Source organism: Neofelis nebulosa, chromosome 16, assembly GCF_028018385.1.
Source record: "Neofelis nebulosa isolate mNeoNeb1 chromosome 16, mNeoNeb1.pri, whole genome shotgun sequence".
In the NCBI taxonomy this organism is placed as follows: Eukaryota; Metazoa; Chordata; class Mammalia; order Carnivora; family Felidae; genus Neofelis; species Neofelis nebulosa.
Window position 1 is genome coordinate 37618485 of NC_080797.1, and position 133776 is coordinate 37752260.

At 53.0% G+C, this 133776-nt stretch overlaps 6 protein-coding genes, 1 long non-coding RNA gene and 1 other non-coding gene across 14 annotated transcripts; 5 read left to right on the plus strand and 3 right to left on the minus strand.

Annotated features, from left to right (window-relative positions):
- The first annotated feature begins 1394 nt into the window (after positions 1-1394).
- Positions 1395-24514, plus strand: CWC25 (CWC25 spliceosome associated protein homolog). The gene is made up of 10 exons (XM_058704932.1): positions 1395-1581; positions 3881-4053; positions 9053-9289; positions 11829-11898; positions 12632-12759; positions 13425-13488; positions 14130-14341; positions 14709-14807; positions 22483-22644; positions 23369-24514. The coding sequence occupies exons 1-10, from the start codon at positions 1564-1566 to the stop codon at positions 23481-23483; spliced, it is 1278 nt and encodes a 425-aa protein (XP_058560915.1). The 5' UTR covers positions 1395-1563; the 3' UTR covers positions 23484-24514.
- Positions 24515-25787: 1273 nt separating this feature from the next.
- PIP4K2B (phosphatidylinositol-5-phosphate 4-kinase type 2 beta) lies at positions 25788-52719 on the plus strand. 3 transcript variants are annotated; one of them, XM_058704934.1, is made up of 11 exons: positions 25974-26079; positions 26628-26727; positions 36865-36962; positions 39787-39883; positions 42140-42292; positions 43189-43335; positions 44317-44355; positions 44869-44982; positions 47541-47799; positions 47896-47999; positions 48582-52719. In XM_058704934.1, exons 3-11 carry the CDS (start codon positions 36898-36900, stop codon positions 48660-48662), a joined length of 1059 nt encoding a protein of 352 aa, XP_058560917.1. In that variant the 5' UTR covers positions 25974-26079; positions 26628-26727; positions 36865-36897; the 3' UTR covers positions 48663-52719. The 3 variants fall into 3 exon arrangements, with proteins under 3 accessions (XP_058560916.1, XP_058560917.1, XP_058560918.1); XM_058704933.1 differs by lacking the exon at positions 26628-26727 and having other exon boundaries at positions 25788-26079; XM_058704935.1 differs by lacking the exons at positions 25974-26079; positions 26628-26727 and adding an exon at positions 28678-28908.
- Positions 52720-54388: 1669 nt separating this feature from the next.
- Positions 54389-63922, minus strand: PSMB3 (proteasome 20S subunit beta 3). The gene is made up of 6 exons (XM_058704936.1): positions 63778-63922; positions 63285-63469; positions 61418-61525; positions 56947-57124; positions 55389-55483; positions 54389-54478 (listed from the first exon to the last, which is right to left on the minus strand). Exons 1-6 carry the CDS (start codon positions 63778-63780, stop codon positions 54430-54432), a joined length of 618 nt encoding a protein of 205 aa, XP_058560919.1. The 5' UTR covers positions 63781-63922; the 3' UTR covers positions 54389-54429.
- An 806-nt stretch (positions 63923-64728) lies between these two features.
- TRNAN-GUU (transfer RNA asparagine (anticodon GUU)) lies at positions 64729-64802 on the plus strand. The gene has a single exon. It is a non-coding gene; the product is annotated as a tRNA-Asn (tRNA).
- Positions 64803-68370: 3568 nt separating this feature from the next.
- On the plus strand, positions 68371-80344 carry PCGF2 (polycomb group ring finger 2). Of its 5 annotated transcripts, none has more exons than XM_058705080.1 (10): positions 68371-68518; positions 74625-74776; positions 75396-75492; positions 75807-75862; positions 75944-75994; positions 76205-76313; positions 76490-76544; positions 76634-76732; positions 78024-78104; positions 78623-80344. In XM_058705080.1, the coding sequence occupies exons 2-10, from the start codon at positions 74665-74667 to the stop codon at positions 78998-79000; spliced, it is 1038 nt and encodes a 345-aa protein (XP_058561063.1). In that variant the 5' UTR covers positions 68371-68518; positions 74625-74664; the 3' UTR covers positions 79001-80344. The 5 variants fall into 5 exon arrangements, with proteins under 5 accessions (XP_058561063.1, XP_058561062.1, XP_058561061.1 ...); XM_058705079.1 differs by lacking the exon at positions 68371-68518 and adding an exon at positions 69162-69243; XM_058705078.1 differs by lacking the exon at positions 68371-68518 and adding an exon at positions 74316-74458.
- A 218-nt stretch (positions 80345-80562) lies between these two features.
- LOC131498151 (protein AF-17-like) lies at positions 80563-106820 on the minus strand. Its single transcript, XM_058705075.1, is given in 23 exon segments — positions 80563-80953; positions 82889-83008; positions 83574-83630; positions 89170-89520; positions 90533-90623; positions 91061-91278; positions 91280-91411; positions 92527-92615; positions 92719-92916; positions 93434-93579; positions 93779-93845; positions 95047-95155; positions 95369-95556; positions 96000-96614; positions 97128-97353; positions 99788-99886; positions 100553-100711; positions 103020-103113; positions 103343-103446; positions 104429-104538; positions 104769-104823; positions 105291-105370; positions 106580-106820. Coding segments are annotated over 23 exon segments (3597 nt in total). The 5' UTR covers positions 106689-106820; the 3' UTR covers positions 80563-80773.
- Positions 106821-117846: 11026 nt separating this feature from the next.
- On the minus strand, positions 117847-133377 carry LOC131497209 (uncharacterized). Its single transcript, XR_009254809.1, has 3 exons — positions 133089-133377; positions 124717-124820; positions 117847-118838 (listed from the first exon to the last, which is right to left on the minus strand). It is a non-coding gene; the product is annotated as an uncharacterized LOC131497209 (long non-coding RNA).
- On the plus strand, positions 127878-130382 carry EPOP (elongin BC and polycomb repressive complex 2 associated protein). The gene has a single exon (XM_058703281.1). The coding sequence runs from the start codon at positions 128319-128321 to the stop codon at positions 129456-129458; it is 1140 nt and encodes a 379-aa protein (XP_058559264.1). The 5' UTR covers positions 127878-128318; the 3' UTR covers positions 129459-130382.
- Positions 133378-133776: the final 399 nt, after the last annotated feature.

Genomic DNA, 133776 nt, shown 5'->3' on the forward strand with positions numbered 1-133776 from the left:
AAACAAACAAACAAACAAATATATGGACATTATAGTATGAAAAATGCCGAATTATAAAAGGTTTTAAAGCACGGGGATTGATACAGCGTTTTGCATTTTAGAGAGATCACTCAGTATAAAGTCATGCGTAGATCCGTAAGGGATAAAACTGAAAGAAGGGACATAAGAATTCTCCCAGAGGAAGGATGATGGTAGTCTGAACCAAGCTGGCGGTGAATGGTGATAGAGAGGTGGATAGATATGAGAGATGTTTAGCAGTGAGGATCTTGTTGACTGATTGGATGTTGGAGGGGAGGGAGAGGTCTTGAATGATGCCAAGATGGAAGTGGTGGTAATAAGGGATAAAAGAGGTGGGTTGGGGGAATACGGATAGGTTAGATAATAAGTTCAGTTTATGTGCCTCCCAGATGTCCAACTGGAAATATCTAATAGCCAGGCTTAAAAACCTGGAGCTTGAAAGATAAATATGACTGGAGGTAATGAATTTGGGATCCATCAGTTTATAGATGGTAACTGAAGCCCTGTGAGCAGATGAGATCACTCAGTGAGAGCATTTAGTGTGAAAAGACCCAAGACAGAACCTAAGAGGCAAGATGAAGTAGGAACAAAATGCTCCCTGAGAAGGGATTACAGAAGAAAACAACACTCTAGAGAGTGGTGCGGAGAAGTCAAGTGAAAAGTATTTTGATGAGAGTGTGATGAACCGCCCCGCCTTAGGAACGACGCCCCTTCCAACGTAAACCAAGGGAAAGGAAATGGGGAAGCTGGCATTTTAAAGGTTTGGTGCAGGGAGGGGCGCCTGGCTGTCTCAGTGGGTAGAGCACGAGGCTTTTGGTCTCTCAGAGTCGTGAGTTCGAGCCCAGGGGTAAAGATTATTTGATAAACAAAAAATAATTTTTTATTTATTATTATTTTTTTTAAATAAAGGTTTGGTGCAGGGAAGCCGATGGAAGTTCGGTTCGATGCTTTCTCCTTCTTTCAGTAAACTCGGCCTGGAGTAAGGGAGTTGACCCTGCGTGGAGGTTGGAGGGGAGTGCGGGCTATTTTTTTGGAAAAGGCCGCTGCGGGGAGGTGTGCCCGGGCGAGGAGACAGACGTAGGCTGGGCGGCGCTGGGGCCCTGCGGCCAGAAGCCCGGTGCGGCCTGCGGTAGAGCCGGGAGGAGAGTCGTGGCGCGCTGCCATGGCAACAGGACCGCGGGGCGCAGCCCGCGGCCGACTGGTAACTGGACCGAGCGGCGGCGTTTCAACACAGCTCTCGCGAAACCGGGTGAGGTGCCAACCAAGACGCCCAAAACGCGACCGCAGGCGCCGCCAATCTGGGCGTCACTGGCCGTGACGCTCGCGCTGCTGCGCGTCAGAGTGCGCAACGTCATCATCCCGCGACGCCGACGCTGTAATAGGACGCCCTCCCGGAAGTGGGCTCTAGATTTGGCAGTCGAAGTGGCAGCCGGTGGCCTCCGAGACCAGATCCGGGGAGGTCGCAGCTGAACTGTTTGTCTGCGTTTCCTCCGGATCCCTCCTGAATCCTCCAGGTCCGCGCAGAGAGGAAACTTCTCCGTCGTCATGGGGGGCGGAGATCTGGTAAGTGGGGGAAGCCTGGGCGGGAGAGGACTGAGCGGGAGACCGACCGGGTCTGGGGACGGAAATTGGAGGGTGTGGGAGTGGGTGACCATGGCTACACAGCCGTGCTTCCGCGAGAAGGGAGCCGTAGCCTTGGAGAGGGGACCGATCTCTGGGGCCACGGAGGGACAGGGCGTAGACTTGGAAAGGTGTGCGAAGCGTGTCGCCAACGGTGGCGGCAGGTGTTTGTGTTGTTTGTTGGCGGGGACTCTCCCGACTGGAAATTCTGGGAGGGGGTGGTGGTGGTGGTGGTGGTGGTGGTGGTGGTGGTGGAACCATGCTTACGAAAGGAGGCAGATATCGAGTCACGCAAGCTTTACTTTGTATGTCTTGCCTTGGGACACTTCTCTCTTCCTCAGCTGGGAGTTCAGTCATATTTTGGACTATAGTAGGAGTGGTTTGTGCCCCATTCTCTTTGCCCTTGAGCCGTATCCAGGGGTCTGTTTTAAACCTGAAGAGATCTTCTTCATATCCACCTTTCTGACTTCCACTCCTCGTCAGTGCTTCATTCTGATCTGTAGTGACAGAGCTTTCTTCTGGATTTATGGCACTTAAATATAAGTGATGTGGCAATTTCTCTTGAACTGCATAGTTCATTTGTAGGGTGCTGAAGCCCCCGACGGGGCAAAAGACCCACAACGGCATGGTGCAAGGTCAGAAAGATGGTAATGTCTTTAAAGTGTAGGTGATTGAATCAGCAAATAGATCAATTCTACCTATCCAGTATCTGCATTAGAGTTTGTTAGGTGTCACTGATTAGAATGACACCTAATTCTAACGCTGAGTGTGGCTCGATCCCATGACCCTGGGATCATGACCTGAGCTGAAATCAAGAGTCATATGCTCAACTGACTGAGCCACCCAGGCACCACTTTTTGTTTTGCTTGTGTGTGTGTGTGTGTCGGGGGGGGGGGGGGGGATGATGGCCCTATGCATTGTAGGATGTTTAGCAGCATTCTTGGTCCCTAGCCACTGGATACCAGTAGCACTCTTCTCTGGATGGGATGACCAAAAATGTGTCTGGACGTTGCCAAATGTGAAGTGCATGGGGGCGCAAGATCACCCATGTTAAAGGAGAGAGAGGAAGACCAGTAGGATAAGGCCAGGGATGGGGTGGGGACAGGGGATTGAGTGACCTGATGAAGGGAATGGAAGGACAAGGAGGAAGAGAGAAAAGAAAGAAAAGAGAGCCCTCATTGACTGAATACCTTCTCCATGCCAGATACCTTGTGTTGGTTTTCTCATTTAGGCCTCTTAACTGGTCTCCTGGTCTCCAGTCTCTGCCCTCTCCAATCCATTCTTCACATGATAGCTAGTCATGCCTGCACTGTTTAGTGTTTCCTACTGTCCAGAGGATAAAGCCCACTCCATTAACATGGTTTATAAGGCCCTTATTCTATTGCTTTCTTAGTTGGTTTTGTTGATTTCATCTTGGACCCCCCCGCCCCTGCCCCCCGGCCCCGTCCCCCTTCATCAGCTTGCACGCCACCTTTAGCCACATGACATCATCTGTGCTGTGTTCTTTGTTGCCGCTGGGCCTGCGGTTGTGTGTGCTGTTCCCTCTGGAAATCTGCCCCCACTCTGCCCTGCTTCCTACATCACTGGGCTAAATTATAGTTGGCCTTAGATGATCACTGCTTCCAGGAAACCTTCCCTGGTTGGGAAGCTGAACCAAAGTAGTGGTTTATGGGGAAGTGGGAGAGGAGAAGCATTCTTGAAGTCCGTCAAGGTGTAGTGCGAAGGGGAGCTCCGAACCAAGGGGAGAGTCCCAGGAAGGAAGGGTGAAAGAGGTACTCGGTGGGGTTGTAAACCACGAAAGGTTGGCGTTGTAAACCAAGGTGAAGGCAGGTTAAGTGGACTCGAGAGAAGGAAGATTGTGTTCGTGAAAATGAAAGGTCCCCTGCCAAAGGCACTTGAGTTCTGTTGCCTTTTAGAGTTTACCTTCCCACCTCTCTGCCCATTCCTCCTTTACTGTCATCACTAACCCTTAGTTCAGGAATGGCCGGTGGAAGTCCGAGTCGTGTGCATTCCGAGTGAAAAGTGTTCAAAGGGAACCCGGACAAGGCCTGACGCCTTACATACTTGAACAGAACCCCTGGATGTGTGGGAGATTGGTGGGGGCCAACCTCGCCGTTGTGAATGATGCCTTGCCCCTAGATGTCTGCCCTGGCACGAACAGGGAGCAGAGGGGTCGGTGGTGGTGGGGCCCACGCACCCACCGGCTCCCCGCATCGTCTTCTCCCTCCTTTCGCCACCACAGAATCTGAAGAAGAGCTGGCACCCCCAGACCCTCCGCAATGTGGAGAAGGTGTGGAAGGCCGAGCAGAAGCATGAGGCTGAGCGGAAGAAGATCGAAGAGCTGCAGCGGGAACTGCGGGAGGAGCGGGCCCGGGAAGAGATGCAGCGCTATGCCGAGGACGTCGGGGCCGTCAAGTGAGGGGGCAGCCGGGGCTGCGGGGAGGCGGCGGGGCTGTGGGTGTCCCAGGGTGCAGGACCGGCCCCCAGCGGCATCATCCTTTGGCTGCAGACCTGCTGGTTAAGAGCATGGGTTTGGGAGTCGGCTCGGCCTGAGCGCTGAGGCTGGCTTGGGGTGTCCTGGCCTCACTGTGGCACCGAGAGCAAGTTTGGGGCCTCGGTGACCTCGGTAGGACCAAGGAAGGGAGAGTGTCCAGTTCCCAAGGTTTGTGGGGGATCAAATGAGATGACACCCAAAGGGCCTAGCGCAGGCCTGGCTTGTGGCAGGCGATCGACCAATAACCAGGCCTGAGGATGATTGCCCCCCACCCCGCCCCTCGGGACGTGTCCAGGTCTCAGACCTGCTTTTGTTTGTTTATGTACCGCAGACTCATTTCAGGGGCGCAGTGAGGCCTCGTGGAGGGAGGCAGATGGTGCGTCTGTCAGTAAAAGCTACGTGAGCATGGACAGTCCCACCGCTCGGTTTTACCTTATTTCAGTTTCCTCTTGTATAATATGGGATAGGAATAGCAGATAATTATCAGGCTGCCCGTCTCATAAACTGAGGTGGGAGGACATGTGTTCTGAGAAAAATGCAAAGCATAAAGCGTACAGCGCATTCTTGAGTTTTGCGAGAACAACACAGAGCCAGAAATGGGGTAATCGGCCCCGTCTCCTTGTTCGTTCTCCTCGTACGTTTGCCCTGCTCGCGTCCTTGTGGGCAAGTCCCCGGGGTGCCCTGTGGCATACTCTCCCCACTGGGTATCTAGGGCTCTTCCTTAATACTTCATGACAGGGTCTGTGACATTCAGGGTTGTGTGTGTACGTGAAACTTAGTTTCACTTCATGGAAATGGCATTAGGGACATGGTGCCCTGGGGACGTTCAGGATAATGGATTGGGGAGAAGGCCCTTCTGACTCAAGTATGAAACTTGGAATGTTTTAAAATAAGTAAGAGTTTTTAGGGGCACCTGCGTGGCTCAGTCCCTCGAGCACCCAACTCTTGGTATCGGCTCAGGTCATGATCTCACGGCTTTGTGGGTTCGAGCCCTGCCTTGGGCCCTGCACTGACAGTGCGGAGCCTGCTTGAGATTCTCTCTCTCCGTCTCTCTCTGCCCCTCCCCCACTTGCGCTGTCTCTGTCTCTTTCAAAATAGATTTTTTAAAATTTGGAAAAAAAAAAAAAAGAATTTTAGAATTTTTAAATACAACAAAATATGACATTAATATATCCAGTGAGATAAGGGAATGAAGTTTTATGGTTTTTGGTACTGTAGACACGCCTTAAATTATTTTACTTTATATGCTTTATGTAAATTAAAGCCTATAAAGCAAAAAAAAAAAATTTACTTTTTTTTTTTTTTTAATAGAGTGAGCGAGAGTGTGTGGGGGAGGGAGCCGAGGGAGGGAGAGAGCGAGAATCTTAAGCAGGCTCCACCCTCCGCACGGAGCCTGAAGTGGAGCTAGATCCCACAACCCCGGGATCATGACACTGAACTGACTAAGCCACCCAGGTGCCCCTAAATTTTTTTTTTTTTTTTTTAGGTAAATTCTGCCCCCCGTGTGGGGGCTCAGACTCACAGCTCTGAGATCAAGAGTTGCATGCTCTACTGACTGAGCCAACCAGACACCTACGTTATAATTTAATGCAAATAGGGGCACCTGGATGGCTCAGTTGGTTAAGCAGCCAACTCAGCTCAGGTCATGATCTCGTGGTTCATGAGTTCAAACCTCGCGTTGGGCTCGTTGCTGTCAGCGCAGAGCCTGTTTTGGACTCTCTGTCCCCCCCTCTCTTTTAAAGTAATCTCTACACCCAGCATGGGGCTCAAACTCACAATCCCAAGATCAAGCATTGCATGCTCTTATGACAGAGCCAGCCAGGTGCCTCTTGAAATTTTTATTCAGCAAAGCATTACACATCATATGCCTGATGTGTCTTATTTAATGTTATACGGCCTTTCAGGAAAGTGAGCTTCCTAGAATGTTCTAGGCAACACTGATCTTCCTACTCAGACTTCCTTAAGATCTGAAGTGGTCTGCCTTTCACAATCAATTCTTTTTTTTTTTTCGCCCTAGGCACAGAAGTCCCAAAGGAAATGGTGGCCATGTTTCACGGTTATTTGCCCTTTGTCCTTGACCTTCTAAGCACTTATTATATATTTTATTTTAATGCTATTGGACATTTACTTTAGTCACAAATACAGTCCAAGGGTGGATAAAGAAATGTATTCTCTTTTTACACCTCATCCCCTCCCCCCCCCCCCCCACCGTGTGCTAAATGTCTCTTCATAGCCTGTTTGGCCATAGTTATCCTATGGTTTAAAAACAGACTGTACCTTGGTCTTCCCAAATCCTTCTTGAACTGCAACTTATTCTGTTAAAGAAGTCCTGGGAGGGGCGCCTGGGTGGCGCAGTCGGTTAAGCGTCCGACTTCAGCCAGGTCACGATCTCACGGTCCGTGAGTTCGAGCCCTGCATCAGGCTCTGGGCTGATGGCTCAGAGCCTGGAGCCTGTTTCCGATTCTGTGTCTCCCTCTCTCTCTGCCCCTCCCCGTTCATGCTCTGTCTCTCTCTGTCCCAAAAAAAAAAAATAAATAAACAAAAAAAAAAGAAAAAAAGAAAAAGAAAAAAAAAAAAAAAAAGAAGTCCTGGGAAAAAAGTCCTATTGGCATTGTCCATATAGTCTCCAATGGGGAGAGTGGTCACTGGGTTGAAGGCAACTGGGAGGAGTCTTCAACAAACTAAGGACCATTGAGAAACCACACAAAAGCGAAATAAGTCAGTCAGAGAAAGATATATCCTATGTTTTCACTCATATGTGGATCTTGAGAAACTTAACAGAAGACCATGGGGGAAGGGAAAAGGGGGAAAAGTTACAAACAGAGAGGGAGGGAGGCAAACCATAAGAAACTCTTAAATACAGAGAACAAACTGAGGGCTGATGGGGGATGGGGGAGAGGGGAACGTGGGTGATGGGCATTGAGGAGGGCACTTGTTGGGATGAGCACTGGGTGTTGTATGGAAGCCAATTTGACAATAAATCATATTAAAAAGAAAAGAAACTGCACAAAAGCAAATCTTGTCAACCAGATGCCAGCTCGTCCAGTTAATCCTTGGATCACCCATCACAGCTGACCCAACAACCATGGCCACTGGTCCATTTCTTGCTGCCAGTGTGGCTCCTATCAAGGCAGCACACGTGATGGAGTTTCAGAGGCCTTCGTTCCCTCTATCTTGAACCACACAACAATCGATTGTGGAAAACAGACCTCTCCAAACTACAAAGCTACCTCCCAACTGCGGAGGCCTGATTTTAATAGCTGTCAAAGTCTCCTGTAGTCACTGGTTTATTCCAGCTGGAGAATGGCAAGAACCTTTAATTGCTTGAAAGACTCCACTACCTGCGGTACTCATTGTAAAGGCCCCACCACAGTCTCCCACAGTTCGCCAGGGCGCGGCCCTGTCTATACTCCTCCATCTTGACTCCAGTGGGGTGAGTAAGGCTGGGCAAGCTGGGTGGAGCCCGACCCCAGTGGCCCACAATCAGTTTTTAATTATAGACTAGAGGGTTTCTCAAACCGCTCCTTTTAATGGGGAAAAAAAACAAAAACAAATCTAAAACGAAAGCATTATGACCCCTCCATTATTGGGTTAAAATATTCTTTTTTTAATTTTTTTTTTTTTAACGTTTATTTATTTTTGAGCCAGAGAGAGACACAGCATGAACGGGGAGGGGCAGAGAGAGAGGGAGACACAGAATCGGAAGCAGGCTCCAGGCTCTGAGCCGTCAGCCCAGAGCCCGACGTGGGGCTCGAACCCATGGACCGCGAGATCGTGACCTGAGCTGAAGTCGGACGCTCAACCGACTGAGCCACCCAGGCGCCCCTAAAATATTCTTATTAAAAATGTCCAGGGGCGCCTGGGTGGCTCAGTCGGTTAAGCGGCCGACTTCGGCTCAGGTCACGATCTCGCGGTCCGTGAGTTCAAGCCCCGCGTCGGGCTCTGTGCTGACAGCTCAGAGCCTGGAGCCTGTTTCGGATTCTGTGTCTCCCTCTCTCTGACCCTCCCCCGTTCATGCTTTGTCTCTCTCTGTCTCAAAAATAAAAAAACGTTAAAAAAAAAAATTAAAATGTCCAAAGACCTAACTAGGAAGACTTTCCTTATGCTCATAGTTGTTACGTAATCGTAAACAAAAATAGATACGCCAGTTTTGAAAAGCCATATTCAAAAAACATTGAATTTAATGTTACAGATAATACTGCTCTTGATGAAGCTACTTAGCCGCTCGCAGTGTAAACGTGTTATCGGCTGCTGCGGCGCATGCACTTAATTTGGCGTGCCTTTGCCGTCTGTTGTGGGAAGGTTCGGTTTTCCCACCATTTTTTCCCCCTCAGAAGCACAGGGCAATGTTTGTTTGACAAATATCAGACATGACTGACATTACTGATATTGATAACTCTCTTTTGGCTTGAAAGCATAATTTCCTTCTTCACTTATCTCTGGTCTTTTCTCATCATCTTGAGTTATCTCACATGTGGAATTCCTGCTTGTGCCCATGCTCCAAAAGACACCTCGAACAACCGCACACGTGCTCCCTGAAACTGTTCTCGGTCATGAGGTGATGCAGAATCTCTTTATTGTTTCAGATTATCCTCAAAATGAAAGCGTAACATAAGGACTTTGTAAAGGAGGCTTGAGAAGCCCTGAACAAACGTCCATGTCTGGGAGGATACTTTCTTCACAGAAATTGCTTTAAGTGTGAAGGAACGATCTCTCCACGGAATGGCGAGCTCCATGCCGGCAAGCACCATTTCTTCTCATGTGCCACGAGGAGCACAGCGTTTAGTCCCTACTAGGTGCTTGGAGAATGAGTCGTGCTCTTGCCAGCTGCCATCTCTCCCTCGTGTTGGGGTTGTGTGTGTAGGTCTGCAAGAGCCCTACACTTCCTTTGATTGTATTTTTTTTTTTGTCTTGACCTAGGAAAAAAGAAGAAAAATTGGACTGGATGTATCAGGGTCCTGGTGGGATGGTGAACCGTGATGAGTACTTGCTGGGGCGCCCCATTGATAAGTACGTTTTTGAGAAGATGGAGGAGAAGGAGGCAGGCTGTTCTTCGGAGACAGGACTGCTCCCAGGTTCCATTTTTGCCCCATCCGGTGCCAATTCCCTCCTTGACATGGCCAGCAAAATCCGGGAGGACCCGCTCTTCATCATCAGGTACTGGCGACGGGCCGGGGAGGGTTTTTTCATAGCTGCTCAGCTTTCCAGTCGGTTTCCTCTTGACTTTGGTCTGCTCTGTAAAAGGATTTGTCTCCATTTGGGCTCTCTGATGTTGGGAAGGAGGCTCCATCAAGTGTGTCTTATCTAGGCCACGTGATAAGAGATGGCAAGTAGACCAGGGCAGACCAGATTTATTCATTTACCTTTGGCCCTTGAACAAAAAATGGGATAGAAGCAAGGTAAGGGGTACATGGGTAGCTCAGTTGGTTAGGGGTGGTTTCGGCTCAAGTCATGATCTCGTGGTTCGTGAGATTGAGCCCCACACCAGGCTCTGTGCCGATAGTGCGGAGCTTGCTTGGGATTCGCGCTCTCTCTCTCTCTCTCTGTCTCTCAAAAAATTTAAAAAAAAAAAAAAAAAAAAAAGATGAGAAAGCCTGGCAGCTTCTTGGAAATTTGGGGATATGTATATCGTGGGATAGGTGGGTGAACAGGCCTTCTACCTACCCCCCGGCCCTCCTTTTTTGTGCAGCCAAACCCTTTAAAAAGAATCTGCCTCGAAACCCTAATGTGTAATGTATCAAAGTGGAGTTGCATTTTGCCATATGTATAAATTTGTTTGGTTTAATTTGCAGGATTTTATTTCAAGTGGATAGGTTGAACATTGAAAAACCTTTGTCATTTATATTTCTTCTTTTGAAAACATTTTAAAGTTATTTACATATTGGGGCACCTGGATGGCACAGTCGGTTGAGTGTCCAACTTCAGCTCAGGTCATGATCTCGCGGTTCGTGGGTTCGAGCCCCACGTCAGGCTCTTGCTGACAGCTCGGAGCCTGGAACCTGCTTCAGATTCTGTGCCTGTCTCTCTCTCTGCCCCTCCCCAACTCACACTCTGTCTCTCTCTCTCAAAAATAAATAAACATTAAAAAAATTTTTTTAATAAAAAAATAAAGTTATTTACATGTTAAAGCTATTGCATAGATATATATATAAAGGTATTGTATAAAAATTTATTTATTTTGAGAGAGAGAGAGTGTGAGCAGGAGAGGTGCAGAGAGAGAGAGAGAGAGAGAGAGAGAGAGAGAGAGAATCCCAAGCAGGTTCCGTGCTAACAGCTCAGAGCCCGACTTGGGGGCTTGCACTCAAGAACTGCGAGATCACGACCTGAGCTGAAATCAAGAGTCAGACGCTTAACTGACTGAGCCACCCAGGCGCCCCACCATTTTGTTAGCCTCATAATTAATTAAATTGTGGTAATTGTGTTAGCTGTGCTGACAGGTTCAGAGCCTGGATCCTGCTTCTGATTCTGTGTGTCCCTCTCTCTCCGCTGCTTCTCCACTCACACTCTCTCTCTCCCAAAATAAATATGTTGAAAAAAAAAAAAAAAAGGTTTTCACCTTACAAAGCTGAAACTCTTTACTCATGAAACAAGAACTCCACATTTCCCCTTGCCCCAGCCCCTGCAAACCACCATTCTCTTTTCTTTGAGTTCTACTATAAACATATAGGTGAAATCATACAGTAGTTATCTTTTTGTGGGATTGGGTTATTTCGCTCAGTATAATGTCTTCCAGGTTCGTCCATGTTATACCATGTATAACATGTCCTTCCTTTTTAAGGCCGAATAATATTCCGTTGTATACATTTTGTTTGTCTCTTCATCTGTCGATGGACATTTGGGTTATTTCCACTTTTTGGCTATTGTGAATAATGCTACTGTGAACAGTTGATGTACAGATATTGTGCACATTATTTTATAAGCTTTTTTTTCACCTAATTATATATAGCAAGCATCTTTCTACGTCCCTATGTTTCTATAATACCATTTTTTATGTCGATATTGTGTGGTATACCATAATTTTTTAATACTCTCTTATTAGGTCCGTAACCTGTTTCTGAATTTTCATTGTTATAATATGGACGACTCTGTAGGGACCTCTTGATTATATCCATACAGTAACAAATTCTTGGGAAAGAATTGGTTAAAGAGTGTGCAGGCAGTGATAAGTATTGCCAAATTGTCTTCCATGAAGGCTGACCAGTTTACCCTCATGAATAATGAGAGTAAGACTCCTTTTTGTTTTTTTAATTTTTTTTTAATGTTTATTTATTTTTGAGAGAGAGAGAGCAAGTGGGGGAGGAGCAGAGAGAGAGGGAGACACGGAATCCGAAGCAGGCTCCAGGCTCTGAGTTGTCAGCACAGAGCCTGATGCTGGCTTGAACTCACAAGCTATGAAATCATGACTTGAGCTCAAGTCAGATACTCAACTGACTGAGCCACTCAGGCATTCCCCATACTCATTCTTGTACAACAGGGAGCCAGTGTGGACTTGCCCCACACCATTCAGTCCCTTCTGCAGATTTGAGGAAGAGTCCTGACTTCCACACCATCATGTAGCTTTTAACACAGGGCCTGTCTGCGTGTATTTGGAAAAACGATTGCTGTATAGATGGTCTTATGGAGAGTACAATGAATGACTTAATCCCCTTCCCCAAAGAGATAGTCATGATTTTTATAATGTTCTCTTTCTCTTTAGGAAGAAGGAGGAAGAGAAAAAAAGAGAGGTGTTGAATAATCCCGTGAAAATGAAGAAAATCAAAGAATTGGTAAGCAGTGCATCAAATTAGGCACCAAGAGTGCCTTTTAGCTACTTTTCGTGAGAACTACTCACCATTCACTCTTACCTTGTGAGAGGGCAGACAGAATGGCTTTTACATTCTCGCTTTTAGAGACCTTCCCTTGGTGATTTTATGCAGTCTTCATTATCAAGCTCAATTAAGCTTATCTTCTCTTTTATTTTTTTGATTGGAAGAGCACCATGTGATGTCTTTTTTTTTTTTTTTTTTTTGTTTGTTTGTTTAGAAAAAGGGGAGTATGGGATAGGCCTGTGCAAGTCCTAATCACACAGTGTGTTCAGGGGATCAGGTGATATCAAGCCTCGAGGGCCCATTTGTCATTCACGTGACATATTCCGCGATTGTGTTTTGGATTAGTTGGCAAGGAGAATGGAAAGCTGGATCCTGCGGTCCCCGATTGCTTTCGGTGTTGCTGGGAGTTCCTCTGACAGATTGGAAGTTCCCAGGCACCGGTTCTGGGGATGGTTTAAAAGATTCCTAGCCCCACTCGCCCGAGATTCTGTTCAGTAGTCTAGGGGCTGTTTATGCACCCCCCAAGGTAAGACTCGCCCCCTCTTGTTGATGGGGAAACTCCGCTGGTGTCTTGGGCCTCTGTAGTCCCAGAGGACGAAGTCAGGTAGTTTTCGGGCGTGAACCAGGCCCCTCGGAGGGACCGACAGGGGCCTTCGTGATCTTGCATGGTTATGTTCTGGGTGTTTTGTAGTTGCAAATGAGTCTGGAAAAAAAGGAGAAGAAGAAAAAGAAGGAGAAGAAAAAGAAGCACAAGAAACATAAGCACAGAAGCTCAAGTAGCGATGGCGGCAGCAGCCAGGATGAGCGCAGCCGGGGGAGGTGAGCACGTGGGGGCGGGCCTCCCTCATTGACTCATTCACTCATTCATTCCCCACGTAGTCACGGCTGCTCTAGGCTGGGAACTGCCAGGCACTGGGGTTTCAGTGGTGAATGCTCGTACGTGGGCCCCGTGCCCACAGAACTTTGCCATCTAGCACCAGAGTTCCTTGGAGGTCTTGGCATGGCCCCTAAAGGGCTGCCCGTAGCCTTGTAGGTCTTAGCTCAGACATCCTGGCTGTGACTTTCGTCTCAGCTTATGACTCCTCCAAGACCGAAGTGGGTTTTATGTAGGCCTTTTTTTTTTTTTTTTTTTTAATGCATTAATGGGCCCATCTGGGCGCATTCTGTGTGCCTTCTCTGTGGGAACAGTGAGCACTGTCACCGCTGACTCACTCTTAGTTGCTGGAATAGCAAGCAGCACGAGGTGAGAGGAGAATGTGTTCAGGCGGTGGGGCTGAAGAGCCAGGCCCACGTGTTTTCACAGGAAAAACATGACTGTGTTGATGCATCTTCCAAAGACAGTCCAAAGCGAGAGCCACGCTCCCAAGTAATAGAAGTGGGGAAGGTCACGTTTGAAGCAGGAGGAGGCATGTTTTAGCACGAGACATTTAAACTGGACCTTCATACGTTTTCTTTTTCAATGAATGTGTGTTTTAATCTCTTAGAGCTCAAAAGAAGACGGCAGATTCTTCCCCTGTTTTGTCCAAAGCCCCTGGATACGGCTTACAGGTAAGGGTGTGGGCGTCTCAGAGGGAGTGACCGTGGACCAGGGAATGTGTTAACTTGAGAGCCTTTTTGGACAGAGAGCATTTCGAGCAGCCAGTCAGACATCACATGGGAAAAAGGGAGTTTGGGCAGCCAAAGCAGGCACCGCTGGGGAACTGGCCCATTCCTTGTCCTTGAGCCTCCGACCGGGGCTGGGGGCCCTCTGAGTGGAGAGTCTAAACCACCAGTGGGGCCTGCAGGCGTTCTGCCCGTCTCTCTGCAGATAACTTACGTGAAATGCAGGCATTTTAAGCTTCAAGGTTGATGACTTTTGACAGATGGACATCCCTCTGGATCCCTTTTTCCCATAGTAGGTTTAACCTTAGGGCCTGTTCTCCATGCTCTGTCTCTTGCTCCTGCTCAGGCTTTGGTGAAGCGCCAAGCCAGTGGAGGTGACTGGGTGGGTACATTCTCTTAGGGGACTCTGCAGATAACTTTGCTAAGTTTGAGTGGTTCTCTGCGGTAAGTGTGCGATGGGATCGGTACGCCCCCTTAGCTTCGTACAGACCCTCGTTGCTCATTCATTTCCTTGTTTCACTGCATTTCCTCCTGAGCCGCACATTTTCCTCTGAATACCTTTTCTTCCTTTCCTTGGTGCTATACAGATCAGGGACTCCTACCACAGCCAGGGACTGCAGAGTCCTCTGACGGCCAAGCGAAAGGGAATGCACGGGTTGAAGAATTATTCCAGGTCCAGAAGCTCCTCCCACTCACCTCCCAGACATGCCAGCAAGAAGAGCACCAGAGAAGCAGGGTCCCGGGACAGGAGTTCTCGATCCCCAGGCAGAAGGTCACGGTCCCCAAGGCCAAGCAAACCGTGAGTGTAGGAATTCACTGGGAAATGGCCTGTAAGGGTGGGGGTTGCTCACCGCAGGTATTTCTGTTCATTCATTTTTCCAAACGCCTTTGCTTTATTTCCTTTACATCATTTTCCCCCACCGCTATGTAAAGCTCAGTCCCCTAGAACTACATATTTATATATGTAGGCTCTTTGGAGTGAGGTTAGTACCAAATCTTCTGTTTCTTTAGGTATTTGCTTTTCTTCCACCTCTGCCCTCTGTTCCCTTCAATTTGGATTGTAATTCTAAGACTGTTAGCTTTTCTCCCATCATTTGAGGGACACGATAAAAGCCCCTACCTTGAAAAGGCTTTTCTCCTTTCTGCCCTCTGTGTGTCTGTCCCAGGCACAACTCTAAGGTCAACAGGAGAGAGAGAGGCCGCACTAAGAGCCCATCGCCTAAAAAAGAGGTCTATCAAAGGCGCCACGCTCCTGGATACACCAGGTGAGTCAAGAGCCCCGTAGGTGAACTTCAGACTCTGCGGGCCTGAGTGTCAGAGTAGCTCAAACCGGGGCAGGTGGATAATCTAAATCACCTTTTCTCTTTCTTTTTTTAATTAAAAAAAATTTTTTTTTTAATTAAAAAAATTTTAACCCAAACCTCTCTCTTTGAGAGAGAACGAGACAGTGCGTGAGCAGAGGAGGGGCAGAGAGAGACGGAGACACAGAATCCAAAGCAGGCTCCAGGTTCCCAGGTGTCAGCATAGAGCCCGCCGCGGGGCTTGATCTCACAAGCCATCAGTCAGATCATGACCCGAGCCAAAGTTGGACGCTTAACCGACTAAGCCACCCAGGCACCCCTACATCACCTTTTTGCCAAACCTGCTTTTATTCTTCATGTCAGCTTTTTTTTTAAATATTTTATTTTTTTATTTTTGAGAGAGAGAGAGAGAGAGAGAGAGCGTGAGCAAGGGAGGGGCAGAGAGAGAGAGGAAGACACAGAACTTGAAGCAGGCTTCAGGCTCTGCACTGTCAGTACAGGGCCCAACGTGGGGCTTGAACTCACAAACTGTGAGATCCTGACCTCATGAGCTGAAGTCAGATGCCATCCAGGGGCCCCTCTTCCTGTCAGCTTTTAACAGTCTGTCCCGCCTCCCTACACTGCGCACACTGAAAGGACAAAGTAAGAGTTTTAACTTGATGAACAATCGATTAAGCGACTGTCTCTGGACATCTAAGCATGTTAATTCTCTCAAGAGATTTCCACCGAGAAGCTTTTCTTGAGAGAGTGCTCCTTTCTTGAGCCACCAGCTGAAGGAGAAGCAGGGTGCTCTCCTTGAGGGCCGACACCCTAAGATGGACTCTGTGTTCACGTTGGGTGTGTGGTGGGTCAGACAGAACAGGGACATAAAGCCCTGGGACCTGAGGGGAGTTGGTTGTGCCCATGAAAGGCTGTCCCTAGGGGTCCGTCTTGCTCTTAGAATTTAGAGGAGCCAGGCAACTCTTGTGAACTTCCTTTTACTGCCCAAATTGGCTGCACGTTCGAATCACCTGGGAAACATAAAAAAGAAAAAATCCCGTTACCCAGCTACACCCCAGTCCTACTACATCAAAACCTCTGGGGGTGGGCAGCCAACGTTGAGAACCGCCGAGAGTCTATACCCACCTCTTTTATTCACTGTGTTAAAACAGAGGCAGACCCTACATGTCCCTTGCAACTCTTAATTGCCCGACTCCCTGAGTCTCCAAGGAACAGAAACTTTTAAAAGGTTTAGTCTTGACTGACAACCTTTAAAAGTACGTTATATACTTCCCTGCCTTCCCAGACAGAGTATGTTACATAGAATTTGACCTATTATTAGTTGGCAGTTTTTCAGCTGTGCTGTAATTCATGCTGCTCTTAGGGTAGATACTCATGAGTGTAAGTATTTGTTTCTGTGTTTTAAGGCTTGTGGGCAGCAGGCTTTTTCAGATCCTGCTTTGTTTTTCTCTCTTTTGCCATCTACCATCACTTTAAGTTTATGTATTTATTTTGAGAGACAGCATGAGCAGGGGAGAGGTAGAGAGAGAGGGAGAGAGAGAATCCCAAGCAGGCTCCACACTGTCAGCACAGAGCCTGATGCGGGGCTTGAACTCAGGAACCGTGAGATCATGACCTGAGCCGAAACCAAGAGTTGGATACTTAACCGACTGAGCCACCCAGGTGCCCCTCACTTTAGTTTGTTTTATTTTATCAGCCTTCCTTACCTCCCTTTCAATTTGTGTTGAATTTTGTGACATAAATGGTTTAGAGCCCTCAAGACCTCTCTTCCCCAGGAGTAAAAGCACAGAAACTTTAACGCATAGACTTTATGATTTCATTGTCTGTTTTGGTTTGGTGTTCCAAGTGGTCAAGGTTGTTTTATTTTATGTACTTAAGATGATGCTGAATTAAGAAAAAGAAAAATTAGGGCCATAATTGAGAATTCTGTGAGAACTCTTTCTTTTGTGTATTTTAGCTGGTGATCTAAAATGACTTTCTTGGGGCGCCTGGGTGGCGCAGTCGGTTGGGCGTCCGACTTCAGCCAGGTCACGATTTCGCGGTCCGTGAGTTCGAGCCCCGCGTCAGGCTCTGGGCTGATGGCTCAGAGCCTGGAGCCTGTTTCCGATTCTGTGTCTCCCTCTCTCTCTGCCCCTCCCCCGTTCATGCTCTGTCTCTCTCTGTCCCAAAAATAAATAAACGTTGAAAAAAAAAAAATAAATAAAATAAAATGACTTTCTTAATGGCTGAAAAGATGAAGGTTCTCTTTTATAGTGAGATGCTCAATTTAAAGTGATTTTTAGGGGCGCCTGAGTGGCTCAGTCGGTTAAGCGTCCGACTTCAGCTCAGGTCACGATTTCGCGGTCCGTGAGTTCGAGCCCCGAGTCGGGCTCTGGGCTGACGGCTCGGAGCCTGGAGCCTGTTTCCGATTATGTGTCTCCCTCTCTCTCTGCCCCTCCCCCGTTCATGCTCTGTCTCTCTCTGTCTCAAAAATAAATAAACGTTAAAAAAATTAAAAAATAAAGTAATTTTTATGGGCCAAGACTGTATTTTTTCTTGTAAAAAATTTTTGGGGTCTTTTGGGATTCCCATTTAATTAATATTAGTTTTGATTGCTTTTGAAATTTCTTACAGGCAACACAGCCCTTTTATAAGTTAAAAATATATGTGCTCAAGACAGACCAAAAAACCACTACCGTGATGTCACACCCCAGAAATGCCTAAAATTCCTTCTATTGGGCTTATAAATTGCCCAGAGTAAAAGTGGCTGCAGGCAATAAAAAATAAAGCTATTACTCTTATATCAATTACTATTATTTTAGAGGCACAATTACTGTTATTATCGAGGCTTAAATTATTTTGATCAGATAATACCCCTTAGAGATACATTTTATTTATTTATTTATTTATTAACATTTTATTTATTTTTAAAGAGAGAGTGAGCACAACCGGGAAAGGGGCAGAGAGAGACGGGGACACAGGATCCGAAGCGGGTTCTGCGCTCTCAGCACAAGCCTGAGGTGGGGCTCAAACTCACATACCGTGAGATCATGACCTGAGCTGAGGTTGGACACTCAACTGACTGTGTCACCCAGGCTCCTAATTGTTATTATTTTTTTTTTTATTTTCGAGAGAGAGACTGCGAGTGGGGGAGAGGGGCAGAGGGAGAGGGAGATCGAGAGAGAATCCCAAGCAGGGGTTTGAACTCACAAACTGTGAGATGATGACCTGGGCTAAAATGAGGAGTCAGAGGCTTAACCGACTGAGCCACCCAGACACCCCCAATAATACACATTTTTAAAAGTTAAAAACGATTAAAAATCTTCTCACAAGAGGTGCCTTGTGAGACCCAGAGCCTGCTTCAGATTGTGTCTCCCTTGCTCTCTCTGCCCCTCCCCCCTCACACTCTTTCTCTCAAAAATAAAATAAACATGAAAAAAAAAAAATCTCACAGAAACTACCAGTTCCTTGCTCTGCCTGACCTCACTTCCAGTCATGCTGCCTAGTGGCAAACACTTTCAGCTTTTTGAGTGGTTTCTTTTGGCAGCTACCTGTCTCTAAAAATATGCACATGTTGCTGTCTCTTAAGTCATCAATTTTATGTATGTATGTATGTATGTATGTATGTATTATTTATTTATTTTAAGATTTGATTTTTTAAAGTAATCTCTACCCCTAAGGTGGGGCTTGAACTCACAATCCCGAGATCAAGAGTCTCATGTTCTACCAACTGAGCCAGCCAGGCACCCCTTAAGTCATCATCATTTATTTATTTATTTATTCATTCATTCATTCATTCACTTATATTTACTTATTTATTTATTCCTATTTATCTATTTATTTTTAAGTTTACTTATTTTGAGAGAGAAAGAGCACAAGCAGGGGAGGGGAAGAAAGAAGGGGAGAGAGAGAGAGAGAGAGAGAGAAAGAAAGAGAAAGAAACCCAAGCAGGCTCTGCACTGTTAGCACAGTGCCCGACACAGGACTCGAACCCACAAACCGTGAGATCATGACCTGAGCCAGAGTCCAGAGCTGGGCGCTTAACCGATTGAGCCACCCAGCTGCCCCTTAAGTCATCAATTTTAGACATTAGGTATTTTCTTACTATTGGAATAAATGAGCTCATATACACTCCCAGTCCCATATTTCTTCTCCCTCCATTTATTCCATTAGGTAAATATCACAGTTTTTGGTTTTGTCAATAAGTGAATTCATGTTCTTCCATTATGTAAATATTGTTCATTGATACTTTTCATCGCCAAGAAGAATATTGAGGTTATATCTCTTGTATGAGTTTCATATTTTTTCTAGGGTCAATATTTGCCTCTTTCAGTTTTGACTTAACGGATTTTATTTCTGGGAAATGTTCTTGTATCATTTCTTTGATAACTTCTTTGTTCTCTCTGATTTTTCAGAGCTCTTGTATGTTCTGATTGTTCCTTCTTAAAAGCCTTTCTCGGGGTGCCTGGGTGGCTCAGTCTCTTGAGCATCCAACTCTTGGTTTCGACTTTGGTCATGATCCCAGGGTTGTGGGATTGAGCCCTGCGTTGGGCTCCGAGCTGAGCCCAGAGCCTGCTTAGGAGTCTCTCTCTCTCTCCGCTGCCCCTTTCCCCTGCTTGCAGTCTCTCTCTCAAATAAAAAATTAAAAGAAAGTAAAACAAAAGCCTTTCCCATTTCAATGATGTAATATCTTTTATTTATCATCTCTGAGTGAGATTTTTTTTTTATTTTTTTTTTTAACGTTTATTTATTTTTGAGACAGAGAGAGACAGAGCATGAACGGGGGAGGGTCAGAGAGAGGGAGACACAGAATCTGAAACAGGCTCCAGGCTCTGAGCTGTCAGCACAGAGCCCGACGCGGGGCTCGAACTCACAAACCGCAAGATCATGACCTGAGCCGAAGTCGGCCGCTTAACCAACTGAGCCACCCAGGCACCCCTCTGAGTGAGATTTTTAATTGTTCACTTTTTGTTGCCAATTTTAAATAGTTTTATTTAAGATGAATTGTACATTTTTTAAAAGTTTCGCGGTTTATCTTTGTTAAGTTCTCTTTTCCTTTTCCTTTGGTCGCTTTCATGTGAGAGGCTTTCCTGAAATGTTTGGTGATATTTCACTGTCTCTTCATAGGCATTAAAAAGCTGAGATCTGGGGCGCCTGGGTGGCTTAGTCGGTTGAGCGTCCGACTTTGGCTCAGGTCATGATCTCAAGGTCTGTGAGTTCGAGCCCCATGTCGGGCTCCGTGCTGACAGCTCAGAGCCTGGAGCCTGCTTCAGATTCGGTGTCTCTCTCTCTTTCACTGTCCCTCCCCCGCTCATTCTCTCTCCCTCTCTCTCTCTCTGTCAAAAATAAATAAACATTTAAAAAAAAAAAAAAGCTGAGATCACTGTATTGTGTATGGGCAGGGCTTGTCTACTGGTGGAGATTGGTTTTTTGTACTGGTTTTTAGCTGGGGACATTCTCATACCCTCTGGTTACCTTTGGTTCTCCTGTCAGGAACCATTAAATTTTTGTAGGAGAAAAAAAAAAAAAACCCTCTGGTTGCCTGACCAATGGCTCTAACTCTGACTGCTGGCATTTTGGGACGTTATTTCCACCCCGGTAGCCCTACCAGCTTCTTTGGCTGTGCCGGATACCTCTGCAACTTCCGATTTCCTATCTGGTTAATTCTTCAGACACTACAAGAAACGTCTCCCCTTTGGAGGGTCTCCTGTATTCGTTTGGGAGAAAAATCACTGGCCTCCCCCAAGTTAGGCATGAGGTCCCAGGGTGTCTTAATTGCTTCCCATACAGACTTTAAATCATTCCCTTTGTTTTCGGCCTTACTGCCATCCTTGAAAGTACTGGGTGCCTGCAGTCCCTGAGCCTTTCCTGGATTTTGCTTCTGATTAGTATTGGGTACTTTATTTAAAAAAAAAATTTTTTTTTTAAATGTTTATTTTTGAGAGAGAGGGAGACAGAGCACGAGCAGGGAAGGGACAGAGAGAGAGGGAGACACGGAATCCAAAGCAGGCTCCAGGCTCTGAGCTGTCAGCACAGAGCCTGATGCGGGGCTCGAACTCACCAGCCGTGAGATCATGACCCGAGCCGAAGTCAGACATTTAACCAACGGAGCCACCCAGGTGCCCCCTAGTATTGGGCACTTTAAAGGGATTCAGTTTTCTCTAACCTGTTAAAGTAGTTACCACTTCTTTATCCACTTCCATCTTCCAAAAATTTTTAGACATCTCTTATCCAGTGTCGTCTCCTCTCCCGTTCTCTTTGTGGTTTTTTGGAAAGGAAGCATTGCCATTTCACTGTAGACAACCGAATGTCAAGTTTTAGTGTCTTAAGTTTGTTTCTCAAAATTTGGCTCCATTTATGTATGTATGTATGTATTTGTTTTAAGGTTTTATTTATTTATTTTTAAGTAATCTTTATGCCCATTGTGGGGCTTGAACTCATGACCCTGAGATCAAGAGTCACATGCTCTTCCGACTATGCCAGCCAGGCACCCCTTATTTTTTCTTTTAAAGGGGGATCTTTCGGGGCGCCTGGGTGGCGCAGTCGGTTAAGCGTCCGACTTCAGCCAGGTCACGATCTCGCGGTCCGTGAGTTCGAGCCCCGCGTCAGACTCTGGGCTGATGGCTCAGAGCCTGGAGCCTGTTTCCGATTCTGTGTCTCCCTCTCTCTCTGCCCCTCCCCCGTTCATGCTCTGTCTCTCTCTGTCCCAAAAATAAATTAAAAACGTTGAAAAAAAAAATTAAAAAAAAAAAATAAAGGGGGATCTTTCATGGGGTACCTGGCTGGCTCAATCTGAAGAGCTGCAACTCATGATCTCAGGGTAAGTTTGAGCCCCACGTTGGGTGTAGAGATTACTACAAAAAAATAAACTTAGAGAGGGATCTTTTTTTTTTTTTCTCTGAAGACTTTATTTTTAAGTAATCTCTACACCCAACATGGGGCTTAAACTTACAACCCCAAGATCAAGAGTCGCATGCTCTACCAACTGAGTTAGCCAGGCACCTCTAAAGGGGAATCTTCCAAATGGGTACATCACACCCATTTGAGAAGCAATGGATTCGGATTTCTCATATTGTTAAATAGTGATTGAGCTCCTTCATCACCTCCATCACCTCCTCTTCTTGCTCTGACTTCATTTTCGATGAGTGCCAGGAAAGACTTACCCATTACTTTCTGAGGTTAAGTTGAATTGACTTGAATTCTTCAGGCATCTGGCTTCTGGCTTAGTCCTAAAGTGGTATACTCATGGGCTGCGTCCATGAATTTCTAAGCATTTCCAGTGGGTAAATGGTAGATGTGAACAGTCACATGGCTAACTTAGTCCCCCATACTTGAATAAGTTGTTGAGCAAACAGTGGAATATTTTGTTTTTTGGGGGGGAATATTTTGTTTTTAATGTTTCAGAATAATCACTCCAGGGATTATTGAGAGAGTGTGGAATCCTTCATTACAAGTCTTTGAAATTTGGATGAAACCACCTGACCCAAGATGTTAGGAAGGAAGGAAACTCATGCTGAGTTTGACCCTGGGTTGGGCATTTCCATGGAGAGAGCAGTGCGATGGAGAACCTGGGGTCCTACCTGGTATCTGTTCTCCCTGAAGTGTTTGGGTTTTTTTTTGCTGGGAGAGAAGTAGACCTGATGGTTTTTGTGTTCAACAGAAAGCTCTCATCAGAGGAACTAGAGCGAAAACGGCAAGAGATGATGGAAAATGCCAAGTGGCGGGAGGAAGAGAGGCTAAACATCCTCAAGAGGCACGCTAAGGATGACGAACGGGAGCAGAAGCTGGAGAAGCTGGGCTCCCGAGATGGAAGGTTTATCCAGTGAGTGCATCTTCCTGCTGCCTAAAGGCTTTCATGGCTATGGTTCCAAGGAGGCAGTTGGGCAGCTGAGTCACTCATCGTGTTCCTGGTGTTTCTGTGACTATGCAGAGAGAACGGGGAGGTCAGCCTCCAAGCCACCTTTGTTACTACTCCCAGCATCTAGTCAGACAGTGGGATGGTTTTGATTTGAGGAGAGGAGAAGTGAATTAGTATTTTCATTGAATCTCCTTGCCTTCCATTTAAGTAAGAGTTCATGGCTCAGGAGGCCTTTTTCCTTTTTTTTTTTTTTTTTTTCTTTTTTTGCATGAACAGGGGAAGGGCGGGGGGTGGGGGGGTGAGGAGAGAGAATCCCAAGCAGGCTCCATGCTGTCAGCACAGAGCCTGACGTGGGGCTTGATCTCACGAACTGTGAGATCATAACCTGAGCTGAAATCAAGAGTCGGATGCTTAACTGACTGAGCCACCCAGGCGCCTCTCAGGAGGCCTTTTTCCATTGAGGCTTTACTTACTTTCCAAAACAGATAAATTTGCCCTTAGGGATATTGGTTTAAAGAATGGAGTTCCAAATGGACTCGCTCCAAAGTTATCTACATGGGCTTTTAAAAGAGCTTGTATTTCTACATGGGCTATATGACTGGCAACCCGTTTCTTCTAATTCTGCCAGAGAGTTGACCAGCTGACAAATATTTGTAACTCACATTATTCTCCTCTCTTCTGTTCCTAGTCGCATGAAGCTGGAGAGTGCATCTACCTCCTCCCTGGAGGACCGGGTAAAACGGAATATCTACTCTCTGCAGAGAACCTCAATAGCTCTGGAGAAGAACTTTATGAAAAGATGAAAACCATCCCCTTTTTTGTTGGTTTTCCTGAATTTTCCAGGGAGGCTGCTGATCCCTTAAAAATTCTCTTTATAAGAGTTCAAGTGACTTCTTCCACAGTTGTCAAACCACCACTGTTCAAAGTGACTCTCCTCCAGCGATTCCCGAAACAGCTCACTTCCTTTAAGAACCAGTGTGACTCGCTTTATGGGACCCTCAGTAACTTTTGCTGGGTGCTGAGTGGGTTTTGACTGTGTTTTTAATGAGTGGGCACTGGACCATGTAGGTGTGAGCACTTGTCCTGCCGTGGAAGGGCTCCTCCCTGTGGTCGTGATACTGATTATGCCACTTCTTTCCCACCCGTGTAAACTGTGTGCCTCGGTATAGACTGGACCTTTCAGAAACCTCCCTCCAGAGTCACCCAGGTAGATGGCGCCTAGTGGGGTAAATGAACATTTACTGGGTTTAGTAGATAATGGGACAGAATGATGTGTGTTTAGGGCAGAGCAAAGGGGGTGACAAAGAATCTGGAAGGGAAAACAATACAAAAAAGCACTAAATGAGTTGTTGAACTATTTGGACTATCTTTTCAACTGTAAAAGTGTAGTGTGTATGTGTATAAATGTATAATTTTTACAAGCTTTTTAAAAAGTTAGCTTTGTGAGAATATCTTGTTCGGTAAGTGACTTTACTACGTCATGGAAATGTATCTTGTTACCGAGTAATACGGTAAGGCAGGTCAGCTTTTTTTTCCCTCTGAATCCAGCTAGTTTAGGAGAAGCCTGGGTTTGTAGATCGGATCTAGTGTATCTGTCCTTTTACACTGCTTATAGTCTCCCATGTGGGCAGTGCAGTGGTGAAGTCAAATGATTTTAGGAGTCAGGACCAAATTACCAGTGTGCTCCCACCCTGGCTCTTAAAAGAAAATAAAATGGAAGCTGTTCCTTTCATGGCTTCCTTTTTATCATGTAGTAATCTTATTACAATGCTAAAATTTCAGGAGGTGTTTGCTACTAATTTTTAGTCAGGTATTAAAAAAACCCCAAAACTCATGGGACCGGTCTCCTGTCTTTACTCCTTCCCCTTTTCTATTCTTTTACCAGAAGCCCTCATTTGACCCATGCAGTCCTAGGCCCTGTTGACCCACACATTAAGCTGGGCCAGTTCCTTGTTCTGCCAATCCCTAATTCTGCTTAAAACGACGTTGGATTTATATTTTTGAGCATTTACGATGCCAGGCACTGCGATACTTAAAACCCAGTCTTTCCCCAGAAAGAAAGTAACGTACACTTGTTATTCATTTAATCACCTCATCGTGCTTCTCAATGCTAGAGTTAATTATGTCTTTTATTTTATTACTTGGTAATAAAGGCTACATTTATTTTTTGTAACTGTTTAAAGAGCAACCACGCGCGGAATACCGAATTTACGAATTCCCCCACAGAACGATATTGACCTGTTAATTTGTGTCGAATGTATGGAGATCCTTCGTCCAAGAGGAATTATGTAACAAAGCGTGGGCAGTTTACCGAAAGATTTCATGAAGTGAGCCAGAGAATAAGACGATTATGTTTCTCGGCTGTAGGATAGAAGTCTTAAGGTGCCGCCGGTCTTTTAACTGGACCCTTTGGAGGGAGGAGGCCAAGCGGCAGGTGGGTGGACGCGCGACCCATTCATAAAACCCAGGGCTCTCGGCTTGCTTCTCTCATTGGCCCCGGGGGGAAGGGGCGTGACCCGCGGGTGGAGCGCGCTCCAGGCCCCAGGGAGTGGGAAGATCCACGCTTGGGTGGAGCGAGGGGGCGTTCCTTAGTTTTCCCGGCAGGACTGCCTTTTCCCCTCGCCGTGTTCCTCCTCTCTCCCCTGGGGTGGGATGGTACGTCCCACCCTCCTCGCATTCCCGGGCCCTCCTCCCCTCCGGAGCTGTGGCGCTGCCGCCATCTTGGCACGTCAGGTTGAGGGAAAGAGCCAAACCCTGGCTTCAGGGGGCCCGGACAGGAGGGACCCTCCGGCGGTAGACAGCGAGCCCTACCCCCTGCCCTCCTCCCGTTTTTGCTCCGGCGCGGGGCTCTGAGGCGTCCCAAGGCCGGCCGGTTCCTGTCAGGCCCGGGGAGGAGGGGCGGGCGGGGCGGCCTCTGCCTCCCCGGGACGGGCGCTACCACCCGGGCGGGGAGGAGAGCGCCTGGTGACGGTGGGGCGGTGGCGGCGCCCGGGGGCGGGGTGCGGAGCGAGCCGGCCGACTCCCTGGAGCGGAGCGGGGCGGGGCGGGGCGGGCCGTGGGGGCGGGCCGTGGGGCGGACGGAACCACCGGGGCGGGGTGGGGAGGTAACGGGACGGGCGCTACCATGGCGCGGTGAGGGAGCGGGGGTGGGGATCGGTCCCGGGGAGGCCTGGGGCCGCTGGCTTGTGCGCCGTCTCGGCCGCCCCCCCTTTTGCCGCCGCCGCCGCCGCCGCCCCGGGCATGTCGTCCAACTGCACCAGCACCACGGCGGTGGCGGTGGCGCCGCTCAGCGCCAGCAAGACCAAGACCAAAAAGAAGCATTTCGTGTGCCAGAAAGTGAAGCTATTCCGGGCCAGCGAGCCGATCCTCAGCGTCCTGATGTGGGGGGTGAACCACACGGTAACCAGCTCCCCCGCGCGCGCCCCTCCGAGCGCGGCGCCGCGCGCTCCCACGCCCCCCGCAGGCCCGGCCCTCGCCCCGCGGGCCCTGCCGGTGACGCCTGCAGCCCCTTGCCAAGCCACTTGCACGCCCACCCCACCCTTGCACGCCGTCCCGGCCGGGTGTGCACTCCCCGAGCGCCACGCGAGGCCTGGTGTCTCCGACGGTGGTATGCCGTCGCCCCCTCCCTTCCCTCCAGCCCCTCTAGCTTCCTGCGTCTGGCTTGCTCGCTTCGGGCAGTCCCTGGAGCGCTGGGGGAAGGCCTGGGTGCGGCGGAATCGCTTTCATCCCTTCACCCTGTTTGTTGCATGTGTTTCCCCCCTTGTTCCTTTAACCGGCTGCCAGCTCACTGTCCAGTTGACGGAGCAAGTGGCATTGGCCTGCCTGAATATTCCTCTATTTCTGGTTATTTGGTTGGTGTGGCTGCTTAAAGTTTCCCACCCTCCAGATCTCCCTACCCCTGACTGTGGAAATCCTTCCTGGGTTTCCTTTTTTTCTTCTTGAACAAGATGTATCAACTGGAGAAGCACAGGCTTCCTTGAACCACAGACACTTTACCAGGGTCTTCCTTGGTTAGGGAGAAGAGAGAATGTAACCATTTGAGAGAAGGTGAGGCCTGATTATAAGGAGGGCTATTCATAGTAGAAATAATGTGTCTTCTTGCATTCGCCTATGGTGTTCATGTCAAAGACACTGACTTCTCTTTTTATTGAGCTTTCTGTTGTATGGTCATGAAGGGTGTGATAGTGGATGGTGGTTAGGGTGAGAGGGCGGTCCCCTGGACCTTTGGGGTGCTTTGAGATTGTCCTAGGAAGTTGGAGCCCAGCGTTAGTGCTTGAGCTGGAAGACTTTGTGCCCTGATTGTTTAGGGTCTTTCTTTTCTTTTCCATCCACTTGCTCCTTGCCTTCTGACCACTTGCACTGTGAGTCCCTACACCAGGAATGAGCCGAGGAAGTTAAAGGACCTGAAACACCAACTTCACCAGCTGGAAGTTTGGAATGAGGAAGATGAAGCTGATGGCTTGGGTTTCCTGTGAATTTCAGTTTAGGCACCTGACTTTTCAGAGCACTTGCAATTATCCTCAAGATCAAATGATGACAGAGGGGCCTGGGGCCAGCAAGACTTTGTGCTTTGCTTTGGTAGAGGAGCCTTCAGCTGGAGATCGATGAACCTTAGTCTGAGCCAGGGTTTTAGATCTTTACATCTAGTACAGAAAAGTACATGCATATGATGAGGTCTTTGTTGGTGTTTTGGTCTTGGACAGGTTACGGTTTTCAGTAACCTCACTCAGGCGAGGGTCCTCCTGGCCAGGGTAGGGACTAGCATTGCCTGGAAGCTGCTCTGGGCGAGTAGTCCAGCAGACTTTGTTTCTCCTGCTTCCTGCTGCTTCAGGGGTCATCTGACAACATTGCAAGGGAAACTGGGTCATGAAAATGTGAACCTTGTGTCCCTGCCTGGAAGTCAATCCTTAATTTTGTTCTACAGCCTGCTTCTCACTAGAAAGCATCCTGTCTATATAGAGAACTGGTGGAGGTCTGAGAGTCAGGAATATTGCAGCTAACTACCTTGGGTCCTTATTTTATACACGAAGAAATGGAGGCCTCAGGTGGGGGATTAGCTCACCCATGGCCACGGCAAAAGATGCAGCTCATTGTCCGACACCATGGGCTGTGTTGGCCACTGCTGCTGCTTGAATGGCAGGTCTCACTTTCTGTGCTTCCTGTTGTTCATTCCATCTCTCAACCGGGTGCCAGGATAGGTGAGGATTATCGTCTTGTTGGAGAACCTGAATGCACCCTCAGGTATGTGTGCTTGTGCACGCCGTTTCTCGGGAGTGTGTGTGACGTTTGGCAATGAGTCTGCCCAGATGTGGGCCTCTGAATGGCAGATGGATAGGCATCTGTGATTCTTACTTTCTTGGACTAGGGGGTCACCCTCCTTCATTGCTAACTTGAAGAAAGTTCGTTTGAGGGCTAGTTGGGAAGGCATTCATTGACTTTAAGTAAGGCCCACGGTTCTGGGTGTAATGAGTGAGCACCTCAGGGGAAAGGCACTGGGCACCACTCCCTGGACAGGCCAAGCAGCGTAGGGCAGTTAGTTCCAAGCTTTATTGCATTCATCTTGGCCTGCCATAAGGTCTGATACTTTAGGGTCCCCATCGGGGAGATGGAGGTGTCTCTGCAGAAGAAGAGTGGTATAAAATCTTGCAGTTCTCTAGGGGGTCAGGACTGCATTGTTCTTGGCAGATTGCTAGCCCTTCTGGGAGGTTACCTTCCTTCAGAAGCCCACTGTTGCCACTCTTTGCGATCTGAGGTTTCAGATACCACGTTTCTTTGATTCTTTAGTCTCTCACCCACTTAGGCGTTTAGAGCATGATGGTCTGTGACTGATGGTGCATGAGATGCTATGTCTTTATCGAGAGCAAAAGTCAGTTACTCTGTCCTGAAGTGGTTGATTGACTTCTAGATGGAAAAAGACAGGTTTTTGAGCTTGGTGTTGTTACAGGAGCTCCTCTCCTGGACAAGCTTGGTGTTGTTACAGGAGCTCCTCTCCTGGACAAGAGATGCGGCCCATGGACTTTGTGGAGGGAGACTGAAGGAAAAGGAGAAGAGTCAGAAGACTTTGGATCTGTCAGGGAAGAACTAGTAAAGAGAGAAAACCAGGGGTTTTGTGGATGAAAAACAGTTTAGAGGCTCTTGAGTTAGGGAAGAGATTGTCTTGGAGAGGGGCGTGGAAACCAGAGATCTCCAGACCTGGGTCGATAACCTGTTGGCCATTTCAGGAATCAGGTATGTGTGAAGATTCACCCAGGTTATCAGAAAGAATGGGAGCAATCGATGATAGCGATATTTAACTATACAGGAAACTGATAGACTGTTCTACACCATTTTACATTTCCCCCAGCAGGGTTGTGGGGTTTCCAATTTCCCCTCATCCTTGGCAACACTTGTTATCGTCTGTCTTTTTTATTATAGCCCCCCTGGTGGATTTGAAGTGTTACCTCCTTATAATTATGATTTGTGTTTCCTTGATAACTAATGGTGTCGAGTGTCTTTTCATGTGCTAATTAGCCTTTTTTATGTTTTCATTGGAGAAACATCTAAGACCCTTTGCCCATTCTTTTAAAAACATTCTTGTCCATTTTTTAATTGGGTTGCCTTTTTATTACTGAGTTGTAAGAGTTCTTTATATATTTTTGATACAAGTCACTTATCAGATATATGATTTGCAAATATTTTCTCACATTCTTTGGATTATCTTTTCTACTTTCTTGATGGTATCTTTTGAAGCTCAGGTTTTTAATTTTGATAAAGTCCAATTTATGTATTTTTGTTTGTTTGTTTGCTTGTACTTTTGGTGTCATATCTAAGAAGCCTTCCCCTTATCCAAGGTCAATGAAAATTTACTCCTATATTTTCTTCTAAGAAAAAGTCTGATAGTTTTAGCTCTTACATTTAGGTCTGTAATCCATTTTGCATTAATTTTTGTGTACGGTGGAAGGGACAGATTCATTCTTAAGTCTGCTCAGTTCTCCCCCACACTTCACCCCTGTTCTGCCCATGTATTTTCTTTGCCTAATGCAGACCCAGAACCTCTTTTACCTGCCTTTTTGTCTTGCTCTGCCACTTTTAAAACCTTCAGTAAATATTCCCATTCTAGTGAGGCCTTTGGATAACTTTGCCCTTTGCCAGGGCTTTCCACCTCACCGAGAAGAAAAGGAGAAGAAAACCCACGGTGTGCAGAAGGACGAATAAACGTAGGGGTGAATTTGTTGGCACGTGTGGCTCTGTTCGTGCTTTTTTCCTCTCTGGTTTGAGGTCTTGCTTGGACTTCCTTGGTCTTGGGAGTGTGTTTTTCAACACAACATGTTTTCTGATGGAGGCAGGTGACACATGATTGTCGGTGGTAGCCAGCCCATTGCTGAGCCAACCACAGAATTGCAGGACAGGTCAGGAAAGCAGCACGTCCCGCCCACGCCTTCTGTGTAACAATTCCTATGAAGGTCACACAGGGAAGTAGAGGCTTCTGGAGTCAGAAGTTCACCAGACTAGAACTAGCGACTGAATTTTCATCTCCAGTAGGATCAGCCGAGGGTGAATTCTCTGCTCCTAAATTTCTCACTCAGCTTGTTTAGCCTCCTTATTATTCATGCTGATGGCTCATGGAGTTAATCATGTGGATAATCCAAAAACCACTTATGTGATGTGAGATACAACAGATTTACCATCCTAACACGTTGTATTTAGCGTGATACTTGAATGAATATGCATTCCGCAAGTGCACTTCTGCTGAAGGGCAGAGGGGTTGCTTGGCCCAGAAATGTGCTGGATAATAAAGGAAAGGCACATCTTCCTGAAACGTTGCTTTAAGTCATGACCTTTCAGGTTTCGAAACTTTTAGTTACTCCCCTTTACCTACCAAATAAAGTTTCTTCTTCTCTCCCTGGTATTTAAGACTTTTTAAGGTCTAGTCATAGCCTTCTCCATAGCTGACTTAATCTTCGTTCCCATTCTCCAGACCATGAGTCTTTGGCAAAGTCACAACAGCTTTGCTGTCTCTATTCTCTTTGTCCTGGTGTTGCCATCCTTCAGTCCCCTTTTTCTAGCCATGAATCCCTCTGGCCAGCATTTATTGTGCAATTACTATGTGCCAGTCATTGTGCTAGGGGCATAAACATGGGTAAGGTGGTCTCTTCCTTCTAGGGGCTCACAGCCTAGTGGAAAAATCAAGCATGTAAGCAAACAGTTACCCAAGTGAGTGTGATTTTTAGGTTATAAAGATGCACAGAGGAATGAATAATTAATTCAGCCTGGGAAAGACAGAGTGGGTCTCACAGAGGAAGTGTCATTTAGCCAGATCTTTTTTTTTTTTTTAATTTTTTTTTTAACGTTTTATTTATTTTTGAGACAGGGAGAGACAGAGCATGAACAGGGGAGGGTCAGAGAGAGGGAGACACAGAATCTGAAACAGGCTCCAGGCTCTGAGTTGTCAGCACAGTGCCCGACACGGGGCTCGAGCTCTCAGACCGAGAGATCATGACCTAAACCGAAGTCGGCCGCTTAACTGACTGAGCCACCCAGGCGCCCCGCATTTAGCCAGATCTTGTATGATTCTCTTAGCTTTATCCTTTCCTCAATTCCTGCTGCCAGAGTCTGTCACCTGAACTATTGTAATGGCCCCATAAATGGTCTCACTGCTGCTTATTTTTGCCTTTTCCAGTCCTTACTTGATTTTGATTCCAGGATACCTTTCTGTTCCATTTGAACATGTGAATTCCCAGACTTAAACCCAAGAGGACTTCCCATTTCCTGCCTAGTTAAGTCCAGATTTATATAGTGGACAAGTCTAAGTTCAAATCCAGGCTCTGCCCTTTATTATAGCTTTGGAGCTTCATTTTCCTTTTCTATAAAATAAGCAAAAACACTTGCCTTGCAGATTATTAGAATAGAGGCAAGGGGGGCGCCTGGGTGGCGCAGTCGGTTAAGCGTCCGACTTCAGCCAGGTCACGATCTCGCGGTCCGTGAGTTCGAGCCCCGCGTCAGGCTCTGGGCTGATGGCTCGGAGCCTGGAGCCTGTTTCCGATTCTGTGTCTCCCTCTCTCTCTGCCCCTCCCCCGTTCATGCTCTGTCTCTCTCTGTCCCAAAAATAAATAAAAAAACGTTGAAAAAAAATTAAAAAAAAAAAAAAAAGAATAGAGGCAAGGGATGGAAAATGCTTCCTTAGTCAAGGTAGCTATCCATAAGAAGGATCACACAGCACAGTATAGGGGCACCAGACCGACCTGGGAGCAAATCCTGACTCTGCACATCCTGTCTATGTGACCTTGAGCAAGGTACTCTGAACTTCTTTTGCAAAATCAGATTAATAGCAGTTCATGTGACCAACCAGGTATTAGAAATCATAGCACAGAGGGGCGCCTGGGTGGCTTGGTCGGTTAGGCATCCAACTTTGGCTCAGGTCATGATCTCACGGTCCGTGAGTTTGAGCCCCGTGTCGGGCTCTGGGCTGACAGCTCAGAGCCTGGAGCCTGTTTCAGATTCTGTGTCTCCCTCTCTCTCTGCCCCTCCCCTGTTCATGCTCTGTCTCTCTCTGTCTCAAAAATAAATAAACGTTAAAAAAAAATAAAAAAATAATAATAGCACAGAGCAGAAAATATGTGATACATGTGATATCTATGTATTTGTATATACAATATATGATAATATAAAGCACCAGCCACTTTTAGGTATTTGGTAAAAAGAAGCGGCTGTTCTTTATTAATACTGATAATATGAACATGTTAGACCAGTCACCTATCTTCCTATGTTGTCTCCCTCCACTCCTTAGTGCTGCTGACCTACCCTCTCACCCTCCAGACTTCTCCTCACCCCCCAGCTCTGTACTTAGGCTGGGCAATAGACGTTTACAACTCTGAGGCTTGGTTCTGACTGTTCCCACCACCTGGGATTCCCTTCCTCTTATTTATTTATTTTTTTTGGAGAACTACCATCCTAGGCCTTTCTCACACATTCTCCACAGCTTCCTCTAGCCAGCAACTCTGACTCCCACTCCCAGGCAGCACCAGTTTCTTAATCTGTTTTGCCACCTCCCTTTATTCATAACTCCATAGCACTCATCACATTGTATTCTTTGTTGTCTGTCTTCTCAGCTAGACAGAGATCATGTCTTTTTATTTTTGTATCCCCAGCTCTGGCACAGCCCTGGCACAGCCCTGGCACATATAGTAAGGCCCTCGGTACACTGAGTAGAAATTAGCTGAAGAGGAGTTTGGCAGAGTCTGAGCCAGGTCAGGAAAGGCCTTAACTGTCAGGCTAAGGAGGTTTGCCCTGCGGTTGATGAAGAGCCACGGACGATCTTAAGTACGGGTGTAACATGATCTTGTACATTCTTCCAGTGTCAAGTGCCCTTGGCAATACCAGGAGAGGCATTAGGTGCCCTGTTTCAAGCCTGATGTGTGAGAGCCAGGAGTCTTTGTGACCACATTAACCTCACCCTCTGAGCCTCTCCTGTTCTTGATGCCTCTGTGCTGTGTTCACACTTACTTGTATACTACTTGACTTTGAATTTCTCTTATGTCACGGGTTTGTCTCATCTCCCTGATTAGAGGAGAAGCCTCCTACTTCTTTTGGGTACATAGTGTGCATGTTTCCCCCGCTGTGCGCCCCCTCCTCCCTAACATGAAGTGAAGCATGTAGTAGGTATTTTAGTAAGTGCTTGTTCAATTGAAATTGAATAGAACTCTCCGGGGATGTAAAATTTAGCACAACTAAAAAAAAAAAAAAATAGTACAGCTAATCCCCAGAGTGAATCATCTACATGGGGCCCAGTGGAAATGAGAGGTGAGTCTACATAGTACAGATGTATGGATTGTTCGCCAAAAAGTATCTCAGAAATTTCTTCCCGTTGGGTTGTGTAGTCAAGAATAGAGATGAAGGGAGAGCTGAAAACCAACCAACTGGACAACCACTCGAACTAGGCTGAACTAAAAGTTAACAGAGAATTAATGAGTGTTCCTGAATAGCTGCTGTTAGAATAATTCCCCCCGGCTTGCCGCAGCTGACCCTCGTAGGCAAGGGCTTCAGTCTTTTCTAGTCCTCGCAGCATCAAGCCCTGCCCTGGCACCAAATCTGGATTTGAGACTATCCCAGAATCTATGGATAGCAAATACTAGAACATTTTGGTATAAAACCATACTCTTGGAGCCAGTGGTATGTCCTTTCTAGTGTGGAGGTGTGAACTAGAAAATCCGGAAGCTGCACATGCTCTATGAACTTCTTAACTTCTTTAGCTGTCAGAGCCGGGCAGTATATGCTGGGGCGGGGGCGAGGGGAGGGGGGGAGGAGGTGGGCCAGCTACCATGAATTGTTTGTGTTGGCAAGAAAACGAGGAAGTAGAATGGTTTCCTCCGAAGGCACAAACTTAACAATCGGGCTCCCTTGTGAGCAGCCCCTGGAATGGGAAGTGTGTGTGTGTGTGTGTGTGTGTGTGTGTGTGTGTGTGTGGCTGGTAAGCCAATGGCAGGCATCACAGACATGAATGCTGGGAATTTTCAGGTCCAGTCTGATGAGTTTCGGCAAATGTATATAGCCATGTAATTATCAACCCAAACAACATATAGAACACTTCTGTCACCCCAGAATCACACCTGTCATGTCCCTTTACAGTCAACCACCTCCAGCCCAAACCCAGGCAGCCTCTTTTTGGATTTCTCTCACTGTAGATTTCTGCTCTAGAATGTCATGTAAATGGACCCATACAGGATATACTCTCATGTGTATGCCTGTCCGTTTTTGCTAGCAGTTTATTGAGTCTCTGCCCCACTGCCAACTTCTGCCAGTACCCTGCTTACCCCCCGCCCCTCCGCCACATATATATGCCTGTGCCTTCCTTCATTTCCCCAGAAGCAAATTAGGTTTTTCACTAACTCTAGGAAAATATGGTTCCCCAGCCTGGTTACTGCATTAACTTGAACTTCTATCCTCTGACATTTCTAAATAAAAAAGGTTTGCAGCATGAAAGGGGCAGCAAATTAAATGCTGTTTCCCCCATTCATGCTCCTAATGACTCTAGGTTATTCCCTCACTGCCACATGGGCCTCATTGAGATAATAGGATTTGCAAGGAAAGTCTCTGGGAGACATAAGGCTGTGCGTCCCCTCCCCCCCAGCCATTAAGGCAGACCTAAGGTTTCCTCCGTAAATCCTGAATGCATTAGTGGCTACTGGGTAGAGGGTCAAGTGTCAAATACTCTGCTGTGAAGGGAGAGGACATCTGTGGCTAATTAGACCACTAATTGGCTAAGCTGGGGACAGGGAAGGGCAGGATGAGCTCTCTCAGCTCTGCACCAATGGGAAGCCTGCTCTCCGGCAGCCTCCTGCTCCCTGAAGGGAGAAGAAAGCCCATGGGAAGGTTTGTAAGGCACCCCACCCCATCTCCCCCAGTTTAGCAGAAGGCAGGACCTGGCTCTTTTAAATTTTAATTATTTAAAATTTATTTTTATTTTTATTTTTTATTTTTGAGAGAGAGCATGAACATCTATGAAGATGGAGTGGGGGTGGGGGGAGCGGGGGACAGAGGATCCAAAGCGGGCTCTGCGCTGACAGCCCAGAGCCCAGTGTGCGGCTCGAACTTCACGAACTGTGAGATCGTGACCTGAGCTGAAGTCAGACACTCACCCAGGCGCCCCTATTTTTAATTAAAAAAAAAAGTTTATTTATTATGAGAGAGCACAAGTGGGGGAGGGGCAGAGAGGGAGAGAGAATCCCAAGCAGGCTCCCTGCTGTCAGCTCAGAGCCTGACACGGAGCTCAATCTGAAGAACCTTGAGCTGAAATCAAGAGTTGGCTGCTTACCCAGGCACCCCAAGAACTGGCCCTTTTTTTTTTTTTTTAAATTTTTTTTTTCAACATTTCTTATTTATTTTTGGGACAGAGAGAGACAGAGCATGAACAGGGGAGGGGCAGAGAGAGAGGGAGACACAGAATCGGAAACAGGCTCCAGGCTCCGAGCCATCGGCCCAGAGCCCGACGCGGGGCTCGAACTCACGGACCGCGAGATCGTGACCTGGCTGAAGTCGGACGCTTAACCGACTGCGCCACCCAGGCGCCCCATGAACTGGCCCTTTTTTAATCAGGAGAGTGAGAGTGAGCCAGTGGCCAGATGTCTACCTCATCTTTTCACTTAGTCCTTTATTTTAGGGGCACCTGGGTGGCTGAGTCGGTTAAGCATCTGATTCTTGATTTTGGCTCAGGGCATGATCTCACAGTTCATGAGTTCAAGTCCTGCATCTGGCTGTGTGCAGGCAGCAGGGAGACTACTTGGGACTCTCTCTCCCTGTCTCTCTGTTCCTCTCTCTCAAAATAAATAAGTAAACTTAGGGGCGCCTGGGTGGCTCAGTCGGTTAAGCGGCCAACTTTGGCTCAGGTCATGATCTCGCGGTGAGTTTGAGCCCCACGTCAGGCTCTGTACTGACAGCTCGGAGCCTGGAGCCTGCTTCGGATTCTGTGTCTCCGTCTCTTTCTAGCCCTCCCCTGTTCGCGCTCTGTCTCTGTCTTTCAAAAATGAATAAATGTTAAAAAAAATTTTTTTTTAATAAATAAGTAAACTTATAAAAATAAATTTAATCCTTCACTTCGGAGATGAGTTATCCACCCACACAAACTCATCCAGCTGCTTTCGTACCATAACCTGGTTTCTTGAGTGACCTCAATTTGTATGAAGATGTTAAAGGCCACCATACCCACATAGGTTGTGTGATGTTTCTTCATTGATCTACTTATTACTACATTTGACCAATATTTATACAGTATCTGCCAGATGCAAATCATGGTGCCAAGCACCATGGACCCTCTGGAGATCAGTTAGATGACCTTTGCTTACAAGGATCAGTAATAGGGTCTTGCCTCGCTTAGAGTCTAGCAAGCTTGTGAGGTTGATAAGCACTAACCACAATATGAGGGAGGCTGTGTGATGGCCAAAGGACAGATGCAGACACTGCTTCAGGAATTCCAAAATCAGAAAGAATATTTATGGTCTAGAGAATCACGGGAAGCTTCCTGGAGGGAGGTGCCTTTTGAGCTGGACCTTATCAGATGGGGAGAATTTCAGTAGGTAGAGATGAAGTTGGGAACTTAACTTGAAGAGAAGAGCAGAAATATAAAGACCAGGAGGGACTCCATAGACACGTTTTTGGTGAGATGGCGGCATTCACGTTTGTTTGTAGCATATCGCGTCTCTTGCTTTGCAGATCAATGAGCTGAGCAATGTCCCCGTCCCTGTCATGCTAATGCCAGATGACTTCAAAGCATACAGCAAGATCAAGGTGGACAATCATCTCTTCAATAAGTAAGTTACCTACTGAGTGGGCTCAGGTTTTGTGGGCAGTCCTTTCCCTCAAGGCAGAGAGCTTCCGAAAACTGGCGCACGATAGTGCCAAGCCAGCGCCTGGCAGGGTGTGACAGGGACACCTGGATCTCAGAGCTGACAGACTGGCAGGGAAAATCCATTCATTATGGGCCTCTCCCCTTTGCGGTGTTTCGTCATCGCCTTTGTCTACCTGCCTCCAGTGTCCCTCGGGGCATGTGGCCAGGCCCAGGGTGATTCATCTGGGGCCAGGTTAGGTAGCAGTGAGCTGCTCACGAGCTGTGGTGTCTAGTGTGAGGCTGACAGCAGTGGCCCTATCTTGATCTCCATCTGAGGCAAGAAGCTGCCAGACATGTTCCTGGCCCGGAATGCAGCCAAGCTCTTCCCTTTCCAACGGGTGTGTGAAAGACAGGCCGAGCATGGGGCCCAGGGGCGCCATCCAAAGCAATTCTTCCCACTTTCGTTCACTGTGGCTTCTGGGATCGACACTGGGGTCGGAAGCTTGTCTCAGGTTGTTGGAGCAGCCATCTCACCTGGTCCAGTGTGGGGCCGGCTCTGAGCCCTCTGGAAGCCTCACGTTTTCATCCTACTGTGGGTCACCCCGGGAACCATTCGCTGTTCACACTCCCCTCCGTTCTGCATTTGCATCCTGGCTCCACTTTCCATTGCCCCACCGTCCCCGCACCTCACCAGCTGGGCTCTGTCACCCCACCATTGCCAGACTGCTAGCCTGGAGGGAAGCTTGATTTGAAAATATCCCTTAGTGGCCTCTCTGCCACGGTAAGTAATAACGACATCTTATTCTAGAAGACATCTGTCTTCGGCTAAGCGGCCACCTGTATGGACGGAAAACTCCTGTGTTTCTCACACCACTACCGCACGTCACTTCACTGGGTTTTCCACACGTCAAGCAATTCTGTAGGACACTAGTCGGGTGCCCTGCCAATTCAATTCAGCTCTGACACTGTCCACCTGCAGCTAGCATCAGGCCCCACAGGTGAAGAGCTTAGTCCCACAGAACTGCCCCCCACCTCAGACGCCAATCGCAAATCTAGGTCGTCACCTGTGCTTCTGACCAGCCTGCTGTGGGGCCCATGTTCCCCCGACCCTCCCCCTTGGGTTCGGTTAATTTGCTGGAGGGGCTCACAGAACTCAGGAAAACAGTTTATTTACTTGATTACTAGTTTATCATCAAGGGTACAGCTCAGGAACAACCAGTTAGAAGAGACACGTGGGGGAAGGTATGTGGGAAGGGGTGCGGAGCTCCCATGCCCTCTCCAGGTACACCACCCTCCCCACACCTGCGTGCATGCAACACCTGCGAACTCCGGAGCCCTGTTTTCATTAAGAAGGCATGATTGGTGAAATCGACTGGTGATTGGTTCAGCCTCTAGCCCCTCTCCCCTCCCCGGGGACTCCCCCATCCCCTGGATGGAGTGGGACTGAAAGTTCCAGCCCTCTCATCCTGGTTGGTTCCCCTGGCAACCAGCACCTATCCTTTGAGGCTTTCCAAAAATCACCTTATTCACATAAGCTCAGATGTGGTTGAAAGGGGATTGTTATGAATTAAAAAAAAAAAGACCTCTTTATTGCTCTTATGACTTAGGAAATTCCAAGGTTTTTAGCTGCTCTGTGTCCGAAACAGGAATGAAGACCAAATGTATATATTTCTTATTATATCACAGTATCACACCCGGTAAGGAAGAAGAGGCAGCCCTTGGCTCTGAGGCAGGAAAGGAGGTTGTTCTCTCCCAGGGGTCAGGGCTCTGGAAGTGGGCATCGAACCACTGCCCATTTCAGGGTCTGTGGCCTCTGGTGAAGTTCTGGGACCTTGACATCTTGGCCTAAAGGAGAGCATCAATTTCTTCTTTTCTTTCTTTGTTCCTTTTGGCCTTTCAACGACTGTTTATGTGCTAGTTATTAGCCTGCAGTGCTCCTTACTAGAAGATGGGTACATGAGGCAGACCAGGCCCCTGCCCTCATGAGAAGCCACTGCTTTTTTATTTCCTCGAAGTATATCATCCTGGAGTAGTCAGAGGGATGTATTTCTCAAAGGGACTCCCCAAGGAAGGTGGCCATTGTAAAGACGGAGGATTTGGAGGAGGCATCCCTTCAAGGCGATTCTCTACCCTCCTGGGAGTCTGAGTTTTTGACCAAGGAGTGGGAAGGGTTGAGGTTGGTGCCAGCAGCCCACAGACAAGGCTTCCTGAAAAGACAGGATTCCAGTCATTTGAGATCTCTTTAATCCGAAGCACCCTTGTCCTCCGTCCCGGGGGAAGCCCAAGGCAGGGCCTCAGGACGTGTTGATAGCAGCGTCCCCGAGGAGAGGGTCCCTTGGTGGAGAAAGTCCGCTCCCTTTAGCAGTCAGACTGCTGTCCGCCTCACAACTGCTGTTCCCAGGCAGCCAGTGACAGGTAGCAAGTACAGCTCTCGTGCAGGAAGGGCCTGCACTCCGTCTCACTTCTTGGCAGGTAAGGTTTTTTCCCTTTAATGTCGATTTCGTCTAAAGATAACACGCGGGAAAAGTACACAGATTGTAAGTATACAGCTCGACTAATTTTTACAAATTCAACACAAGGGATGTAAAGTTTTAAAACTCTTACATGCTCAGAATCACCAGGAGTATTGGTTAAAAATGCAGTTTCCAGACTCCTCTCCAGAATTTCTGGGGCCTAGAAACCTCCATTCTAAGCGCCACAAATTGTTCCGATTCTGATGACCTGTGGACCAAGCCCACAGAAGTTCTGATGTAAGGATTAGATGGGCAAGGAGAGGCTCACAAAGACGTTTCTCTGCTTTGCCCTAGGGAGAACCTTCCCAGCCGTTTTAAGTTTAAGGAGTACTGCCCCATGGTGTTCCGGAATCTCCGGGAGAGGTTTGGGATTGATGATCAGGATTACCAGGTACCGGGTGTCTTTGCAAAGTCGGAGGGGTCAGGGAGTGAAGTGGGGCCAGGAAGCCACAGGACGAGGAGAGGCAAGACTGGTCCACCGTTCTTATGCTACATCTTCCTGTCCTGTCCTGCTCCCGCCCACCCGGCGGTCTTTCCCCCGGTGCTGGCAGGCTTCTGGAGGGGTGAGGGCCCTGGAAGTGGTTCTGAAACTGCCTTGAAGGCTCAGGCTGTCTCCCTGGGAGGGAGAGGCGCGGGAGGGAGAGGGCTGCGGAAGCTGCTTCATCTCAGTCTGACATTCCCAGTCTAGGCCGAAGAACCCTTCTCCTTCGTAGTTTGACTTAAAAGAGAATTGTTGCCAGCGGGAGATGAGGCCTCTTAAAGCAGATAAGACAGAGTAGAAAAGGAAGACTTCAAGGGTAGTGTAACCTTGCCAGGTATGAGTGCCACCTCCTAAACTTGTCCCCTGTCCTCTGTTGGGAGGGGGGATTGGCGAGACTGGTGACTGCCCCCTCCAGGGGCTGATAATGCCATAGAGGCCTTTGGCCTGCTGGAAGGAATCAGTCCCAGTATCAGGGACGTTACAGTCTGACTCCTAGTGTGTGGTTTCTGTTACTGCTCCGCCTAGCACCTTCCTTGGACCTTCTCCCCCTGGCAGATAGCCTGCTGGTGATGGCGGGAGAATTTTCCACTTCACTTTGGTAGCAGTAAGAAATACAACTGACTTTCAGTTGTCTGTTGGGGTTGGGGGGGGGGGAGAAAAAAAAAGAGTGTACAGCCTACTGAAATCGAAAATGGACGCCCGAATCTTTTTAGAGACCATAACACCTCCCGGCCTGGTCCCAGTAAGCCCTTCATAGCATAGTTCCTGAGGAGCAGAACGCGCCTCGGTGAGTCCCCCTGCCCTCCCCCTCCGCTCTGGAGGGCCTCCTGCAAAGACGCCATCCCCAAGAGGAGGGCACGGGGATGTGGGAGGAGGAGATGCCAGGCCCAGAACGGTCAAGAATGGCTGTGTCTAGGAGGTACTGGGAGGTCCCTCCAGCCCCGCCTGTTCGGACTGAGCCCTGAGCTGAATCATGACCTGATTGGAGCTGGAGGTTTTCTGAAAACTCTTGCCACTACTGCAACCCCACGTTGCTCGGACGTCTTCCTTCCGCTGTGGCCCCTTCCCTTCCCCTCGGTATTCTAACCACATCCTCTCGGTGTCTGCATTTTTCCTCTAATAACCTTGTGGGCGAATGATTGTGCTCACAACTGACATAGAGGCAGGGCGGGCGTAGTTCAGAGAGGGAACTCGAAGGATTTGGAGTCAGAAAGCACTGCCTGCAGACAAGGCAGCAGTGGAACCTTCCTTCACACCTGGGCTGGAGGCCTGCATGTCTGACTGGGAGAAGGACCAGGCTGGGAGGGTGAGGCCCTCAGCTGTGTAGCCTACTCAACATTTCTGGGTCGGGGACACCCTGCTTTGGGGATGCCCTTTTAATTCAGGGAGCATCTCACCATGTCACATTTCAGTCTCCCCATGACAGTGGTGCTCCCTCCTTCCCCCGGGGTCCCGTGAGGAGGCATTCAGTGAGGGGAAAGCGTCGAATCCTAGGTAAGAGCTGAGGAAAGGGCTTGGAGAGGAGGCGTTTCTGTGAGCAGATCCCCACATGTGTGCTTGGGAATGGGGACATCTGGGACCTCCCTCTCTGCCTCGCCTTGCAAAGGTCTGCTTGGTGAACACATCCCTTCGGTTGACTCACGTGTCCCCCGCCACCCCCTCTAGAGGCTTCTACTGCTCTCTGATCCTGATGGGAGTAGGGCCTCAAGGAGGAGCGGTGGCACTAAGCTTTGTCTTTGTCGCCCCAGGAAACTGGGAAAATCATCTCCGTCTGCCTCATGTTCCAGGTCAGGGAATTCAGGAGTGGACAAGTTAAATGGCTCACCCAAGGTCATGTTACCTGTGAGCGTCAGGATTCAAGCTCAGCCCCAACGTCTGAGGCAGAGATTTAGTTTACAGGGCAGTTCTAGGGGGTCAGAATGAGAGGAAGTGTCTCATAGTCAGCCCTCTTCCCATCCAGTCAGGGATTAGGAGCTGGTGGAAAGGAACAGCTCTTGTCACTCTGCAGGAGGACTTTCGGGAGAGAGGTGAACTTCCGGTGAGGCAAGGGGTGGGTAAGGCCCTGCCTGTCTCGTCGTGGCTGGCTTCAGAGCAGTCTGGCCCAAGTAAAGGTCAGAGTCTTTGTTCCCCTCCCAAGACCAGCCCGCTTTTGTCTTGGTCCGTCAGAATTCGGTGACGCGCAGCGCCCCTATCAACAGTGACAGCCAGGGCCGATGTGGCACACGTTTCCTCACCACCTACGACCGGCGCTTTGTCATCAAGACCGTGTCAAGTGAGGATGTGGCTGAGATGCACAACATCTTAAAGAAATACCACCAGGTATGGTGAGTCCCGAGCCTGGGCGGTAGAGGAAGGATGGCAAGAGGGAGAAGAGAGCCCCTGGGGAGGGACTGGTCCTCTCACAGCGGCCCACACCTCCTGAGAACCAAGCACTTGGCCCTTCCCGGTGCCATGTGTCTGTGAGCTGAAATGCCTACTGGAAAAAAGGGAAAAAGGAGACATGAAGGCGTGCTACCGATTCAGTCCCATCGAACAGCTGGTTCTTGTCAGAGTCGGGAAGTTTCACACTCGGGCACCTGCCGCGTGTCTTCTAAAAGAGGCCCTGTGGGCTCGGCAGACTCGCTGCTTTTCCCCTTCTGACTCCCCGCTCATCAGGAACCGGTCCCGGAGAAAAGCAGGGGGCGGTGCGGCGGCCTGCTTGCGTCTTCAGGGAAAGCTGGCTTGTCTCTGGGGCCCCTGAGAAGTGGTGAAAGGGACTCCTGGTCTTTGGGGGGACAACGAAAACCCTGCCCGTGCATGGCTAAGGCCTCCCGGTGCAGGGCCGTTCATTTTTCCCGGACAGCCGGACGGCAGCCCCGCCTTTGCACGCCCCGTGCCCTCCGGCTTGCCCGTTCAGGCCAGCGGAGGAGAGGCCAGACCCGTCTGAGGTGCTGACACACCTCTGAAATGGCAGACACGTTCGGTGGCGTCCCAGTAGTGTGAAACCAGAAGGGCTCTGCAACTGCCTCAGCCTCTCCCTCTGCCATGCCCACTGGGGGCGGGGGTGGCCGTGGCCCGCTGTATGTCCAGGAAACCCCTGTGACTTCACAGGACCCCTTTGAAACCGACCGGTCTGGGAGCCAGACTCCCCGGGAGTGTCTGAGCCTGGGGCGAGCCCCGTCCGTCCTGGCACCTTCACACGTTCCTCAGCATCCGCCTTCCTCCCTTCGCTCTAGTTCATCGTGGAGTGTCACGGCAACACCCTTTTGCCGCAGTTCCTGGGCATGTACCGCTTGACCGTGGATGGCGTGGAGACCTACATGGTGGTCACCAGGAACGTGTTCAGCCATCGGCTCACTGTGCACCGCAAGTATGACCTCAAGGTAAAGGGCTCTGTGGCCGCCCTCCCACGTGTCGGGAGAGCCGGGGCACGTGTTTTGGCGTGGACGGGAGACTCGGGAGTTGATGTGCCTAATTCTTACAGGTCAAAGGCTGTTTGAGGTCCAGATGACAGTGACAAGGGGTTATTTATCGTACCATATTTATGGCACGGTCGATGTGCTTCAACTCCTGTCAGTGGGGCGTGCACGCCGAGGGCAGCACTTTAGGGACAGGCTGTGCTGATACACGCACTCAGGCGTGTGTCCGGGCCCCGCGGACTGACAGCACAAGCACGGTTCTGGACACGGAGAGGAACACGCTTGTGACTGTGAGCCACCGTGCTCCACTGTTCTCGAAGCTGGCTTCCTGACGTGTCCCCTCACACCTCTCTCTCCCTGCTACAGCCACGAGGGTTTCTTTCCATTCCAGTGCCCGTGCTCTCCTCCTCCAGCAGCTCGCGCGGGCTGCCTGGCCTGCGTTCCCTCCCTGCCCTTTTCTCCACCTCCACCAACTCCCACCTCATTGCTTCCTGCTTTCCCTTCTGGGTTCAGCTCACATATCACTTCTTGCAGGAAGCCGGCCTTGGCCTCCACCGCTGCCCCTCCCCAGTCTGGACCCGCCCTGTGCTAGTGCTCTTGGTGTCCTCCTCCCTTGTACCACCTAGTACTGTTGTAACTAACGGATTAATTAATCGCATAACTGCTTCTTACTGCCTGTCTCCCCTGTTAGAAGGAGAGTCCCCTAGGGGCAGGGCCTGGGTCTTGGTTCGGGGCTGTTGGCCGAGCACGTGCCTAGTGTCCGATCAGAGCTTGGTCAGTGGTCCGTGACACGGGAAGTGAACAAGTTGCTGCCTCCTGGCCTCTAGGACTCTAACCAGCCTCCTTCAGTTCACCTGCTGCCTCTCCCCAAAGACTGGTGCATGTTTTCTCGCTCAAAGGACTTTGCCTCAGCTGGACCTCTCCTGACGGCTCTTATCCTTTCAGGGCTCCACTGTTGCCAGAGAAGCGAGCGACAAGGAGAAGGTATGCCGGGACCTGTACTGAGCGAGTGTGGAATGGGCTGCTTGGAATCAGAAACACCTTCTGTCGGTCACCCTGTCCCTTCCTCCACCACAGCCCCCAGCCCAGTTCCCAGACGTGTGGCCTGTCGGTGCTGTGTCACCAAGCTCCCGCCCGTCCTCATCCTCGGCCCCGGCCTCTCTCCAGCCTTTAATCTCTACCCTTGCTGGGTTGGTCATCGTCCTACAGGGCTGGCGATCTCTGTCTCATAGTCCAGCCTGAATTGGGGAGTGGCTGCCTGAGCCCCGAGGTAGTTCCGGCTCAGCAGGAAGACGTGCTTTGGTCAGTCCTCAGTGTCTGACATATGTCAGATATTTGCCATTCCTGCCTGCCCGAGGCCTGGGACTGTAGCCTCGTGCGCTGAACCTATTGATTGGGCAGGCGACCATCTGTGCTCTAAGGACCCTTCCCTTTTCTGTACCATCACCTCTGGGGGTGAATGGTACCCAGCCTAATACACTGCTGTTGCTCTCCCAGGCCAAGGACTTGCCGACATTCAAAGACAATGACTTCCTCAATGAGGGGCAGAAGCTGCATGTGGGAGAGGAGAGTAAAAAGAACTTCCTGGAAAAACTGAAACGGGACGTGGAGGTACTTACTAACCCTCGTTTTCACCTTGGTTGAGGAGGCCCCCTCTTGTCCTCAGAGCAGGAGCCTGTTCAGCCTTAAGAAAAATTGAATTCACTACTTTCCAGGAGTGTGGACAAAAGGAAGGCTGGTGATTTGAACAGTGTGGGTGCGAATGCGTATTCCATTGCGGGGGAGACATTTGTGCCGGTAGAAGCTTTGTAACTCAAGTTGGAATGCTTTCCTTCACCTCTTCGCTAATCTATTCCAACACCTTTTTCAAACGCCCCGAAACTTTCTTTCTGGAGGTGTCCCTGTAGTGGAGAGGGTGGCAACGAGAAGCCAGTTGCTGACATCCACCAAGCAGGCCCTTCTTTGGCTCCCATTCTCCACTTACCCAGCAGCCTTCTGGTGGAATGGGGCTTCCTGTGGAGAAGTTCTTCCAGGGCGGGCAGGTGCTAAATAGTGAATGCGTTACTGGACCACTTGATAACTCAGTGTTTCCTATTTTAACAAATTGGGAGCCTGCTCATTAAAACCAAACCCTACAAACTTTTAAAAAGGTTTTTTTTTTTTTTTTTATTATTGTGGCAAAATACGCATAAGATAAAATTTGCTGTCTTAACCATTTGTGAGTATATCGTTGAGTGACATTAAGTACATTCACGCTGTTGTGCAGCCGTCATCACCATCCATCTCCAGAACTTTTCATCTTCCCAAACCGAAACTCTGTACTCATTAAACACTAATTCCCCGTTTCTCCTTCTGCCTAGCCCCTGGCAGCCGTCACGCTGCTTTCTGTCTCTGTGAATCAGACTTTTTTTTTAATGTTTATTTATTTGGGGGGGGGCAGGAAATGTGATTGGGGGAGGGACAGAGGGAGAATCTCAAGCAGGCTCCATGCTGTCAGCGCAGAGCCCAACATGGGGTTGATCCCATGAACCACAAGGTCATGACTTGAGCCAAAATCAAGGGTCATATGCTCAACTGACTGAGCCACCCCGGCACCCCGTGAATCGGGCTATTTTAAGTGCTTTATATATAAATGGATTCATACAGTTTTTGTCTTTTGCGTCAGGCTTATTTCACTTCCCATCATGTCTTCAAGGTTCATGCATGTTATATATAACACATGTCAAAGTGGCCTTCCTTTTTAGGGCCGAATAATATTCCACTGTATGTTTGTACCACATTTTGTTTACCTGTTCATCCATCAGAGGCAATTGGTTAAGGTTCTCCAGAGAAATAGACTAGGGTGCCGACAGATAGATACGCAGACAGACAGACAGACAGATGTTTATTGTAAGGAATCAGCCCACAGCTGTAGCTGGCACGTTAGAGACCCAGGAGAGTGGGTGGTTGAGAGTGTCGCCTGGCTGTGGCTTTCTTTCTTTTTTTTTTTTTGTTAATTTTTTTAATTTGAGACAGAGAAAGAGAGAGAGAGAATGAGCGGGGCAGGGGCAGAGAGAGACGGAGACAGAATCTGAAGCAGGCTCCAGGCTCTGAGCTGACAGCTCAGAGCTGGATGCGGGGCTCGAACTCATCAGCTGTGAGATAGTGACCTGAGCCAAAGTCCGACACTTAACCAATAGAGCCACCCAGGCAGGCGCCCCGGCTCTGGCTTTCTTATGGGGTGTTTGTTCCCTTTTCTTTTCCTCCTCATTTTCATCCTGACTGTTAAAGAAGCTGAATTACATAGTTTTTCAAGCTTTGCCTGTGCCCCTCAATTAGAAGTACATTTTACCTGGGGCGCCTGGGTGGCGCAGTCGGTTAAGCGTCCGATTTCAGCCAGGTCACGATCTCGCGGTCCGTGAGTTCGAGCCCCGCGTCAGGCTCTGGGCTGATGGCTCGGAGCCTGGAGCCTGTTTCCGATTCTGTGTCTCCCTCTCTCTCTGCCCCTCCCCCGTTCATGCTCTGTCTCTCTCTGTCCCAAAAATAAAAATAAAAAATGTTGGAAAAAAAAAAAAAAAAAAAAAAAAGAAGTACATTTTACCTTACAGCCCAACACGCACAACTGAAACACTGCCTGTCTACGTCGTGTTACATATGTTTTCTATCCTGTTCCATAGTATTTAATAATAAAAACTGCCTAGTCCCAGCCAACTAAATTAGATTTCCGGCTCGCAGTGGGTTGAGACCTGTGGCTTGAAAGCCACTGCCCCGTCACACCCACCTCTCCAGCCTCCGTGCAGTGTGGGACTCCTTTCTTCGCTGGGACTCACCACAGCGTCTCTTGGGCGGTTTCCTCTTCCCTCAGTGTTCTACGTCCTCCCGCAGCTTCTGCCTGCCTGTCTGCTCCTCCTCCGTCAGGCCGCCTGGGCTCCTCTCCCCAGAGAGGCCCCTCTCCCCGCTGCCCTGGCTCCCGCAGCTACTTCCCTCGAGGGACGGGCTTGTCCCTCGAGGGACAGCCGTCTTCCCCGCTGGGCACTGAGCTCACTGAAGGCAGAGACTGATGTTTTTTTCTCGCCCGGGGCTCAATCGGAGGATGGACTTGAAGGGAGTGCCTTTTCTCCTCTTTCCAGATGCCACTGGGGTGTCCCTGTAACCTCTCCCTCCCATCTCTCCCTCCTCACCCTCCCTAGTTCCTGGCCCAGCTGAAGATCATGGACTACAGCCTGCTGGTGGGCATCCACGACGTGGACCGGGCGGAGCAGGAGGAGATGGAGGTGGAGGAGCGGGCAGAGGACGAGGAGTGCGAGAATGACGGGCTGGGTGGCAACCTGCTGTGCTCCTACGGCACGCCTCCGGACAGCCCCGGCAACCTCCTCAGCTTCCCCCGCTTCTTTGGTCCCGGGGAGTTCGACCCCTCTGTTGACGTCTATGCCATGAAAAGCCATGAAAGTAAGTGGGAGCCGCGTCTGTCTGGCCACGGGGCCAGCTGCTTACTGCCCTCCTCCCTGCCTCCTCTTCTTCCTTTCCTGCTTCCCTCCCCTGCAGGTGCCCCCAAGAAAGAGGTCTATTTCATGGCCATCATCGACATCCTCACGCCATATGATGCTAAGAAGAAAGCCGCGCACGCTGCCAAAACAGTGAAGCACGGGGTGAGTCCTCCCTGCCACGTCGAGGCCCGGGGCAGGCAGCCTTGGGCCTCCTGCTCTGAGCCGCTCCCCACCCCGCCCCCACAGGGAGCAGGCCCCCTCCCAGCCTCCCGGTTCTCCCTGCCGCCCACCCCTGTGCTCTCCCCACCAGCTGATCTGCCCAGCCTAGTGGCCCCTACTTCTCAGCTTATTGGTTCCGTTCCCAGAGCTGCTGGGCAACTTGTGCATCCTGTTGCCTGCAGGGAATAGCTCTGTGTACACACCCACGCTGCTCCCCAGAGGCCCTTTTCCCCATGGACTTGAAGTGACTGTCTCCAAACACGGACCCCGCCCAGAGATCCAGTCTCTCCACCACCTCCCCACCGCCTTGCTGCTACTCAGTGGGTTCAGGCGGGGGCTTGTGAGTCAAAGGAGCCAGGCCACGGTGGTTCTGAGACGGGAACTGCTCCTCGAGGGCCTGCCCAGGCGGGGGTACAGCATTCAGTTCAAACGCTGGGCCAGAGACTTCCAGATACCCAGACTCCTCCCGGCTGTAGGCTCTCAGGGCCAGGGAGCTCGTCCTGAGTCAGCCTCTGTGTGTTACAGGCGGGGGCCGAGATCTCGACTGTGAACCCTGAGCAGTACTCCAAACGCTTCAACGAGTTCATGTCCAACATCCTGACGTAGTTACCTTCTACCTTCAGCCAGAGCCGGAGAGCCGGATGTGGGGTCGGGCCAGAAAAGGGAGAGGGTGTATTTGGGCTAGATGGGAGGGTGGGGAGCGTGGGGAGCAGTGTAGGGGGAGGGAGGGCTTCAGTGATGAGACTGCAGCCTGTGACATTGAAAGACTCTAGCTGGGGAGGAGGGGATGTGCTGTGTGAGCATGTACCCACAGGGTGTAGCCTTGATCTTTCCCCCATTTGACCCAGGTTGAAAAGGGGTTTCCTTTTTGTTCCCTTGTAACCTTTTTAACAATACGTTGGGGCTAGAGATGAGTTTGTGGGTTTATGTGGGTTTTGTTTCTGAAATCTCATTGCTCCAGGTTTGCTATTTATAATGATGTGTGTCATCACCCCATCACCCTCCCCATCCCTGCCCTGCTCTCGGTTCCCTTCAGTGAAAGAGGCACCCCCATGGACCCGGCCAAGGGGCCTCTCAGGGCCAAGTGCTCTGATGGCAGAGGAGAGGTCAGACACTTCAGTCCTGCTGCATTTGATCTTTGGATTAACTTTTTCATTTTATGGAGTATTGTGCACAAACTTCCTCTACCTTTTCACCTTGGATCCAAGTGAAATGTTACCTGATTCCTCCATCTAAATGCTGTCCTCCAAATCAACAGCAGGCATCTTGGATCAGAATCAGAGATCTCACAGGGGCGTGAGTTCATCCTCATGGGATGGTGAGGGGTGGGGGTAGCGGCTGGGCTCTTGGACAGCTGGTTCTCACAGAACCCTGCGATCATCATCCACGCCTCTGAGCTCCTTTGGCTGCTGGAGTTCAGATGTCCTGTCTAAAGCCTGCCTCCCGTTGGTCAAGAGGAACTAGAAAGCATCTTTAGGTACAGCAGGAGCCTTCATGCTTCGATGGTTATTTCCCCTTGGGAAACCCCCAGAACCTGATGAGTAGCCAGTGAGGCCTTGTGCCCTCCATCCATTGACTTCCTCCTGACATTCTCCCACGCACCCTCCCTTGTAGTTGAGCTTTTAGCTGGGGGAGACCTCCACGTGCCTGGGATGCTCCTTGCAGAGAGGCCTCCTCAAGCCCCAGGGCCACCATGTAGATAATCTGATGCCCTGTGCCTGTGGTCTGTCCCCCTGGACAGTTTTGGCCATCAGGGAGTGCTGCCCCCCACCGTGGAGTGTGGCACCCAAGCCTGAGCTGGCCGCGGAGTCACTTGAAGATGTGACCCAGGAAATCCAATGTGGAGGCCTGAAATGGGATTCGACCTGGCCCAGCTTTGGGGCTGTTTTCCTTGATGCCCCCGTCTTAACTTTGAGCAGATCTGCCACCCCAGGGGTGCTTCGGGAGTGGCTTCCTGCAGCTTCGTGCAGGGTCCCCACCCACCTGCTGAGCTACCCAGGCCTCAGAACTGAGCCGGGTGTCATTCTGTGATGCCATCAGAGCAGTCTGGTCTGGCTCAGAGAGAACAGCCCTGTGTTGGGGGAGGTACATTCCTGCACCTTCTCACCCCCTCACCCGGAACTGGGGATTTGGGATGATCTATGGTAAAACTTTTGTAGATAACCCCACAGGTGCGATGCAAGTTTATGGAAACATTTCAAATGGATGGACTGGTTTCCTGTGGCTCCCTCCAAACCTGGCCAAGTTCAGCTTCTGGAGCAGGAACCACCGCCTCCGTGCCCTACCTGCAGCGTTTAGGTGAGGGGGGAATGGAGGCAGCATTCTTGGACTCCAGTGAGGCTGCTGGAACTGTTCTGGAAGAGGCAAATAGGTCAGACAACCGCCCCCCCGCCCAGGAAGGGGCCATAGGCAGCTCTGAATGATCAGCAGCAGCAAGACCATGAAGTGACTTGGGGAAGAACTTGGAACCAAGTGGCTCACAGAGAAAACAGATCTGACTTAGGACGGGATTACGTAGGAACGATGTTTGGACTTGATTTCCCCACCTCCTAATCAAGAATGGAAATTTGGATCTGTCCCTCGGGAGGCCCGCATCTTCCGAGCTTAGTGGGCTGTCCTCCAGCAGAGGCCACAGCCTTGGGCTCCCACCGGCTTCCTGCGTTTGGTCTGCTGATTATGTTGCCATCATGTGTGTGAAAAGTGTAACACAATCCATCGGTTAAAAACGAGCTACCAGGTATCTAACTTCTTTAACATTGAGTTTTGTGTTTTTTGTGGGGTTTTTGGTTGTTGTTTTTTTTTTTTTTTTTTTTTTTGTATATTGTTTACATTTTGAGAGTAGCATTCTGTTTCAAATGCTTTTTTTTTTTTTTTTGACAGTATTGTTGTTTGGGTCAAAACATTTGAGCTGTGGTCGGGTGGACTTTAGATTTTTTTAAAAGGTCATTCTCTGTGCTATCTTCAAAACCTTGGGTTTGGCCCTCTAATTCCTTTGGCATTCAAATGTTTAAAAGCTATTTATCTTGGTTTATGCCAGTTTTCTTTCTCTTCTTTCTGTAATGATGCCGATGTGTTTGGTTTGTGGTCTGAATGTGGAGAAAGTGAACTGATGGCCAAGCCTTTGTCTGCCCCCACTCCTTTCTCAGAGCCCCACCTTCCCGCTCTCCCTACAGAAGGCATCCAAGAGCAAAGGACTACCCTCAGCCTTCCTCTCTGGAGCCCTGAAGGAAAGCTCAGCTGTCCCACGGCACCCTAGAATAATTTGGGGGTCTCCTAAGAACCAGGTGTAAGGATAGGACGTGACGGACTGGGTGAAGCCCGGGATGGGGGTCAGGGCAGGATTCCTCTCCATTCCCCCCACCTTGACCACCTAGCCAGTCGCAGCTTCACCCGTCCTGAGAGTCTGGGGCTGAGAAACCCAGGCTGGTCCTCTGAAAACTCCGCGTAGACCACTAGATGAAGGCCTCTGGCCCTTGTTCCTATTAGTGAACCACTGAGTCTTTGTTCCCCCCCCCACCCCCCAGTGCAAGCTCCTTCCCTGTGCCCTGCGGTTTGGGGGTACAGGGCGGGCTGGGAAGCCAGCAGTTCCGGGAGCAGACTGCAGCAGCGCTCCATCTCTCCTTATCTAGCTCAGGGGTTACTGGTCTGTGGCGGGTGCCACGAGTCGCCCCTGTGGCTGTTCTCAGTGGCACCTTCTAAGTTCCCACCACAGGCAGCTCTCCCTCCCCTCTCCCAATTCCTACTGTTTCTCTCGCCTGTGCTTTAGGCCTCAAACAGGTCCCCTGGTAGCGCTCAGGGCTTGGGACTAGACTCCTGCCCTAGTTGACTTTCCCTCTTCAGTCTGCCAGGGTCTGCCCTGGGGAGGTGGACCAAAGACACAGGACTTCTCTCAGTAGCCAATCCTCACCCCCCAATTGTCTTTTTACCAATTCAAGTTGGGAGGGAAAAAACTTCAGCACTCCCTAGCATCTGAGCTACTCGAGTGTTAGGGGCCAGAAGGGACAGTGTGTTTAAATGGCCCTTACAGCTCTGGCCTTATATGGCTCCCCCGAGTCTAGGGACCTCACTTCTTTCTGGCAGAAATGGGGGGCAGGGGTCCAGCCTGAGCACAGAAATCAAAGGGAAAACACATCCGAACAACTGCCCCCAAACCTACCAGCCACCTGCAGGGGCAGTGACTGCCTAGCTTTCCTCTGAGATGTGCCGCGTACGAAGAGTGCCTCCAGAGGGAAGGGGAGACTCAGCCGTCCCCAGCAAGTTGTGCCGAGATCCTTCAGAGGCTGGGGAGGAAACTTCCAGAGGAGTTCCTTCCCCCTCGCTCAGAGCTATTTTGTGAGTTGTGAACCAACAACAAACAGCCTTTAGGGGGAGGCCGGTGCCGCTCAGCACACCTCAACATCAGGTCAAATCATTGTAATCAAAAAATGTGAATGAAGCTGAGATTCAGCTTTTGGGGGAGCAGGATAAATACGACCCCTTCACGTGTGTGTCACTTCTCGGTTCTCACCGCACTCTCCATTTTTTAAATAGGAATTTTCAACCCCTTGTGCTTGTCTAATGTCTGCTCGGAACAGTTCGAGACACTGTTACTGTTTAAAAATGCATGCATGTGAAGATGAATCTCCAACCCAAGGAACAAATAAAACTCAAAAAACTTTGTGTACACATCTGTCATGTGTCAGTCCTTTGGAAACAAGCCTTTATTTTCCTCCGAATTAAAAGGTTTTGGCCCCAGTTTCAAAGGCTGCTTGGGTGAAATCAGTGTCTGGCTTGAGTTTGGAGAAAGAGTATATACAGGCCGTGACTTTGGCCACCTGCTTTTTCAGATGTGGCTAACAGAGCAGCGGTTAAGAGCACAGGCACCAGAACTGGGCAGCCGTCATGACCTTACTGCGCACATTGAGAAATGGACAAACCACCCGCTTCTCGCCTCTCTAACTACGTAAAACCAGCACTGGCTAAGAGCCACACACAACTACCACCCCTGTCCCAGCTCTTCCTTGACTGGCTATGTGGCTGACTTTGAACAGGTGACCTCTGTGTACCTCATGTTCTCCATTTAGATTGAGCTTAAAAATCTAGTGATCCTCCCGGTGTGGTTCTGGGCGAGCAGGATCAGCAGCGCCTGGGAATCAGAAATTCCGGGTCCCTCTGCAGATCTGAATCAGAAACAGGTTTTTTTTAAAAATTTAATTCTATTTAAATCCAAACATGAGGTGTAATAATGGTTTCGGGTGAATCAGAGTTTTAATAGGTCCTCCAGGAGATTCTGATGGAGGCTCAAGTTTGGGAGCCGCCACCACAGGTTGGAAGCTGGAATAATTTGGGGAACTTTTTGGAAAGACAGGCACCCAGGCCTTTAAAAGCCAGTTAAATCAGAATCTTGAAGGACGGTATCAAAGTATCTTTGTGGCTAATGTGCACCCAAGGTTAAAAGACACCTGGTGGCTCAGTCGGTTAAGCGTCTGACTTCGGCTCAGGTCATGATCTCCTAGTTCGTGGGTTCGAGCCCCATGTCGGGCTCTTTGTGGACATCTCAGAGCCTGGAGCCTGCTTCGGATTCTGTCTCCCTCTCTCTTTCCCTTTTCCCTGCTTGTATTCTCGCTCTCTCTTTCAAAAATAAGCAAACATTTTAATAAAAAACAACAAAGCACTGATCCATAAGCCTATTACTTGTAGTTACATAGCCAAATTTCTACCTGAAACTATGAAAGATTTAAGAGTTTTCCTATAGGGGTGCCTGGGTGGCTCAGCTGGTTAAGGGTCTGACTCTTGATTTCAGCTCAGGTCACGTTCTCATGGTTTGTGTGTTGGAGCCCTGGGTCAGGCTTGTTACTGACAGTGCGGAGCCTTCTTGGGATTCTCTCTGCCCCTCCCCTGCTCATGTGCTCACTTTCTCTCTCTCTCAAGGAGAAAAAAAAAAAATGTTTTCCTGTAGAATTGAGTGCAAAGCATTCTAGGCTTTGGGGTCAAATAGAATATGGGTTTACATCTTTGCTTTACTATTTATTAAAGTCACCCTGAACAAGTTAACTGCCCATAAAAGAAGATTACGTCAGCTGCCTTAAGTCACCATGATGATTAAATTCTAGAATGTGTAAAGCACTTTGTGCCGGGCCTACCACACAGCAGACACTCAGCAGGTGATGCGTCGATGTTCTCCCCGCTGGTGTACCGGTAGAGTTGGCTGCCAAGTCCAGAAGAAAACCCAAGGGCTGAGCTACACCCTGAGGAGCTATCTGTAAGTGCCTAGCGGGGATCAAAGATCTCGGGTAAAAGTCCCAAAGACAGAGAAGCAGAAGTGAAAGAAAAAAACTATTTTATTAAAAAAAAAAAAAAAAAAAAAAAAAAAGTAGGCTCTGAGAACAGAGGGTTAGTCCATGCGGGCCTTCAGTGTCCTGGTGGTAATCCTGTCCTTCTCACTGCAGAGGGAGAAAAGTCACAAAACATCTACACCATTCTAGACTGCAGAACGGAGCTGTCCAGACAATTCTAGGTTTGACTGTCTTGCTCATGTTCCACTAACCTTAGCCTGTCTGCTCAGCCTGGGATGAGGAAGGGGGGAAAGACAGGGGACTAGTGACAGCTCTCCAGGGCTGGGACCACCAAGAGTAAGAGGATGGCCTGACTGCACAGCCCGCCGAAGAAGGGCAGGAGCTCCCCCAGGCCCGGAGGACCAGTCATTTAGAAAGGACGTTTCATCCCAAGGAACATAAAAGGGCCCGAGGGCGAATTGTCTGCTATCAGCCCCAGTCTGTTTTTCGTGATAATTGAGCAAGCTACCCCATAACTAAAGGGTCCAAATGCTTATTTGGGGATGTGCCCAAGGAAAGCTGTCGGGAGGACATCTACTTCATCCATTCGGGTTCCTGGTGACAGCTCCAGACGAGAGGAAAGGGGATGGCAGTTAGGGAGCTGGCTGGGGCTGGAAAATCATTCCCAGCGCCCGGAGCACCAGCCAGTCATGGCTCAGAATGTCACCCAGAGGCGGGAGTTGGGAGAGGAGGGAGTCACCTAGAGTCCTGACCAGTCTGCAGTAGTGCTGCTGTGGCTCATCCCCACACAGGTCCCTGAGACTCTGGGGACACTTCCTACTGTGAGCAAGTAGGGAGGAAACTCAGGGTCACGGAGTCTCACCTGACAGAGGCCAGGGGAACCGCAAGAGGCTCCTTGCCACCCTTGGAGAAGCATGGATTTCTGCTATCCCAAGCCTGCCACAAGCACCTTTCCTCCCTCACTCCTGATCAGGGGGATGGGAAGATGGGGTGTTTGTGGGGGAGGGGAGAGGCAGGTGTACGCAAAGCTTCTAGACTTTTTCCAGCTCATACTCACATGACGTGGACAATGACTCCCATGCCTGACACTGCATCCCGATCCACGGCATTCAGCATGGCTTGTGAGATGGTTTCAAACAGGTGTTCTGGATCCTGCCAACAAGCAGAAGCCTCAGACCCTAACTTGGTTGAACCCTTTAATTCTCTCTTTTCTAGGCTCAAGATCCCCAACTCTGGCCAGCCTCACACCTGAAGTGAGGGACGGTTCCCGGGATGTGGGAAGCCCCCTCGGCTGCTCAGAAGGAAGCAGATTACGTAAGGGAAAGCGAAGCCCTGAACTGCCTCTACTAACCAGCAGTGTGACCTTGGACAAGGTACATGTTCCTTCGCTAAGTTCAATCCCCCTTCTGTAAAATGGGGAGAATCCCTATTTGATTTCCACGTGCTTTAGGAGTTGTCTACGGGCTCTCCTCCTGGGTGTCACACAGGTACCTCAAAACTCGATCTGTCCAACCGTCAACCCACTCGCCAGTCCCCCAAACCTTCTCCTTCTCCTATGTCCTCCATCTTGGTTGGCTTAGTGAGAAAACTCAAGACACCCTCATTGTCTCCACCTCCCTCACTTCTGGTTGAAATGACCAAATGCTCTAGACGCCAGAGGCACCCCTGCCCCTCCCCTGACGATCTTTGCTCAGGCCTCACTCAGCACCGCCTGCAGGCGAGCACGAGAGCCTACGGTATCTACCTGCGGGTTCCGGTTCCTACCTACCTTTGACATCAGGTACCAGGGAAAAGTTCAGACCCTGGAACGGCATTCAAGGCCTTTTGAAGTCGCAGCCCACTCTTGCTCTCCGCCATCATCTCCCCCCACAGAGCAGCCACAGCAAGCTCTCTCAACACCAAACATACTCGCCCCTCTGGTACCTTGGCACAGGCTGTTTCTTCCGCCAATCAGACCTTTTGTTTCCTCTCATCCTGGCAAACTGCATTTTTTAACACGCGTTTGGGGGTCTGTCTTGCTTCATTAGACTGCAGTGAGCCCTTGAAGACAGGCCAGTGGGGCCCGGCAGAGCTGGCACAACAGCCAACCCTTCCCGACAGGGACCGTTCCAGTCTTCATGTGTTTTCCTCACACTGCCCCTCCTAAGGTAGACTACGCTGTTATCCCCATTCTACAGCCGAGGTAATGGAGGCACAAAGAGACAAAGTGACATACCTGAGAACATAACTAAGTGATGGGTGGATCCAGGTTTCCAACCCAGACAACCCGGCTCCAGAGCCCATTCCGCTGACCCGCCTCGGCTGTGACCCTACACCTTGTTAAATGTTTGTTCAACGAATGGGTGTGGAAAGCCCGTAAGGAGTTACTCCAAGGTAAGGAACCATCCGCTGTTGCGGCAAATATCTGACCGGGGTCTCCTGACAGATGCTGTTCTCCCTGGAGCCAGCCTGCACCAAGGCCCGGCCGTTTCTGGACACCGTCCCAAGGCCAAGCAGCTGTGGCTCTCTCCTACCTGCGTCACTCTCTTCATCGTGTGCCACATAAACACATTTTTCCCCGATGGCCAAGGGGTGGACACCTCAGAGCCCGGCCCTACTCCATGCCACCAACTCACCATGTTGGGCTCCCAGAGGGACTCGCACATCCCATACATTTGTTCGGAGCAGGTGCCGCTGACCACAAAGTCGTCAGTCACCATGGGGCAGCCGATGAGGTCCAGGGAGCAGATGAAGGGCTTGAAGGTCTTCGGGTCCAACCCGGCGATGACTGGCTCTGTGTAGTAGGGGCCAAACCTGTGCAGGCCAGGAGCAGAGAGAAACCAGGACTCAAGAACAATCGCCTTCTTGTTCAGACCTACCCAGAAGACTTTTTTTTTTTTTTAATGTTTATTTATTTTTGAGAGAGCAAGCGAGCATGAGTGGGAGAGGGGCAGAGAGAGAGAGAGAGAGAGAGAGAGAAGGAGGGAGGGAGACACAGAACCTGAAGCAGGCTCCAGGCTCCAAGCTGCCAGCACAGAGCCCGACGCGGGGCTCGAACTCACAAACTGTGAGATCACGACCCGAGCCAAAGTCGGTCGCTTAACCGACTGAGCCACCCAGACGCCCCTCAAGACTCTAAGAGTCACATGCTCTACTGACTCAGCCAGCCAGCTGCCTCCCATAGGGCCAGCTTTGATTCACCCTTCCCCACCTCCTGGCATCTGACAGTGCTTTAAGACTTCTTTTCCCTGACACCTGCCTTCATAGCCTCCACCCCCCCGACCCTCTCTTCCACTTCCTAGTTCTGGGAATTCTGATTTCTTCTACTCTTCCCTATCCTCACCAAAGTCCTACCACCATTCAATTCTCTATTCGTGTATCTACCTATACCTCCACTCCTTTTGAAAACGGACTTGAAGCAGTTTATAGGAAACACACTAAAAAATAAAAATCCTTAAAACAATAACAAGACACCCAGACTGAACACAAAGTTTTGTTCTGAGTCTCTTGGCAGACAAGGCAAAGAAAGATACTCAGGAAGCTGGGTTATTTTCGTTGTCTGCCTATAAGAAATAGGAGATCATCAGACACTTGTCCTAGACCCTGAGCTCTGAGTAGAATTAATCTCAGAAATCTATCATAAAATACTCAAAAGCTGGGACACCTGGGGGGCTCAGTCAGTTAAGCATCCGACTTCGGGTCAGGTCATGATCTTGCAGTTTGTGAGTTCCAGCCCAGAGCCTAGAGCCTGCTTCAGGTTCTGTGTCTCACTCTCTCTCTGCCCCTCCCCCATTCATACTGTGTCTCTCTCTCTCTCAAACATTGAACCAAAAAAAAAAAAAAAAAAAAAAAAAAAAAAAAAAAAAAAGCAAAAGCTAATGGCCGTTATTCTCAATAAAAATAGTAAGTAAAGATGTCTTATGTTTATTTTTTTTTTTTTTTTTTTTTTTTTTTTGGGACAGAGAGAGGCAGAGCATGAACGGGAGAGGGGCAGAGAGAGACGGAGACACAGAATCGGAAACAGGCTCCAGGCTCCGAGCCATCAGCCCAGAGCCTGACGCGGGGCTCGAACTCACGGACCGCGAGATCGTGACCTGGCTGAAGTCGGACGCTTAACCGACTGCGCCACCCAGGCGCCCCTCTTATGTTTATTTTTAAAAAATGTTTGGGGCACCTGGGTGGCTCAGTCGGTTGGGCATCCGACTTCGGCTCAGGTCATGATCTCACGGTCTGTGAGTTCGAGCCCCGCGTCGGGCTCTGTGCTGACAGCTCGGAGCCTGGAGCCCATTTCGGATTCTGTGTCTCCCTCTCTCTCTGCCCCTCCCCTGTTCATGCTCTGTCTCTCTCTGTCTCAAAAATAAATAAACATTAAAAAAAAAAAATGTTTATGTATTTGTTTTGAGAGAGAGAGAGAGAGAGAGAGAGAGAGCAAGCAAGCACGAGCAGGGGTGGGGCAGAGAGAGAGGGAAAGAGAGAGAATCCCGAGCAGACTCCCCGCTGACAGTGCAGAGACCAACATCGGGCTAGATCTCACGAACTGAGATGATGATCTGAGCCGAAATCAAAGTCGGACACTTAACTGACTGAACCACCCACTCGCCCCATCTTGTCTTTATTTACCCATGGCTTATATTGGCTCTCAGTAATACCTGAGAGCATGACCTTAAATTATAGCTCCGTAAGAAATAATTCTAAAAAAAAAAAAAAAAAAGGTTCTGTCCACTGCTCAAGTTTGCAAATCACAGAATGAGTCTATCCTGCTAGAAAATCCCTGACTTCAGGTGGGCTTGTACAGAACGCTCCCGGTTAGCTGAGAAGCTAGGACTTACCAGGTCAGCCTCAAAAATCCTGTAGTTTTCTTTTTCTTGTTAAAAGATTGTTTTAAGTTACCTCTACGCCCAGCATGGGACGCGGACTCATGACCCTAAGATCAAGAGCCACGTGCTCTACCGCCTGAGCCAGCCAGGTGCCCCCGTATTTTTATTTCCAGTAAACACGATGGGGCACTGGCTCAGTCAGTAGAGCATGTGACTCTTTTCTTTCTTAAGTTTACTTACTGATTTTAAGTAATCTCTGTACCCAGCACGGGGCTTGAACTCACTACCTTGGTTGTGAGTTCAAGCCCTGTGCTGGGTGTAAAGTTTGCTTGTTCTGCGCTGACGGTACGGAGTCTACTTGGGATTCTTTCTCTCTCTCTCTCTCTCTCTCTCTCTCTGCCCCTCCCCTACTCTCTCTCTCAAAACAAATACATAAACATTCTAAAAAACAAAAACAAAAACATGAGCCATTATTCATATACTTAAATGTGAGGTAATTTTCACAGGTGTGAAAGACATTTCCCCCATCTACAATCAGTTTAAAAAATTGTTTAGGGGCACCTGGGTGGTGCAATCCATTGAACATCCAACTCTCGAATCTGGCTCAGGTCATGATCCCGGGGTCATGGGATCGAGCCCTTCATTGGGCTCTGCGCTGAGTATGGAGCCTGCTTAAGATTCTCCCTCTCCCCCTCTGCCCCTTCTCCCTGCTCTCTGTAAAATAAAGTTTAATTTTTTTTTTTTAACATTTATTCACTTTGGAGAGACAGAGCGTGAGCGGGGGAAGGGCAGAGAGAAAGGGAGACACAGAATCCCAAGCAGGCTCCAGGCTCCGAGCCGTCAGCACAGAGCCTGATGCGGGGCTCAAACCCACAAAATGTGAGATCATGACCTGAGCCGAAGTCGAACACTTAAACAACTGGGCTCACCCAGGCACCACACTCTAAAAAGTCATCTAAGGAGCACCTAGCTGCCTCAATCAGAGTGGCGTGCTACTCTTGATCTTGGGGTTGTGAGTTTGAGCCCCACGTTAGGTGTAGAGATTACTTAAATGAAAACTTAAGACAAAAATCATTTAAACCTTTTTCAATTCGGGATTTTGATAAACACAGTTACACGCGGCAGACAATTCACAGCTGAGGATATTAAAATACACCTAAAAAAAGGTAACCTTTCTTACAGTTTTTAGCTTTTTAATACTACAAAGGCAATAGTATTGATCCAGGTATGAACATGGCAATGACTCAGCTTTGAAAGCTAAAGAGTACTTCTGTACTTTCAGAAGAGTACTTCTGAACTTTCCATAAAGTTCAAAATTATTTCAAACTAAATGATTTAAAAAGAAATAAAGGGGGGCGCCTGGGTGGCGCAGTCGGTTAAGCGTCCGACTTCAGCCAGGTCACGATCTCGCGGTCCGTGAGTTCGAGCCCCGCGTCAGGCTCTGGGCTGATGGCTCGGAGCCTGGAGCCTGTTTCCAATTCTGTGTCTCCCTCTCTCTCTGCCCCTCCCCCGTTCATGCTCTGTCTCTCTCTGTCCCAAAATAAATAAAAAATGTTGAAAAAAAAAAAAAAAAAAAAAAAAAAAAAGAAATAAAGGGGGAAAAAAAAAAAGAACTCCACTTGTCATTTTGCTACCCAGCTGTGCCCAGAGATGAGTAGAAAAGTCCCTGTGGGGGGGTGCCTGGGTGGCTCAGTGGGTTAAGCGTCCGACTTCGGCTCAGGTCACGATCTCACGGTTTGTGGGTTCGAGCCCCGTGTCGGGCTCTGTGCTGCCAGCTCGGAGCCTGGAGCCTGCTTCGGATTCTGTGTCTCCCTCTCTCTCTGCCGCTCCCCTGCTCGCACTCTGTCTCTCTCTCTCTCAAAAATAAATAAACAGTAAAAAAATTTAACAGAAAGAAAAAAAGAGAAAAGGAAAGTCCCTGGGGGCTCTCCTTTGCTTCCATCCCAGCTTCTGCACTGGATTCTAGAGCTAGGCCTCTGCTTTCCTCTTCACAAAGTCTTCAAAGAAAACGGACAAAAATTCAGGTACCCAATTCCTAGGTCCTGAGACTCTAGGGCACACTTTGATGGGGTCAATTCTGCTGCCTGGAAGCAAGTTTGTCTGCTGTGTGCGATCCCTGCCTTCTTCTGAAGTAGCCCTTTCTTTCCTGGTTGGTCGTCAGGCCCACAGAAAACAGACCCATAAAACAGGGTTTTCACCCTGCAAATAAGAAATAGGAGAGGGAGGAGGAGGAATCATCCTCCAGCCATGACCACGTGGCCACAAAGTCCCGAGCTACACTTCCACTCACCGTTTCTCATACAAGAGGTTGGCCACCATGCTCATGAGGGTGTAAGGCTTGATCTGCCGACCTTCCTTCAGCTCATACAGGTTCAGCCGGAACTTGAGGCGCTGGGCACTGTGACAGGAGGAGAAAGGAGTTAGGATGTCACTCCTGAAGGTGCCCGAGTGTCCACTCTGCGGAGGGCAGGAGGTATGTAGGGAAACACACAATCGCCGCCCTTGGCAAGCAAGACTCCTCTCTTCCTCTCCCGGTGATTTTCTCACCAGAAGTCCGGCCTCATGTCCACGTTTCAGACTTGCCCAACAAAGGCCACACGGCCTCCAGTGCCACAGCTCTGAGCCCAGGACAGGCCCCGGCAGGGAGGAGGAGCAGACCAATGCCAGAAGCAAAGCTGCTGAGTGGGTCAAAGGACGCCAGAACAAAGAGCCTTAGACACAACCTGAGCTTCTCTTACAGGTCAGGAAACTGAGGCCTTGCAAAATTAGCAGTTACCTCCCACAAGCCTACAAAGGCGGTGAGAAAGCCTCCAGAAGAAAAGGAAACGGTGTGAGGGGCGGAGAGCAAGGCTGATGGAGGGCTTTACAGTGACGGCAACCTGAAGCTGTTGCCCTGATGCCAGAAGGAAGCATTTCCAAGTCACGTGTTCTTGAGACTTCAGGTGCTTCGACGGAAACGAGAGAAAACGTTCTGACCAACTTCCACCCACATTAGTGAACTAGTCTCTTGATCTTCTAAGAACTAAGTCCAGGAACTGCTGTTCTTTGGGCCACCAGCTTCCTGCAGGACCTGTCACTTGTGACATCTTCCCTCTTGAAACCCTAGCCTGATCCTTTTCCTCCGGCCTCTCGTCTTCCCCCACCACTAAATGTACAGTTCAGCTCTCGAACGGCAGCTAATTTTTCTCCTCTATGTATTCTGTCCAAAATCTGTTCCCAGAGGTTTAAAAGATCACCGATGCCTCTCTAGCCCCGAGATACGATTTCAAGTTCCCAACTGCCCGAAAGATGTTCCTTAGGTCGCCTCGTCCCTTCAAAATTGGTGTCAAAAATCAGTCATCACCTTCCCCTAAAACTAGCCCGCCCGAATTTCTGGATTTCGGTCAACACGCTCAAATCAAAAATCATCTTTAAGACATTTCTGGATCACCTATATGCCAAGTAGTAATCTAGACACTAGTAACAGATGAAAAAGACACAGAGCCCACCCTCAGTGAATGACTCTTTGGCCTCACAATATCCAAGCAGCCACTAAGGCTGCTACACTCTCAGAAATGCCTTCCTTTCCTTTCCCATCACTACCATCCCATTAGGACAATAACCCTCATACCTTTTTTTTTTTTTTTCCTTTTGGACCAACACAATAGCTACCTCTTTCATCTCCCAGACTCCTCTTCCTCTTAAATCACAGGGCTTCTATCCACTAGATGAGGAATCTAGCAGTTAATATGCACTCATCTTGGATCAGGTATCTTTCTGTATCCCTTTCCCAACTAGACCTGAAGTTATTTAGGGACTGAGCACAAGCCCCAGGAAGACCTGCATTGAGATCCTGAGTGACATTCATCAACTTGCACCTTGGGCAAGAAACTCTAAGACCTTCAGTTTTTTCATCTGCAAAACGGGACGGCAGCATGGTAATGTACTTAAGCGGTTTAAATGAGTCCCTGCATGTAAGGTGCTCCGTGCAGAGAAAATAAGTAAATGCTGGTGAAAGTTGGCTAGGATACAATTCTTTATGGCTTACGGTGTGTCCGGCAAAGTCTCTGATTCACTGGTGCTGTTTGGTAGATGACTGATACCTGGGCCACTCAAGACACCAGGCAAGGCTAGTCCAAGAAGAGGCCTGCGTGTGGGCGGGGACCCCCGACACTTACACAGTCTGGACATCGGTGGCCAGTCCGGCCAGGCCTATGTACAGCCGATCGCCCATGGGAAAGATCTTCTGGAAGTCCGTGGTCACCATCTGGGCCTGGATCCCGAAGCGCCTGTCGGCAGCGATGGCCACACAGTTCTTCCCCTTCATGGCCATGACGGCCCCTCCGTTATAGGACATAATAGACTGCGGCAGACAGAGCGAAGGAACTCAGCGTGACGGGCCAAATGCGGCCAGAGCCCCCGGCGCAGCCCCTGATCCGAAGGCTCCTATGTGCACCGTCCTCCCCTCTGGAGGCGCCTGGACACCCCGAAGCCCAGCTGTGACATTAGCCCTGTGCAGCTGCGGGGAGCCGCCTTCGAACCCCTGGTCCTCACCGCGGTCGGCTTCCCTTCAAACGACCACCAGGCCCTCTCCGCCTCCCAAAGCTCCCGTGCCCCCTCCCCGTTCTTCAATCCCTACCCCGCGTCCCTTCTCCTCGCTCCCCATCTCACCATGACTGCGGCGTACTGGGACCTGCAATCGCCACAATTCCACTCAACCGGCTGAGGCCCCCCACTGCACAACCACTCTTGCTGCCTTTTCTCTCTCCGCCCAAAGGCCGACCCTTCCGGGACATTTTGACTTCCTACTGGCTGTGCCTATCTGTCAGTCATCAGAACCGGAGTTTGGTTGAGAAGCCAAAACCGAGAATGGGAAGGCGGAAAGTGAAAAGTCACTGTTGAGTGCGGAAGAGCCTGGCGCCGCGGTGCAAGCTGGGATCGCGGCGGACCGGGACTCCCGGCTCGGAGGACCTGGGCTGGGACCTGTGTGCACGTGGGCTGGTGAAGCCCAGCATAGGGGCTGCGGTCCCAGCTGAAGGACCACGGTGTTGTGATCGCGCCGTGTGGCTCGGGTGTATTACGCTAGCTTGTTTCATTTATTCTTTCCAGAAATCCTTCCGTCTCTTATGTGCCAGGTACTATGCTAGGCTCTGCACATTCGCTGGCCTAGAACGGTGCCTGGTCTTTAGGAGGCGCCGATTCAGTACACAGTTAATGTTTCGAGGGGGAGGGACAAAGGGAGGGCGTCGCGGATGGGCTGCGGCTGCAGGGGTTCAGGTTCAAAGGGGAGGTTTGGAGACCAAAGGTGGTTATGCTTTTTGAGACCCCCCTCCCCACGTATCCCCAAGACCCAGGTCACCCTAAAAAAAGGACGTTTCGGGCTTTTCCATCTTCTTATCTTCCCCTAAGAGCGATCCGGAGGAAGCCAGCGACTACCCCTCCCAGAACCAATAAAGGAGGGACGTAAAGGTCCCTCCTCCTCCCTTTCCTTGATTGGGACCTTTCCCTTTTTCCCCAGGGCCTGACTGCTTTCGCCCGATTGCAGGGTTTCCGTTGGATTCCTGCGCGGTCATAGGCTCACTCCCATTGACTCGGCTCACCGCCACGCTGGCAGTTGTCGCAGTCTCTGTGGCGCAATCGGTTAGCGCGTTCGGCTGTTAACCGAAAGGTTGGTGGTTCGAGCCCACCCAGGGACGCTGCCTTTTTTTCTCCCCCCTCTACTAAAAGAAAAACCTAAGCGGTATCCTCCCAACATCTAAAATGCCAAATTCCGTTTTGAAACGGCAGATGTTTTTATCTATAGCAAGTCAGAGGGTCATTGTGATTGAAAATTCCTTGATGTTCAGTCAATGATGGGATTATTTCTCCAGCACTTTCCTCCACCGCCTACCTCCCACCCCGCCCCCAGGCTGGATTGCAGGAAAGGCGAAGACAGAGGTTTTTGTCTCGCTGTACAATACGTTTCAGGTTGCATTTTTCGTAGGATTAAGAATGAATTTACAGTGGAGGTGGGACAGTTTTCCATTGTCTGCCTCAATCGATGTTACCCTCTCGAAATATTATGTTTGGAAGGGAAGAAAGTGGCGCCAGAGACAAAGGCAGGGAGAAATTGTGGGATGAAGCAACAGAGGTGAGATACAGAGCTGTGAGAGACAACAGAGTGGTGATACAGAGAGACAGAAAAGGGAGATGACAGGGAAATAGGTGCGGTGAGTGGAAGGAAGACACCAAGAAAATGGAGGGAAAAGAGAAGCAGTTCATATGCGAAGCCTCCAAAAAAGGAAAACAACAACAACAAAACTATTTTTTCTAGAAATACAGAGCAGTGGGGCAGAGAAGGAGAAATAGAAGCAGAAACTGACAAACGACATTGTCTTGGGGAGAGAGAAGGAGCGAAGGACACAGAGGCAAAGACAGTCATAAAGTCACTAGAGGAGCCACCCTCTCCTGCCTTTGTCATCATCTTCTAGGGGATCTTAATTTCACAGTAGCTCTTGGCATGTGCCAGAAATAATTAATTAGATTTCCCAGGGTTCCTGCCCTCTGGAGGCTTCTAGTCTGTGCCAGACACAGTGATTCTTCTGATGAGAAGTCGTCAGCTAGAGACCCCTGTGAGGTCGTACAACTAGCACAGAACGCAGGGGAAGCATTGGCACCTAATGGCAGCCGGAGGCACGTTCCAGGATGAAGAGCTAAGCAAAGGACTCAGGCAGTTCTCTTGGATATCTGGCTTCTCCTCAAGATTGGGCCCAAAGGACACCTCTTGTGAAAACCTTCCCCAGTGCTTACCCACCCTTACCAGGTGCTCACAGGGCTGGTGCGGGCAACCTGGAGGGATGCCCAGTGCCATGGAAGCTAATGGGACAGGCTATGTAAACCCACTGGGCCGTGAGCTCCTTGCAGGCTAAAGCCTGGCTCATCAGCTTTAGGTCTCCAGTACCTAGTACAGTATTTCACATTGGCACATGACAGGTGTTTCCTTGTCAAGAGACCAGAGAGCTTCACATGTGAGAAAGATTGGCTCTCAGAAAGTTCTCCTGATAAGTCAGAAAGGCCAGGGAGGTGGGGACTGGTTGCCCAGGATGGAAACGATTAAAACGAAGTTTTAGTGAGTAGTGGGGTGTTCATCCCTCTGTCTTGTGGTTTGCTAGTGACTGACGCTTAATAACTCTCTGAGGAAGGAGTGGATGGACCCGCCTGAGTGTGATGGGCCCCCTAGCTGCAACACTCCGGGATGAAAGGACCAAAGAAAGTGTGGATTTACCAGCCCTCCTCCTCCTGGCTGATACCTGTCCCCCACCACCACCCCCCTCCGGTACACACACTTGGAAGGTAGCCCTAGGTGCCCCTGTGGATCGTGTGTAGGATGGAGGTCTTCGGGAAGCCCCTACAGGTTTCTCTTGCCCCAGGAATCTTTTAGCAGGAAGGGAGTGACACTCCCTGCTGCACTCCCCTCCCCACAAGGCAACTGGGGGACAGTAGAGGATGCGCGAGTCTTCCCTGGCAGAATTCAGGTTGCTGTCGACCCACTTGCCCTGGGGACAGTGGGTGTGTCCATGCCAAAAGCCCCCTTTCCAAGAGGGGCGGCAAACTCCTGGTATTCCCGCGTAAGGACAGGGGAGTAGGTGACCGGGCTCTCTAACCCCTCCCCGCATCTTCTCCCGCGGGTTCTCAGACCACCCCCTCTAAGAGGAAATCTCTCCCGCCCATCCTCTTCCTCTCCGCCCCCATTTGGCTGCTGTGGGCTGAAGGCTGAAGCTTCTGAGGTCACTTGGCGGCCAATGTCCGCAGGTCTCCTTGTCGCCGGCCAAAGGGTGAAGGCATTCAGTCCAGGGGGCCCGGCTTCGGGGCGGCCTGAGCTGCGAGCGCTTAAGGAAGCAGGAGGCAGGCGCTACGAAGCTTGCGGAATATTTGTCTCCTAATTTCCTAACTCGAGCCACCCACCGCCAGTGCGCTTAATGGCCCTTCTGGCCGGATAATCAAGCTCTCTGGAGGGACAGACCCGGTGACCATCTCTAATAAATCTTGAATAACGAATAAGCGAATCGACCGTCCTAATGAGGCAGGGCCCGGGTCGTCGCCGTAACGGAGTATCGATTGGCTTTCCCGGCGCCAGCCTCAGCCGCTCCTCCCTGCCTTTCCAAGCCTCCCTCTTCGTTTTCCCCTCCCAGCGGGAGCCACTGGGGACGGGAGCCCGAGCGCTGGGAGGAGCCGGGAGCGACGGTCGGAGGCGGACTGGCACCAGTCGCCTTTGCGCTCGCCCGGCTCCTCCCGCCGCCGGGGCGAGGGAGGCGCACCAACCGCGCAGAGCTCGGAGCGCCCCGGCGAAAAATGCGGGAAGCAGCGCAGGGGAGGAGAAAAAGCGCGGGCCCGCTTTCGGGCCCCGGCGCCTGGTTTTCTAGTCCGGTCGGGCCTCTTGCATTCGAGCGGGTTATTGTGTCCCGGACCGGGAGTGAGTCCCGGTCTTCAGATGGTCTCCCAGCCCAGGTTACGTTCCATTCTTCTCCGCCCGAGCACGCGGGAGGCGCCAGCCTCCACCCCAGCAAACCGACCCCCCCCCCCCTCAGACTACCCCCTCGGCCTCTCCCTCCGTCCCCCGGCAGTTCGCTTCCCCGGGGCGCCCTGGCTGGGTCCCGGGCGGTGGCGTTTTAGAGCCAGTGATCCCGCCGCCGAGAGGGGCCAGGGGGGTGGGGAGGACACGCTCTCTTCCCACCGTTGCAGTTGTTAATTTTAAGGGAGTGTCACTTAGAGTGAATGAAAATACCCTGGACGCGTGGCCGGACGTGTCGAGTCCCCCGCCGGAACCCAGCGCCCTTTGGTCTAGGCCGTGTAGGACTGCAGAACGAACCACATCTCAGCCCGGTCCCCCTCATTTCACCATTTTCCAGGCGCCCCAGCTTAGGGGCGGGGATCGCAGGGTCAGGGGGTTGGGGGGCACACACACAACTTGGGGGGGCGGGGAGGGTTAACTGCAGAGGTTAACAGAGAGGAGGATACATCCTCCAGGGTCAGGGTCTGTTTGGGAAGAGTGAGGTCGCGTCCTAGTTTAGGGGGCCCGGCACCCGGTGTGGGGGCAGCCGCGTTAGCCTCTCCCCCTCCTCCTCTTCCCCTCTCCGCAAACACCCTGAAGGAATGAGGTCACGTGGGTGAGTAGTGGGCGGGACCTACTCTTGTCTGGAGGAAAAAAAGCCATTTTGTACCCCCCCAGCCCCGGTACCTCCCCTCCCCCCTCCGTCCCCTCCCCTCCCCTCTCTCCCTCCCACCCCAAGCCGCTTTCACAAACTCCTTTCTTACCGTAGGTTTCTCCCCTCCCGCCGCCAGAGCGAGCGACACGGCTGCGGCCCCCCTCCCCCCCCTTCCCTCCCTCCCTCCCATCCCCCCCTCCCCGAGACCCACCGGACCCCGAACCCAGGTAAGTGGAGGCAGACTCCCTGTCCTTTCCTTCTCCGCAACTGGAACGGGGCTGGGGGGCCGGTCCATCCCTCCTTACACATCCCTGTGGGAGGGGGAGACTCCGAACCGGGCCTGCTTCTCGCGTCCCCTCCCCACCCCGCCAGCCCCTATCCTAGCTCGCCCCGTCCGCCTTTCTTTCTCCCTTTTCTCTCCCCTTTTCCCTTTCCTCCCTTCCAAGATGGCCGAAATGGATTCCCCCTTTTAGCGATTTGGCGTCTCCCTCGACCACCACCTCTTTGTGCCGCAGCCCCCTCGCAGACCTGCTCCTGAGGTAGCGAGGGGGAGGGTCCGAGGCAGCCACCAGGGCTGTGGGCTGCGCGCGGGGCCGGATCTCTGCCCCCCTCGCCCGCCCCACGAGCCAGAGCGGCCTCTGGCCCTGCCCCACTACCCCTTTCGCTCTGGGGAGGGGTCGCTCTCTGCTTCTTCCGTGGGCACTGGGGCGTCGTGGACGCGCAGGGACTTGAGACCGGGAGGAAAGCGACATGCCTTTTTGATCGCTGCGGGGCCGGGGGAGGGCGCTCCTCCATGCCCGGGTCCCCGGCCTCTCGGGCACCTCCCCCAGCGGGTCCCTTTCCCCCCAGCCCCGGACTGGGCGCCCCGCCCCCTCCCCGAACCACCCGGGCAGAGCCTCTTTCTCCGGAACACCCCTCCTTGGGCTCCGCCGAAAGTTTGACTCTAGGGAAGGTAGGAACGGCCACCCGGTAACTGAGGTCCCTGATCCTCTGACCCAGGCTCCGGGGGAAGCCCGGGAGGAGGGAGTAGAAGGGAGAAGGGGGGAGAGTTATCGCGATATTTCCCATCGCCAGCGGAGGCAGGAGGGGTCTGACCGACTGGCCCCTCTTCCACCGGGGAGCCGGGCTGCCCCCTCCCTCCCCCGGCCCTCCTTCCTCTAGCTCTGAGGGGGTGGGACCTCTTGGCCAGCAGACACCCCTGCCCCTCCTGTCTCCACAGTGGGCCTAGGCATGCCTCTCCCCCTCCCCCACTGCCCCCATCTGCCCAGAATTGCTTCGGATGGCTTGAGGTGGGGAAGGAAGAGGCCTGGGGTTGGTGGATTTGCCCGTAAATACCGTGGAAGTGTTACCCCGCGCTTCTTCCTGGTCTTTGTCTCTTAGAAGAACCCCCACCATACGTATATATGCCTCAGTCTCTCCTGAGCTCCCTGTTGCTTGGGGGGGGCGAGAGGGGGGGAAGTAGGGGGTCTATCTCCTGGTTGTCTCCCGCTGTCTTCTGATGCCTCCTTCTCTGGGCCTCTCGCAGTTTGTATCTGTTCCTGAAACTCTCATTTCTCTTCTTCTCCCCGTCTCCACTCTGTTCCAAGGTGTTAGTACTTGGAGAAGGAGCATAAAGCCAGCTCTGTTGCAGCTTTTGGGTAGGGAGGTTTTCCCAGGGGCTCCCTGGTTTGGAGTTGGAGGTTGTGGCCTTAGAGCTGTCTTTGGAATGAGGCCGGAAACAGACCCCAGGTGAGACCTGGGACTCAGTATCCACCCTGTGTGGCTTGAGTGGAGTTCAAGTTGGAGTCTTTGGGGGTGGGCAGGAGGGCGGGGGGGGGGGGGGCTCTCTGCTGCCCCTGGCCTTGCCTGAGAGGTCTAGGTTGATGGAGCTGTTGCCATGGAAATGGAGACAGCCTGAACAGGAAGAGGCTACATCTTTGTGCAGGTCAGATGCCCACCCTACTCCTCCAGCCTCTGGCCCCCCGAGTGGAGGTTGGGAGCTGCACTGCCTTTGTTGCTGGAAGACTTACGTTATAATTTATCCTGGGTGGACCGGGGATGCACAAAAGGTTAGTGTATATTTCCAGCTCTGGTTTCAGGCAGGGATGTCAGACGGTGTGCTGCTGGGGTGAGTGGGGGTGGCTTATACATCTGGCAAGTGTGGGCCTGGCTCTGGTCTGGCTGTATGTGTGATGGGGTGTGTCTGGCCTGGTGTGTGTGTGTGTAGTGTCTGTCTGGCCTTGTGTGTTGTGTGAGAGAGATGGAGGGGGTGTGTCTGGCTTTGTGTGCCTCTGTGTATATTCGGCAATGTGTAGCTCTGGGTGTATATTTTGGGTTTTGTCTTTGTTTGATCTTAGGAAGCTGAGGGGGGAGAGCAGAGAGGGGACAATGAGCCCGGCTTCAGGAGACTAGAGGATGTTTTTGACGTCGCTGGCAAGGAGGGGCAGGTCCCAGGGTCAAGGATCAGGGAACATTGAGAGGTTGACATTGTCCCCAGGCGGACCCCTTTGCTCCCCCTCCATACACAAATACACAGAGCTTGTGCAGTTGGACCCACACAGCTACCAGAGGAATGCACCTAGTACATTCTGGCTCACTGTGCTCCCGTGGAGCCTCAGTTTCTCTAACTGTTCTGTGGAAGTGGGGTGAGGCAATTAGTCTCTGTCCCTCTTCCTGCTTCAAGGTGAGAATGTGTGCTGATGGTCATGTTTGGGCCAGACTCTGACCTCCCCCAGAAGGCTCACTGAGCAGTCTTCTAAGGAACCCGGAGTCCTTCTGCCTTCCACCTGCCTGGATGGAGTCAGGCCAGGCTTATAGGTTTCTTAGATGAGAGGGGAGCCTGGCCTGGGTGCCAGTGTGTAGAGAACACTGGAACAGGAGCCAGGCAGTTTCTACTCCTAGGACTGCCACTGTGTTACTGCATGACCTTAGCTAAGTCACTTCTTTCCAAATTTCTTCATCTGGAAAATGAAAGGATTGGACAAGACGCCTTCTAAGATCCCTTCTACTTCCGCAGTTCTAGGTGTCTGCATGTGACCTTGAGTGACTTTTCCTAAGACCTGGTGATTTTCTAGTGGGGAGTGGGGCTAATTTCATGTGCAGGAAAAGCAGAGCAGAGAATGCTGTCGTGGGGCATCTGAAGGAGCAGAGACCTCTGGGTTATCAAAGACAGCCTGTTTTGCAGAAGAAAATCAAAACAACACAAAACAAAAACAAGAGAGCCCTATAGTGCAGAGAGCTTCCAGAAAAAGACTGGCTAGAATGGAGAGATGGGGGTGGTCTCTAATTAGTAGGGGCTTTGAAGAAGAGGAAAGACAAAGGTCAGGCTTGAATGGCAAGGAGGAGCTGGCGCTGGGTGCTGACCCAGGCTCCTTTCTTTCCACTGTGGCCAAGACCCGGATCCCCAGGGGCCAGGATGGGCTGCCCAGCCATCATGCCCTTGCAAAGAACAGTGGTTTGGGGACAAAAGGTGTTGAATGACTTGGCTGCAGTTGGGCATGGGGGACAGGGCACAGGTCCGCTGTGGTGGTGTCAGTGGGACTGACCTGTTAAGGTCCCCAGAGCTCCACAGAGGCCACTTCCAAATGGCCCTTGGCTCCCTTTTCTGCTTCACGGAACTTCTCTGTCTTTCTCCCTCATGCTGTTTCCCATCTCCCAACCTCTTCCCTAACGTGATGACAGCCAGAAGTCCAGCCACCGTCACCCCTCTTCCCTCTCCTTCCCATGATACACCCGCCAGTTGCAGCTGGGAAGGAATTGGGTGTCAGGTGTGGGGGGCGCACCGTGGGGGAACCAAGCTCCTGTTTACAGTTGTTCTTGGCACCTGCTGGCAGGGCCCTGCAGGTAACCATGGCAATCAGGTGAGGAGCCAATCAGTGCTTCTCCCCACCCCCAGCCCCAGAGGTAGCAGTCTGAGGCCCCTGAGGATAGGGTGGGGGGAGCTGGGAGTGCGGGGCGAGGGGGGCTGCTCTTACACCAGACAAGGAGGAATATTTCTATACAGTCAGCTCCACAGCTCCTTCCTTCTCCCGCGCATCTAGAAAGAAGCTTGAGAGATGATCTTGGTCCCAATTCTCACAAATGCTAGCGGAAGTGAGAGGGTAAAGGTCACGGCCCCTTGCCTAGGAACTCCTGCCTGTTGAGGCCACAGTCTACCTGGCAGGAACTGCATGGAAGTTCTTAAGAGCCAGTGTGTGTTGTGCAAATGCAGCCAGTGTGTGAATGAGGTGACTGAGGCAGTGGGAAGCGCCTGTGTGTTTGTGTGTACATATGTGTGCGTATGGGAGAGGGAGAGACACAGCCGGGTGTGAGATGCGCTGATAGCAACCAGCATCGACCAGAATGTGTTGTTTCTGTCTGTGCATGCACACAAAGGTTCATTTGGATACACACACACACACGCACGCACGCACGCATGCACAGGTCAAGCAGTCGTACAAAGTAGTTTTGGAAGCCCAGACATCACGTACACATCCAATGGATATTACACACACTCAGCGACACAGCCATTTGGAGTTTGTTCTCTCCTCTGGATGGTTGTAATAATATTTGGGCATCTTGCCAGGGACAGGGTTACTATGGAAACGACCAAACAGTGGAGTAGCCAGCAAGCCTTCTGCGTAATTGTTAAGGGGGGAACCCTTGCAGGGAGGCTGGCCTAGGCCGCCCTCCTTGGGACAGGAGCCCCTTTCCTTCCTTAGGCCGCTGTGTCTCCGCTGGCTCTCTGGGCTTGCTTGGTCCCCTCTGTCTGCCCTGCAGACTTGGTGTCTCTCCCACGTGTGGCCTTTGTGTCTGTCTCTCCATCTCTTTGGGTCTCTGGCCAGCCTCTGTTGGCTGTTTGGGTCCTGGCCAAACTCATCCTGGGGTCTCTATAGAAACTGTTGATCCTGGCTGTGAATTTCTGGTCCTAGAAAACCCAATATGGTGGCTTTAGAAATCTTTCTGGAAAGGAGAGAAGGGTGTATGTTGTGAAGGAGTCATTGGGGCTTGGCCACTCTCCCAAGCCCCACGCCTTGGGCTTTTACTCTGGGAAAGAGGAGGGAGGGAGGGAGGGGCCTTCCCTTCCAGGTTTGGTTTTTATACCGAGAAGTTAGGCGTATCAGCCAATTCAGAGTTGGGCTCTGACTGACCTCCCAGGTCCCTGCCAAGGCCTGGCTGGGTGCTCGGGGCTGCTGCAGAGAGAACTTTCTGCCCAGCTTTGGTGGGCATATCTCTGAGAGCCTGTGGTGTGTCACTGGACAGCCTGGGGACAGGCAGCCGGAGTGGCAGCAGTGTCCACGTGGAGAAATTGCTGTGTGTGCCTGGGAGGGAGGTCCCGGACTGCGTGTGGGACCGGGGGACTTGCACGGTGGGCCGTCCAGCGGGGACTGTGCAGAAGGGGCAAGAGCAGTCTTTTTTGCCCAGGCTCTTTGCCACTACCTGCAGGGTCGGGGCTGGGGTCAGGCTGGAGCTGCGTGCTCCCAACTTCGGGCGTGTAAGGACCATCCTCCATGTTTCCTGCCTGAGCGCCAGGCCTGGAACCTGCATGGCCAGCGTATGGTGGACCTCCAGGGAGCACTCCGGGCCCAGTCTGGATGTAGAGCTAGGAGGATGAGATGGTGGGGTGCTCCCTCTAAACCTAGGGTATCCCGTGGCCACAGTGTTTCCGGGACTGCCTTCCTGGGGGAAGGGTGATGGGGTGGAAGGAGGGGAGGATGGAGTAGAAAGACCGAGGCAGGGGCCTTGCAGCTGGATAGGGGGGGGGGGGTCTAAGTGTCCTCAGCTCCTAGCACTCACTTCAGTGAATGTGGATTGGGATCAGGGACATTTTTTTTTTAATTTTTTTTTTTTTTCCAACGTTTTTTATTTATTTTTGGGACAGAGAGAGACAGAGCATGAACGGGGGAGGGGCAGAGAGAGAGGGAGACACAGAATCGGAAACAGGCTCCAGGCTCCGAGCCATCAGCCCAGAGCCTGACGCGGGGCTCGAACTCACGGACCGCGAGATCGTGACCTGGCTGAAGTCGGACGCTTAACCGACTGCGCCACCCAGGCGCCCCTGGATCAGGGACATTTTGAAAAACTCTGTTCTCTTCAATTTTCCTGCCTCCTCTGGAGAGTTGGTCTAACTTCATCTTTCCTCCTGCTCTTGAGATGGAGCCCGATGGTGTCGCTCCAGGTGGCACGCATCTCCAGAGCCCCCTTACCTGGTGAATACTCAAGAGGGGCCAGGAGGAGCCAACCCCATGCACGTAGCCAGTCTGGCCTCGGAGGCAGAGAGCAAAAGCCTTGGGCTTCGAGACAGACGTTGGGTGGTGTGGACTGTGGGAGGGGCTCTTGGGCCTCTGGGTTTCTGATTCCACTTTCATTTCTCAGGGTGACGCTCCCCAGGCCCCCTGTCCCCCACCCCGGCATCATGCATCGGACCACACGGATCAAAATCACAGAGCTGAACCCTCACCTCATGTGTGCCCTCTGCGGGGGGTACTTCATCGACGCCACCACCATCGTGGAGTGCTTGCATTCCTGTGAGTTGGGCAGAGGGGCCGCTGCTCAGGACGGGCAGTCTTTGGCCAGGTCGGACGGGCACTGCCTGGGGAGGGCAGAGCACAAGGCCCTGCCCTGGAGAGCACGCGCGTCCGTGCACCCCGTGGCGGTCCCTGGCCGCAGAGAGACTCCTGAGGGGCAGGGGGGAGACTGGAGGGGTCAGCCCGGAGGTTTATTTCAGGAGCTTTCACCTACCTGACCCCTCGGTTCCCTCCTCCATCCTCTGGCTGGAGCTGCAGCCCCCAAAGATGCACGTGCCCCCTCACGTGCCCACTGGGCTTGGTGGCAGAGGTCCAGGACCCTGGGAGGTGTCCAGCAGGCGGGCTGTTGTTTTGTACTCCATCGGACTTGGGGCGCCCCTTCTGCTTGGTACATGACACTGGCCTGACACCCGCACGCACGCACTCCCACGGCCCCTCCTCCCCCAAGGATGGAGGAGGGGTGAGACCAGGACCACGTTGAGCCTTTGAATGGGCTGAGCTGCGGGGACAAGGTGGAGAGGAAGGGATACCTGAATCTGAGCAGAGGCCGTCGGGGGCTGGTCCTGGATTATGAAGGGGGCTCTGACTCTCCTTTCTTTCTCCACCCCCCACCCCCAAGTCTGCAAAACTTGCATCGTGCGCTACCTGGAGACCAACAAGTACTGCCCCATGTGCGATGTGCAGGTCCACAAAACCAGGCCGCTGCTGAGCATCAGGTGGGCCCGGCACTGTCCCTCCCGCCCACGCTGACTCTCTGGGTCATCTGCCCTCTGTCCCTCAGCCCTCTTTGCATCCTATAGCCAAGGTGGCAGGTGGGGGAGAAGCACAGGGCGTCGACGCAAGGCCCCTCCCCTCCCTCTGTGTCGTATCCGGCTTGTCTAGGCTGAGAAGTACTGGAGGGGTAAAGGCCGGGCCTCTGGGGACCCTGGTGCCTGTGCCCCGGATCTAAGGAGGGGAGGTGGGAATAAGGGTTCCTGGCTGGGGAGAGCAGGGTGAGGTGGTTGCTGACGGGACTCCATGCTTTTTCCAGATCGGACAAAACCCTGCAAGACATCGTCTATAAACTGGTCCCTGGGCTTTTTAAAGGTATCTACCCCGCTTCATCCTCCCCACAGCCCCACGCTTCCCTGCCTGGTGCTCCATCCTCACCTTGCTTTCCTCTTCCAGATGAGATGAAACGACGGCGGGATTTCTATGCAGCGTACCCCCTGACTGAAGGTGAGCGTGTTCGCTTGCCTGTTCCCCTGAGTGGGTGGTGCCGCCCCGAGCTGTCCGCCCTGCACGTGCCGCCGCGTCACCGCCCCGGCCCAGGGGATGGTTGCGCTCACCACCTCCCCCCCCCCCCCCCCGAGCTGTGAGATCCAGGGTCCTTGGTGGGGCCCCTGTCCCCGTCCTAGGCCAGCCCCTCAGCTCTCTCTCCTTCTGCAGTCCCCAACGGCTCCAATGAGGACCGCGGCGAGGTCCTGGAGCAGGAGAAGGGAGCTCTGAGCGACAACGAGATTGTCAGCCTCTCCATCGAGTTCTATGAAGGTGTCAGGCAAGTCTGAGCCACGCCTGGTTTTGGGGGTCCTAGGTTGGGTCACCCCTCTCTCCCACCCTGGCCCCCTTCCCCTAGCAGGAGAAGGTGTCTCCAGGAAGGTCTTCTGGCTGTGTGTGTTGGGGGATCCTGCCTGCTTCAGGGTTTCCCTAGCTTCATTGTTTCTCCTCCCCCAGGGACCGGGAGGAAAAGAAAGGTCCTCTGGAGAATGGGGATGGGGACAAGGAAAAGGTGAGTGCTGGGGACCTGCCTAGGGGTGGGATGCGGACTGGGAGAGAGTGCCTGGGGTGGACCCCAGCCCTTGGGTGCTTTTCCCTCAGCAGACAGGGGTGCGGTTCCTGCAATGCCCAGCAGCCATGACCGTCATGCATCTCGCCAAGTTTCTTCGCAACAAGATGGATGTGCCCAGCAAATACAAGGTGAGTCCCTGGGCCCTCTCAGAAACTGAGTGCCTGTTGTGTGGCTGCATCTGGCAATCTGTGCATCCCAGCCACTGTTCTGAGCAGGCTGGGTGACACGAGGACCTGCGTGGTTGTGTAATTGAGCTGAGTAGAAGGGTAATTGAAACCAAGATTAGGGTGGAGTAGTCTTTGTCCGTTGAAGCCAGTGTGCAGAGATGCACGGGAACCAAGACGGAGTGTACATGTGTGTGTGTGTGTGTGTGCGCGCGCACATATGTGTGCACATGTGCATGCTTGCATGTTCAGAACTGTGCCAGAGGTATGTGTGCAGAAATATAGGGGGTTGTCTGGGGCCACCTGGCTGAAGGAAGGCCAGTCTGAAATTCCACTGGAGGTCTTGGACAGCACTTCTCAAATTCGAATACGTCACTGGTTCTCTAAAGATCTTGTTAAAGCATAGATAGGTTCTGCATTTCTAGCAGGTTCCCAGGTGTTGCCAATACTACTGCTCTGTGTACCACACTTTGGGTATCAAGGCTCTAGGACAACGGATCCCAAACTTTGCTGCAGATCAGAATCGTGTGGGAGGCTTTAAAACTTGACTCATGTCATACCAATTAAATCAGAATCTCTGGTGAGATCCAAGCATGTGTTGTTGTTGTTTTTTTAAATTTTTTGTTAATGTTTATTTTTGAGAGGGAGAGACACAGAGCGTGCGTGGGGGGAGGGACAGAGAGAAAGGGATGCAGAATCTGAAGCAGGCTCCAGGCTCTGAGTTGTCCTCACAGAGCCTGATAGGGGGCTTGAACTCATGAGCGGTGAGATCATGATCTGAGTTGAAGTTGGACGCTCAACCGACTGAGCCACCCAGCTGCCCCAAGCATGTGTTTTTTTAATGCGTCCAGGGTCATTCCACTGCAGCCTGGGCAAGAGCCAGTGCTCTGCGAGATCTTTCTCACCTGGGCTTTTTCTTTGCCCACCCCCTCCCCACCTTATCTCTGGAGGACCTGCCAGAGATTGAGGGATTCAGACAGCTGTGTGGGTGGCGGGAGGCAGGGGTTGTTAATGATGTGGGTATCTTCTCTGGATCCTTCCTTCTCCGTCTGGTGGTCTGGAGGTCTGGAGTTCGGTTGGGACAAGCCTGACCGGGAAGTCAAACCCACCACAAAACCCCAAAGTAGTAAGGGAACACCTGCAAGTCCCTCCTCCCCATTGCCCCACTTCCCACCCCTAGCTAGGAGCCTCTCTGCCAAATGGCTGGAGCCTTGAACCTGAACCGGGTAATGGTGTTCTCCATCTCCTCCTCCAGGTGGAGGTTCTATACGAGGACGAGCCACTGAAGGAGTACTACACTCTCATGGATATAGCCTACATCTATCCCTGGCGGCGGGTGAGCTGGGCGGGAGGGTGCAGGGCGGGCCGGTCTGGCATTTGTCTGTGGCCACAGTGACCACATAGTGACCAGTAATCACGGTTCATGCCTTGTCCCATGAGCTGGGCATGTCCAGGGTGGTCTGCCACAGCAGGCCGGCCGCTTCCGGCCATCTTCCGATGATGGCCTCCCACACTCTAAAGGGAAAAAGGACGCTTTGGCAGATGACATGCCCTGATTTTGGGCAGAAAGCAGGGTCGGGTGGCCGTGGAGGAGCAGATGCTGCTTCCTGCCTTCCAGCCTCTCTCCTCTCCGGTCTCTGGCCTTGGACGTTCTGTCTGCCTCTCTGGGTCTTTGTGTGCCCCTGTATCTCTGGCCTTGCTTCGTCAGTCTTGTTTGCCTATCTGCTCCTCTCCAAGGCCCGGACCCCGTTCCTCTATCTGGGCCCTGTGGGGTGAGGGTTGGGTAGCTTCCTGGGTGGCCTCTTTCTCCCGACACCCTCCCCTTCACTGCCTCTCTGCCCTCTCTCCCTGCAGAATGGCCCTCTCCCCCTCAAGTATCGGGTCCAGCCGGCCTGCAAGCGGCTCACCTTGCCCACAGCACCCACCCCCTCGGAGGGCACCAACACCAGCGGGGCATCTGAGTGTGAGTCAGTCAGCGACAAGGCTCCCAGCCCTGCCACCCTGCCAGCCACCTCCTCCTCCCTTCCCAGCCCAGCCACCCCCTGCCATGGCTCTCCCAGCTCCCACGGGCCCCCGGCTACCCACCCTACCTCCCCTACTCCCCCTGCGACAGCCAGTGGGGCCACCACAGCTGCCAACGGGGGTACCTCGAACTGCCTGCAGACACCATCTTCCACCAGCAGGGGGCGCAAGATGACTGTCAACGGAGCTCCTGTGCCCCCCTTAACTTGAGGAAAGGGACCCTCTCCCTCCTTTTCCAGCCATGCCTCTCCACCCCTCCACTTTTTCTGGGCCCCTTTTCCACCTCTTCTACTTGCCCCAGCTCCTCCCGCCTTAGGGGTGGGGGGCGGGTTTTATAAATAAATCTATATATATATGTACATAGGAAAAACCAAATATACATACTTATTTTCTATGGACCAACCAGATTAATTTAAATGCCACAGGAAACAAACTTTATGTGTGTGTGTATGTGTGGGGGGGGTGGAGTGTTCAGTTTTAGGGGGTCTTGTGTAATTTGCCCTGCTCTTATTTTGGGGGCGTCTGGCGGTGGACTCGAAGGGCCACTTGCGGCTCAGTAAAGCTCTACTCCATCCTCCTGTTTCCCAAGGCAGATGGGGTGTTGGGGGAGCCCCACCAGCCCCCAAAGCTTTAGGCACAACTCCAGCCGGCTGTGAACGGGGTCTGCCCTCTCTCTTTCCCCATGTTGGCTGCTGTCCGGCCCCACCAGCACCACCACCCTCCCCCCCCCCCATTGTTGAATGTCCAGAGACTTGCTAAGACAGTGCCTTTTACAAAATGCAGTCTATCCCCTGGTTCTCAGGAGCGAGTGGGTTGTAAAGATGGCATCTCCCTTCCCTCCTCCTCTTGCAGTGGAAACTTTGTGCAAAGAATAGATAGTTCTGCCATTTTCTTTTTTTCCCTGTGTGTGTGGCCTTTGCATCATTATCTTGTGGAAGAGAAGATTCGGGCCACGGGAGGCCTCAGCCTCAGCCCTTGAAATTCCACCGTGGCTTTAGCAATGTGAACTGCTTCACCCCGTTCTGCCCCTGCCCCCCACCCCACCCCGAAACTCTGACTAGCAAGGCTGGGAGGAAAGTCCCATCTGGGGGCCTGGAGTGCCGTGGAGAGGCGGAGTGGGGCTAACCTCAGACAAGCACAGACCCCAGATTGTGCCAAAGGCCAGCAGCCCTCCAGTCCCCTCCCCACCCCCAGCTGAGGCAGAGTCAAGAAAGAGCGACAGAGGCATCTAAAAGCACAAGAAGACAGAAGCCTGTAGGCTCTGACCTCTGCTCCGTCCCGCGAGGGCAGTGGACTGCCCCCTGAAGGGCAGACCCCACCAGATTCCTGCCCACCTGTTTCCCCTCCAGTGTACATAGATCAGATCGGGGAGGAGGTGAGGAGGCTAGACTCCCTTGCAACCTAGGTGTTTGGGGTTGGGAGCCTCCCCCCCCGCCCCCCCCATCAGGTTTGTCTGTGTTTGCACCTTGTCCTGTGTCTGAGGTGCTGTGACTGTACCCTCTTGCCCTGGGACATTTGTATCTCCTGGCTTTGTAATAAATGCTGCATACTCTCTGGACCTGTAGTTCTTTGGGGGACAGGGAAAGTGGGGGGGGGGTCCTTTGCCCTCCTCCTCGTGTCTCTCGTCTCTGGGCTCAGCCTGCCTTGGGAGACCCCGTATGGAATGAAGGTGAGCTGCTCCCTCCCTATGGCCAGTGGGATGCCCCATCCCAGGTTAAGCTCCCGAGCTGGGGTAGGCCACGCGCCTCACGCCAGTGACCACAGGAGCACCATTCTGGGTGGGTATTCTGTTTAATGTCCTCTTCACCAGCAGGCGTTGAACCAGGGGCATGTTCCCCGGCTGCCCAAGAGACCTCAGGTATTGGGAGCAAGCCCTTCACAAGCCAGCGGTGGGGACTGGGGTCCCTGGGTGGTCCCTTCTGGGGTTCAGCAGTTTCCTTCCCCACAAATGGGGTACCTGTCAGAGGCCTGGGAGCCACCCCCTCAGAGCGGGGAGCCCACGTCTGCCTTCTGCACCCGCTCACTCCTGTGAGTGCCATCGCAGTACGGGGGTTTCTGGGTGGCCTTGCAGGTACAGAGGGCCACTACACGGGTCTCCTGGGCCTTGAACTTGAGTGGGGATAGGCCAGTGCGTTGGAAGAAGTGGGAGCCATCGCAGAAGGGCTGGGAAGGGAAAGAGCGAAGTTAGAGATGCAACCCCACCTGCTGGGCTGAATAGCGCACAGTGTTTAGGGCTCAGGCTCCTGAGTGAGACCTGCCTGGGCCCCCTAGCTTTGCCTCCCCCATCTGCAGTGTGAAGGTAATAGGAGAGCAGTCCCTAGGCAGTAAAACAAATAATGGTTTCTTTTGCATTTTGCCTGTAGGAAGCGTTAGGTAAGTATGAGTCTTTAATGCATTAGTCTCTGGGGGATCCAGAGGGCCGGGATAAAAGGGCAGAATTTTCAAGGTGAAACAGCACTGATAAGTTTTTTTGATTTTGGAAGGTTTATTTATTTATTTAATTTTTGAGAGAGAGATGGGGCACAAGTGAGTGGGGGGGGGGCAGAAAGGGGGGGAGAGAGAGAAGCCGGGCTCACCCGAAGCGGGGCTCAAACTTACCCAATTCGGAGCTCAAATTCCCCCGATGCAGCGCTCGAACCCACAAACTGTGAGATGATGACCTGAACTGAAGTCCGATGCTTAACTGACTGAGCAGTTAAAACCCCACTGATAGGTTTTTCTAAAACATCTCTGATGGGGAGTTTGGGTGGCTCAGTCGCTTAAGTGTCCCAACTCTTGGTTTCGGCTCAGGTCATGATCTCAAGGCTCGAGAGTTCGAGCCCCACACAGCATGGAGCTTGCTTGGGATTCTCCATCTCTCCCTCGCTCTCTGCCCCTCCCCAGCTTGTGTGCTCACTCACTCAACTCTCTCTCTCTCAAAATAAGTTAACTTAAAAAAATAATAAAGTAAAATGTCTCGGGGTCTCCACCGGCTCGTGAAATTCATTTCCAACCACATATTCTATGGGTAAAAACTTCTCCGTGTGGGAGACAGCCTGCCATGTACAATGCTTTAAGACTGGGGTATCAGTTTTGTTCGGCTCCAGGAAACATGGGCGCATGTTACGGGGAGTGGATGTTACAGGGAGGAAGGGGATGTCCCACGGGGAACTGGCTGCCTGTTGCAGGAATATATTTCCCATCCTTCCGAAAGCTGCTCAAGCAGAGACTGGGTAATGGAAACTGAGGCCTGCCTTGACTTGCTAGTTAGTTAGGCAGGCCTCCTGACCTTGAGGTCAAGGTAGGGTAGGAGCCGAGATGAAAGAAGTATACAAATAAAACCCAGCAACCTGTCCCAGAGGGCAAAAGCCAAGAAGGCAGAGTGCCAGACTGTGCTAGGCCACACTATGGCTGGCATTCCCTAGAGCTGCTCCACCCTCACGAGGACCCGCTCAGGGTCAAGAGAGTGGCAAAGTAGGACTTGGGACCCTGGGCTAGGGCACCACATGACACCGCTTGGAGGCGCACAGTTCAGAGCTCAGTTTAGGAAGGAAAGGGGCTAAGAGGCTAAGAATGTGGGTCAGGTTCCTGCTGGAAGGAAGGCTCCTGGGGCCGAAGGGAGAGGAAGGTGAGAGCAGGCAAGGCGACCAAGGAAGCCCCATCACTGGAGGCTTTGCAAAAGACACTGGCAAGGGGCACCTGGGGGTCTTCCCAATGTTGGGGTCCAAAGCCTGGGAGCCTTTGGCTCAGATGCTTCCTGGAAGGGGGAAGAGAGGGGGAGAAAGACAACCCAGCCTCTCTCCTTTGAGCGGGGAGTCCAGACCACGCCTCCGAGGGGTCGCACCAGAAGAGGAGGGCAGAGCCCTCTCAGAACTCAGAGAGACTGAGTTTCCCTCTGGCCTTGTGTCAAACAGTGGATACAGAGAACAGGGAGCTCAGGGCTGTGGGTGGTGGTGCTGGCCAGACAGCATTCTTTCACCCCCAGCCTCCCTTTGTGTGTGTGTGGGGGGGGGGCAGGGGGGAAGGAAGAGGAAGGTCTTGGGCAGGAGCTCCCAGGAGATACCTGCTGTCCCAACCAGGGGTGTCATATGTTAATGACAGGGGGTAGGGGTCTCTCACCTGCTGCTTGCTGCGGCCACACACACACCACCTGTAGGTTTTCCCAGCCACCAGCTCCACCTTAATGGGTGTCTTCAAGGCCACCACGGACTTGGCTGGCGTTTTAGGGAACCATCGGGCCTGCGGCAAGGGAAGATGAAGGGCTTGGGGTCAGCCCCATGCCCAGCAAGCACTTTCCTGCCTTTGGACTTGTCCAGTTTCCCAGTGGCTTAGGGCAGGCTTCCTCTGCAAGAGGCTGATCTGATGCCACCCCACAAGGACATTCCCCCAGGTTCCCACAGGACACCATAAGGACCCTGAGTTCCAGACAGGGAAGAGATTTCAAGCCCATGTAGGCGCTCCAGCTGGCTTCTGGGCCCAGCTACCTTCCTTTCAACTCCAGGCTCCCACTTGGGGACTAGGAAGGGAAGGGCCAGGATCCTGCCAGCCTAAGCAGGATCACCTGCACCTGGGGCTGTGTTTATCAGGCACTGCTGTTCCCAGGGTGGAAGCCTGGCTCCCTGCCCTGTGCCCTCTGGTCACCCTACCTCCCCTGAGCCAGTGGGAAGGTGGCTACAGTCAGGGCTTTCTGAGGCTGGAGTCTGGGAAACAGGGCTGACTCTCTTGTTCCTTCTCTGATCTCTAGTTTTAGGGTCTCTGGGACTGGGGGGACTTGGGCGGAGGCAAGGGGAAACTGGGTACTTACCAGCCAGGAGGAGATGCCCCGCCTCTGATTCAGCGTCTGCAAGGTAAGCAGGCATGACTAGACGGTGGTTTGGAAACACACAAAAAGAAAAGAAAGAAAAAGTCAGTGGAAAGCGTTGGACTTCCAAAAGGGTCATCTGGGAGGGACGACAGGACCTGGCGGGGGGAAGGGGGAGGTAGCAGAAATAAGAGGGTAAGAAAAAGGGGTCACAAGACAGGAAGTGGAGTTGCTGGAAGGTGCGGGGGGCACCCAGCCTGCGCTCAGCGAGGGAGGGCCGCAAGGCGCCCGGCGAAGCGGGACTTGGGGACGCGCAGCCGCGGGACAGCGGGGCGGGGCCCTGGAGGGGCGAAGGGGCGGGGGTGGGCAGGCGGCCGGCGGCGCGGGCTCGGGGTGCTCACCCGGGCCGCGGGCCGCAGGGGCGCCCCCACGCCACCCATGCCGGTCCCCGCCGCTGCGCCGCGCCGGCTCCGCCCCGCGCCCGGGTCACCTCCCGCTCCCGCCCTCCCGGCCGGCCCAGCCCGCCGCGGCCCGGAAGACGCCGCGGGGCTCCGCGCGGGTGGGGGCCGGGGCCTGCGCGGTCCGGTGCCTGCCGCCGCCGGAAGCCCGGCCGCCCTCCCCCACCCCGCCCCGCAGCCTCCCCGGCCCCCCCGGGGGCGGCGTGTGGCGGGGGCCGTCCCGGCGTCCGCTCCGGTTGCTGCGTGCGCGCGGAGCGACCGGCGGGGAGCTTCGCCTCCGCCTTCCTGGCGTCCCCGTGTGGGCGGGGACCTCCCGGGAGCCGGCCTCTCTGGCGGAGGCCGAGGCAGCGGCTCCGTCTCCTCACCCAGGGAACCTGCTTTTTCAACAGATTCCCGCCTGGCCCGGGCGTACACATCACGTCCCTGTGGGTGGGCACAGGTATTTGGGTCTTTGGAGCATACCGGTGCGCGAACTACTCACTCTAAGTGCTTAGAGAAATGGAACCGACCCCCCCCCCCCGGCCCCCTCCCGAGGCTCCCACAGTTGGCACGCCCCTCCCTTTCCCTTCAATAAAGCCAGACAATGCAGGGGTCTTTGGATTTTTTTTTTTTTTTTTTTTGTAAAACATTCTTTTATTAAAAGAACAAGTGCTGTTTACGAACTGCCCTTCGTACAAATAACATCCGTTATACAAAGATACAAGATCCGGGTTATGCACAATTCCAGGCTCGGAAGTGAAAGGAGGGGGCATTGCCTTTTGGGCTGAGGATATAAAGGAGGTTCTAGAAAGAATGTAAAAGGAGCCCCTGGGTTTGCAAACTCTGGCTTCCCCTCCCTGCTCCCCTAGGAAGGGTCTGCTACATTGAGACAGGCTGGGATGGACAGAGGGAAATGGGGCTGGGAGTCAGGGTTTGGGTCTCCAGTCCTGCCACCTGAGTCCCAAGTTGGGCTGGAGGAAGTGAACAAAGGACAATGAAGGCACCCCTCAGTCCCCAACTTTTCAGTAGATCAAGTCAAAGTGGTCGGGAGCTGGACACACTTTGAATCCAGATTGATGTGACTGGAGGGAGCCAGGGTACTGTGCCCTGCCCCCTCCACATTCCCCACTGAAGGGACCTTAATCCCTCTGGGCACCTCTCCCCAGGAAAAATACATTGAGACAGAGGAAAATTGGGAGCAAGCTGCCTACTCCTAACTTTGGCCCACCGCTCACCAGGGAAGATGCTCAAAGTTGGCCAAGGGGAGCCCGTGCCTCTGAAAAGTTGTCTGCATTTCCAGCTCAGGGGGGAAAGGGAAGTGTGGAGGTTACCCTTTCTCAGAGCTGGCCCCTGGCTCTGGCTCCCCTCACTTGTCTAGGCCTTCCCCAGGAGTACTTCCCTAGCCCTCAGTACAGGAATGGGTGGGGTGCTCTCGGCCTCAAGGTTAGGGCACCAGGAGGCAGCAGCAGACCCAGGAGCCTGAGGGGAAGACACACACAAATAGGAAAAACTTAAAAAAAAAAAAAAAAGCAATCTTTAAAGTGTCATTGTCTATGGAAAGGATCCATCAGCTCTGAGCTAAGACAATCAGTGCTACATAGATACCCTCCCACCGGGGCACAGCCCTGCACTCACACACACAGGGACAGACAGACAGCCACATGGAGGTGGTGCAGTGGGGGGCAAGAGAGCCCAGGACCAGGAGGCCTGGGTCCTGAGGGCTGGTCCTGGCTCTGCCCCGAGCCCCTGCCCCTCCTAGGCTTGGAGCTATCACCTGTGAAGCAAGGAACTGGCTCAAACCACCCCTAAAGACAGGTCCCTTCCTGCTGTGACATTCATGCACCAGTCGTGACTTCAGAGCTGGACAGGTGTTCTGCATGCACAGCCCTCACACCTCCACACTGAGCGTGATTACACACGAAGCTCTGCTCATGCATTTTCAGACTTCATTTCCGCCCTGCAAACCACATCCTTTCGCTCTGCTAGGTAGAGATATACAAATCTGTGTCTTTTCCCACTCCCCATCCAAACTCGTCCTGGAAAAAGGGACCAAGGCTGGGAAAGGAGGGTGAGGTCAGTATAGCCATTCCCCCTGCATTGGGACCCTGAAGATCTCCAGAACTTTCTTACAAAGCTCCCTCCGAAGAAGGAAATGTACTCTCTCTCTCATGCCCCTCTGTCCCAAACTGAGGGACAACAGCAATCCATACCCAGCCTGGGTCCCTTCTTCAAATCTAACCTACCTGGTGCTGCACCCCAGCCTGGGGAAAGCTGGAAAACAAAAGACTCTTGGAGATGAGAACCCCAGACTCTCGGGGGCTGGGAGGGAGGGGGGAGGTCTTGGTTCCAGTGCACTAAATCATAGGGACCTCTCACTCTCTGCCCCAGCAGCCTTGGAGCGGGTTTACTTTCCTCAGCATCCAGAACAGAAGTTGACTTCAGTTCTTAGTGGGCCGGCCTTGGGCAAGGGTGTGAGTGTGAATGGGCAACTCTTCTAAGAACCTCTGAAGGTTATTTTTCTTTTCAGTGGTTCGGGGGCAGGGAATTAGAGAGCTTAATAGATGAAGATGAATAAAATGCTGAATTCTATCGTTTCTTCCTAATTGATATTTAGCATTAATAAAAAGTGAGTATTTCTGAGGTCATCACAACTGCCTTCCCCCCTCCCCCCAAGCCCTTGCAAGTGCCTAAGAAATTGCCTCCGAAGGATTCCCACCCACCCCCTCCTTTATCAGCTCCCTAACATCTTACAAAGTCTTATCAACAGGAATATTAATATTATTTTCAGTATCAGAAAAAAACCAGTTGAGCAGCACAGGCAAAAATATATCTGCACTACGTTTCTGTCGTTGCCAAAAATATACACATCTTCTTTTCTTTATTTAAAAAAAAAAAAAAAAACCAACAACAACAAAAACCCAAACGGAAACACACACAAAAAAATCCACACATGCAAACACTGACGAGACATGAGCTTCAGGGAAAGCTGGAAAAGCCTTCTCCTGGCTCCAACCCCAGTGCAACTGAAACACAGACACAGGCTTCACCCTTGCCCTTCTCTCCTGGCTGCCCTACTGGCCCCTCACTCAGCCTTTGCCACCAAAGGCTCTGAGCAGGTGGGGGCTCTTTAAGGTGAGAATTGCCCCCACACCCTGAGGGGGGGGGAATAGCTGGTGGGTGAAGGGACAGTTGTCAGGTCAGCTCAAGCTGAAGGCTCCCCTGGTTGGTGGGGGCAGGGGTGGGGGTAGGGTGCAGGGGAGCAAGCTGGCTAATTCAGGGAGGGAGGTTTTCACTAAAGGAAGTGGCACTTTACCCCCCCCCTTTGCCCCATCCCCCCATCCCTGGGACTCCCTTCGTGCCAGGGAAGCAGGACAGACCATCAGCGGCTGGGGGGGGGGGGGGGCGGGGAGGGGAGGTTTGAGGGGGCACTGAGACCATGTGGGGTCTGGGGGAGGGAAGGCAGGATATTACCCTGATTCAAAGCCCCCAGCCCCCGGTTACTCTCCAATATTGGAGTACTGTTCTGGTTTTGTTAACCATTCATGCCCCAGAAAGGGACCAAAGTTGGTGAAGTGGGGAGGGTGCAAACAGAAGCTGGGAGCCCCCTTCTGGTGCCGCCTCATCTGAGCACTGCTCCTATCCCTGCCCTCGGCTGCCCCAGGTCCAGGGGGAGCCAGACAGACAGACGCGAGCACACACACACACATACACACACGCACGCAGACACACATGCACAGGCTCACAGGCACACGCTCTCCGAGTCAGGCAGCTCCATCTTCCCACCCTCCGCACTCCTAAATCCAATAGTGCAAACAAGGGACAGGGCACTAAAGGGGGCTGGGCCTCCTCCCCTGCCCTTCCCCAGCCCGTCACTGGGGGCTCCAGACAGGTGGGGAGGCCTGGGCTGAGTTTGATGACATCCTGCCCCTTCCTCAGCTCCCTAGTCTGTGGGCTTTTACAAGCTCAGCTTGTAACCCTTGTTGGGGCACAGGGGCAAGGGACCGGTGAGACACAGTCCAAGGGATCTCTTCTGCCACCTGCCCAAGTTGGGAAGAAACTGCAGGTAAAGCAGGACTACTCCTTTCATAAGAGATTTCCGCGCAGGGGCAGGCCCAGGGCCTATCCCTCCCCGCCTCTCCCCACTCAAGTGCTGATCCATTTTATGTGGAGGGTCCAACCAACCCCCCACTTATGCCATGGCCCACTTTGCTCTTGGAGGACCTCAAAACATTTGCTGAGAGTGGGGGCTCCTAGGTGGGCTTGGAGCCTGTCCTCCCTCTGAGCCCCTCACAAAGGGGTCAGTGCAGAGGGAGAGGGGGCCAATGGAAGGGGCATCCCTCTCCGTCTCAGTCCTCGGCACCAGGAGCACCCCACACTCCCCAGGCCTCGGCACATGATCTGGGCTAGGCTCTCCAGTGTCTGGGTGCAGGTGCCTGCTCCAGGCTGGGACCCCTCAGGCCAAGATCTGCCCCCTCCATCTGGGGGTCAGGAGGGGCTGGGTGGATTTAGCCTTTTTCCTGGTTGGCTGAGGTTCCTTTGTCAGCGGTCTGGAAAGAGAGGAAGGGAGGCTGGGGGTTTAGGAGGTGTCTGGTCCTAACACCCAGCTGAGAACAGCTGCCTGGGTCAAGGAAGCTGTCGTAGGGTACGGTGAGGGAGCCCCGCTGAAGCCCCTGCCCTGGGCTCTTGGGCTAACGTGTTCTTTATTTCGTGGGTGTTCGTGTGTGTGGGAGGGGGGGAAGCGGGGACGGGGGCAAGTTGCCCTGCACAAGGGCACCCAGCTAAGCACGTACGTTCCAGCCAATACCAGCACCCTGGGCTCTGCCTGTATACCTTAAGAGGAAAAAGAGAGGACCTTTCTCCAAATGGGCCACCCAGAGCATCATCTTTTTCTAGCTGGTCCACTCAGAGAGGAAACAGACTTTTCTAACTGGTCTTCCCAGAGGAACACTATTTTCTAATTGGTCCTTTTTCTATTAGCCCATGCTCAGAGTTTATCGTGGATCTAGCCCAGGCCCTGGGGTCTGGAGCAGGGCACTCTGCTGGCCTAGGGGTAGTTTCCTTCCTCCTTCCGATGACACATCTGATGATGTACCTTCTGATGTTCCACCTCTGCCCATCCCGGAGAAGGGAGACAGGAGGACGGCCTTGGGCCCCCTACTCACCCCTCCTTTGGGACCACTGCCGTCCGCCCCCGACAGGCCGAGGAAGGGGTTGGTCTGGGCAGTGAGGACTGGAGGTCCGCCCGCTGCTGCTACTGCTGCGGCCGCAGCTGCTGCAGCCATGAGACTCGTGTTGTTGCCAAGCGAGGGAGCCACCAGGGCTCCGGCGGGCAGCAGAGGTGGGGCAGACGCCGCGGGCAGCAGGCCAGGGGCGCCCGCGGACAGCAACGGGGTGGAGCTTCCTGCCAGCAGGCTGGCCACGGGCAGCTGGGAGCCCCCGGCCATCTGCAGCCGCTGCAGCTCCCGCTTCTGCTGGATCTGCTGGATCATCTGGTAGACAACAGTCTGGTGTTCCTGCAAGGGGGCCACACCACTCATGGGCCAGTGGCCCCCAGAGCTAGCCTGCCCTGCTTGGTCCAGGCCCCATCCCATCACCCTGGAACTATGAGGAAGGAGACCTGGGGGACCGTCAAGTTTCTGTTTCCATCTCCCTACCTGGGGACTCAAATCTTCCCATCTGGATCAGAAAGCAGTCACTGCCATCAGTGTTTGGCAACTGGGGCACTACCGGCCAAGTGCCGGAGGCTGTGTAACATCCTTGGCCCCACCCCCTCACTGAATCAGTTCCTGTTGTCACGACAACCACAAATGCCCTGGGGGTGGCATGACCCCAAGTTGAGATATAACTAAGCTAGGTCAATAGTAATCCAGCCCCCCCACCTTTTGTTTTGTTTTGTTTTGTTTCATTTAAGACTCATTTATTTTTGCTTTAAATAGGCAAGGCATTTTCAGTGTTCCAAAAACCAAAACAAAATATCAAGGTTTACCTTAAGAGATCTTGCCCCCACCCGTTCCCATTGGGCCCCTATAGGTAACCAGCTGAACTGGTTTCCTGTGTATCTTTCTAATGTTTCTTTAGGGGAAAATGATTATGTTTTCTATTTTTTCAACTCTCTCCTTTTTAAAAGGAAGAACTCCTTTTCTCCAAAGGAAATCTTAGCGGAACCCAGCATGTAAAACAGACCCAAAAGGGGCTGCTCTGGTTGAGAGGGTGTCACCTGCTCAGCCACAGACCCTGAAGATCCCCCTGAAGATCCTTGGGGCTGGGATTGGAAATGCTCAGTAACTGAGGACCCACCACCCTCCAGACCTTCTCACTAGGATGTTATCTGGGGCCACTGGAGCACCCCTTCCTCAATGCCCAGGGGCCTGAGAGCAACCCTCATCCCCTTTGCCCCCGCATGCCCCACAGGGGCCCAGCCTGGGGCTGCCCTCCCTCCTTCTATGCCGGCCTGGTCAAGGCTGGCCCAGCCCGACATGGGCCCTCCCCACGGAGCTGGAGCAGGCTGGGAGGGGCGGGCATTACCGGGGTCAGCTGTGGGGAGGCCAGGAGCTGTTGGAGCTGCTGAAGCTGCTGCTCTTGCTGCTGCAGGAGATGTCTCTGCTGCTCGGTTAGGCTGAGACAGGGGGACAAAACACACACTATGGACAGGGGCAGGGACATACGCCTCCCCCCTCCCCGCCAAGTTCCCGGACTCCCTCAGACCCAGGTGGAGAAAGGCAGGGATGTGCGGTTTTGGAGGGCTACAGAGAAACAGAGCGAGCTCAGATACTGCCCTGGGAGGGATACAAGTCAGATGGAAGAGCTTTCCCAAAAGGGAAATCAAGATTGGGGGTGCAAGAGAGAAACCGGCGACTTTGTCCCTGGAGAGCTACCATCCAGAGGGCACTCACATCTAACACCTGGGGAGTACCTGGGACCAAGAAGTGACTAGATTCTATACCTTGTGAGACTGGAGAACATTTTTCCTTTAAGGGGGACTGTGGGTGTTTGGGGGAGTCCCTCCCAGAGCCAGCCTCCCCCTTCCCTTCCCCAGGCTGAGCTCTCCCTCACCTGTTAAGACAACCTGGCAGCTGCAGCGTGGGGGCCCCGCCAGCCTGGCTCAAGCCCGCAGGGTTGGGGGCGGCAGCCCCATTCAACCCCCCCAGGAGCCCATTGAGGGGCAGGGCCCCGCTGCCCGCCAGCCCCCCCAACAGCCCCTCAGCCATGGGCATGGCCCCCAGTCCCGCTGCCCCCGGTGCCCGACCCAGCCCGTTCTGCGGCTGGGGCGGGGAGCGGGGCAGGGGCCCCGGGCAGGGCCAGGGGCAGAGTAGCAGGGCTCTGCTGGAGCAGGGGCAGCGGTGGGGGCGTGCTGTGGAAGGACAGCGACGAGCTGCTGCGGCTGGGGCAGCCTGAGTGTGGGTCCTGGGGAGGGAGGGGGAAGGGAGGGGTCAGAGGGGCAGGGGGCCAGCATGACCTCTCTGGCCCCCGGCCCAGCACCCACCAGCATTCTCACGGAGCACAGCCCCCCTCCACCTCACCCAGCAGAGCCACCCAGGAGAGAGAAGCAAGGCCCAGGGATAAAGGCTACGAATCCAAAGAGTCCTTCACAAATCACATTTACAAATCACTTCCTGGGGGCCCAGCACCCCTTGCAATCCTGGTTTAATCGTGAACAGTGACGATGGTGGTGGCCATCTAGCGAACCAGAGCCAGGGTTCAATGTGTGACCTGTACCATCTCGTTATTCCCACACATGGGTGAAGCCATTGATTCTTAGACAGGCTCTGTTAACTCTGCAGGCAGGAGAGCAGTGGCTGGAGTGAAAGGCTCAGGTTCAAACCTATGGTCCACAATTCAATGGCTTCACTGGCTTCTGTGTTAGTTTACTCACAATGTGGGGATGATGGCAGTCCCTAATCCACAAGGTTATTGTGAGGGCTAAACAAGCCAATGCTTTGAAAGCCTCAGCACAGGACGTGATTTCAGAGGGCGAGTCTGTCATTAATATTCGCTATGATGATGATGGTGATTGCGCAAGTATGTTAAGAAGCCAGTTCGATTCCGGTAGCAACCACCACATAACAATAGCGACCGGTACCCCAACCCCCACCAATTACACAGGGGATTATTTTGTGTGAGGCACTGTAATAAGCCCTTCGCAAATACTTCTCAGGAGCCTTCCCTAACCACCTCTTAACTCCAGAAGAACCCCACCCCCACTCTTCCTCACCACCCTCAAATTATTTCCATTTTAGCCCCTTTCCTGGTTCGTGATTATCATTTTCTTGGATTTACAGTCTACCTTCAGGAGCAGGACTGCGTCCGTTTTGCTCACTGATTGCGTAGCCAGTGCCTGGCATCAAAAGTAGGCACCTCGTAATCATTATTTATTGAAGGAATGAACGGATCAGTCAACCAATTGCTCAGCCAATCACTTCACTGCCCAGCCTCCAATAGCTGTAGGGTGGAGATGAGACCAGAAGGCCCTGGCGCTTCCCCTCCTGCCCCCCCCCCTTGCCTCTCCCCGCGGCGCCCACCTCGGAAGACGTGGACAGAGAGTTGTCCAGGCCAAGGCTGTTCTTCCCCGGGGGGCTCTTGCTGGTGCTTAAGGAATCGCTGCTGCCGGCTGAGGGAGGGGAGCAGGGAAGGAGGTCAAGGGCTGGAATCAGGGCCACGTCGCATCGCCCGGCAGAGGCCCCTACTCCCAGACTGGGTGGGAGTCCCCTTACCTTGGGGAGGCAGGCCATAGGGCCCAGGGACTGGGCCGTTGGCGGCAGGCAGGGCAGCAGGCAGGGCGGGGAAGGGCACAGAGAGCTGCACGTTGAGAATCTGCAGCCGCTCCTTCTTGGCCGTCAGGCTCAGAATCTGTTCCTGAAGCCGCTGGTTTTCCTTCTGCAGCGCGTGCAGTGCCTTCAGCATCTCCACGACTGCGGAGAGACGGTGAGAGCGCCTGAGCCCGCAGGCCTGGAAACGGGAGGCCAGGCCTGGGGGCGGGGCGAGAGAACCGGAGGCGGGGCCTGGAGGGCGGGGCCTGGAGGAGGAAATCTGTCTGAGACCTAAAAAGAGAAGGCAAGGCGCCTGCTGGCGAGACTTGGGTGAGCTCGGAGAGGCGGGACCTCGGGAGCCGGAGGTGTGAGGACTGGGGGCGGGGCCTGAGGTTCGCGGGTAGAAGCTGTGATAAGGGTTGTGGAGGCCGGAGGAAGTTGGAGCATAGGAAGGTAAGGGCCAGGAGGCCGCGGGGGCCGAAGGCGGGGTGCACAGGTGGCGGGTCCAGGTGCGGGGCCTAGCGAAGGTTAAATACAGATCAGGTCCGGGTAGCCAAGAGTTAAGGCCGAGGCGGGGCCAAACGCGGAATCTTAAAAGGTCTGGGGACCTCGGAGAAAAAGGTGACCGAGTCTGGGGGTCCTAGGGCAGGTCTCCCAGCCCGACTGCACCCCTCCTCACTGTTGACACCGGCCTCGCCGTCGCCCTGCTTCTCCAACAGCTGCTCCATGTTAGTTGTTCCGGGGGCTGCTGGGTCTAATTGGCTGCCCCCGCAGGATGCAGACGCTGTCTGGTCAAAGAGTGCGGGGAGGCTGCTGATGGGGGACCTGGGGTCAGAAGAGAAAACCAGGGTCAGGCTTACCTCACGTCCCCACTCCTGTCTCCCTCCTCCTCCCTCAGGGGTTCCAGTCGTCCCCTTTTGGACCCCACCCTCTCCTGGCGCCCTTCTCTCCGCCCTCTCCTCCCCTCAGTGTCCCTCCAGCCCCGCTCCCAGCCCCTCCCCCAAGCCGCCGCCCCCTCCCTCACATGGAAGACAGACTCTCCTGGGGGGAGGTCCCCCGACACCGGAAGCTGCAGTCCTCCAGGTCTGGCTCTTGGAAGGAGAAGGGGAGCAGGGATCAGCGGGGAAGGGGTGCCGTCGGCCTCACGGTCCCCGCCTGGGAAGTGGTGCGGGATCTGGGACTTTACCGCACACCCCTTTCCCCCAGCATCTCCCCCAACCCCAGACTGGCAGTTCTAGCTCTTAAGACGCTGGTAGCCCTGGCTTAGAAACCTGGCCCCTTGGGAGGCACAGCCAAGGGATCTGGTCTCTTCCCCTTTCTCTAGGCACAAAGGCGGCCGCTGCCTGGCTTCTTTTGGAATCCCCTCCCAATTTCTTTCCTGGTGTCTTCAGGGTTATAGAAATTCGGGGTCTACGCAGTCTTGGATTGAACTTGGGCCCGATACTTGCTATGTGACCTTGGGCTTGAAACTAATATCTCTGAATTGGTTGTGATGAAGATTAAAAATAAGGTAATAAATGTGAAGTGTTAGCTGTCCTGCAGCAAGCCCGTAATAACTGTAGCTATTATAGTTTTGTGCGACTTTTCATATTCATAAACTCACAAGTTAGGTTGCCAAACCTTTTTGTTGGGCCACAGAATTCCAATGTGGGGTTTGGAAAATGTAGTCACCCTGCGCTGTCGGGTCATTAATTCTGGAGTCGGATTCGGCCCCTTTTAGAAAGTTTACCTGAACTGGCGGCCGGGAGGTAGGCTCCGCCCCCTAACCGGCCAGGTGGTGTCTCTGTGCCAATCAGCTCTCTGGGGCTGGGACAACTCTCCCGGGAGAGGGAGGGGCGCTTGTGAGCCTCCCCCTTAACTCCTAAATACCCGGAGAGCAGGTTGCCCAGCTAGTGGACTCCCTAGACGCCCAGCCCAAGGACTTACTAAGAGGCCAGCGGGGAATTACGCTGCAGTGACCAGAGAACGGGGCTTGAAGTCAGGACCAGAATTGAGCTCCAGCTCTGCCCTTCTCTACTTGAACTGCCTTGAGCAAGTCATTAAGCCTTTTTCTTCTGTGAGATGGAGCAGTAGTAATTAATTCTGCCAGGTCCTACCCGTCCCATCAGGGGATTTTAACGTGAAAGTATACCCTGTTTGCTGTGTGTGGCTTTTTTTTTTTTTTCAGGGTGGGCAACGGCCAGAGGGAGGGGGCAGCCAAAAAGCCCTCCCATCCTTTCTGGGGTGACATGCAGGTGACGGGTGCCCCTTTGGTCTTTGGGAAGAAAGGGGAATGGGATCAGAGACACGTACCTGTGTGGCTGCTCTCGGCCTGGGTGAGGAGGGGGTTAACGGCACCCATGGGGGTTCCAAAGATGTGGGTAGAAGGAAGGCTAAAGGTAGAGCCAGCCAGAGAAAACACCTGAGGGAAAGGAGGTATAGTCCAGCCTGGTGGTTATTCTTGGATCTAGGGCACAACTGTGTCGGGGGAGGAGGGGATCAGGTAGGTGTACTGGGGAGGAGAGAGGGCCAGTGAGAGGAAGACATTCTTAGTCTCTCCCATGGAGACCTGGGGTCCTAGGCAGCCTGTCCCCCACATGTCTAGGGATGGAGGAGCCCAGGAGTAAGGCCTCACCTGAGTGGTGGAGATAGAAGCAGAGGAGGAGGGGAGGGTGCTGGTGAATGGGGAGCGGCTGAGGCGGGGCAGGGCCGAGGTCCCTGGGGGCCCCAGCAGGCTGGAGGAGAGGGGGGTGCTGCAGACAGCTCGCAGCATTCCACCACTGCCGCCGTGGGAGATGGGGTCCTTATTACTGGTGTAGATGCCTACAGGCAGAAGGAGGACACAGAGGGAAGCTTAGTCACCATTCCCCCTCTCCCTTCCTCCACCAGGTGGCTGGGGCAGCCCCTCCCCAGAGAGAACACTCCCCTGGGTCTGGCCACACACAGCAGTCTAATGCTCTCGCTACAAAGATGTCACATCTGCCTGTGACGTCTGCTTGACATACCTGCTTATTAGACTGCCCTGCCCAGACCTGGGGGAGTCCTGGCTTTTCTATTAGGTAGGTCCTGTTGGCAGTCTACCCCAAACTCTCTCACTACAAGCCTGCAGATGATGGGTATGGGGGAGTGTCTTAGAGGTGACTATCTCTTCCCTCCTTTATCTCTGTCTTTTGGAGCAGTTTCTATCATTTCCCTCTCACTGCATGTTTATGCCTCTGTTCCCTCACTAGACTGGCTGGGCCCTGAGATGTCCAAGGGTCACTAACCTGCCCCTAGCAGGGGAGACTCCAGGCTCAGGCTGGGAAGGCTCCCTGAAGGCCCAAAGGTGCGGGAAGCCAGACCACCCAGGCCAGAGCTGACCAGGGAACCTCCGGAGAAGGGTGAAGCAGCAGTGGCAGTAAAGCCAGCCAGCTGGGCACTGGGCAGCGAGGGAGCAGCTGGACCCCCAGCCCCCTCCTTGTTCCGGCTGCCCTTGGGACGTCCTGGTCCATGTCGGCTCCTCTTGCTAGCTTTGTGCTTCTTCTCCTTCAGGCCCGTCTCGGGGGTCTCCTCAGCAGGCGCAGGGGCAGCACTCAGTGTGGGCATCCGCTTGTGGGTGCCCGCTGAGGCCCCGGACCCCGACACGTGGGGAGACTTATAGTCTCCAGGGGACGGGGCCCGGGCCCGGCCCGAGCTGGAGGTGGTGGTGGAGAAGCGCATGATGGGCCCAAAGCCAGAGAAGACCACCTTCTGCTCAAAGAGATCAGCCTTGGGGGGCTCGGGGGCTGAGGGAGAGGGGGGAGCCGAAGGGGTGGGGGCTGCGGGCTTGGAGTACTTGTCCTCCTCTGGCTGCTCCAACTTGGGGAATGCCGAAAAGTCGGGAGAGCTCTGCAGGGACGAGACTGCACAGAGGGAAAACTGAGTTACAGCTGGGCCCCATGTCCCTCCCACCCCACTCCCAGGGCACTAGCTGGAGAGAGCTCTGGGCAGGGATTGGGGAAGCCACCGTTCCTGTCCCAGCTCTGCCGCTGTCTCTATGTCTTGGGATGAGTGTCCCCAGCTCCGGCTTTCCCACATGTGATAAAAGAGAAGGAGAAGAACTCCTGCCTAACTGATCTCACTGTACTGTAGAGATTATAGGAGATTATTAGTGTTGACACTTTAAAAATGGCACCTTATGGCACAAGTGCAGGGGATAGCAAGTGCATACTGTTAGGGCAGCAGAGGAGTGGGACCTGAGAGGGACCGGCTGGGGGAGGGTTTGGAGAGGAGTCATTTGGTGGGGATCTCCCATCTTTAACCAATTTAAGAAGCAAATGAGATGCAAACCAGTATGCAGAGGCCCTTGCTAGAGAAGCTCTGGGCTGGCTGAAGGCTGTCCCACCCCCAGCTTCCTCCAGGATGCCCACACTCACCTGCAGGCTGGAAGGGCCCCCCAGAGGAGGAGGAAGAGGAGGAGGAAGAGGAGGAGGAGGAAGAGGCGGAGGTGAAACTGCTCACACCTTTCCCACTGCTCAGTTTCTTCCCCTTGTGACTCAGGCTATGGCTGGAAGACTTTTTCCCCTTCGAGTCCCTGCTGCTCTCAGAGGTCTCCTGAGTGCTGGCCTCATGGTGGGAGGAGGAGGAGGCTGAGGAGGGGACCTGAGAAAGGAGGAGAGGGAAAGCTCAAGGCCTGCTGTCCCCCCTGCTCACCCAAACCCGGAAGCGGGGCAGGAGAACAGGGCTCAGGCTCTACAGGGAGAGCCCAAGTTTGCTTTGGAAAGGACTTGTGGGTGGGGAGCCCAGAACAGGGAAGCGGGTGTGAGGAGAGAGGAGTTGGTCTATCCTTCACCTGAGGCAGAGAAGAGTGCAAATAGTCCCCAAGCCTGTACCGATGTGCCCATCTGATCATTCATCCTTTAAGGGAACGCTTAGTGGTGCCAAGAGGGCTAGACTTGGATGGGCCTGTGCTGGGGAGAGGGACCACTGCCCTGGCCCCGTCCTTGAGGCCTCCAGTCACCACCCTGCCCTCCCCGCACACCCTGAGCTGCAGCCCAGCAGATACCCCATTTCCTGGCCACGCTTGTGCCCCTCCTAAACCACCTGAGCTTGCAGTGCCCAGCCCTCTGCCAGGACAGCCTGGCTTCACTCTCCCCGGGAAACTTCTCATCCTTCCCAATTCAACCTGGAAGTTCATGAAATTCTTCCATGGGGCCACCTGGATCCCTGGGGTGGGCCCAGTCACTCTTGTCCCTTAGTTCCAGAGCTCTGCGCACTCACATCAGCCACGTCAACAGTTGCCACACTGTTCTGAGATACACGGTCCCCGTGTCTGAGGCTTCCAGCGACCCCTCCGAGGGCAGCAGGGTAGTGGCTGGAGGAGCATGGGCTCTGGGGTCAGGCAGAGCTGGCTATGAGCCTCGTGGGCTCTACCATCTACTGCTGTTACGTTATTCGGTCTCTCAACCTCGCTGAGCTTGTGTCCTTACAAGACCAACTATGCCTCTTTGGAGAGTCGCGGGGAGCACAGAGCCAGATACGTAGTATGGGGTCAATAACGATGATGGCTCTGATGCCAGGGGCTGCTATTATTATACCGCAGAGACAGTGTCCTGTGGTAGGTGAAGAACAGGCCCTCAAGACTGCCACTCCACTACTTACTAGCTGTGTGCTTTTAGGTAAGTTACCTAACTTCTCTGTGCCTCCGCTTCTTCATTTATTGGACAAGGTTAAAGAAAAAACACCACCTAATTCATTGGATTACTTTAAGGATTAAATGAGCTAATAATCCCCACCTACTCCTTCCATCCCCCTGTTCTAGAAGTGACATTGGCATGTGGTGAGTGAGTAAGGCTTCGTATTACTGCCAGGGATGGTGTGTTTCCTCCTGGTAGAGACCAGGTATTTAGTACATGAACAAATGCTAGAGGAAGGATGGACAGGGCGATGAGAGCCACCCTTCCCTGGGTGGAGGCCTGGTCTCTGTCTTCCTCTTTGTTCTTTTCAACAGCTGGAGTTCTGAAGGGAGCCAGATGTGGTTCTGAGAGCAAGGGAGGAGAGGGGCTAGAGGGAGGGGTAGCTCAAATGCTGGGGTGGGTGGAGGGGGATGGGCAGAATGCCCCTACATGTCCAAGGGGACAGCTGGCCACTGGGAACTCCCATATCTCTGGCCATATTTCCACCTGCGTAAAGGCCCCAGGGAAAGGTCAGAGGGCAGGAATGACAGGCTTTTCCAGGTGAGCCCTGGAAAGCAGGCTGGGAGGGGGTTACCGGGAGGGACAGCTGCCACAACATCACCCTGGAAACCTGACACCTGAGCCTCCTGCTAAGACGCCCAGAGCTCCGCCAACCTCCTCAGGCAGGTGGAGGTGAGTGGGTCGTAGTGGTGACAGGAAGAAGCAGCTTTTCTCCAGGCCCCTGTGCTCCTTCTGTGGGTGGGTGGGTTGTGGGGGGCGGTGGCTGGAAGGAGGGGAAGGAAGGGCTGCTCTGGCTTGGATTAGCGACTCCCTAGCCTCGGGTAGGGCCTGCCGGTTGCTCCTCCAGATGTTGCCCATTTCTGGAGACAGGCCTGACCTACCAAGCCCTGGGAAGGGTGGGAAGAGTGGGGGTTTTGGGGTGCTGTCCATGGGCCTGGCCCATGCCACCATGGATTTTGGCTGGGAGCCAGGCTCTGGGCAGGGTCCTGATGTGGGGCAGGGGGGAAAGCGAAGGGGTCCTCTCTGCCTATCTCTGGGGAAACGGGCCCCAGAGCTTGGAGAACCAGCTTGAGTACGGTGCCCGCAGACAACAGCCCAGGGCTGAGGCTCTGTCTGGACAGAGGCAGATGTAAACATCTGGCAGCCAGCAGGCAGGGCAGCACCCCCCACCCCACCCCACCCCTACCCTCCTGGTTGGTCAGTGGTTGGTGGGGCTGAGGAGCACAGGCCCCCGCTGGGCTAGAATAGGGGAATGGAGAGGGGTGGGGTGGGGTGGGCAGCAGAGGCACATTAACCAGAAGCTGCTGAGGCAGTGCCCACAGTCCCTGGCTCACTCTGACCCTCGCGGCGTGCCTCCCTCCCCTACCGTGGCCGTTCCTCCTGGGTGTGGGCAGCAGTACCTTGTCAGCAGTGGGGACCACAGGCGGGGTAAGGATGCTGGGGGGTGACTCAGGCCGCTTCTTGTGCTTCTGTTTAAGGCGTTCTTTGTCCTTTCGACTCTGGGGAGGGAGAAGTGACCAGATACAGGTTGTGGGGGACAGTCTGGGGGAGGATAAACATGACATGTGCATGAGGAGAGGGGTCGCCTCTCAGGGATGGGCTCTGTGGGCATCATCTCCCCCTGTGGAGGGACTGGGGGACTTAGGCTGGAGGAGATGGCTCAGGCAGGTCGCTCTGAGAGCCAACAGCCCCTCCCCCTCATCCTCACTGCTTGCTAAAAATAGCCTGTCCCATTATCACGCCTGGGACACAGAGCACCACACACATGAGCGTGTACCTGTGAGGGTGTCCACCTGGGGCGTGGGGCCGTGCAGAGGGTTGGGGACCGGGTGCACCGTGATGTATGGCGCGAGGGGACATACAAAACTGGGCTGACACACGGCTAGACTGTGGAGGTGTCTGCAAACGTGTAGGGCCATGTGTTGAGGGCTTGGGAGACACTGTCACATCACGGGGAGGACATGGAGATACGGAGAGCCCCAGAGAAGCCACGCCCTCATCTTACCCTCCATGCCCCTCCTGTGTCACTTTCTCAGCCTCCTGCTGGCCCTCAGTGGCCTCAGAGGAAGGAAGGGGGCACAGGGGCACCTTGTGGTGGCTTCTTAAAAAAGTTATGTGTTTGCAAGTGTGGGCAGGAGGGGGAGAGGAAGAAGACATTTATTTACCTTCTTCTGGCCCCTTTCATGGTGGGAAGGGTGCTTCTCCTGCTGGGTGGACGGAGAGGCTGACCGGCTTCTCCGGCCAGCAATAAAGCCGCTGCCACCTGCCCCTGTACCACCGCCTCCTGTTCCTCCGCCACCCCCGCTGGCATGCCGGGATGTCTTCTGGGGAAAGAATAGAGAGGAAATGCCAAACCCTCCTTTCGATAGCTTAGGAGAAGATTCCTGAAAGTCAAATGATCCGGGGGCCAGTTCTTCCCACCCGCCTCGTCACTAAAAGGACCTTGTATCTTCAGTGATGCTCTGCTCAGCAAAAGGCATTCTCTAGCCTTAAATGCCAGCGCTTCCCAAGCTGGCTTATCCAATGCAGATTCAGCAGCCGAGGCCCAGAAGAGCTAGAGGCGCGTCTTGGCCCCAGCAAGGTACTACTGGAGGTAGGACGAGAACCTGGGGCTCTTATTTTCCACCCTCCTCTTTCCAGGGTGCCTCTCGACCCATCTCAGGCAGCCTGAGCCATGGCCCAGCTCTGCCTCTTTCCCTGGGGTAGAGGACAGAGGGGGGCCCTCATGGGGAGTCCCTGCTCCCCTGAACCCCATACCCCTCCTCCCCACCAGCCCAGACACTTCCCTCCAGCCATCAGCTCTTTCTCTCTTGATCTTGGCCCTCCCCCTCCACCAAACACAGTGGTTCCTTCCGTCCCAAAGGACCTGACGCCCCTAAGAAGGGGGAAATAAACATACGCAACAGCAAAAACCCAGATACGTGATCCTCTGATCCTCGTGCTGCCTCTCCCCCCAGCCAGGGCCTCCTTCCCTTCACTGCTGATGACTGCCCCCTGCCTGACAGCTTCACCTGTGCCAGACTTGCAGGTGTTTCCTCTAAGGTCACCCACTACCTCCCAACTGCCAAATCCAAGGACTAATTGCAGGCTCCGTCCCACCCAGTTGCTCCCCCGTGGTGGGTACTGCGCCTACCTCGCCAAGCACTAGACTCTCCCCTTCACGGACCCCATCACACCTTGCCCCACCACGTCCTGCTGGGCACTTGAGGATTCCAGCCCAGCCTTCTATACTTGGGCCTGCCACCACTACCCTGCCTGGGGAACAGACAGCCACCAACGCCGAACATCCCCATTTGGCACCTCCTATTAGCCACACTGAGCTCCCTACCTTGTCCTAAGTCCTCATCGAACCCTGAAACCAAGGTGACCGTATGATTTATGATCCAAACCAGGACACTTTTGAAAACAAAAGGGGAAACTATTAATAATTACACCGGGGTGATGGGCACGAAATGGAACTATCGAGGCCAGAACAGGACGTATGCCAACCCTACAGAAGGCCACTGCACCCCCTGTTCATAGCATTCCCAGGTGTCCAAGCACTGAGAGCCAGGATCCTATGTAGTACCCTGAAATCCTCCTTCTCAGCCACCCCCACATGTGAGCCTGTCTACCTAGAAATCATTCTAGAGTCCAGCCTCACCCCTCCAGCCCTGTCCCTCCCCCCACCCTTCTCACAGCTGTCTCCCAGCCACCAGCCTCAGCCCTTCGGATCCAGCTTCACAGTGGCTTGCCAGGGCAATCTTCCTAAAAAACAAACCTGATCATGTTACCCTCCTGCTTACGAGCCTGTGGCCTGGGGGTGAGGTCCAAGCTGCATTCCCAGTCCGGCTGCAGCCTCCCCTTGCCAGGACACCCCCTAGTTTCTGGAACATACAGGTCTCTCCACAAACATGGAATAGAACCCCTCCTCCAGCCTCTCCTTGGGCCCCTGAAGCCTAGGGCAGAAGCAAGCCCCGCTCCGGCCCTGCCTGAGCGTCCGGTCATCCCCTGCCTCATCCTCACCAAGCACCGTGTTCTGTTCACAAGTTCTCTTTTCCATCTCAGGACTTTGCCCATGCCAGTCCCTCCCCCTAGGACTCATTTCTTTCTGTCTTTGCTTGGCAGGTCCCCAAGGAGCTTGCAAGTCAAACTGTGTGTCTGATTCCCACACACTAGCTGTGGGATGTTGCACAACCTAAGTGTGGGTCTTAGTTTACTCATCCGTAAATTGGAACGATACGGTACACCTAGTTCTTAGGGTTGTGGGGAAGACCACATAAAATGACACATGGAGAGAGCTGAGACAGAGGCTGGGGCACAGTAACCCCCTCGGATGTCGGCTCTTACTGCTTCCACCTCCACTCAGCTCAAATGCTGCCTCTTCCTTAAAACCTCCCAGGCTCTGACAGGCAGAGTCTGAGCCTTGCCTTCTGGAATGGACTGCCTGGTTCAGCCCTCTTTCACCCACCTCGGGCTGGGCTTCAATCTGTTCCTTATCCAGTGGCATGCTCCTCGGGGCAGACACTGGGTTCCTTCCACCTTTGTCCTACCAGTGCCAGGCACCAGCCTGGCCCAGAGCCCACACCCTCTAAAGCTGACTTAGAGGGTATGGCTGACTGACCCACTCGTGCCCTGGCCGAGGAGACTCACCATTTTGCTGAAGTGGTATTTGCAGTAGCCGCAGTACTTGACGTTGTCTACCTCCAGCACTTCCTCCTCGCACAGCAGGCCTGCCATTTGGGCACTAACCGGAAAAAGGTCAGCCTGAGAAGGGTGTGGCCACAGACCAGACCAGCCGCCTTCTCCCCACCCTCCGGGACCACCGCTAGGGTGAGGCCCGGACCATCCTGCGAAATCACCGCCATCACCACCAAAGAGACAGTTGTCCATGGCAAACCTCGGAGCGGGTTGGTGCGGCCGGCCAGGGATCCCGGAGAACCCTGGAGGGGGTGCGGGACGGGCAGGGGTCTCACCAGGTGACGTGGAAAGCTTGCCGACATCCATGGCGGTTACAGGTCATACAGGCTCCTGAGGCTGCCTTGCTCTCCCGGCCCTGCTCCTCGCAGATGTAGCAGGTCTGCAGGACACAGTGCAATTGTCCCCTCCTCCCTTCTACCTGAGGGATCCCTTGGCCTTCTCCTCCACTCTATTCTCTCCCCGTGATCCTAGGTCGGTGCCATCCAGTGGAAGATTTTGCGACGATGGAAATTTTCCCTACCTTGCTGTCCAAATACAGTAGCCACGAACCACACAGACTACTGAACACCCGACAGGTGGCTCGTGTGACTGAGGAGTTGAATTTTAAATTGTGTTTAATTTCAGTTAGTTTACATCACCACGTGTAGCCGGTGGAGACTAGATTGGATGGCACGGTCCTTGGGCGGGGAGCCCTGTAAGGCCGGGGACTAGGTCTGCCTTGCTCACAGGGAGCTTATGCCCACCTCTGGGACTCTGCACGTTGTTCCTTCTGCCTGGACCTGGAACCCCATCCTCCTCAAGGCTGGCCTCAGCCTAAATGTCGCTTTCCCTGACCGATTTATCTGATGTAAGTGCCGATGATTTATCTGATGTAAGTGCCCCCGCCCCACCCCACAAGGTATTTATTTCAGAAACTTGTTTGTTTTCTTCACAGCACTTACCACAAACTGCGTTTTGTTTTTTTTTTTATTTGCCTGTTTATTGATATTTACAGCCTTCCCACACAGAAGTGCGGGTTCCATGGGGCAGGGACCACATCTGTTTTGAGTACCTCAGCCCAGGTTCGGCACATAGTAGGCATTGAGTAAAACGTGTCCAGCCAATGAGCAAGTGAACTGCTTGCTAAGGTCCACCCACTGGACCTTGCAGTATTACTGCAAGGGAGCCTACTGCTTCACTTTGAGCCCCAGAGCATAAGCACGTGCCAGTCAGTGGCAGGTGCCTACCCACCTCCTGAGTCCCCACTTCGGCTGGACAGAATCAAAGGACACTGGATGGAGAGAGAGAAATGGAGGGACCCAAGGACGGCGGGCCGGGGCGCGGAGCGGGGGCTGGTACAGGGCATGGCACGGGCGGCTGACCTTGTTGAAGCGATCGTGAGGCACGTACTGCAGCACGATGGGCTCCATGGTGAGCACGTTGGCAAACTGCACCTCCGGGATGTAGAGGGCACATACCACGTGGGCCCAGCCTGGGGTGGCGGGGGGCTGGCCTCAGCTGCCATGGCAAGCCTCAGACCCTGGCCCCTCACAACCCCACACTGCGGACAGTCCCCTCCTCCACAGCCTTCCCATCAGACTCGGACCTCCATCCCCACCCTGCCCCCCTCCCCCCTGCAGTCCACTCCTGACTTCCCAGACCCTGCTCAGGGGGCCTTGCTGACCTCAACCGATGAACTCTGGGGCTCAGGGACCCCCTCACCTCCATTATCAGTCCTCTTCAATGCCCCGTCTTTGTGTGGGCACAGCTCACACCTCTGCCAATGCAAGGGGGCACAGGGATTTGGAGGGGGGTTCCAAAAAGGAGTGGGGGAATCTGCTGAGCTGGGCCCTTCCTCAACACACTCAGAGGGCCCCAAGACGAAATAAGCTGTCTACGGGGGATGTGTAGGGATCTGGAAGAAACGGGGTTGCCCATGAGTGGTAACTGTCGGAGATGAGTGATGGGGACAGGAGGTTCATTGTAGTATTCCCTCCACTTTTGTACATGTTGGAAACTTTCCATAATAAAAAGTTCAAACAAACTAACAAAAATAAAAAGCTCAGTGCAGGAGGTGGCGCAGAGTGAAGGATGAGCTGCGGGAGAGCTGGGTTGGTGATAGATGTGCAGGAAACAGGAAGTCCTGTGTGACAGTCCCACCCCAGCCTCAGCCTCAGCGTCCCCTAGTTTAACTGCGAGGAGACGCTCAGGTGTACAGAAGTGGGGAGGGAGTCTCAAACTCACCACCCTGGCTGCTCGCTCCTGAGATTCACATTTCCGGCAGAACCAGGGTCCCGTTGGCACCTGGACGATGCCATAGCAAGCTGGGGGTTGCGGAGAAGAATTGCCAAGTCAGCCCTGGTTTTTCCCAGAGCAACTGGGGGAAGAGGGTAACTCTAAGGGTTGCGGGGAGGGGGGGGTTGTTGTTCCCCTGTCTGGAGTCACTCACTAGACAGCAGGACCACAAGGAATGCCCCACAGCACATGGCCAGCCTTCAACCACACAACCAAACACTCCTGGCAGGGGTGAGAAGTCTGAGCCCTTGACCTTAAACTTCTAGAAGACTCCCTACCCCATGCTCTTTCTGGACCTGTTTCCCAACTCCTGCCTGGGAAGAGTCCTCATCATCAGGAATAGAGGAAACCAGAGGGACAACATTTACAACAGTCAAACACGTTTTGTTGTTATGGGGAGGGGGGGGGGGCATTTCTTAAAGGGCCAGTAAGAGAAGAGGTGGGGAAGTAGGGGGTCCAGGGACCTCATCTTAAGCCTGTAACTGTAATAGGTACAGGTCAAAAGGCAAGGCCAAGGGCAGGTGCAAGTGCAGGTAACCAATAGGAGAGTGGCGGGAAGAGAGGGCAGCGATAGCATTAAGGGTTGTCCCGGGAAGGGTGGGGGGGCAGCTGGCTGTGCCAGACAAGCCGGAGATGCCAGCCTGCGCCCTCGGCAAGACTCCTCAAGGAGTTAACTCCCGAACCATGTGCTGTTGGGGTAAACTCCAAACCTCCCTCTTCTCTTCCCGGCCCCCTGCACAACCTCGCTCCTATCCGCAGCTCTTCCCGGAGGATTTTAGGAGTCCCTTCTCCCCTGGGACCCTTCTCCTCCCTTCCCAATTCCGCTCCTCCCAGTATCCGGAAGCGGGAGGGGGGGATGACCCCCCCTTGACCTCTCCCTCTGGGAGCCTGGACCAAAATAACCGGGCGGGAGGGGACACCTCGCAGGTAAACATTCCCCCAGCAGCCCCGACACTGGCGGTGTGGGGCGCCGAGAGTGCACTCACTGCCCCCTAGTCTGTCCCCAAACTCCCTCAACTTGGGGTGGGGGGCGCGGGACTGGAACAATAGGCAAGAAAACAATGCCTGACCCGGTCCTCCAGGACCGGGCGGGGGGAGCCCCCTGACGCCTCCCTTCCCTTCAGGTGGGGTGGGGGAGGGGCGCCCGAGCCCCAGGAGGTCCCCGGAGGGCGCGGCCGGGGGCTCCCTGCTCGCGCCGCCCCCGGGGTCCCGCCGCCCCCCGCGGGCCACCCCCGTACCTTGGTGGACAGCCACGCTGCACGCGTGCCCATCACAGTAGACCAGCGGGTTCTCGGCCCAGCCCCTCTCGTCCGAACATACGCAGCAGCCTCCTACCATCTCCTTCATACTCCCATGAGCTCCCTCCGGGGCTGGGGCGGGGGGCCGGCCGGCGGGGGTCGGGGGTCAGGGGGGGAGGGAGGGAGCGGGGGGCCGCGCGCCTCCTCGCTCCCTCCTCCTCCTCCTCCGCCGCCGCCGCTTCTTTTCTTTGCCTCCTCCTTCCTCCTCCTCGGCGTCCTCCTCCTCCTCCTCCTCGCTCGCTCTGTCTGGCCGCCCCCCCCGCCGTGCTCTCGCCCTCATGCCCCGACGGGCCCCCCCCCCCCCGCAACAATGAGACCCGCGCGCCGGGTTCGCCCCCTCCGCGCCGCGCTCCCGGCTACCAGGGCCGCCCGGCCGCCGCACAGCCCGGGCCCGGCGGGGGAGGCGCCGAGTGGCACATCGCGGGCGCCCGCCCGCCCCGCGCCCGCCCCGCGCCGCCCGCTCACGCGCCGCCCCCCCGGCCCCCCTGCCCGGCCGCGGCAGCCATGGCCGCGCGCCTCCGCTCGCTCGCTCCCGGCCCGCCCGCCGCCCGCCGCCGGGTAAAGTCTTAGGTTCAGGGAACAAAGCCTGGCTTGGTAGGGAGCTTTTCGCTCGCTCACTCGCTCGCTCGCTCCGCGCGTATTTTCCCTTTCTTTTTCTTTCGGTGGCTGTCGGTTGTTGCGCCTGAGCTCTCCCTGTGCCTGCCCTTGCGTCTCGGGCCGGGGTCCCCGATTCTCCATACCCCTCCGCCCCGGTCTTCGTCTCTTCTCTTGAACCCCGAGGAAACTCAGAGGTGGAGATCGGAGGAAGGGGCGCTAGAAGGAACAGGAGCTACGTGGGCCGCTTGCCCTTCCGTGTCGGGGGTGCTCTTTGGGTGGCCGTTCGTGGGCTCTTTCCTCGGAGGCCCCTCTGGAGGGTGGACACTTTCACACGCAGACGTTTGTTCATTACACAAATATTTATTGAATGCTTACTGTGTGCAGCCGCTGGGATAGAGCAGTGAAACAAAATACAAAACAGGTATAGATTCCTGCCCTCAGGGAGCTTCCGATCCAGCTTATAGACTCAGGCGCGCGCGCACAGGGACTCAGACCCCTTAGAGGCACACCGAGGCACCCACAGACACACAAACTCACCCCCAGCCTCATCCAGCCACACCACCGGACTCTCCCAGAGACACAAGCCTCAGGTCCGACCCCGCAGGCACGCTTATAGACCCACGCCAGTTAAAGACCCACGACTACGGAAGTGCCTGCAAACAGCACAGTTACACTTGACCTCTAGGCACACACAGCACCCCAAAGGATCAAAGCCCCTGAAACTGGGTCTGGGAAGAAGTGAGGGGCGTCAGCCCGATGGCTTTATCCCAACACCGGAGTGGACCAGGGGGACGCAATCTGATCCCCCTTCCCACTTCCTAAAGGGGGGGGGACGGACGCCCTCAGGGACCAAAGGTCACGCTCCCTCCGCGGGAGGTGGGGTGGCGGAGGGGAGAAGGCAGGGCGGAGGGGAGAAGGCAGTCCGGAGGGCTTCAGCGACACTTCAAAGACCTTGCGCCCGGGAACGCTTCCTGCGGGGGAGGGGCAGACGGAGAGGAGAGGGGAAGAGCGGCGGGGGTACTTGAGGGTGGAGGAGGTTGCCCCCCTCTTCCGCGCACTGCCCCCCTGGCCGACTCTTCCGCCGGGACCGCCTCCTTTTCACCCGCACCTGTTCAACCGGAACATCAAGGGGCCAGGACCCGCCGCCACCCCTCCCCTCGCGTCTATTTAGTACCTTTCATCCGGGAAGCGGGGGGGGGGGGGGGGTGAATCCCCGCCCAGGAGCGGGGGGGTAGTAGGACGGGGGAGAACTTGTCCTTGACCTGGTCTTTGGCGTCAGGGATTTACTCCCTAATCCCAGCGACACTGGCGTTTGGGGAGGTCGGGGAAGCTGAGCCCTGGGCTGCAGCCCTCCACCTCCCTCACTCCGGCGAGGACCCAAGAATCCCGGAGGGCTGCCAGGACGTAGAAGCTCTAAACGGGCGCGGCGGGGAGGAGGCCCGTCTCTGCTGCTTCCGTGCCTGGGGGAGGGGGCCGAGAGCTAGGGGTTGTCGGGGCCGGCCGGAGGACCCGGATTCCTGCGAGGACCGGGATCCCTGCGAGGAGTGCCAAAAGCCGGTATCCTGGTCCGCTTTGTGAACTTCGCTCATACGAAAAGTTAAGAAAAAGACGAGAAGTCTCACTTAGGAGTTTCTAACGAATTACTTTTACTGACAAGAATAAAACTTGAAGAAAATTAAACGCAAAAATGTCAGCCCTAGCCATGCACCATTTTCGGAATATTTGAATATTTGCTTTCGGGACCAACCGCGGCCGAAGTTTCGGGTTTCGCCGGACGAGGGTCACTCGAAGGCCCATCGGTCCCTGCATCCAGGGGCGGGCGACGTGGGGACTGGGGCGGAGGAGGTTTGTCTTTGGGTCTCATCCCGTGCGGGTGCAGCGCCGGAAGAATGTGTGGTGAACGCGAGATACTTGGGCATTTAGTAAGTGTATTAGGAACACTGTTTCGTTTAATCCTCCCCACAACCCTTTGGGGTGGGTGTTAATATCTTATTTTATAAATAGATTAGTTTTGGTTCCGGCGGATAAGTGACTTGCCCAAAGTCACACAGCCTGAAAGCGGCAGAGCGGGGACTTGAACCCGATCTGTCCTCCGGTAGGGCTGGGGGTCCGCCACCACGTGTAGGTCGAATGCCTGTGTTTAACTGAGATGTCCGCCCAGCGCAAGTGTTCCCTTCCGAGGTCACTGGGGAAACCCGGTGCCCCGAGGGTTGGGCTGGATTAGTGGCGGGTGTTCCCATGGGTGAGCTGTAAATCTCATTACCGGTCTTCCAATATTTTCCTGAGAACCTACTGTGTGCTTACACACACCTCAAGCAAGAACAAGACTCAGCCAACAAGTGGTTCAAGTTCGTCGTGCTCTCTTCGGTGTAACTGAGCACTGATTTGGGATGTCACGCTGATCCTGGCTGTGCAGTTTTTCGCGAGTGACTTGACCTCTCAGGCTCAGCTTGTTCCTCTTGAAATGGGACGTTAACTCCCTCTGGCACGCGCTGTAGTGAAGATCTAACGAAAATCCTTTTGGAAAGCGCTGAGGCACACAGTAGGCGCTCAATCCCTGCTCCGCCCGCCCCTCTAAGCTTGCCAGGGCAGCAGCGTGTTCCCGCTCCCGCTTCCCGCCTCCGGCATCCTCGCCCGACTCGCGCGTCCCGCGGCTGAGGGACTGGGGCAGAGAGGACCAAACAGAAAATTATTTCCGCCCGCTCGGCCCGCCCCGCCCCGCCCCGCCCCGCCCGTCCCCGGAGCCAGAAGGGGATTGTGGGGCCGCCGCGGCCGCCGCCGGAGCCGAGCGGGGCGGAAGCGCGCGTAGCGCTGCTGCTCGGGCCCGACCGCGCCGGCCCCCGCACCTCCCAGCCCGGGACTTCGGGCTGTGGTCGGGGCGGTCCCGGGGTCCGAGGCGGCTGCCGCCGCGCGCGTTTCCACGAAGCCTGTCTCTCTGGTTCCCAGAACCGAGCGGGGGAGGCTGAAGAGTGTCGAGGTTTCGCTTCTGCCTAGCCGGCCGGGCGCTTGGTTTCGCGCGTCCCGGGGACTGGGGGCGCGCCCTCCCCGTTAGAAAGCCCCGGGCTCCGGGAAAGAACTGCGCCGGCGCCCGCGGGTTTGCGTTTCGTTTGCGTCTCGCTTTTCCCTCCCGAAAGCAAAGCTTCTGACCTTGGGGCGTTCAGAGAGGTTAAGTTACTTTCTCTAGGTAACCCAGTAAGAGACTTCAGGTGGTTTCCTGCTGGGTGGGAAAGCCTGTACGTGGCCGAACGGAAAGAGGAGCGCTAGCGTCAGAAAGACGTGGGTTCAAGACCCAGCCTAGCCACTTACTGGCTTTGACCATCGGCTAGTATTGCGTTATCTGCGACCCTCAGTTGCCCCATCTCAGAGTGTGGACTGTAGTACCAGCCCCAGGGTTGATGTGAACAGTGACATTGTCAAGTCCCCGGCACAGGGAAGGGTGATTTCCCAGTCAAAGGTTATGACTCTGCGGTGGTCTCTCCAGTAGGCCTGGCTGGGGTGCGAGGGCGGGTGTACAGGTTCTTTCCTAAGTCAGACCTCCTGTGCAAGAGGGAAAGAGGATTGATTTAAAGAGGAACTGGTGGGAGCGAGGGGATTCCCCAGGCATTAGGCGGCCAGTCGTCATGATTATTGTAAATAGTGACTCTGCATGGGTGGGATTTTTGACTTTTCAGATCTTTCTACGGGAACAGCACAGTACTTAGTGTCAAATCCTGCCTCTGGCATTAGCTAGCAGGGTGACAGAGTCTCAGAACCAAAGTTTGCCAATCTGGAAGATGGGGATAATTGGATGCCCTCTTCCAATCCTCGGGGCTTTGGCAACTCCAGCCTGCCCAGGTCCCAGCAGGTGCTTTAAGAGCTTCCAGTGAGCCCAGGTAGTCCCTCGGATTACATTAGAGCATGGGGGACTTCCTCTAGGGATGGAAGATGGATAGGAAAGGAAGAGGTTCGTGGAGTGAAGTAGCCATCTGCCCCAATTTTCCCCAGAGCTACCTGGAATCTAGTTCCAGCCCTGCCCCTAGCCGGCTGTGACCTTGGCCAAAGCCCTTGCCCTCTCTGGCATTTGGTTGGGTGACCAGATCTTGAAAATCTCCTTGGAGTTCACATTTTGTGGTTGATGACTTTGCTCTTGGGAAGTTTCCAGACTGAGAGATGCCAGATGAATAGCGTATTTGCCCTGCTGTGTTCCCCTTTTCCACCAGTTCCTCCTGAAGTCTCATCTCCATTCTTCCTGTTCTAGTTGCTGTCACGACAGAAGTTGAACAAGTTGTATTATTCATCCTTTTAGCAAATACTTCATTGAATCATCATGGATGGACCCTAGGAGAGACACAGCACCCAGGATGGTGGGACTGACAGACATATAGAGAAATAACTTCAAGGATATAAGAGCCATGCTAGTGCTCAGAACAGTGCTGATACGGGCAGAAAGAAAGTAACTGTGTTCATGGAGTCAGAGAAAGTCTCAGCTGGGACCAAGTGTGTACAGGCAGATAAGAGGCAGAGCATTCCAAGCAAGGGGGGGGGGGCGGGGACAGCACATTCAAAGGCACAGAGGTGGGAACCAGCAAAGTGTATGCTGAAGGTGTGCCTTGTGGCAGCCGCCAGGTTTGTGTGGTTTGTGTGGCCAGAGAGCAGGAGGGAAGGTTAGAGGGATAGCCTTAAGGCGGACGCTAGATTAAGGAGATCTTGGATGTTTTGGTGAGGAGTTTGGGTTTAATCCTGAGGGCAGTGGGGAGTCTCACTGAGGGCTTTTAAGAGGTGCAAACCATATTTGCACATCGGTTGTCAAATCTGGGGTTGGTTAGAGTTGGGGGGAGGCTAGAGGTTGGGAGATTGGTTAGGATAGCAATTCTCAACCTTTAAAATGCATGGGAATCCCTGGGGGGTCTTGTTAAAATGCAGATTCTGATTCAGTAGGTCCGAGGTGGGGGTCTGAGATGCATCATTTTTAACAAGTTCCCAGGTGATACTGTGTTGTTGATCCTGAGAGCACATTTGAATAGCAGGTGGTAGGAGACTTATAAGGGCCCTGCTGAGAGAAGATGGTTTGACTCCAGCAGAGCGGAGGGGGATGAGTGGAGGGCTGGGTATGAAGATGTCAAGAAGGTGGGTGGGATGTTAAGAGTAGGACTGGGGCTGCTTGGGGGGCGGGCAAGACCGAGGGGATGACTCCCAGAGGTGTAGCCTGGGGGTTTGGTGGATGGGGCTTGTCTGTCCTCTCACCGGTAGACCCCAGGAGTGAGGGGAGGGGAGAGGGTGGAGCTGGTAAGGAACCGCTTGAGATATGCTGGCATCGGGTGTGGCACACGGGGCGGTGATGCTCGGTAGGCAGTTGATTGTTTGTGTCTGGATCGGCAGAGTCTGGGCTGGAGAGACCCAGAGGGAGAGGGCCAGAAGGCTCTCCTGAGAAGTTGGAGGGTTCGCGTCATGGAAGTCAGAGAGGGACTTTGAAGAAGGAGGAAGTGATGCCAGGGTCACATGCCATTGGGAGGTCAAGAGAGGAAAGGGTTCTGCAAGGAGGAGGTCCCTGGTGATCTCAGCCCGGAAAATTCCAGGCGCTGGCGGTTGTGGGTCAAGCGTGGATTGGGAGGCGAGAAGGGAGGGGGTAGTGGAGTACGCGCTAGGGGGATGGGAGGGTCAGGAGACAAGGATGGACACCTGGGAGGATTATGGTGCCAGCGGCAACAGCTCACTTTTCATGGAGCTGGTGTGCCAGGCACGGTGCCAGACATCTAATGTGACAGGTTCTCTTCTTGTCCCCATTTTACGGGGAAGGGGACGAGCTTGGGGGCACAAAGAGCATACAGCCAGTAGGTACAGAAGCAGGATTTGAACCCTGCTTTTAACCATGGGATCCAAGTTGTCCGTAAGAGGGCTGTTCTGGAGCCAGTTCAGAACTCACTGTCCCCTTCTCCCCAAGCCTCTCCCTGTCTGTGACATCAGTACTAATTCACTGCTGGTTATTTAGCCCACTACCATTTCCTGACCCCTACTATATGTATGCCAGATAAGGGGGCAGACGGTGGTGATGCAGAGAGGATCGAAGCAGGTTGCAGCCCTGCAGACATTCAGGGTGGAGAGGAAGAGCCAGCTCGTGGGCACGCGAGTGGCGCCACACGGTATGATGTGTTATAATGGGGGCTGGGCCACCCTACGGGGAGAGCCCCTTCCCCGGCATCTGCCTGGGGAAGTCGAGCAAGGCTCCTTGGAAGGGACAGGGTCAGAGCTGTGACTTGAAGGTGACCAGGAGTTTGCCGGGTAGTCAGGTGAGGGAAGCCCTGAAGGCAGAGGACCAGGAAGTGTAAGTGTTAGCGCGAGAGCACCGCTGTGTTCTGGGGGAGGAGGGTTCGGCGAAGGAGTAACAGGAGAGGGCAGGGGAGGAAAGCGGACATGAGAGCAGATGGGAGGGAGGGGATCAGGGCACCTCACATGTGGACCAGACTTGACCCCAGGAGCATGAGATCCCGTGGAAGATGCTGAGCAGATGCACATGATGACAAGTCCACTGTGGCCGCAGCAGAGTTGGAGGTCAGAGGGTTCACGCGGATGATGGAATGACCTCGGAAATTATTGCAGTGCCAGGATGTAAGTTCCATTGAGCAATGATTTTTTTTTAATGTTTATTTTTGAGAGAGAGAGAGAGAGAGACAGCGTGTGAGCGAGGGAGGGGCAGAGAGAGAGGGAGACCCAGAACCGGAAGCAGGCTCCAGGGTCTGAGCTGTCAGCACAGAGGCCGACTTGGGGCTCGAACCCACGAACCGTGAGATCATGACCTGAGCCGAAGTCGGACGCTTAGCCAACTGAGCTACCCAGGCGCCCCTTCACTGATGTATCCTAAACATCTGGGTCAGCATCTGGCACGTAATGGGTGTTCAGTTAATACTTGCCGAATGAATGAATGAAGCAGCCGATGAGTCAATGGATGAATGACCATTGCTGGGAGTAAGGAGTCAGGCCTGTACTGGAGTGTGGTACTGGTGTGTAGGGATGGAAAGACAGGAGGTGTAGAGGGTGAAGTAGAGAGAAGGGAGTAATGGACAGTAGGTAGTCATGGAGTGTGAAGGTGACTCCCAGGTTTCTTCTTCTTTTTTTTTTTTTTTAAGTTTATTTATTTATTTTGAGAGAGAGGGAAAGAGAGAGAGAGAGAGCAGGGGAGGAGCAGAGAGGGAGAGAGAGAGGGAGAGAGAATCCTAAGCAGGCTCTGCACTATTAGCACAGAGCCCAATGTAGGGCTCGAACTCACGAGCCATGAGATCATGACCTGGGCTGAAACCGAGAGTTGGATGCTTAACCGACTGAGCCACCTAGGCGCCCCTAGTTTTCTGTCTTAAACAGCAGGGCTCCTGAAGAAGTGAGGAGGAGGGGGAGGAGGGGGAACAGGATTGGGAGAGTTGATGAATTCGGATTGGGGCTTGCCGATTTTGAGGTCGAGCGGACTGTCCCTGAAGAGGGTTGGATGTGCGTGTCACTTTAAAAGTTGTAAAATGCTTTTGAAGCACACGTGATATTCTTCCCACCTCCTCTGCCATATCCTTGATACTCTGAAAAAATATCAGAGATATCTTTGAGCATTGTCAGCAATAGATGGTAACTGAAGCCCTGGTGTGGGTGAGATCACGCTGGGAGGCTGTGCAGGTGCAGAGAGCAGAAGGCCAAGGCCGGACGCATTTAAGAAGGGGCAGAGGGAGAGAAGCCAGGGAAGGAGCATGAGAAGTGTCCAGAAATGGAGGAGGACCACAGAGCAAATGGTGTCATAGAAACCAGGGAGGAGAGAGGAAGGAGAGAGGGAATGGCTTGCAGGGCAGGTGTCTCAGAGTGGGGCAGCTGGTCCACGTGGCGGAGGGGACGGCAGTGGATTGCATGAGGAGGGGGAGACAGTGTGAGTCCAGACGACCTCCCGAGGGGCTGGGCTGAGAGCTAGACGGAGACACGGCAAGGGGAGAGGCGGGGAGGTCAGGGAGGGCCGGCCGGCCGTTTTCCAGGTCAGTCTCCCGCACGAGGCCTGGGGGGACCAGAGCAGGTGCTCTACTTCCCCCAGAGAGAAGGAAGGAAGTGAAGGATGTCACTGGTGAATGTCTGAGTGTAGGACTTTTCTGCTTGTTAGCATGCATTTTCTCTTTTTGCAACACTTTTTAGTCCTCTGGGTTTTTTTTCCCCCAGTTCTATTGAGATACAATTCATAACTTTGTATTAGTTTCAGGTGCACAACATCATGATTTGATATATGTATATATTGTGCAATGATTACTGCAAGGAGTTTAGTTAACATCCATGGTTCTCTGTTTTTTTTAATCAACTTTGTATGGAATAATTGACATATAATCAAATGCACACATCTTAACCGTACAAGTGATGACTTTTGATAAATCTGTACAGCCACGTAGCCGCCTCCCCAGTAAAGATATAGAGCATTTCCATCTCCCCAGAAAGTTCCTTCATATCCCATTACATTCCTCCAGACGCAGGCAAACACCGATGTGATTTCTATCACTGTAGATCAGGAGAGATTCATTTTGTTGGTTCTAGAGCTTCATAAAAGTGGAATCTTACAATGTGTACTCTTCTGAATTTGATTTCTCTTACTCTGCACTGTAATTTTTTTTTTTTTCTGAAACAGGAAGCACAGCCATTGCTGGGTGGGGGGCTCAGGCGGAGAGCAGGAGAGGGAGCCCCTTGGGGCTGGGGGACATCAGCTGGGCAGTATTCCCCAACGGTGGCCCGCAGCAGAAGCAGAGAAAGCAGCTGCGTGGCTTTGGGTTCAGGTAGGAGTCGGTGCTCAGGGCGTTGAGCCTTCTGGGTGCAGTTTACCTTGGCCATGGCAGGGTGCAGGGTGAGGCCCCGCGGCTGGCTGGTGTGAAGATGAGGAAGTCTGGACTCAGAAGGGGACGCGGAAGGCCTTCAGGATGGATGGCGGAGTTGGGCTTGAAAATCCCGGAGTCGTGCCTGACTTCCCACTCTCCACCGTTGGCCTGGCCACTTCTGTCGAAATGTCCCTGGGACCTTTGTCTTTGTTCCCCGACCCAAGCGCCTTGAGCTCGAACCTCTGCTTGTCTAGGCTAAGCCTCTGCTGGGACCCATCCCTCCTCCCTATTGTGGGGTCTCTTTATCCTGATCTGCAACCCCTCTCGCATCTACCTCTTGCCTCTCACCCTCCAAATGGGCTCAGGCCACCTCCGTCCAAAAGGCCACTCCCCGGCACTTGTCTCCTGGTCTCTCTGTCTCCCACCCCGCTCTGCTTTGTAAATCAGGAGACCTGATTTACACCATTCGAGTTGACTCTCTGGCCCTCCTCACCCCTGCCGAAATTGCTCTGCCAGGGGTCAGTCACCAGTCACCACCTGTCGCCAGTGTTTTCTGGAGGTCATCGCCTGGCCAGTGCCCCGCTTTCTGTTTCAGAGGAATGCCCCACTGGGTGATCTGCCCTAGAACTCTCCATCTCCCCTTCACTCCCCACCTCCCCCTGCACCAACTGCTTCCCCCACAGCCTCCTCCATCTCCACTGACGGCAACTCAATCTTTCTAGCTCTTCGGGCCCCAAACCTGAATTTCTGATTTTGCTCACGCTCTGCTCTGTCCGCAGATCCTGCCAGCCTCACCTTCACGATGCACACACGAGCCCAACTCCTTATAGGGAGGGGCCCGTAAGGTCTCACAGAGCCTGCTGCCCCAACCCCTCTGGCCCCGTCTCCACCCTTCCCCTCGTTCCTGTGCTGTGGCCACACCAGCTTCCTTGTTGTTTCCCCGTGCACAGCTGGCATGCCCCTGCCTTCTGGTGGGCCACCTTAAAACTGCAACCTGTACCCTTTCTGCCCCACCCCTTATCTTCCTTATACTTTTCCTTTGTCCTTCACCGGCTCATTATCCCTGTGTTTCTGTGTGCGGTTTGTGGCCCCCTCCGATGTAAGTGCCACGAAGATGAGGATCTTTTTGGATTTGGTTGCTGTATTCAAGGGCCTAGAACTGTGCCTGACACATCCTTGGTGCTCAGTAAATATTTACTAAAAGAACTGAAGGAATTCTGAGCATCTGTCTTCGTGCCCTGGACACGGAGCTGTGGGCCCAGGATCCAAGTGTCGCCAGTCTGAGGCCCTCACGCTGTGTTCTGGAGGAACCAAGTGGCCAGGACAGAGGCCGGTGGGGGGCCCTCTTGGTGGCTGTGCCCGCGGTGCCCAGGGGGTGCCGTGTCCGATGCCAGTTCCTGCTGAGAGACAGCTGTGCTCTTTGCCTCTTGGCCCCAGGGCTCCAACGCTAGGTGATCCTTTCCATTTCTCTACTTTTCCTAAGAAGCCAGAGTCGGTTTCCCAGACCCCTGGCTGGTTCATCTCAGAATCGCTAAGGCCAGCAGCTCCTTGGTCACGGTCCTGCTTAACCTCTCCACGGCACTGAATCCTCACGGCCGCGCTGCACGCCTCACTCTCTCACGTTTCCCAGCCACCTTTGCGGAGGTCCTTTGCCTCTGCCCATCCCAGAGGGGTCCTCTTCCCGATGCACATGACTTTCCCTGGCAGAGCGTGTTCACACCTATGGTTTCTACCCTGACCCATGTCCCCGGAGTGAGTTAGTCCTGACTGTTCTCTAATCCAAGACCTCCCCCACCCCCAACCCCGGGCTCCTCAGACCGCATCCACTTCCACTTATATTCGGTCCCTGGGAACTGCGACCAAAACTGAAATGACATCTCCTCATCCCTGGGCCCACCCCTCCTCTTGTCCTACTTCAGTTAATAGCCTCCTCTCTCTCCTGAGAAAGAAACGTGAGGGTCCTTCTTGAATCTTTATCTCTCTCCCTCCTCCTGTGAATCAGCCCCCAAGTCTCATAAAACCTGCCTTGTAAATACCTCTTAAATCAAAGTTTCCCTAAACGCAGCCCCCTTTCAGCCCTAAGCATCCCTGTGGCAACCTCGGCAGGTGCCTCCCAGTGGACTTCTGTTAACCATCTTTCTCCTCGCTGTACCTCCCAGTGGCTCTTGGAACCGATCTCTGGACTATACTTCTGCTGGGCACAGAATGTTCAGGTTCCAGGACCCCACCCTCAGGCGGCTCCCTATCAGAGGGGGCATCCACACTTCTAAGCCCCAGAGGCAGACAGATGCTAGCTGAGAGGACAGACAGCCCATCCACTGGCTTCAGTCTCTGACCCACTCGAGCAAGGAGACAGACTGTAGGGCTCTAGGCTCACTGTCATCCTGTACCTCGAACAGAAAACAGGTCTCATCAGAATGAATGTAAGAGTGTCCTTGCTTTGAATGAAATGCCAAAGAAGGATAACTTAAGCTAATTATCGAGTCATGCCGGAAGCCAAATTATAGACATTGTCATGTAATAAACACCATTTCTCAAGAGAGCGGCTTGGAGACATCTGGGCAGCTGGAAGCCTGAGCTCATTATCTTCCCCTCCAACCTGCTCTGTCTCCTCCTACATCCCACCCATGATGTGCGGGAAGCCTCAGCTTCCCCTCCTCCCCACAGCCAGCTGCCTCCAAGTGCTGCCGATTCTCCCTCAAATACCTGTCCATGCTTGTGGTCACTGCCTTCCATCAGACCTTCACCATCTCTTGCTGCAACCTTGGGTGAGTGATGGGTGACGGCTCCATTTCCCTCATCTGCAAAATAGGATTTTTGTTTTAAACAGAGCGGAAGGTTTCACTTTGATCAAGTATGCCAAACCCCGAGCACACAGTTGAGTTCAGGCTGAGCATTCAGGAAATGCTAGTTCTCCTTCCCTTCGTGCTTCCTCACCCCTTTCCCTTGCCAAGTCTGACCACATGATTTCCTTTGCTTAAAAGTGGTCCTTAATTCCCAATCCTACAGGATAAAATCCAAATTTCTTATCAAGGCAGTCACCCCTTTGAGTTCCTGCCCACAGTCCTCATCACTGTTCAGCCACACTGACCTACTTCATTCGTTTATTAAAAACGTGGTCATCCATGGGGCGCGTGGCCGACTCAGTTGTTAGCGCATGTTGACTCTTGACCTTGGGGTCCTGAGTTCGAGGCCTCTGTTGGGCATAGAACTGACTTTAAAAAAGTAGATTAAAAAAAAAAAACACCAAAACAAAACAGTCACTCCAAAGTATTACCCCACAGATTATTTGCTGGCCCTAAAGGAAGAACATGCAACTTCTCAATAAATAAATCGGCTCTCACCAATGGCACCTACCAGTCAGTGTTCTGTTACTAAGGCTGGAACTCAGGCATTGAGGACACAAGACGCCGTGCGATATGAGGGAAGCATTACCCACGAGGTGTTTTTGCTAGTCTAGTCAACCTGAATCTAATCAAGCCTGTAGATCTAATTTCCAGTTTTCAGGAAATACAGGATAAACAACACCACAAGGAAGCAATCAGAGAAATCTAGAAGGTGGGACATGATGTCTGTAATTTACTTAAAATACTTTAGCAATTCAACAACTCAATGGCATGGGGGAAAAAGTTATTCTAGATTTAAATGAGACTTAAGAGACATAACCAATTGCAATGTGTGGACCTTATTTAGATCCTGGTTGGAACAAACCAAATGCAGAAACATTCTGGGAGGACGCTTAGGGAAATTTGAATATGGGCTGGATGTTAGATGATACAAAGGAATTATGGTTAATTTTGTAAGGTGTGAGCATAATATTGTATTAAGAGAACTTCCCATTTAGGGATGAACAGTCATGCAAACCCTAAATCACTTGAAAATATTTCAGCAAAAATGATAAACATGCAAAAATGTTAATAATTCTTTAAAAAATTTTTTAATATTTATTTTTGAGAGAGAGAGAGAGAGACAGAGACAGAGCTTGAGCGGAGGAGAAGCAGAGAGAGAGAAGGAGACACAGAATCCAAAGCAGGCTCCGGACTCTGAGTTGTCAGCACAGAGCCCAACACGGGGCTCGAACCCACAAACTGTGAGATCATGACCTGAGCCGAAGTCGGATGCTTAACCGACTGAGCCACCCAGGCGCCCCTGCAAAATGTTAATAATTCTTTATATAACTACCCATCTAGGTAATGGGTACATAGGGGTTTATTTAACTATTCTCTCCTTCTTTCTAGGTTTTCAGATGTGCGTAATAAAAAAGATTTTTAGAACATATTTGAGTGCCAACCACATGCCAATCACTGGGCTGAGGAAAAAATCTAATGCGCTTCTTGTCTACGTGAAACAGAGTGTGGTAGGAGAGAGGTGAATAATCAGTTAATCACACTAATAAACAGTGACAACGGATGAAAATGCCTTGAAGGAAGGTGCACAGGTTTCGAGGGGGGATAAAGTTGGAAGCTGACCTGGCCACCGTCTGGAGGAGTGGGGGGAGAAGTTTTCTCCAAGGAAGGAATGCTTCATCGAAGCTCTGAATAGGAGCAGGTGTTGGCCAGGTACAGGCGAAGGGAGGTGGGGGAAAGTTTGCAGTTGGAAGGAACAGTATGTGCTAAGGGAGGGAGCGGAGGGAGCTCGTTGTTTAGGCACTAGAGGAGACCTGGGTGGCTGAAGGGAGAGAGGATGGCACAGGGGAGGTGGGAGGGGGAAGGGGAGGGAACCCATCCCCTCTGCCCAGGAGGACCTGTGGGTAGAGTTGTCAGTCTTAGGTAACCCTGCCTGTGAGCCGAATTAATGATTTCACTCGGCATCCGGAAAGCAATGGGAAGCCATTAAAAGGTTTTGGCGGGGGGGTGGAGGGGGAGACACAACCCGACTTGTGGCTTAGAAAGATGACTGGTAGCTATGTAGAGGGCATGGCAGGATGTGGGGGTACTGCCGGGGCGGGGGGAGTGGAGGTGGGTAGAAACAGACACGGCCACATGATTTGCAGGAGGTGTTAGCTTGGAGGGCACTTGGGTTTCTGGCTATGGAAGTGGCACACGGGGCAGAGCAGGCGGGTTGGTGCTGGTCTGGGACAGGCTGATTTTGCTGGGCTACCGAAATGCGTGAGGTAGAGGCTGGGCGGGCAGTGGCGTGTCTCGGTCAGAGCTGAGCGGAGAGGTGTCCGCTAAGCGCTCCCAGCTGGACGGATGCTAACTGTGCAGTGTGCACAGAAGGTCCAGAGAAAGAAGAGAGAAACTCCGGACAGAGCCTCGAGGACCCCCGACCCTTGGGCTGAGGAGGGGAGAATGAGCCTGCGCTCGCACCACAGCGGGGAGCAGCCAGCGAGGCAGGTGGACGCCCAGGAAAGCGGTGCCCAGGAGGTGAAGGACTCGACGGTTCCTAGAAAGAGGAAGTGGCCAGTCATGTGGGATGCTGTTGAGAGGTCAAGACAAGAGGGCTGACAAGAGCCTGCCAGTTTTGATGAGAAGGAGGCCACCGGGACCTCAGCAAGAGCTATTTCGGTGGCGGGTGGGGGTGGCAGCAGATGGAAGTGGGTTGAGGAGTAAGTGGGAAGTGAGAAAAGGGAGACAGTGTGTAGACAGCTCTTCGGGGAATTTGACTGTGAAGGGGAGGAGAGAGGGATGGAGACTAGAGCCTATGGGGTCAAGGGAAGATCTGGCTTTTTAATGGGAGGGACAGGCTGATGGAGTTGGCTGTGTGAGAGAGAGGAGGGATGGCCTGGAGGGCGGATGTGGCGGGACCAACGCCAGGGAGCCCCCTCTACTTAACGGGAGGGAGATCCTGATGGCAAGCGCCTGTCTCTGTTCCTTGCTCGCCTGTCTCTGTTCCTTGCTCGTACTGCTTCCTCAGTTGGAATTCTTCTCTCGTGCTTCCTTTGGTATTCCCATTCATCCTTTAGAACCTAAGTGGGAGGTCCCCTTCTCTGAAAAGGCTTCCCTTCTGTAGGGTTGCCCTGACTTTACTGTTCCAAGGACCATGGTCACCCCTCCATCGTACCTTCTCAAAGTAGCCCATAATGTCCACCTCGTCTGCCAGCTGCATCCCCATCACCTCTGAGTACCCAGAGCCTGGTCTGGGGCTTGCCGCAAGGAGGGGAGAGCGCTCAGTGGCTGTGGGGTGAAAAGATGAATGAACTCACTACAGACCTGCGGAGGAAATACAGCAGGAGGAGGGCAAGCCTGGAATAATTCCTAGGGAGATGTGGAGCAGGGGTGGGAAAAGGGAAGACACAGAAGGGGGAAAGGCTAGATTGTTGCTGAGAACATTGCCATTCATCAAGGGCTTCTATGGACCAGGCATTAAACTTATGGGTTTCTTGTTTACTCCTCACAGTGTCCCCAGGAAGAGTATTGTCTGCTGGTATATTCCCTGGCTTCCCCCAGTTTCCTAGACTGTAAGCTCTATGGGGTGGTGGCGGGGGGGGGGGCGGTCTGTCTTGCTCGCCACTGCGCCTCCAACGCTAGACGGGCACGCAGATAGGGTTGCCAGGTGAAACACAGGATGTTCAGTTAAGTCTGAATTACAGAGAAGCAAGCATTTTTCTAGTCTAAGTATGTTCTGCAATTTGTGCTACATTTGACAATCCTGTACACAGTAAATATTGGTGAGTAAACCTTGCTTGATTGAATGACACAATGGGGATACAATCAGTAAATTCCAGACCGTGGGAACTATAACTTAAAAAAAAATTTTTTTTTTTAATTTTTGAGAGAGAGCACCAGCGGGGGAGGGGCAGAGAAAGAGGGGCACAGAAGATCCAAATTGGGCTCTGCTCTGACAGCAGTGAGTCTGATGTGGGGCTTGAACTCATGACCCTGAGATCAAGAGGCACAGGCTTTACCTACTGAGCCAGCCCTGCACCTCCAGACTATGGTGATTCTAGTATCAATAAATTGCAAGGAGAAAATAAAAAAGAGTTAAAGGAGGAATTTATGAATTAAAAGAGAGTTAAGAGACGTATCATCTACTTGAAATCCTTCTTTGGATCCTAATTCAAGTAAACCAAAGTGTAAAGAAAAAGATACTATAAGATAATGAGAAATTTGGACATTGGCTGGCTATGTGATGTTAAAGAATGACCATTAACTCTTCTTAGGTTTGATAAGAGTGTTGGGGTTATGTTTGTTTCGAATGAATCGTTATGTTGTGGAAATATGTATTGAAATATTTGGGAATGACATTGTATGATGTCTGGGATTTGCTCTCAGATAACATGGAATATGTTCTATACCTTAATTGTGGTGGTTACATTCATTCATGAAAACTATTTGAACTGTACATTTAACATGTACATTTATCGTATATGAGTCATACCTCAGTAAAGTTGGTTTTATTAAAAATTGGAGTAGGGGAGGAAGTGGGTGGGGGTAAGACTGAAACAAGATTGGCTATTGGCTGATAAGTGTTAAGGCTGGATGTGGGGTACACAGAGGTTTGTTATACTTTTCTGTTTACTTTTGCACGGGTTTGAAAATTTCCATAATAAAGCACTTTTTCAATGGCATGAAAGGAGATGCTATTTCTATTTTACAGATGAAGACACTAAAGCAGAGGTTAAGTAACTTGGTCCCGAATGACACAGCTGGTAAAATGATGAGTCGGGGATATGAACAGACCATCTGAGTCCAGAACTTAAGCTATTAATCATGGGTACAGATTTCCAGAGAGGGGAGATCAAAGTGTGCTTTTGGCTAGGGGGACGCAGCCCTGCTGGGTGGGAACAGAGTCTGACTTAGGGAATTCTGGAAGTAAGAAGGGCAAAAATGGTGGTGGCTACATTGCAGTGGGTCAAGAAATAGTTTCCCTCTTAGATTCATTGTCATGGGGGTAGACTTATGGTTAGGGGTGTGGTCTTGGGACCCAGCTGCCTGGGTTTGGGTCCTGGCTCTCACACCTGATAGCAGTGTAACCTTGGGAAAGTCACTTAAAATCTCCATCCCTGGGACCCTGGGTGGCTCAGTCGGTTAAGCGTCTGACTCTTGATTTTGGCTCAGGTCATGACCTCATGGTTTGTGAGTTTGAACCCTGCTTCAGGCTCTGCGCTGACAGCATGGAGCTTGCTTGGGACCCTCTTTCACCCTCTCTCTCTGCCCCTCTCCTGCTTGCTCTCTCTCTCTCTCAAAATAAATAAATAAACTTAAAAAAAAACTTCTTTCCTTACTTACAACATGAATATTAACAGCAATATAAAATGGTGTAGCCAGTTTGGAAAACAGTTTGGCAGTTTCTTAAAAAGTTAATATAATTTGGGGCACCTGGGTGGCTCAGTCGGTTGAGCGACCGACTTCGGCTCAGGTCATGATCTCATGGTTTGTGGGTTCGAGCCCCGCATCGGGCTCTGTGCTGACAGCTCAGAGCCTGGAGCCTGCTTCAGATTCTGTGTCTCCCTCTCTCTCTGCCCCTCCCCCACTCATGCTCTGTCTCTCTCTGTCTCAGAAATAAATAAACATTAAGAAAAAAAATTTTTTAAGTTAATATAATTTACCATATATTGTGGCAATCCCACTCTTAACACAAAAACATATGTCCACACGAAGACTTGTATGCCAATGTTCACAACAGTATTATTCATAATAACCGAGAAGTGGAAACAAACCAAATGTGATTGGTAAACAAAATGTGGTATGTCCTTACCATGGGATACTACTCAGCGATACAAAGGAACCTACGTACTATAGCACGGATAAACCTCCAAAACATTACACTTTTGTGAAGAAGTCGGATGCAAAGACCACATAGGGTGTGATTCCATCTCTATGAAATGTCCAGGAAAGGATCTATAGAGACAGAAAGTAGATTAGTCACTCAGGGCTGGGGGTGGGAATGGGGAGTTACTGCAAGTGGAGATGAGGGATTTCTTAGGAAATGTTCTAAAATTGGATTGTGGTGGTGGTTGTGTAACTCTATAAATTTAATAACAATCGCGGACTTGGATACTTAAAATGGGTTATGTATGGTACGTAAAAATAAAAAATAGTGCCTATCTCATAGAATTGTTATGGGGATTACATAACCTAAAGTTCCTAGACAGAGAATGGAATGCAGTCAGTGCTGTAGAAGTTATTATTATTGGGCTGGACCTCTGGGGCCAGTTCTCTGCTGTGCCTCCTTCCAGGGAAAGGGCCATTGGGCAGGTATTACTCCCAAATCCTTGAACAAAGGCCTTGGGGTGAAATCCAGATGGGTCACGGAAGGGGAAGGGTCTCCCCAGCTCTCTTCCAGGTCTCCCCAGGCCCTTCCTATCTCTCGTTCTGGAGGTGTCAGGTGGAACCCAGCATCCAGCCCTTTCCCTCTTTTTCTGCCATGGGAAGGAGGGGCTCCTGAGAAGAGTGTTGCCTCCTTCTCTGGCCTGCTGAGGATGGGGTCAAGTGCCCTCTACCGTCGGCAATGGGAATTGCAACAGCTGGGCCAGCCCGCTCACATCGTGTTTCCACTCTCCTGACGGTTGTGAAGAAGCTACTGTTGTCCCCTTTTCACTGACAGGGACACTGGTACTCAAGAGTGTCTAGGTGACCTGCCCAGGGTGGCACAGCAGGCACCCCCCCTCCCAGAAGTCCAAACCTTCTGAAAATGGACGCTTGATGACTCCAGGTCCTTTCAGCTGGAGAGTTAACTCACACTAACCCCTACTGTTTGTAAAGTTCTTCCATGCCCACAATGAGCTTTCCCATCCGGGCTGTATTCTGGGGTGCCTGATTCAAGGAAGGGGAAGAAGGAAAAGTGGAGGTGGAGGGAATTCCTTCTCCAGGGAAGTACTCCCAACAGTAATGATCCCCAATAAAGCCCCTAAACCCAGATCTGGAGCACCGAAGGCTTTTGGAGTGGGAGAAAGAGGAGGCCATTGTTCTGCATTGTTATGTAAGATGCATTCATTTATTCATACTGAAAAGTCTCTTGAGTCAACACTGCACTAGGCACAAGAATGCAAATACCAATGAGACTGTAGGGGATAAAAGGAGTTTCCCAGTTCAGTTTCCTGCAGGGGGGGCCCAAGCTCCCTTCCCAGGCATCTCAGTGGCAAAGAGGTTGGCGTACAGTCAGGTTGAAGCAGATGCCCTCTGCCCCACAAGCAAAATAAATATGTTACTGCTGTTTCAGGGTAAGAGTTCTCAACATTGTCCCCCGGAAGAGACAGCTGCGAAGATAATCATTCTTCCAGGAGTTTCCTCCTGTGTGTGTGTGTGTGTGTGTGTGTGGTGCCCGGGGGCAGGGGGGGGGATGAATGGCCGAGGGTGGGGAGGGGAGCTAAGGCTTTTGGAGCACTCAGGAACCCTGGAGTCTAGACCTGGAGGGACCCCAGGATCTCCCCTCACGACAACTGCCCTGAAGACTTCTTCAGAAGATGCTAGGGGGTGAGTGTTTGTAGCAATAGAACACCACACCCCCTAGTTCCTCAAACCCTGGCTCCTCAAGGCCTTTATCTGTGGTCTCTGCAGAAGGGAGATGGGGAAGGCAGACCTTCCTGATCTCTTTCCACTCAAATGTTATTTGATGACATGTAGAAAACCAATTCTTCTGTTGTCACTGCCAGAGGGGCCAGGATACATCATTTGCAACCCTCAGAAACCCTCTCTTACCCTGGCCCCAGAATGAGATATTCTCTCTGTGACACCCTCCCCCACTTCCACATTGTTACTCTAAGCTATCATACCATTCTCTCTTTATGTTTCTGGGGATGGAAAGCAGCCATATTCTGATAACCTGATTTTTATCAAGAAATATTCCAGGGATTCATTCATTCACTTACAAATATTTATTGAGCACCTATCATGTCTGGGCACTGTTTTAAGCAGTGGGGATGCAGTGGTGATTAAGACAAACTTCTCACCAGCTCATTTCCAGACTAATGAGAAATAGACAATGAAGAATAAATACATTCACAGACTTTCATATAATAGTAAGCTGTACAGAAACTAAAGAAAGTTAAGGGGATGGAATGTGCTGTGGGGAGGTGGTCCTACATTTTCCGGGGGGGGGGAGGAATTCACTTTTTTTTTTTTTTTTTTGCTTCACTCTTCTTGGGAGTGATAAGAATGAAGGTCTGGGTGTCCCCTCCTCTGGACTCCTCAGCCCGTTTTGACAGCTCAAGCTTCAGAGGGCAGAGTCTTGGTATTGGAGGGGGCCGCAGAGCCAGCCCCTCAGAGTTCAGTCAAGGGATCATTAGGAACGGCATTAGAGAAAGGGAAACAAATCTATTTATCTTCTTCCGTGGGTATAGTAATATCTACCCCCCGCCCCTCTCTGAATTTACCTTTTCCTTTCCTTATCTTGCACATACCGAATTCCTAACAATTTTTAACACTTTCTGAGCCCAGCGTGTGCCAGGCGCTGTCCTAGGGGACCAGAACAGAGGTAGGAAACATTCTCTGCCCGCCGTAGTCCTGCTGTCCAAAGCTTGTAAACAGCCATTGTCTAATTTCACCTTTTCCCTCAACACTGTTTTTGTGATTCATCTATGTTGATTCACGGAGCCCCAAGCGGGTAGATACGAATATTCCCATTTCGCAGATGCGAAAACCGTGACCGCTAAGGGAAAAACGAATAGCTTTGCGACGGCTAAATAGCGGGACGCCACCGGGCCACGTGCAGCGGCGCGTTTAGCCCCTCGCGATCCCACCCGCACACGCTCCCTCCTTCCCTCCCTCCCAGCCGCCGCCGCGCCGGGTCCACGTGTGTGTGTCTGTGTGCGGAATGGGGACGGGGGCGGTGCCGCCGGAGGGGTGGGGTCCGGGCTTACGTCACAGGCGGTGCCGTCCAATCAGCGGCGGGCTCGCGGCCCCGGCGCTGGTATTGGGGCAGCGAGGGGGCAGTTCTCTATAACGCGGTCTCCGGGAGCCAGCGGGGAAGAAAGAAGCCGAGCGGGCGGAAGGCGCCCTCCCCGCCGCCTGGGCCCGGGCACCGGGTGCCGGGCCCGGGGTCCTTCCCGCCTCCCGCGGCCGCCGGCCGCTTTGTTTCCCCAGCCTCTGCGCTCTGGGCTACTCAAGAGGGGCTCCCGCCGGGGCTGCGCGGGGAACGCGGCGGCGGCAGGAAGGGCGGCCGACCGGGCCGGGACTCGCAGGGACCCAGGAGTCCGGCCGCCGGGAGGGCCGCGTGACGAGATCGAGGAGGGAGCCAGAGCCCCGCGGCCCAGGGTTGCGGGCCGGGGGCGCCCGTGAGCAGAGACCTCCCCGTCGAGGGGGGGCGATGTTCCCCTCGCCCGTGGGCTCTTCGGGCAGCCAGGGCACACCGCCGCTGGGACCAGGGCCCCCGCAGTGGGCACCCCCCCGGGCGGTTCCATGGAGACTCTGTGCCCCGCTCCCCGCCTCGCAGTGCCGGCGTCCCCGCGAGGGTCGCCTTGCTCCCCGACACCCCGGAAGCCGCGTCGGGGGACACAGGAGTTCTCTCCACTGTGCCTGCGTGCCCTTGCCTTCTGCGCCCTTGCCAAACCTCGAGCGTCCTCTCTGGGCCTGGGGCCTGGGGAGTTGGCGCCGCGGGCCCCGGTGCTGGTGGGCCCTCGCGCCCCGCTGTGCACCGGCGGCTGGGCCCCGGATGGCCTGAAGCACCTCGCGGGACCAGCCGGGCGGTCCGGTGATCCGAACTCCCCGGCCGGTCAGGATGCAGAAGCCGCAGTGTGCTGGAGCCGTGGCGAGGAGGAAGAGGGCGGAGGCAGTTTCCCGCACTTCAGCTCCCGCTCCGGCGTACCTCCCGGCCGCTGCCCGGCGCCTCGGCGCCCTCGGGAATCTCCGACCAGCTCCGCCTCGGCTCCGCCTCGGCCAGCCTCGGGTCTCGACTCCCAGCCTGGCCCCGCCGCCAGCCCCCATCAGGAGCCCAGTTCCCGGCCTCCGCCGCCACCTGCGGGCCTCTCTACCGAGTCCGCGGGTCCCGGGGCTGCGCCGGAGCCGCCCGCACCGGGACAGACGGCCGCAGGCGATGGAAACCCCCCGCAGGCCGCCCCCGAGGCACCAGCCGCTAGCCCCTCGACGGCCAGCGGAGCTTCGGCCGCGCCCGGCGATCTCCGCCAGGAACATTTCGATCGTCTGATCCGCCGGTCGAAACTTTGGTGTTACGCGAAGGGCTTCGCCCTCGACACTCCGAGTTTGCGCCGGGGGCCCGAGCGGCCGCCAGCAAAAGGGGCCGCCCGGGGAGCCGCCAAGAAACGCCGGCGACCGCCACCCCCCCATCGCAGCACGCAGCCCCGCCGCCCTGCACCGACGCTCCCCACGACGAGCACCTTCAGCCTCCTCGACTCCTTCCCCTGCCCCCCGGCCCTGGTGGTAGGGGAGGACGGAGACTTAGGGCCGGCGTCCTCGCTTCGCCTCCAGGGAGACTCTAAGCCCCCGCCAGCCCACCCACTGTGGAGGTGGCAGATAGGGGGTCCTGCTGTCCCTGAGCCCCCAGGCCTTAAATTCTGGGGGATCAACTTGGAGGAACTCTGAGCAGAGACCTCTCCTACCAATGGGGAAAAGTTGGGGCCACGGCCAAACTTTGGGCTCGAGGACAGGGCCTCGTGTCTCGCATTTGCCTGTTCCCTTTACGTTTTAAGGGCTGCGGTCAGAGGGACCTCAAATGACAGTGATCTTCAAGCACCTAGCTGTTTGGGGTGACACCCCCTCCCCCTCATCCTTTGGAGTCGAACCAAGGGCTGGAGTCAGGAGAAGGCTTAACGGAAAAAGGCTTAATGACATAGATTCCAATCCCTCCCCTCTTCCATCTCGGATCTCTGGGGGCAGGGCCTTCACCCCAGGGGGAGCAAAGGAGGCTACCGCTCAAAGACAAGGAAAAAAAAAAAAAGAGGGAGAGAGACCTTGGTGATGGACAAACCGGTTGTTTCTGTGGGCGAGCCTGGGGATGAGGGGGCTGTGGTGGGGGTGGGGAGGTGATTGGCAGCTCCCTGGGGGCATCCCCCACCCCCACCATCCAGGCCTTTAACCCTTCACTCCCCTCAGGCATTCCCCCCCGCGCTCCCAGCATCACTGGAACCTTCCTAGAGGGGGCAGCTCCGGCAAGGGGAAGATCACCCCCTCCCTGTTCTTTTCCTAAGCCCTCTCCCCGCCCTCCCTCCCCCCAAGGCAGGTGACTTCTAATTGGCGAGATCTTCAATCTCAGCCACCAACCTTTCCCTTTTGTCCAGTTTTGGGGTTTCTTCAATTTTTCCTGTTTGTTTTCAGTTTGTAAGGTCTGATGGGTGAAAGAGGACCTTCTCCCTGGATCCATCAACCCCCTCCCCCAGTTTGCTTCTCCAATTAGGAGGGGACCTCCTCCCCCTCCAAAAGCACAGACTTTGCCTGGGGAAAGGGCCAGAGACTGTCCCAGGGAAAGTAATGGAAGGTGGAAGAAATCAATAAAATCAGACCAAACCAGTTGCCTTTCGAGGTCCTCTCCACCGATTTATGGATGGGAGGGGATGGAGGTAGAGGGCAGGCCTGGGTCCATTTTCGGACACCCAAACTCAGCCCCCTCAAAGGCTAGCGATGAGACGAGCAGCTCTTTGTAGAGGGGTAAGTTAAAGCGCTCTTGACCTAACCTCAAGGGTCTGGCCAGGCTTGAAGGGGCAAAGTTTGGGTTTGAATGGGAACTGGGCTGAGCCATCATCAGCTTCCTCCCCTAACTTCAGGCATTTCAGGAGTTGTCAGGAACCTGATGGATCCGATGGGGGCAGGGCCAGGGGATTAGTTTTGAGGTCAGAGGTTCTGTTTTCCAGGGGGGAGGGGAGAGGTAGGCCTGGACCACGCCCCGCCCCAGTGGCTGGGACAACCCCCTAGAGCCAGAGAGGGGGGTGAAATCGCTTTCTCCTCTGCCCAGGTGAGGTCGGGGAGGCGAGCTCTTAGGGAGACTCCCCAAGTTTGGGTGTGATGGGAACCTGGGGGTGGTGGATCTGCCCAAGTGAGGAACCCAGTGACCCTTCTGCCCACACTAGTGAAGAGCCACCCCTTTCCCCCCAAAACGGGGGCGAGGGAGGAACAGTTCCCACATACGATACTGGGGAAGGACTTGTCTCCTTTTCTGTGAAAATGCTTTGTAAAAAGTTGTTATTGTTTGCATAGAGCAGATTCTTGAGAAAAACTGTTTTGGGCCACAAAAGTTTTGTTTGTTTTAAAAGCTGTCTCTTAATTTTTTCTTCCCCCCCCTCCATGGGGGTGAGGGTGGGGGTGGGGTGGGTGGGCGTGGGTTGGGCTTTGCTCTCTTTCTCCTCAACATCTGGCCTTTATGAACCCTGCTGACCTCCCCTCCCCCCTCCAGCTGTGTTGTGGGGAGGTGGGGGGAGGGCGGGGAGAGTGCCTTCCACTCCTGGGCTACAGGGGTATCCGTCTTATTTTGCCCCCCCCCCTCGAGAATGGGGAGGGAAGCCGTGAGGAGTGGGGAAAGAGTCGCTGTGAAGAGGGGGTCATGTGTGCAAAGAGAAATCCAGAAAGGCAGACTCCCCCCCCCCCCCCCCCCCCCGTTTTAAAAAAGCTCTCTGCTTTTAGTAATTGTGGTCCTGGTCAGCTCTGACCCTTTTCAACCAGCCTGGGCAGGAGGGTGTGAGCTCTGGGCCAAGAGTCCTTTTCGGACTCCACTTCCCTGAGCAGTGGCATGTGATGCAGTTAATTTGTCTTCCCTCCTCCCTCCTCAAATGAAAGCATCAAACATTAAACGTTAGCCTGGAAGGAGTCCGGGGCGTTGAGTTGAAAAACACACCTTTTGGCCAGACCTGGAACTCCCCTCGCTTGCCGAATGGTTTAATTTGGAGAAACTCAGGGCTAGAAGCCTCTCTAGAAGCTTTCTAGTCATTTTGCAGAATAGAGAACTGCATTCGTTTCCTGTGGCTGCTGTTACAAATTACCACAAACGTGGTGCCTTCAAACAACAGAAATCTTTTTCCCTTCTAGTTCTGGAGGCCAGAAGTCCGAAATTAAGGTGTTGGTAGGGCCGCGCGCTCTCCGAAGGCTCTAGGGGAGAACCCCTTCCCTGCCTCTTCCAGCTCCTGGAGGCCCCACTATGTTCGCCACGGGACCGTCTGCACGTGGCCCTCCCCTCTTCTGTCTCTCATAAGGACACTTACTGGGTTCCGGGCCCACCCGGATAATCCGGCATGACTTCATCTTGACAATGTTCATTTAGCTACATCTGCAAAGACCCTGGTTCCAAATAAGGCCGCATTCACAGGTTCCAGAGGGAGGGGAGTTAGGACACAGACCTTTTTGGGTGCCACCATTCAGCCCATTGCAGAAACCGAGTCCCTGTAAGGAGAAACTTGCCCAGACTTTCTGGGGGAAGGAAGCCTGTGCTGCAGTGTGTGTGTGGGGGTGGGGTGGGTGGTGGTTCTGGGGTACTGCCCCTCTGGATGGGGGGAGGGGGCTGCACATCTCCCTGAATTGGAGCAGCTTGGGGAAAGGGTAAAGTTGGACTCCTTACTTTTTCCAGACTGCTCTCATGGATGCTAGGACTCCCCCTCCCCCAACACTCATTGAGCCGGGAGGGGAGCTCAGTCTCCCCAAGAGGGTCCCGGGAGGCTCTCCCTTCCGTGTTTCCTCAGTCTCCGGAGCCTCCGCCGCCCCAGCCCCTGCTCCCAGGTTGTCGGTGTGGGTGTGCGTCCTTTCTTCTACCTCTCCCCATCCAGGCTTCGCATCCTCTGTGGCTCAGCCAGTGATCACAGCGTGTTTGGCGGGATCAAGGGTCTTAGCTTCTGCCTGGATCTCTCTTACTGGGTTTTCTCTTTTCCTTTAGTTTCAGAGGGTCTCTCTCCGTGGGTCCCTATCTCTCCACAGCTCTGGGGCCAGTTGTCTGCCCCATCGTCAGGACCAACTGCACGCCCCCGAAAGAAAGTGAGTACCTCCTTAAATCTTATTCCCAAGGCGCCTCGCCTGCCTCACCCTAGTCCAGCCTGTTCACCAACACCTCCCTCCTCCTGGGAGCCACCCACGCACCCTCTGCTTCTTGCCTCTTAAATCTTTGCGACTTGACTCCTCCCTGAAATGGCTTTTTCCAGGGTCACTCATGACATCCCACCCCCAAACACAAGTCCAATGGTCGCCTCCCGGCCATCCTGACCCCTGTATCTCTCCGTGGCCCCGCTGGATGCTCACTGGTGTTCTGGTTCTCTCCTGTAAGAAGTCCCTCCTCCATTTTCTGTGCTTCCTCTTCCTCTGACCTCAGGAAGCTTTAACACACAGGGAGCCCAGTGATGTCCAGGTGGCGTCTACTCTCCGCCCCCAAGGCTCCCCACGATTCCCTTTGTGTCTCTCTCTGAAGTCTTCATCCTGCACTTGCATGGGTAAGTGAGTCAAAATTACTGTCCCCGCCTCCTCTCCCTCCAGCTCTACCCCTCTCCTGAGCTTTGGTCTCCTATCTCTGAGTGGTTACTGTCAACTCATACTTTCCCTATTGAGAACCAAGCTTCTTGTCATCGTCCCCTGCCCACCTTAGTCCCCGCCCCCTCCCCCATCAAGCCCACGTTCTGGTTAGAGCTCTGCCTTTCTTCCCTAGACTCAGCCCCTTGACTTCTCACCCGCCGCCTCTCATTTGACTCACTGCTGTCTATTTCCAAACCTCTGTCTCCTTCTGGCCTCTCGAGTAGCTCTTTGTATCCTCTCCAGGAGGGTGCAGCGCCCACAATGTCTAGCCTGGACCATTGCAGTAGCCACCTAACTAGTTTCTGTATCTCTGGTTTTCCTCTGATCCCCTCTGATCCCATTACTCTCGAACTCAGCAGGTCCCCTGATTTTGTTAAATGCAACCCCCTCGGCCTATCATTTGGGGCCTTCTATGATTCGA

Excerpts from the sequence above, each read along its gene's own strand:
- CWC25 (XM_058704932.1), top strand. Across the intron at positions 9,290-11,828 it reads GACCCGCTCTTCATCATCAG|GAAGAAGGAGGAAGAGAAAA; the intron begins GTACTGGCGACG and ends CTTTCTCTTTAG. Across the intron at positions 12,760-13,424 it reads GATGAGCGCAGCCGGGGGAG|AGCTCAAAAGAAGACGGCAG; the intron begins GTGAGCACGTGG and ends TTAATCTCTTAG.
- PIP4K2B (XM_058704933.1), top strand. The coding sequence starts at position 25,921 with ATGTCGTCCAACTGCACCAGCACCACGGCGGTGGCGGTGGCGCCGCTC. Across the intron at positions 42,293-43,188 it reads TCTTAAAGAAATACCACCAG|TTCATCGTGGAGTGTCACGG; the intron begins GTATGGTGAGTC and ends CCTTCGCTCTAG. Across the intron at positions 44,983-47,540 it reads AACTGAAACGGGACGTGGAG|TTCCTGGCCCAGCTGAAGAT; the intron begins GTACTTACTAAC and ends CACCCTCCCTAG.
- PSMB3 (XM_058704936.1), bottom strand. Across the intron at positions 55,484-56,946 it reads CCCTCTGGGAGCCCAACATG|GATCCAGAACACCTGTTTGA; the intron begins GTGAGTTGGTGG and ends GCTTGTTGGCAG. Across the intron at positions 54,479-55,388 it reads GGAGTCATTGTCCACGTCAT|TGAGAAGGACAGGATTACCA; the intron begins GTGAGTATGAGC and ends CTCCCTCTGCAG.
- PCGF2 (XM_058705076.1), top strand. The coding sequence starts at position 74,413 with ATGGTGTCGCTCCAGGTGGCACGCATCTCCAGAGCCCCCTTACCTGGT. Across the intron at positions 75,493-75,806 it reads AGGCCGCTGCTGAGCATCAG|ATCGGACAAAACCCTGCAAG; the intron begins GTGGGCCCGGCA and ends TGCTTTTTCCAG. Across the intron at positions 76,733-78,023 it reads ATGTGCCCAGCAAATACAAG|GTGGAGGTTCTATACGAGGA; the intron begins GTGAGTCCCTGG and ends CTCCTCCTCCAG.
- EPOP (XM_058703281.1), top strand. The coding sequence starts at position 128,319 with ATGGAGACTCTGTGCCCCGCTCCCCGCCTCGCAGTGCCGGCGTCCCCG.